General features: G+C 39.0%; 5 protein-coding genes across 6 annotated transcripts; 2 read left to right on the top strand and 3 right to left on the bottom strand.

The window, feature by feature from the left end:
• Nucleotides 1–19,167: 19,167 nt before the first annotated feature.
• LOC143707130 (protein-glutamine gamma-glutamyltransferase 5-like) lies at nucleotides 19,168–35,299 on the bottom strand. Its single transcript, XM_077199887.1, has 14 exons — nucleotides 35,198–35,299; nucleotides 33,215–33,394; nucleotides 30,261–30,503; nucleotides 25,581–25,699; nucleotides 25,372–25,500; nucleotides 25,115–25,292; nucleotides 24,135–24,270; nucleotides 23,621–23,724; nucleotides 23,234–23,476; nucleotides 22,685–22,717; nucleotides 22,394–22,600; nucleotides 21,400–21,563; nucleotides 20,401–20,537; nucleotides 19,168–19,518 (listed from the first exon to the last, which is right to left on the bottom strand). The coding sequence occupies exons 1-14, from the start codon at nucleotides 35,202–35,204 to the stop codon at nucleotides 19,368–19,370; spliced, it is 2,031 nt and encodes a 676-aa protein (XP_077056002.1). The 5' UTR covers nucleotides 35,205–35,299; the 3' UTR covers nucleotides 19,168–19,367.
• A 12,579-nt stretch (nucleotides 35,300–47,878) lies between these two features.
• Nucleotides 47,879–53,034, bottom strand: pxmp4 (peroxisomal membrane protein 4). The gene is made up of 4 exons (XM_077199871.1): nucleotides 52,864–53,034; nucleotides 52,517–52,579; nucleotides 51,644–51,842; nucleotides 47,879–50,173 (listed from the first exon to the last, which is right to left on the bottom strand). Exons 1-4 carry the CDS (start codon nucleotides 52,974–52,976, stop codon nucleotides 49,913–49,915), a joined length of 636 nt encoding a protein of 211 aa, XP_077055986.1. The 5' UTR covers nucleotides 52,977–53,034; the 3' UTR covers nucleotides 47,879–49,912.
• Nucleotides 53,035–53,611: 577 nt separating this feature from the next.
• acvr1bb (activin A receptor type 1Bb) lies at nucleotides 53,612–79,449 on the top strand. Its single transcript, XM_077199867.1, has 9 exons — nucleotides 53,612–53,727; nucleotides 67,313–67,558; nucleotides 69,054–69,302; nucleotides 71,300–71,530; nucleotides 72,074–72,241; nucleotides 73,038–73,194; nucleotides 73,444–73,568; nucleotides 73,655–73,785; nucleotides 76,720–79,449. Exons 1-9 carry the CDS (start codon nucleotides 53,664–53,666, stop codon nucleotides 76,843–76,845), a joined length of 1,497 nt encoding a protein of 498 aa, XP_077055982.1. The 5' UTR covers nucleotides 53,612–53,663; the 3' UTR covers nucleotides 76,846–79,449.
• A 1,356-nt stretch (nucleotides 79,450–80,805) lies between these two features.
• Nucleotides 80,806–92,967, bottom strand: prkag1 (protein kinase, AMP-activated, gamma 1 non-catalytic subunit). Of its 2 annotated transcripts, XM_077199870.1 has the most exons (13): nucleotides 92,778–92,967; nucleotides 89,956–90,007; nucleotides 89,579–89,679; nucleotides 88,756–88,837; nucleotides 88,349–88,407; nucleotides 88,193–88,238; nucleotides 88,059–88,113; nucleotides 87,849–87,975; nucleotides 87,000–87,165; nucleotides 86,834–86,871; nucleotides 85,793–85,939; nucleotides 82,953–83,052; nucleotides 80,806–82,017 (listed from the first exon to the last, which is right to left on the bottom strand). In XM_077199870.1, exons 1-13 carry the CDS (start codon nucleotides 92,784–92,786, stop codon nucleotides 82,007–82,009), a joined length of 993 nt encoding a protein of 330 aa, XP_077055985.1. In that variant the 5' UTR covers nucleotides 92,787–92,967; the 3' UTR covers nucleotides 80,806–82,006. The 2 variants fall into 2 exon arrangements, with proteins under 2 accessions (XP_077055985.1, XP_077055984.1); XM_077199869.1 differs by lacking the exon at nucleotides 80,806–82,017 and having other exon boundaries at nucleotides 82,930–83,052; nucleotides 92,778–92,933.
• A 331-nt stretch (nucleotides 92,968–93,298) lies between these two features.
• On the top strand, nucleotides 93,299–106,824 carry rgsl1 (regulator of G protein signaling like 1). The gene is made up of 20 exons (XM_077199884.1): nucleotides 93,299–93,357; nucleotides 93,586–93,671; nucleotides 93,767–93,841; nucleotides 94,957–95,083; nucleotides 96,306–96,407; nucleotides 96,639–96,803; nucleotides 97,986–98,875; nucleotides 99,156–99,218; nucleotides 99,317–99,527; nucleotides 101,172–101,231; nucleotides 101,846–101,933; nucleotides 102,064–102,251; nucleotides 103,338–103,455; nucleotides 104,428–104,512; nucleotides 104,597–104,729; nucleotides 104,997–105,144; nucleotides 105,235–105,373; nucleotides 105,940–106,064; nucleotides 106,430–106,551; nucleotides 106,649–106,824. The coding sequence occupies exons 1-20, from the start codon at nucleotides 93,318–93,320 to the stop codon at nucleotides 106,744–106,746; spliced, it is 3,063 nt and encodes a 1,020-aa protein (XP_077055999.1). The 5' UTR covers nucleotides 93,299–93,317; the 3' UTR covers nucleotides 106,747–106,824.
• The last annotated feature ends 7,253 nt before the right edge of the window (nucleotides 106,825–114,077 follow it).

The following is a 114,077-nucleotide window of genomic DNA, read 5'->3' as shown; positions in this document are numbered from 1 at the left end:
ATTTTGTATTTAAATAAGCATAAACTAAAGGCAGTAAAACAAACATGATTGCATGGATATATTATTACAATTTAAATATCAGTTTTTGTTTGTTTGTTTTTGCATTAAATTATGATAAATGGACGAAGAGGGCTCATGATGAAAAAAAATAAATCTGAATACAAATTCTTCAAAAAATGCTCAAAGGTGCAATCTGTAAGATTGACTAGTGGTTGAAATAGGTACTGCAGTCCAATTTAAAATATCGGAGATCGTAGTTTCTCCCGCCACCTGTTCCTCAGTCTCGACGCTCACACGGGTCGCCTGTTTGAGCACACGCAACAGGAACGAGCGCAATGGACAATGAAAATTGGCAAATTGGCAACGTGCAGTATCACAGACCAAAACAAAAACAAAAATTCCAGCCTGGAAACGCACATTTCAAAGTAAAATAACTGGTTGTAGAAGTGTTCTTCAGAGAAACGAGTATGTAAACTTAGCATGTTTCCTCAATATATGCAAACATATGGTATTTTTATACTTTAGTAGAGTGAAAAAGTTACATACAGCACCTTTAATTTAAGCAAAATGATATAATGTGTAATTATGTAATTAATGCATTTAACGAAATGCAATCTTTCTTTTGATTATGAGGTGAATCAAATATTTGTTCTTAACAGGTTTCATGTGAGTTACCCTCATAGATGACTCCTGAAGTGATATAATAGATTTTTTGTGTGATATTTTCATTGTTGTATAAGTGCATAATAAATCTGCATTCTATAAAGACTGAGAGTGTGATCTACAGTCATGGAAAGGGCTTGAGATCACACACCCACACTGTGAATATGGTGAATATAAGCATCTATCATATACCAGATCTGCCATGCAGAAGGTGTGTTGCTGTCAGGCCCGGTGACACCCAAATCACTCCTCTACTCTGCCCAAGTACTTATGATGACACTCTCATTCGGCAGAAGGATTATGAAATTCTCTATATGACAAAAGAACCCCTGCACATATTATACATTTAAGAGGATTTCACATGAATTAAAGACTGTGAACTGAAAAAAGACAACTTGAGAAAACGGTCTTTGAAGTTAGTATGTAGATGTCCGCAATAATTCATTATACCTGTGCCAGTTTATAGTTATAATGTGGTCTGAGCCCAGGGTTATTATAGTTAACTGAAACTAAAACCATAAAAAAATATCTTTTATAGCAATTAGAACTGAAGAGTGTACATTATGCAGAATGTGCTGATAAACAGCAAAATTATATTTTATTATATTTTATAACACATACACAAGCATAATAAGCATAAGCATCTAATAAGCATAGGTGACAGTAAGAAAATAAGCAATATTATTTGCCAAAAACATTTTTTGTTGCTTTAAAAAAAAAATTATATATATATATATATATATATATTTTTTTTTTTAAAGAACCCCTGCACATATTATACATTTAAGAGGATATTTATATATTATTTGTTTAATTTTTTTTTTTACTTTTTCATTACTTTTTTTATCTATTGCCAAAGCAACATTTCTCATTTTCCTTTAGCTTAACTTGATGTTCTAAAAAGACGAAAACTGAAATAAAAAGCTATATAAACATTTGTAAAACAAAAACAAAACAAAATTACTGAACTTTAACTAAATAAAAACTTCAGTGGAATTTCGTTTACATGATTGAACAACAGGAATTGACTTTCTAAAGAATTTACAGAAGTGTCAAGCATCGTATAGGCCGTAAATGGAAATAATCCAGGTTATTAATCCAGGCACCATTTCTAGTTTGAGGCCCGACCCTATATAAACATACACCTTCAGTTTTGCCATCTCATAATGCAGGTTTCTGAAATGACTCACAAAGACCTCAAACAAGGTTATTGTTGCTCCAGTGGTTTATATTGGCCTTGCTAAACACATTGGCACGTATAAAAGCAGTCCTATATTGAACAGCAGCACTGTTCCTCTTTACACATGTGACTGTCCAGCTAAAATCACACCAAAGGTGTCTGATGCTTTTGAAAGGAAACAACTGAGTTTCTTTCCAGAAACTTACGGCTTAAAATTATTAGGTGAACAATGAATTATTCAGCGAAACCAAGTTTCTATAGACATGACCTATATTGTGTTTGAGAATCTGTACTTTTCTTAAGAACTGCTGAAACCAAATGTTTATTATTAAATTTTTTTTTTATTTAATTAACACATCAAGAGAAAAACATTTTTTCCCTTTCAGTCGCTTACGTTCGACGTGACGTTCAGGGAGCCCTATCAAATTCGAGTGTCTACAGTACGAGCCAATGAATGTTGGCGTGAGTGAGAAGCGACACGCACCACGCCCAGCAGCGCAGGTATAAACAGGAAGCGGGCGCACGCACTCATTGTCTTTCGCTTCGGAGCCGAGCTTTCGTTTCGACTCTGAGTTTCTGCAGACTGCTGCATCGTTGAAGACTACTTCAAAGGAAAATGGTGTGAAGGCTCGATCAGCGGTGGCCGTGAGCATTACAGCTCAAAACTGCTGTTTTCACAGCATTGCTTGTGTGTGTGTGTGTGTGTGTGTGTGTGTGTGTGTGTGTGTGTGTGTGTGTGTGTGTGTGTGTGTGTGTGTGTGTGTGTGTGTGTGTCTGTGTGTTTCTGTATGTGTCGGCCTCGGTGGGCGTTCCTCCCTTGAGTGTGTACCCCGATTACACCACGGCTATCCCTGGGTGGTTCAGCACTGAGAGAGTTCTTTTTTTAACTAAAAGAGCAACACAAGCGTGACCCTGCATCCTTTTCTGGATGTCATTCCGCTTGTGCGTTTCTGGATGCGGTCGTTCCCTGGCGCCAGCAGAAGGCCACAATAGTTGCCTCTCGTGTTTTGGCGTTCAGCACGCTGAGGCAGCGACTATGGCATATGACTATGACAGCACTGAGATCGAGACTCGCTTACCTCAAGGGAGGTGCAGTCCCCTCGCCTATGCCCCGATCTATCGTCTATTCTGGACCTCAGAATAGACCTACTTCTGTGCATGGTCAGGGTGATCTGAGGATTACTGTGAGGGCTTCCCCGCCGAGGCAATCTCCGTGGGTCCTTCACGCCTCTCAAGCGCTGCCGCCGTTGGAGCCTCCAACGGAACTCGCTGGTCCTTCTCATGGACGACCAGCCGTGTCCTTTAGAGCTCCACCTGACGACCAGATGTCTATCGCAGCATCGGAGGGGGAGCTTCAGTCCTCTGGAGATGAGGATTCGGCTGCGTTGCCCCCTTCGGGGAGTGTAGCGTTGCCCGAGTCTGATCCAGAATCGGCGGCTATCCTTTCCCGGGCTGCCGAGAAGGTCGGGCTTGCGTGAAACCCTTCACAACGTCCCGAACCTTCTCGGTTGAACGAAATTATTTTCTCGGGGTGGTCCGTGCTGGTTCTTAGCGCGCCGCCCCGGTACCATTCTTTCCGGAAGTGCATGAGGAGCTTACTAGGACATGGATGGCGCCGTATAGTGCCAGAAGCCATCCTAGTAGCTCCTCCCTCCTCACCACTCTCGACGGCGGAGCGGCTAAGGGGTATGTGGATGTCCCGCCGGTGGAGCGTGCCTTCGCGATGCAACTGTGTCAACCGGGGTGAGGCATCTGTGGTACGTCTGTGGTACAGTTGGTCCCGCATGCGCGGTGTCTGGGAGCCTGGCTAGCGCTTCCCAGCCCGTCTTGCTGGCTCATCCGTACGGTCAGACTTGGCTATGCGATTCAGTTCACCCGGCGTCCCCCTGTGTTCAAGGGCATTCTGTTCACCCGTGTTCTGGTGGACAGTGCCCCTGTGCTCAGGGCAGAGATCGCAGTCCTACTGGCGAAGGACGCGATCGAGCCGGTCCCTCCAGCCAATATGAAGACCGGCTTCTACAGCCCGTACTTCATTGTACCTAAGAAAGACCTGGACCTGCGTGTCCTGAACCGGTCCCTTCACAGGCTGCCGTTCAAGATGCTTACACAGAAACGCATTTTCAAATGCATCCGTCCCCAAGATTGGTTTGCAGCGATCGACCTGACGGACGCGTACTTTCATGTCTCGATTCTCCCTCGACACAGATTCTTCTGATTCTTCACAGTTTCTTCGCTTTGCGTTCGAGGGACGGGCATATCAGTACAAAGTCTTACCCTTCGGGCTGGCCCTGTCGCCCCGTGTCTTCACAAAAGTCGCGGAGGCGGCCATTGCTCCCATGTGCGAGCGTGGTGTTCGCATTCTCAACTACCTCGACGACTGGCTTATTTTCACCCATTCGAGAGAGCAGTTGTGCGAACACAGGGACATGGTGCTCAGTCACCTCAGCCACCTAGGGCTTTGGGTCAACTTGGAAAAGAGCAAACTCACCCCCGGGCAGAGGATCTCTTTTCTCGTGTGGAGTTGGACTTGGTCAACATGCCAGCGCCTCTCAGAGGCCCGTGTCCAGTCAGTGTTGAACTGCGTGAGCACGATCAGACGCAGAGCAGCGGCTCCACTGAAACTGTTTCAGAGGCTCCTGGGGCATATGGCATCTGCAGCCACGGTAACGCCGCTCAGATTGCTTCATTTGAGGCTGCTCCAACACTGACTCCACGATTGAGTCCCGAGATGGGCGTGGCAGAGCGGCTCGTGCCGGGTCCAAGTAACTCCGCACTGTCGCCAAACTCTCAGCTTGTGGTCGGACCCTTCGTTCCTGCGGGCAGGTGTTCCCCTAGAACAAGTGTCCAGGCATTCTGTGGTCACCACGGATGCCTCTGCCACCGGCTGGGGGGCCACGTACAACGGGCATGCAGCTTCAGGTCTGTGGACGGGGCCTCAACTGCATTGGCACATCTACTCCCATGAGTTGTTAGCAGTACGTCTTGCGCTGAGCCGCTTCAAAACGCCACTACTAGGCAAGCATGTACTGGTCCGTACGGACAGCACTGCGACCGTTGCGTACATCAACCGTCAGGGTGGTCTACGCACCCACCGCATGTCACAACTTGCCCGGCATCTCTTCCTTTGGAGTCAGACAGATTGGACAGATTGCAAAGCCTCAGGACCTCAGATCAGTTCTTCGTCTGTTACGGAGGCCAGCAGAAGAGAAAGGCTGTCTCCAATTAGAGGATGGCCCACTGGATAGTGGATGCCATCGCCTTGGCTTACGAAGCCCAAGGCGTGCCTTGCCCGCCCGGGTTGGGAGCCCACTCCACTAGGGGTGTCGCTTCTTCTTGGGCACTGGCACACAGCGCCTCGCTGACTGATATCTGTAGAGCTGCGGGCTGGGCGACACCTAACACGTTTGCTAGGTTTTATAGCGTATGTGTTGAGCCGGTTTCTTCCTGTATGCTTGCTTCAATCAGCTGGTAGCACCGAAGTTCCCGCTCTAGTGTCGACATGGAGCGGATATGTCCGCTTTCTGCTCCAGTTGAGTTCTCCACTCAGGCGAACCCTGTAGAGTTCCTCCGCACACCTTCGGCAGTTGAGCATTGCGGAGCTTCCAACACCAGGCCTAGTGCTCGTATGCTTGTGTAACTTCTGCTAGGCTGGGTTCCATATGTGGTGATCCCTGCAGTGATCCCATATCCCGTATATGTATAAGACCAAACAATCCCAATCTTATCTGTTTCGGCACCCCCCTACCAGCACTGGCCTTGGCCAAGGCCGCTGCTGGAACAACAACTCTCCCGGAAGAGCACTGCAGTGAGCCGCTCTTGCATTCCTTCCCCGACTCCTCAGACACCTGCTGATTGTTGACTCTGCCTGGGACATGATCAAGGTTGTCTCCATGGCAACTTGCTGTGTATCGCTATGACAATCCTGCGGACTGAGGCTCCTAGATTATGGTGCTGGCTTAGCGACTCTCTCCAGGCCTACACACACATGAACTTACACATACACAGATATGCACCTAACCCACACCCCATCCCACGCCTTCGTCGCTTCGTACCCCCAGTCTGACAGGCGGGTCTGTGACCAGCACCATAATGGCTGCAGGACCGGATGCTGCTTGCCTGGGCTGGACTACCTCCATCCCCCACTCCCCACCATGTTGCAATGTCTTGTTTGTAGAGTGTACTGTTTATGTGCTAATGTTGCTGAGGTGTTTTTTCCTGTTCCCAGACTGTTCTCCTTACAGGAGCATAGTCTGGGTGTCGCCTTTTTTTTCTCCTCACCTCTCCTCATGTCATGCTGTATTTTTTTCTCAAGTTGGCGCTGATATAGCAGCCTCGGTAACACCTTATTACCAAAGCAAATTCCTCGTATGTGCACAACACTACTTGGCAATAAAATTGATTCTGATTCTGATTCTGATATGCGTATTCTTCCACGATCAGCTCCCTGAGGTGAGCCCGTATCTTTCCCTTTGCAGAGTCCGCTCTGCCGTCATTGTCTGGTGCTGCCTCCCCCTTCTCAGGCTGGAGCCACCCCAGTGACATTCCATATGTTGCACTGCCCCTAACCGACCAGTCCATATGTGTATTCTCCATATGTTACCTCCCTTCGGGCAGGATGTGGTTTCCGCAGCGTCCCTTTTCCCTGGAGAGGCACGCTTTCCCAGTGTTATCCAAGAGTTCCACTGAGTGGGGTATAACGGAACAGCAGTGAACTGTCACAGTGTTGGTTTTGTGTTCCCCTGATTTCCACTAGATGTCCTCCTTTCCCACGGTGTCCTTCACTTATTAACTACATTTCCCACGATCCTTTGTCTCATCATTGCACTCAGCTGTTCCTTTTCACTGATCATTGCACTCAGCCAATTCCCCATTATCATTGTCGATTCCCTGTGTATATGTAACCCTGTCTGTTTCAGTATCTGTCACGGAGTCCTTGTATGTATCACGCTACTTCTGTCATCCAGTTTCCTTGCTTCTTGTTTTGTTCCTGTTCCTGTTCATGTTGGATGGCCTTTTGGATAAGAAGTTCAACACCACTCTCCACCCTGGCCCCCCTTCGACCCTGGGCCAGTGAGGGACAGCTCAGAGCCAACATCTCACCGTCAAGAACGGAAAAGGGGGAGGAAACGCACGTCTGCCCAGTCAGAGACTGTACATATTCCGTCTCCCCAGTCAGAGACTGTTCACGTCACGTCTGCCCAGTCAGAGACTGTTCACGTCACGTCTGCCCAGTCAGAGAATGTTCACGTTCCGTCTGCCCAGTCAGAGACTGTTCACGTCACGTCTGCCCAGTCAGAGACTGTTCACGTTCCGTCTGCCCAGTCAGAGACTGTTTACGTTCCGTCTGCCTTCATGGACCTGGACTATCTGGAGAGTCTGGCTCGGATCCTGGACATGCCCGTGTCTGCTGTTCCAGAGCCGGAGCCAGTGTCTCCTGTTCCAGAGCCGGAGCCAGTGTCTGCTGTTCCAGAGCCAGAGGCAGAGCCAATGCCTGTTCCAGAGCCGGAGGCAGAGCCAATGCCTGTTCCAGATCCGGAGGCAGGGCCAGTGCTCGTTCCAGAGCCGGAGGCAGAGCCAGTACCCGTTCCAGAGCCAGAGGCAGAGCCAGTGCCGCCTGCCTTCATGGACCTGGACTATCTGGAGCGTCTGGCTCGGATCCTGGACATGCCCGTGTCTGCTGTTTCAGAGCCGGAGCCAGTGTCTCCTGTTCCAGGGCCGGAGCCAGTGTCTGTTCCAGGGCGGGAGCCAGTGTCTGTTCCAGGGCCGGAGCCAGTGTCTGTTCCAGAGCCGGTGGCAGAGCCATTGCCCGTTCCAGAGCCGGAGGCAGAGCCAATGCCCGTTCCAGAGCCGGAGGCAGAGCCAATGCCCGTTCCAGAGCCGGAGGCAGAGCCAATGCCCGTTCCAGAGCCGGAGGCAGAGCCAGTGCCTGTTCCAGAGCTGGAGCCAATGTCTGTTCCAGAGCCAGTGCTTGTTCCAGCGCCAGAGCCAGTGTTTGTTTCTGTGTTTGTGTCTATTCTTGTGACTGTTACAGTTCTTGTGTCTGTTCCTGAGCCGGTGTCTGTTCCTGAGCCGGTGTCTGTTCCTGAGCCGGTGTCTGTTCCTGAGCCGGTGACAGCTGTACCTGAGCCGGTGTCTGTTGTTCATGAGTCGGTGTCTGGTGTTCCTGAGCCGGTGTCTGCTGTTCCTGAGCTGGTGTCTTCTGTTCCTGAGCCGGTGTCTGCTGTACCTGAGCCGGTGTCTGCTGTACCTGAGCCGGAGTCTGCTGTACCTGAGTCGGTGTCTGCTGTTCCTGAGCCGGTGTCTGCTGTTCCTGAGCCGGTGTCTGCTGTTCCTGAGCCGGTGTCTGCTCCGCCCTGGCCGCCCGAGGGGTCTGCTCCGCCCTGGCCGCCCAAGGGGTCTTCACCGCCCTGGCCGCCCGAGGGGTCTTCACCGCCCTGGCCGCCCGAGGGGTCTTTACCGCCCTGGCCGCCCGAGGGGTCGTCACCGTCCTGGCCACCCGAGGGGTCGTCACCGCCCTGGCCGCCCGAGGGTTCGTCACCGCCCTGGCTGCCCGAGGGATCCTCACCACCCTGGCCACCCGAGAGGTCTTCTTCGCCCTGGCCGCCCGATGGACTTTGCGTCTCGCCCTGGCCTCCCGATGAACTGTGTGTTTCGCCCTGGCCTCCCGATGGACTTTGTGTTTCCCCCTGGATGCCCGATAGATTTTTTGTTTTGCCCTGGTCCCCGGTTAAACCCTCACCCCTTGTTCCTGTCTCCCTTCATGGACCTGGCCCACCTTCCCTCCCCCTGATCCTCCACCGTTCCACCTCCCTCCTGAACCTCTTGTATTGTGTTGTGTTTTCTGTGTTTTTTGTTGTTGTCGTGGAGGGTCTGGTAGCTGCTCCGTAGAGGGGGGTTATGTCACAGTGTTGGGTTTGTGTTCCCCTGATGTCCACTAGATGTCCTCCTTTCCCACGGTGTCCTTCACTTATGAACTACATTTCCCACGATCCTTTGTCTCATCATTGCACTCAGCTGTTCCTTATCACTGATCATTGCACTCAGCCAATTCCCCATTATCATTGTTGATTCCCTGTGTATATAACCCTGTCTGTTTCAGTATGTGTCACGGAGTCCTTGTATGTATCACGCTACTTCTGTCATCCAGTTTCCTTGCTTCTTGTTTTGTTCCTGTTCCTGTTCATGTTGGATTGCCTTTAGGATTTTGACCCTTGCTTTGGACTGGTTCACGATTTTGGATTATCCCTAATAAAACTACTGTTTTTAGATTTAACCCCTGTTTCCCGTGTGTGGATCGTGACATGAACTCCCTCTACAGAGGTCTTCCGCCCCAGCCAGATGGGGGTCTGAGAGTCTTCCGTAGGGCGCTGGATGTGGCAGCAACCGTGGCATTTTCCATGTGATCCCAATTACGTCGTAACGTTGACGTCAAGTCGAACGTGAGCGACTGAAAGGGAACGTCTGTACTAATGTAACTGCTGTTGGCCTACTAATGTAACCCTCGTTCCCTGAAGAAGGGAACGGGAGACACGACATCCCGTCGCCACGGTTGCTGACCATCGCTGTACGGCCGTTACAATCTCGGCTCCTCAGCGAAAAACAATGAGTGCGTGCACCCGCTTCGTATTTATACCCGCGCTGCTGGGCGGGGCGCGTGGCGCTTCTCACGCACGCCAATGTTCATTGCTAGTGGGTAAGTACTGTATCCTGTAATGCCTCTTGAATGATTCTCTTGTGGATTTTTCCAGTGTCCATGTAACTTCAAAACTGCTTTTGGCCTTCGTATACATATTGTAACGAGTCTGGAGACTGAGTAGAATCCATTTGCAACTTTATTGAAGAAACGTCAAACAGGCAGGGGTCAGGGAACAGCAAAACAGGGAATTCAGAGAGCAAGCATAGAGAGTAGTCAGGTAACAGGCAGAAGATCAGGGCAGGCAGCAAAAAACAATAATCCAGGGCAATCCAAGTCAAGACAGGCAGCAAACAGGCAGTAGTGAGATAACAATCCGAGGTCAGCAAACAGAACAGCAAGATAGGGAAAAACGCTCAGTGATTACAGGCCGGGGCAATGCAATACTTCGCACTGAACTTCTTCTTCTTCTTCTTGTTGCTATTTTACGGCAGTTGGCATCCAATTTTTTGGTGCATTTCCGCCACCTTCTGCTCCAGAGTGTGGAACAGAAAATAGGTTTACAGACTAAATCCCCCTCTCCCACTCACACAGACACACCTCCTCCCATTCATTCTGTATGTTAATAATTATAATAGTAATAACAACAATTTTTATTTCGCACTGAACTTCTGTTTGTGTGTGGCTTATATGGAGAGTCTGAATGAGGTGCAGGTGTGTGCGTAATCAGTTCCAGGTATGAAGCATTATGGGGATTTGAGTTCCAGAGTAAACTAGTATTCAGGTGAAGGCTCCCTCTGGTGGTGAAGAGGAGGCGGTGCGGAAGCCCGCTCTGTAACACATATGTATCGTAACCATGCAGTGGTTACACCATGTGCTGACAAATCACACAATGGTGGTAATATGACATGCCAGGTTATGGGATGTTCTTTCACTTCCACATCCGTATCTTGTCTTTGTGTGCAATTAAAATGGCACATTAGAGATGGCAAGGTGTTGAATGTTTTTCATTTCTTTCAGCGTGTATGTACAGTTGTTCGACATTGCAGCGTGCTGATGAGTATCGCTCTTTTCGGTTCATTCTCATTTAAAGGTATTAAGTTTTGGCACATCTCCTGGTTGAATGTATTGTGGGTCCATATACTGTAAATTAAATGAAAGCTGTTTATCACATTGATGTTTGTTAAGCTGTAGTGCACTGTGCAACTCAATTTTTGTGTTTTGTTCTCTATAGGCTGCAAAAATCTGGGATCTGCATTGGCCCTTCCAAGTCTGGAGAGTGTTTTACAGTTTAATGAATTCAATTTTAATAAAAGTTTTTAAACTGACTTCTGAGTGTTGTCATAATTGACGTGACATCTAATAATCGGTAATATAACTGTGAAATATTTTTTGCATACAAGCCTTTATATTTCATTCTTTTTTATGCGTGTAACGGATTGTAGTTAGTTATAATATGTTGTGTATATATGTGAATATAAAAACTACCATAATCAAGTATACTGCATAGTAACTTTACAGTATTTTAAAATACAGTGCAAAAATAAGAACTGTAATTAATTTTACAGTATAAATATACTGTAAGTTATTATACAGTATATGCTGAGATTAACAGTAGTTTTACCGTGGAATAAAATGCTGAAGCTTTCTGGATATTTGTTGCCAGTAAGTTACTGTTGATTTTACATAAAAGAAATTTACGGTCTCAACTGCCACCCTCTCAGCTTGCCTGACATTGTGTTTTGTTTCCTGCCTACTGTTTGGACTGTTATCACCTCCTCACCCACCATCTCTTATGTTGCTATACATTTGAAGTGCATTCACTATTCACAAATGGAAACGCAGTCATTTCACAATAGTTTTTTAACGACATTTAGAAGAAAAAAAATATTGTTTCCATTTGGACACGCGGCTAAACTTTTAATCCGATAAAGAAACATTTGCATAAACTACGATGGAACGTACTCGTTTACGTACGTATCCTCGGTTCTCTCTAGAAGATGGAACGAGTATTGCGTAAGTTGCTTATGCTACGGGTAAAGTCATCTTTTCTCGAGATATGAAGCCAAAAATTATCCTTAATTTTGTATTATTGTCAACGCAGTGCAGCAGCTAGAAGACCTAGAGCAGGCTGTCTAGCGTGCTCATTGGCTGCCCTGCGGCAACTGCAGCAGCCTACCACTGAGCCTTGCGCGTGACGTTGCGCCCTCTAGGCATCACAGCCCGCCAGAATGGACTTGGCTTAGCGTATCCTAAGCATTATAAGTACGGCTCCGAGGGTGCTTCCCTGATTTTCATCGACTGAAGTGAAAGTTGCTCGTGGCGCGAGCACGGCAGATTACGCAATACTCGTTCCCTCTTCTAGAGAGAAGCGAGGTTACGTACGTAACCGAGTACGTTCTCTTACGAGAGGTTCTCTTGTATTGCATAAGTTGCTTACGCTACGGGAACCCCTTGTCAAAGTTGTGCGTGCCAAGTATCCACTTCATGAGTCCCTGGGAATCCCGGGGAACACAGATAAGTGGGAATCAGGCGGCCAGCGACACGGGCCGGCACATGTACATAAGCACCCATAGGGAATACAGAGCGGCATTGCTGGTCTATATAAAGCATATCAACCCATATAGTGCAGCTCAACCAGGAGAGCTAAGTTACGTTGGAGTAGTCCGCGCACGATCAGATCTGGGCAGAACATATATCCCACTCATACTGAGAGAAGTCTAGCCTGCAAGGCGGGAACTTCCAGGTTATAAAACCTAATAAATGTGGACATGGAGGCCTAGCCCGCCGCCTCACAAATGTCATGAATGGAAATCCCACTGGACCAAGCCCACGACGAGGCCACGCCCCTAGTGGAATGGGCCCTGATGCCCACAGGGCATTGCAGACCTTTAGACACGTAAGCATTAGCTATAGCGTCCACTATCCATCTAGATAGACTCTGTTTTGAGGCGGCGAGACCCTTGGTGCGTCCGCCAAACGAAACAAAGAGCTGCTCCGAGTGCCTGAAGGGGGTGGAGCGCGTAATGTAAGCCCTCAGCGCCCTGACAGGGCAGAGGAGACTAACACCGCTCTCACTATCAGATGCTGGCAGAGTCGATAGAGAAATGACCTGCGCTCAAACTCAAGACACGCAGTGCTAATGGATGGCGCGTGTCAAACACCCACACGTTTGACTGATGACAGAGCTAACAGAAAAACGGTTTGGATGCGAGAGGTATTTTAGGTCCACAGAATCTAGCGGTTCGAAGGGGTATGCTTTCAGGGCCTCTAGGACCAAAGAAAGATCCCATATAGGAACCGACGGAGGTCGCGGAGGATTCATCCTCCTAGCTCCTCTAAGAAAGCGGATGACCAGTTCATTCCTTCCTAAGGACTCGCCGTGCGTTGACTCAGCGAACGCTGCAACGGCCGCCACATATACTTTAACCTATAAACCGTTGCCAGAGCGCTGGCGCACTGAAGCGTTTTTTTGTTTAAATAGTTCAAAGTTACTATCAGATTTAAAGTTATTACCTTGACAAACTATACATCATTAAAAAGATAAAAGACTCAAGTTTCAGTATTTGACCACTATTGTATTCTAAGAAACTTATAGTGAAAGTTATGTCTTTATTAATGTCAGGAGTTATGTAATAAAAAAATTAGTCGATACCTTTAATATGAATTATGAGCGTCAGCTGGTCTCATTCAGAAAAAAAGCTCCTGTGAGGTCGTCATGACAGCGCTTGACAAAACAACGTCTCTTCAGGGCTTTTAGCTCAAAAATGTGCAGATTTGGAGAAATATTGATAGATTCTCATAGGTTTACTTCAGATTTACATAGACAGGAATAATATCTATTGAATTTATACCCAAATGGGCCGTTGTAATCATTATGATACTCTGATGTACTGTGTTTTCAATCCATACTGGCAGCCCGAGGGCGCCATGTGCACATTCAGTCCATATATGACACAAAAACAAAGCTTCCAGAGATCACTGTAACATGCAGATAAAGACGTTTTGAAGACAATAAACATGATTGCAATGATATTTGATTTACCTGTGTTCTTCGAGCCATGTCAGGTATTTTCATAATAATAGATTATATTTATAATGTAATGCTAATCGATATATAGACTTTATCATTGTGCAGAATACTATAAAATAATATATATTCTGTCCCATTTTTTTATCTGAAGCCAAATCAGATCACAGAAGGTTATTTAAAACACTCGACTTGCGTTATAAAGTAAATTTGGAGGACAAACATGGTTTTAATCTCATAAATTGTCCTGTATTGATGGTGTGCTAAGCTAACATGCTACATAGCCCTCAGATGCACCTGCCACCAAGCTGTTATTTTTAAAAAAAAAATTTGGAAATAAGAATGCTTACTGAAATTTTTTTTTCAAGAAGGACATTTGATACAGTTTCAAATGTGAATTGAGAACTATGAAAAAAGAAATTAGGGATTGAAACAGTGTGAATAGCCAGTCGATAGTAATTATAATGAAGACTAAAGAAAAACATATTTAGAGCCATAAACAGGCCGGAGAGGTGTGAATGTGTGCAGGGGAGACTGAGACTGAATGGGTCTTGTTTCCATCACAAAACAATAGAGACAATAGACTGAATAGATGCTTAGAACATGACAATAAACATCAGTTTGCATTTTAGAGTGGGATGAATGGGAGGAAGCGCTTTAGCGCGTTCTCGACCACTATCATCTCCAGACAGTTTATATGAAGGCTTTTCTCTCAGTCTGACCACAGGCCAAAGACCGGTCTGCCCTCGAAGAGAGCACCCCAATCTAGGTTGGAGGCATCCGTCGAGATGACCTTTCGGTATGAGACAGACCCCATCATCACCCCCCGCTGGTACCAGTCAGCCGCTAACCAGGGCTGCAGAGCTGAAACGCAGCTCTGAGTCACTCTGATTCGTCTGCAGCCGAGAGCCCAAGCTCGGTGAGGCACTCGAGCATTAAACCAGCGTTGTAGCGGGCGCATGCGCAGTAGGCCCAGCTGAAGCACTGCTGCAGCTAAGGCCATACAGCCCAGCATTCTTGAAACGTTTTCAGAGAAGCTACCTTCTGGAAAGACGCGGCCAGGTGTCGATAAACGGGCCGTCATAGCCACAGAGTCCAGTTCTATCCCCAGAAAGGAAACTGACTAACTGGGCAGTAATGAGCTCTTGGTCCAGTTGACCGTGAGACCCAGGCTTTCCAGATGACTGAGGAGCACTGTTCTGTGAGATAAAAGTTCTATCTCTGACTGTGCCAGAATCAGCCATCGGCCAAATAGTTCAGAATCCACATGCCCTGATTTCTCAGGGGAGCGAGAGCTGCATCCATGCACTTCGTAAATGTACGGGGTGCTAAAGACGGGCCGAAGGGGAGGTATTGATATACCTGGCCGTCGAAGGCGAATCTCAAGAATAGATCGAGAGATATAAACCAGTCCCTCGGGCGAATTTGAGCGAGGATTTGTCTGGTCGTGAGCATTTTGAATGGTCTTTCATGAGAGCTTTGTTCAAATGTCTCAGATCTAAGATAGCTCTTAGAACTCCGTCCTACTTGGGTACGAGAAAATAGCGTCTGTAAAAGCCTTACTCGCTCAAAGAACAAGGTACTGCCCTTTGCACAGCAGTTTGGCCATTTCTGCGCGGAGTAGATGCGCTACTTCCGCTTTCACTTTCGTCTCGGTCCGTGCTCGAAAGCGAGGGGGACGGCGAGCGAACTGTAGTGAATAGCCCTGTCTTATTGTGCTTAGCAACCACTCTGATATCTCTGAGCGGGGTTCTGCACGAGCCAAAGGTAATGCGAGGCATTTTTAGAAAAACGCCTCGCGCTCTTTAGAAAGTGAGTATCGCAGCGGCGAACACTCACAGAAAGCAATAGCACTAAAAGGATACTCGTCGCCGGATGGCGTAGCAGGCACGGAAGGCTGAAGGCGGCGAAGACGACCGGCTTCCTCAGGCGCTTTCCTCTGCGTGCTGGTCGCTGGTTTCGACGGCGGCGGCTTCTCTCAGAGTCCAGCGATGCGGAGAGCTTTGCTGAAGATGATGAAAATCAGGGAAGCAGCCTCTGAGCCGTACTTTTATATGCTAAGCCACCCCCATTCTAGCGGGCTGTGTGACGTGTCATTTGGCATGACGTCACGCGCGAGGCACAGTGATAGGCTGCTGCAGTTGCCGTAGGGCAGCCAATGAGCGCTCAAGATAGCCTGCTCTAGGTCTGCTAGCTGCTGCACTGCGTTGACAATAAATGGAAAATTAAGAATAATTTTTTGGCTTCAATATCTCGAGAAAAGATGACTTTACCCGTAGACTAAGCAACTTACGCAATACGAGAGAACCTCTCGTAAGAGAACTGCAGTGACAGAAATACCTACTGAGGGGATTGGTTTTTAATTTACTTTCATATGTGTTTTAAGTATTCTGTGGTTCTGTTTTTGTGTGTTTATTGCTGTTTTAAACTGCTCTATTGCTTTTTTTATTGCTGGTTAAAAATAAATCTCAATGTATTATTATTAATTATAAGCATTATTAATGTCTGTAAATAAATATTTTTTTCTTTAAAAACATGACCCTCAATTTATTGCTGCTACCTTTAACAAGTGCAATTGTTCTGCATATAGTAAAGTACCCACACTCCATGTGCTCAAACTTTGCACCTACATCCACAGTGTAGCCACATCCAACCCACATGAGGGCCCGCTCTAATTTGAGCTGTACCACTAGGGCCCCACCTGGACCCCATAGTGTGGGGCCCACACGTGCTCCACATTTCACGCCGGTATTTGGGCCCATAATAGGCTGCCCACAATGGCCCCACATGGGCCCCTAAAGGGTTTGCTGTGGGCCCACAACTGGCCCCACAGTCAGCCCACAGTTTGGGCTGTACCACTGGGGCCCCACCTGGGTCCCATAGTGTGGTGCCCACACGTGCCCCGCATTTCACTCCGGTATCTGAGCCCACAGTGGGCTGCCCTCAATGGCCCCATTCGGGCCCAGAAAGGAGCATGTTTGCTGCACAAACTTCATGCATTACCAGATGAATTGTCCCACTAAAGCTGCATATCAATCTTTACAGATATGCATTGTCTATCAGAAAAGACAGTCATTTCCATACTCTCTTGAAACTGGATCGATTTACTGTCAATCAAAGAGAGGGAGGTGCCAATCTTCATCATTGGCTCTCCTTGGCTATTGATACCAGGTGACACCTCTATCATGGATCGATTGGCTCAAATGACCTGTCCATAAAAAGTTCAGGGGTCAACGGCCATTTTGACATCACATTTGATTTAATGTTTACTTTTCAAATGAAGCTAGAATATAGAATATGTCGAAGTTGTGATAGCTCTGTCGGCTAACTTGAAATGCTATTACTACATTCTGTGGATGCTTATTGATATATAAATGTGTTATGGACTAAATACTTCTCTGATTTGGATTGTATGGACCCTTTACAGTGTAACCAAACCATTTTTGTTGGAATGTAATGGATCAGTGGACTAACAGGAGGCTTCATAGCTGAGTTTCTTCCAGTTTGTGTTTGTTTATTTGGCTGTTGGTGGTCTGTCTCTCTGTGGGCCTCGATTCAGTTCACTAGTATAATAGTGCAGCGCTTCTGTTGTTGTACGTCACACGCATCACACACATGTCCAGCGTCGGCCAATAGTGAGCCTACGTGTGACGTAGCACTACTCTATCACACTACATTAACTGACTAGAGGCCCACTGAGAAGGAAATGAATAGTTGAAATAAAGTTGTTATTTTTGTTTGTTTTTGGCACAAAAAGTATTCTCGTCGCTTGATAAACTTAAGATTGAGCCACTGTAGTCACTTGGACTATTTTAACGATGTCTTAAATTACTTTTCGGGGCTGGCAAGTTTCAATCCCTGAAGAAGCCTATGGAGGAGTGATCCAGCTCTCAGATTTAATCAAAAATATCTTAATTCGTGTTCCGAAGATGAACGAAGGTCTTACGGGGTTGGAACAACATGAGGGAGAGTAATTACTGACAGAATTTAAATTTTTGGGTGAACTATTCCTTTAATACAAGAAGTAGTAAGTATTCTTGTTGTAAGGCAAATGGAAAATGGAAATATATCTGTACAATAGTTATCATGGTTGTAGTAACATTACTTAATGAAATGGCTCAAATTTCAATATGTCTCTGTGTATTAGGAAACATTCATAACACTCATGCATGCTATGCTCCCATCATACTTGATTCATAACAGCAATTCTTCATCCGTCCTTGTTTAAAATGCCACACATTTTGTGCCAGATCATTATGGTGATATACTGGGAGTTTGTTACTGTTCTTCTCTATTAGTGACTACTGTTTTCGGCATGAGGAGTGTTTGTCAGGCTTTCAGGGACACACAATAGATGAGCAGCACTGAGCAGTTTTCTGTTCCTCCTTCATTAGATGGATCAATAAATGCTGCATCTGCTGTCAGAGGAGATCACAGCAACACCAACCCCCAGAGAAACACACACACAGCGAGAAGACAACAGTCTCGCTACAGATTAAAAATCATGTTTTCATGGAATAATTGGGAGTATTAGCATCACTATAACTGTTTCTCATAACTCGCTCTTATAAAGATTTGAGAGTATTTAAGATTTAAGCCAGGTTTCACAGACAGGGCTTAGATTAAGCCAGGATTAGGCCTTAGTTTAATTTGGTCATTTAAGTAGCTTGGTAACACTTTAGAATACGGTTCCTTCGTTAATGAATAACTACACAAGAACGAATGAGTAACACAATATTAACAATCTAGTAACTATTATTAACTAACAAGAAACTCTGATTAACAAACTAGTAAGTAATAGCGCACAGATGAAAGTGGTAGTTCACTATTAACTAATCAATAACTACTATTTTTTAATGCTTCCCAGAGAACTACTGAAAAAGTTTATTAACAATCTAGTAACTACTATTAACTAAAAAGAAACTCTGATTAACAAATTAGGAAGTAATAGTGCACATGTGAAAGGGGTACTTCATACTTCTATGGGAATTACTAATTATTCGGATCCGTATTCTATGGTTCTTGTGTAGTTATTCATTAACAAAGGAACCGTATTCTAAAGTGTTGCCAGTAGCTTTTATAAACGGGCCTTAGACAAAAACATTACTGGTGTGCATCTTGAGACAAAACAATGGCACCGATATATTTTAAGATGTGTTTTCAGTGCAAGTTCCTTTCAGTTAAAACAGCTTAAACATGCATGTTAGTCTGGAACTATCTTAAAGTCTAGTCTGTGAAACCAGGGGTGTGAGTTTTATGGCTTTTAGTTCTGTTAGATTCTTTACTATTGTCTAGGACAATGGTGGGAAAAATCAAATATATGCATAAAAAAAAGTGTTGAACGTATCCAGGACATGCAACAAAAATAAGTACAAATATGTTACCAAAATTCCAACCATGATGGGACACAAAACTACCTCAAGTTAAATAAGAACTTGTTTAGTCTGTGGTCTTTTTTATTTTTACTTAATTCTCATAATCTTCTGTGATTCATTGTCAGCCTTTTTCTAAAATAACTGTAATGTGTTTCAACATGCCAGTGTTTGAAATGTTTTCACTGCAGTAAGTGTGCACTCGCTGAACCTGAGAGTCTCTGGTGTGAGTGGCTTCACTATTCTGCCCTCTGGTGGCTAATGCATGTGGACAGATTGCAAACAAGCATAATGCGATAAAACTTTATTTTCAGGCTTTTGCCAAAATAAACTTGGCAGTTGGCACACAAAATTCAGAGTGATTCAATTAACAGTGATATTAAAGAAATGTTTAAACAATGAAGAGAAAGTAATTTCTAAAGGTGTTTCAAGCCCATAGCTAAGTGTTTCATGTTGAGTGTTCACAATCATCTGTAAAGGAGTTTCCCTCTAAGCTGCTTGAACAGTGACGGTCTTGAATCCACGGAGAATGGTGGACTGATCCTTCAACTCTAAACTAGCGTGAAGCATCTTGTCTCCCGTCATCCTGGGAATGAAACGGATGGGCCTCCTCATAGTTTCTCGAGGCTGGATCGTAAGCCTGAGATATAAAGAACAGGACATTTCAAAACAGGGAAATCACCATTACTACTGCTCAAGTTTAGGGTTAGTGATTTACACGAAAAACAATTAGGATTCATCTTAAATCTAGATTAAATCAAGGTTTATATAACAATTGTGTTGCAGCAAACTTAAACAAACTTGCATTTAAAGCATCATTTTGATCCTTTAAATTTTAATTATGTTGCTCCACTACTTTAAGTCTCAGAGTTTATATTGTATAATGGGGCAAATCTGCAGGTTTAACACACAGATTAATGTACACTAAAGTTTCTGTGTTTTGCATATGATTACACAATACACACAGACAAACTGAAATAACCTGTGATTTTAGTGCTTGAGCAATGCAGGCCAACAAGTGTGTACTGACACTTTTAACAGACACAGCTGCAGTGAAACTGATGTCAAAGATAACATGTCAGGACTCTGGTTTGATCATCAGCGCTTCTGTTGTGTTTATTTTGTGTCTAAGTTGTCAGTTTCTCTCACTCTGCCATCACAGCTGCACCTCATTCTAATCAGTGCTAACACACACACCTGTCTCCCTACACACACACCTGTCTCCTATTTTGCTTTGATTTTCTCCGCTACTTATGCTTCTCTCTTTCTTTGCTTCCCTGTCTTGGTTACTATCCGTTTTATTACTGTCCTAAAAAACAGTCTTGTTCTAGTCGTGCATAGCTGACATGCCTTGTCTTTTTATTTAATCATGTTTTTTTCCTCTGATTTGGCTAGTCCCTGTACTGTTTTTGGGAAACCTATTCGAAAAAAAGCAATTTAACTGAATTACATGGTTATTTTTGTGCATTCATTTTGTGATCGATCGATCGCTCTAAAAATTGAAATGAAACACTTCACGTACCTCATCTGAACCTTCTCCTCCAAGAGTCCTGAACCCACTACGATGAGGTCACCGCTCACTGCAACATTGAACGGGTTGGTAAAGGTTACCGTGGCAACTTGCTGTGTGTTAATGATGACCGAGTTCTCGTTTTGAATCTGGAAGAAAACACAGTGCTCTTAGTAAATTGCTTTATTACTTGTGAATTCAGTTATGCCAAAAATCTATATAATATATTTTTTATAATATCCTATGTTCTTGGAGTGATGCAAAAACAACCCGAAACCTTTAATTTAGTCACAAAACAAAATTGGGCTGTTTCTTAAAGTCAACATGAAACTGCACTTGCAATCCATTGTAGGATGAGACTCTGTTTTGTCCATGAAAGGAGGTCAATATATATTAGGAATGCACTGTATATCGGTCACCCATATCAGTATCGGCCGATATGTCAATTTTTTAGTGTTATCGATTTCGGCCCAATTAGAAAAGTTGGCCAATATATTAAAGTTGATAAATAATGGATTATTTCCTTCAGCTGAGACACTTCAGATGTGCACTGTTCGCCAGCAAGTCTGTCATATCTGCTAAATAAAATTATAATGAGAACATTATAATTGTGTGCTTAGGACAAGGATTTTAATAAGACTTTCGTTTTTGTAATCACGCTCTCAAAAAATATATAAAATGTAATTTATCGGCCAATATACTGGTTATCGGCTTACAAATATAAAGAATTATGGGTTTCGTGCAAAATGTTCATATCGGTGCATCCCTTATATATTTATATATATGAAGACTTCAGACGCACAAGCCTCTAAGTCCGTCTTAAGTTTTTGTTTAATATTAACATTTTTATCAGGATCCTATGTATAGGTTTCTACCTAAGTACTGGCATTTCTGAATGGGCTGAGGCTGGGATTTAGTGAGTTTGAAGTGAAAGTATTTGATGAGCGTATACTATGTGCGGATATATTTTTATATGTAGGCTATATAATGTCTATGATGGGCCACCAATACCTGTATATTGAGGGCAGGGCTGGTGATGTTAAACTCTTTTGTAGCCAACACTCTCTCCTGAGACTTCACATCCTCAATAACCACAGCCAGGCTGACCAGGCAATCCTCCATAGTCTCCTTCAGCATGTACTCGTTGAAGGAGATCTCGTGTTTTACAGTTACAGCTGGTGGAGAACAACAGACAGGAATCATGCAGTTGATTGCGCAATTCCTAATGAATAATTTCAACACATTTTTGAGGTAATCAAAATCATGTAGTCCAATACTATCCAGATTAAACATTAAATAATTTATCTTTTATCACTGTAAAGCTGCTCTGTATAAATAAAGGTGACTTGACTTAACTCTTCCCAGTCTTTCAGTAACGCTCTGTTTAGTTCCTGTCTCTATGAAGCCCCTCCTTCTAAAAAGGACACTGTGCTCTGATTGGTCGGCTGGATCAGTGTGTTGTGATTGGTCGAGCAGTTCGAGTGTCTTTGGGAAATTTCCTGCTCTTACCATAACCGCCAGTTTCAAAACACTACTAACTGACTCAACCAGCTAACTTAACTAGCCCCTTTATTCTACATATTAATTATTTAAATGAGGAATATTGTGACGTGTTCGTTTCTGGAAGAAATTCAAGACTACAATGGAGGCGTTTCTGGGAGTTCAGAAACACTGACACTGATATACTGTGCAAAATAAGCATTATAGGTCTTCTTTAAAAAAATAGTATGTAGTGTGCATTCCATATAAAAACATGTCACGCAGTAGTATGTTACATTTTAGTCACATGACTCCATGAGTGCTGCTGTCCAGTTAACAACTTAAAAATAAGTAAGGTTGGGTTTTTAATTTTAAATGTAATTTTGTAAAATGTTGCGAATACTTCAATGTGGTTTTATATTTCTGCCAAATCAACAGAGTAACTGTGAAAAACAACTGGTTCCAAGTACATTTTAACTCCGTTTAAGCACTTTGTTCAGTTTAATATCGTTTGCAGTATTCTTACTTTCATTCGGGCCGATCTTCAGATCATCATGAGCCTCCCAGAAGGCTCCAGTGGGATTGCGGTTGTACTCTTTGTTCTGAGCGTTCACGTGTTTTCTCAGCAGTTTCGGAATTGCCATGTTGTTAGTGATTATGACGATGAAAGAAATGTTTTCTCCGACAACAGGTTCTTTCAGAAGCTGGAGAGAAACTCCAACGCCCTGAGGAACTGCATGAAAAATCACTGTTATATCACTCAAACAATCAAAGAGCATTATTAGTGTGGGAAGAAAAAACAAATGCTAAAACGTACCGACTCTTGCAGTAGTACCTCCACCACCTCGAGCTGAAAGAGAATATCACAAAAGTATTTAAATATAAAAAATTTATAAAAAGTTTTTTTTGCATTTTTTTTTCTTATTTCTTATATCTTGGTGTGAGCATACACAATTGTATTCAGAGAGTAATAAATACTTTTGTCTGATCTCATCTTGATATCTGCTAATGTGTTAATAATTTGATTTATTGTCTTTTTTACTTTTTTATCTCTCTTGTTGAGATGCATCAATAAAAAGTTAAACTAAAAATATAATTAAAATAGATTTTGGTTGATGTTGAGTTTATGTAAAAATATTTCCTCAAAGTCTTGTTTAACATCAACCATTCTTTTTTATATTTTGCTAATGCTGCTGATACTAGATGAATTACACACTTCCTCTTAAAAAAATGATAAAAACACATTTCTAACCATAAATGGCTTTCCATCTAAATGTGAAAGAAATCAGTTATTTTTTTTTTTTTTTGTATAAACATCTATTGAACGGTAAGTATTTTTCTTATTGTGTCTCAGAGTTTCTCTTACCCATCTCAGTTTTGTATTCTGAGGTGATGTCCTGCATGGCCATGGCTGGACAGGGACGTTTGGTGCAGATCAGGGCTCCGACTGAGACTTTGTCAACGCTGGTTGATAATATCTTCCCATCTCTGATGATCATTCTATGCACATCTGCATTGACTGATGCGTAAACGAAGGGTACGTCGTACAGCGCGTTCACTTTCTGCTCATGAACGGCTTTCACAGCAGCAGGACCACAGCGGTACATTCCTGTGACAGATTCAGTTTATGTTTTAGCATCAACACGGCATCATATCCCTGCTGGAATAACAGCATGCTTTGAAGCAATTGGTCTTTTCTGCATGCAGGGATAAAAAGCATATGAGTTTTCTATATATATTAGCATTGACCGACCGGCGCTCCTCTCTTGTGGCGTCGGGTCAAGAACCTGCCAGCCGTCATAACCTCCATCCAGATCAGGCCTCTTCATCCAACTCTCCACCCACACATGGAAGTTCCTGAAAAAGCCCAAACACTTTTAACTCACATTTTGAACTTTTTTTATTCATCAAGAATCCTGCAAAAAACTATTTTTCACAAAAATATAAAGCAGCAAATCATCATATTAGAATGATTTCTGAAGGATCATGTGACCCCGAAGACTGGAGTAATGCTGGAAATTCAGATTTGATCACAGGAATACATTACAGTTAAAAACATAATCAAATAGAAAACAGTTATTTTTAACTGTAATAATATTTCACTGTTTTTACTGTATTTTTGATCAAATAAATGCAGCCTTGAGCAGAAGAAACTTCTTTCAAAAACATCTAAAAATCTTTCTGGCCCCAAACTTTTGAACGGTAGTGAATGTTTTAGCAACATAACTATGACAAGAGGACTTTTCAGCTTTCAAAGCGTAACTCACCAGATGCTATCCCGACCGATGGACAGCTTTTCACCATTCTCTGAGAAATATTCCTCAATCACCATGTTCGCATTTGTGTCGTGAGCGGAGTTAAAGTTGGTGATCACTCGAGTTGGAATGCCGAGGGCTCTCATTACTGTTACACAAACACATGCATTTGATATATCGATCATCAACAGCACTAATTCTATTACCAGTGACCCATTAAATGAATAACAAAAACATAGCCATTCACACAAAAACATAACCATTACACACCCCCAAACACAGATTATTTTACTCCACACAATCCGAGAAACACAAAGCCATTGGCTCTTTTGGAGCTTGGCTGCATAAATCACCATCCATTTTTTTACTGTATGAAAAAGAGCAGCTTGAACTTTCTTCCTAACATCTATTTTTGTGTTTCACAGAAAATAACAGCATACAGGTTTGTGAGATTTCTGGGTAAATTAAAACTTTAAAGGACATACACTACCATTCAAATGTTTGGGGTCTGTACAATTTTTTTTAATGTTTTTAAAAGAAGCCTCTAATGTTCATCAAGACAGCATTTATTTGATTAAAAATACAGTAAAAACAGTGGTATATTATTGGAATTTAAAATAGCTGTTTTCTTGAGGATATACTGTAAAAAGTAATTTATTCCTGTGATCAAAGCATCATTTTTCAGTATTAATACTCCAGTCTTCAGAGTCACATGATCCTTCAGAAATCAGTATAATATGATGATTTGCTGCTCAAGAAACATTTCTGATCATTATCAATGTTGAAAACAGTTGTGCTGCTTCATATTTTTGTGGAAACTGTGATGCATTTGATGAATAGAAAGTTCCAAAAAAATCTTTTGCAACATTATGTCTTTACTGAAGTTAATGCATCCTTGATAATTAAAAATATTCATTTATAAAAAAAAATGTTTTATAATAATCTGACCCCAAACGTTCTAACGGTAGTGTAAGAACTCATATTGGTCTCACCTGTACACATGACAGCTGCGAACACCCAGCACTGTCCGTATTTCACAGGGCTGAATTGTGTTTCTGCCCACTTCCTGAGAATATCTGCGCTGCCGGTCCATGTGGAGGGGTTTACACCATCATTGTACTTTCCTGACCAGTTCCCCATTAACACCCCTTTATCATCCTGACTGTTCACCTGATGAGAGCGACAGAGAGACTACATTAGCACAGAAAGAGTGAGTGGAGAGCAGAGAATGAGAAGAGATCCGCCTCACCATAGCTGAGATCACACGACCGATGTACACCGGACTGCTGCGGTTCAGAAGATCGCTTCTCGCGTTGGCTTGAGATTGAGGACTCAACTCCAGCAACTTCATACAGATGTCCAGTATTCCTTTTTCATACTGAAAATACATGTGTGTCAGGTATTAATGAGAAGCTTTTTCAGTGCTGTGCCTTCAGAGTCAACAGTCAAACATCTCACCTGATCGAAAGACCAGGGTCTGCAGAGGAGGTTCTCAGGGCTGCCTTTAAACAGCAGACCGAAGTCATTCCTGATGTATTCATTCCTCAGACCCTCCGACTGCATGAACACGGAATCAGCTTTGGAAAAACACAGAAGAGGGTGAGCTTGGTAATGACAACAAATGAAAGCAATAAGCCGTGCATTACAGTGATTTTACCACAGCTAAGGGGTTTGTACGTATGTAAATGAAGTTCTATGGCAATGAAAGACATCAATATTCCACATATCACACTATACCGGTCAAAAGTTTGGGGTCAGATTTAATTTTTTTTAAATAAATGAATACTTGTATTCAGTGACGACACATTCAATTGATCAGAAGTGACATTAAACATTAATAATGTTGCAGAAGATTTCTATTTCAAATAAATGCTGTTCTTTTGAACTTTCTATTCATCAAAGAATACTGAAAATGCAAGTTTCCACAAAAATATAAAGCAGCACAGCTGTTTTCAAAACTGATAATAATCAGAAATGGTTCTTGAGCAGGTATTCATCATATTACAATGATTTCTGAAGGATCATGTGACACTGACGACTGGAGTAATGATGCTGAAAATTCAGCTTTGATCACAGGAATAAATTACATTTTACATTAAATTCACATAGAAAACAGCGATTTTAGATTGTAATAATATTTGACTGTTTTTACTGTATTTTTTTTATCAAATAAATGCATAAGAGTTAGCATTAGTTAAAAAAAGTTAGTTAGTTAGTTTAAAAAATCTTACATACACCAAACTTATAAACTGTAGTGTATATCAAGTAATATTCTTAAAAATAATATTTTCACCATGTAATATAGTTTATTAGCTGACAGTGTGTACATTAACTGACCAAGGCTCAACCAATCAGATTTTAAAGCAGAAATTATTAATTTATATTCAAATATACAATAATTCCAATGTAAATCTTAGCATAAGATTATGCCTTTTTTTTTAATCGAGTCCTACAAATATGAATGATTTCTCAAATTATGTGTGTTGTTGATGTATGGGGTGAGAATTGTTGCATTATTCCAAATAAATGGATTGAGATCAACAAATAAATGTAGAGATTCACAAAAATATATCAAATTCAGAAAATAAATAGATTAAGATCCACAAATAAATGTAAAGAGTTTCACAAAAAATTATAAAACTCACAAATAAATAAAACGAGATTTACAAATAAAAAAATATTTACAAATGTGTTTTTTGCCACAACCACAACTCTGCCTTGCATTTATTTGTGAACTGCTTTCTGCGCATTTGTAAATCCCCTCACGCATTTGTGAATTTTGAAATACTTCTAGCGTGGACCTGCAGACAAATCCACAAATAAGTTACTCCACCCACCATTTACCAAAGCCAATCAGATAATGGCCACATTGAGCTGACCAATCGTAGCACATTCTCGCTACAACCAATCACGTTAGGCTTTACACTCGGGCGAGAACTGGATCTGATTCATATTGCAGATATTTGCATCCCTGAAAGGAGCTGTAATGGGCGCTTCATTCAAATTGTGCTGTTTGTGTGGTTAAAACACCCTGTTTCAAAAAGATTGTTGGAGTTTAATATATTTATTATTCTTTATTATTAACTCAGGATTACACACAAATTATGATCATCACAGATCCCAAGCATCATAACACCCTCTCTACACCAGACTCAAGCGGCACATCAAAAGCAAATAGCACATTATCTTCCCTGCCGTAGCAGTTTCAAATCATGTAAAACTAACATGTTTGCAATGTTAACACATTGTGCCCATGACGTCTGAAGATAAATGACGTGTCTATAATCTTCTTTATTGACTATGCTGGCTACATTAAAATTCATAATTCGTGCGTCTACACTGGACGCGGCGCATCGCGACACGATGATTCATTGATAGCAAACGGATGCCCGTTCTTCTTCTGTAGCAGCTACTACACGCAACTACACGAGGACACATCATTTGCACATTTGCTTTGTCCAATGTAGACAGCCTCACTCGGGGTAGACACGATGTAAGAAATGACAAAACGGATGATTATGTCTTTTAAAGCACAATCGTTGTGACAAATAGCTAGCTATAGGACATACATATTATGTAGAAGATAAAATATCAGCTCAAATGACCATCATTGAAGATGTAACATCGTGTAGGCTACGGGGTTACGAGTGGATAATGCAATGCTGAAAAAAATACATATTTGCATTTATTTTGGATGCTTTAAGTAACTTTTACAATACAATATTATTAAGTCTGATTCATATAAAATATTATTTGCGTGATCAAGTGTTTTAACGGATAAATTCAAATCGCTTGTCTGCGGTGCATTTCACTTTAAATGCATAATAGGCTACAAAATATTTAATCATTAGCGTATTTAAAACTTGACTGAAGAAGTGGGAAAAGCTGTTGTGACAGTAATTTCAGCCCGTTCTCATCCTTTGGCGTCATACATGTGACGCTTTGTACATTTCGTTGAAATCTTACGCACATGGCATCCTTTAGCATCAATATGAGATGCAGAACCCAAGGCGTCATACAGGTGACGCTCGTCTAAATCCAACGCACATGGCATTGTTTAGCGTGAATATGAGACGCAGATCCCAAGGCGTCATAACCGTACTCTACCCCAGACCTAAACCTACCCATAACAGTGCGTGTTATATTGATGCTAAAGGATGCCATGTGCGTAAGATTTCGACGAAATGTCATATGGCGTCACCTATATGACGCCAAAGGATGAGAATGCGTTAGTAATTTCCCCCATATATTACACAAACCCGCGTATTTATCACGTTATCAGGTTGTATTGATGCTTTTCTGTTTTACCATGAATAACGCTTCCATAACACGTTGTATCCATAACATAAGCGCTGTTTCTCTGGCATTATCAAAGGCTCATAAAAATGTGTCTTGGCTTGATACACAGTCTAATGGTCTAACTCTAATGAAATCCAAATTTAAAACATATTTTACTGAAGCAATATTATGGGCCTTAGCCACTTCCTATTTGAGCCAATGCAGATGAAAGAGCAAAGTTATTTCAGGCAAAGAAATCTCTGATTATAAAGCCTAACGTGATTGGTTGTAGCGAGAATGTGCTACGATTAGTCAGCTCAATGTGGCCATTATCTGATTGGCTTAGGTAAACGGTGGGTGGAGTCACTTATTTGTGGATTTGTCTGCACGTCGACGCTAGAAGTGTTTCAAAATCCACAAATGCGTGAGGGGATTTACAAAAGCACAGAAAGCATTTCACAAATAAATGCTAGGCAGAGTTGTGTTTGTGGTATAAAACTAGGGCTGTCGCGGTGAAGGAATTTCCCTTGCGGTAATTTTGAGTGGCTCAATAGCGCGATATATGGTTTTACCGCCATTTATTTATTTATTTATTTATATTTATTTGTTACTATATAAATACGTGTTATGATGTGGTTAGCATACACAAAAACAATGTAAACAATGTAACCGAAACTAAACAGCGTCTCTGCGCATTGAAAGACTGTCACTCAGCGCGCAGTTGTTACGCCAACGGACTGTTTTTGTCATTAAAGTCATTAAACCGTTCATTCAACGAAAACGTTCAAAAAAGCTGATTCCTTAAATGATAGATCTAATGAAACAAGGTGTTAATTATTTTTTAAATTTGAGCTTCACTTTTCAAGGCTCAGCTGGCCAGCAATGCTTCACTTTTGGGCAAAACTGAAGCAATGCTTCACTTAATAGAGACCAATGGCATTGATTCAATGCGTGACTCGCTGCTTTCCCCCTACGGCTTCCTCGCGCTGTGTAATGCTGAGCAGCGCTGACGCCATTCATGGTAAATACCCTTACACGTTAAAAGGATGATAGCCTATGACAAATATTTCGCTTTCCTTGGAAACGGTAACCTTTTCACGAATATACATGACTTGACTTCAAAGACAGACGCAGGTAATCGCACGCGCTCAGTCGATCACATTCACTGTCTGTTTAGGCTTAAGTCCTAATCCACGAATCCTCTGTAGGCAACGAATCACAATGATAAACAGTCTTGTTATCATTATTAACTTATTTAACATTAAATACACGGTACGAACTACGAAGGGAGGCCTTATGAAAAAAGAAAACGCGGTTCGCGGTTGCTGCGGTTACTTGCATTCCTCTGCGGTTCGCCTGTCAGTAGCGCGGTACTGCAATATTGCGGTTATTGCGACAGCCCTATATAAAACACATTTGTAAATATATTTTTTTATTTGCAAATCTCATCTAATTTATTTGTGAGTTTTATGTTTTTTTTGTGAATCTCTTAACATTTATTTGTGCATCGTAATCTATTTATTTGGAATAATGCAACAATTCTCACCCCATATTGATGAGATACATTTCAAATCAAACATTTCTATGTATGATAGCCTATCTAGAGTCCATAATATCATAGTGACTTGAATGTGCACGTTTTTTCATTATGTTGAACACAAAAGAAGAAATTTTTGAAGAATGTTAGTAACCAAAGATTTCAGGACCCCACTGACTTCCATAGTATGACTTTCTTTTTTTATTCTATAGAAGTCAATGATGACCAGCAACTTTTTAGCAAAATTTCTTCTTTTGTGTTTAACAGAACACATAAACTCATACAGGTACTATTGTTGATGTACAGTTGTTGGTCCTGCTCACCTTGGCACCAGGGGTTGCAGAGGAGCGTGAACTGTCCCAGCACATATGTTCTGATGCTCCCGCGGGTCTCGACTCTCAGGTGAAGTGTATAGACTCCTACAGAGGCAGTCGCAGGACTGAACAGTGATACGGTCTGCGTACGGCCTGCGTTCGGGTCAAGTCCGCTGCTCTCCAGAATGGCACTCCATTGAGACGGAGAAGGGTTTCCAGACACGGAGACGGGGATCTCCAGCGACAGCGGCCCTGCGGTGAACATAGTGGAGTCGGGTTCAGACTTAAACACAAATACAGGGCTCTGGAAGTCAAACTCTACTCATGTTCTCCATAAAGGAATTTGTTTTTATAAATAACCTTTCAAGACTGACATACTATAAGCTCTGAGCTGTTAAGAAATGGTGTATAAGTGTGTAGAACCCATACGACAATCTGTCCTATACTTTACAGTTATCTAAAAAAACGTACAAGGTAATATAAGGTAACTACATGGGTTAAGGGGTAGGTTCAGGGTTAGTACCTAGTTATCACACTTATTATAGTATGTACAAGAGGAACAAGACTGTAAAATAAAGTAATACCAATACCTTTTTTTATTTGCATGTATTAGAATAAACCTATATATATATATATATATATATATATATATATATATATATATATATATATATATATATATATATATATTCTTTTTTTTTATCAATTATTATAGTCAATAGATTCATTTTTTAAATGATTTCTATCATTTTTATCTAAATCATTGCATGCTACTAATACCTTTTATATACAACCCCAAATCAGAAAAAGTTGGGACAATTTGTAAAATGCAATAAAATCAAGAATCTGTGATTTGATAATTCTATTTAACCTTTTATTAACTGACAAAAGTACAAAGAAACGTTTTCCAATGTTTTCACTGACCAACATAATTGTATTTTGTAAATAAAAACAAATTTTGATTTTGATGGCTGCAACACACCCCAAAAAAGTTGGGACAGAGACAAAATAAAAGTGAAAAGATTATCCAAATTAGATTATCCAACTATTTTGAAACAGTCCATAATGAGCAGGTGAATTGGTAATAGTTGAGGGTATCCTGTTTGGGTGTAAAAGTACTTCTCAGTCTTATTAAGCAAAGATGGGTCATGGCTCATCACTTTGTGCCAAATATCTTGAGAGAATTGTCAAACAATTAAAAAATCCCATTTCTCAATGCAAGATTGCAAAGCATTTATGCCTTTCATCATCTTCCATACATAATATTGTCACAAGATTAAGGGAATCCAGAGAAATCTCAGTCTGTGTTGGGTAAGGCAGTAAACCTCTGTTGAATGTGCGTGACCTTTGACCCATCAGATGGCATTGCACAAGATGCCATCATGCTAATCCGTTAAATACAGACACATGTGCTCAGGAGTAATTTGGAAAACTGTTTTCACTGAACACAGTCTGACTCTGCATCAAGAAATGCCACTTGAATCTCTGTTACGCAAGGAGAAAGCTTTACATCAGTTCTATGTGGAGATGCCGGCGAGTTCTCTGGGCCTGAGCTCATCTCAGATGGTCTAGAAGACAGTGGGAATGTGTGCTGTGGTCAGATGAGTCCATGTTTCAGCTTGTTTTTGGGAGAAAATGGACATCGAGTTCTCAGTCCCAAAGACAAAAGGGACCAACCAGACTTTCACCAGCGACAGGTGCAAAAGCAAACATCTGTGCTGGTATTGAGGTGCATCATTGCAAACGGTATGGGTAACTTGCATTATTGCGAAGGTACCATTGACATGGAGGCATGTATTTGGATTGTACAGAGACATCAAGAACTGCCATCAAGATGACATCTTTCCTGGGAAGCAAGACAATGCCAGGCCTCATTCTGCACGTGCTAAAACTGTTTTAGACACTCTGCACCAGAGAAGAGATGTGCCGGCCTGTTTACTGCAGTCCAGATATGTCTCTAATGGAAAATGTATGACCCATCATGAAAAGGAGAATCAGGCAACGATGACCACAGACTGTTGAGCGGCTGTCTTGTATCAGACAAGATTGGGCAAATATTCCACTAGCAAAACTCCAACAATTAGTATCCTCAACTCCCAAATGATTAAAAAGTGTAATTAAAAGGAAAGGTGATGTGACACAGTGGTAAACATGTCTCTGTCCCAACTTTTTTGGGGTGTTTTGCAGCCATCAAAATCAAAAAGTGTTTATATTTACAAAATACAATTATGTTGGTCAGTGAAAACATTGGAAAACTTTTCTTTGTACTTTTGTCAGTTAAAAAAAGGTGAAATAGAATGAACAAATCACAGATTCTTGATTTTATTGCATTTTACAAAATGTCCCAACTTTTTCTGATTTGGGGTTGTGTATATATATATATATATATATATATATATATATATATTGCAATGTTTTATTATGGGATGAATAAATTACCTCATAAAATACAATTTTTAATATATATATATAGTAGCCTACACTTTACAAACACTTTTTTTGCTTTTAGTTCATGAGCACAATCGAGCAGGATTCACTCAAAAAAATTTTAGGCCTAAATTTAAGATTTAAGCATTTGGTTTTCATATAAAATTTCCATCTATTTGAATTACACAGTCTTAAAATTAACAAACTAATAAACCTGATGTATACTTGGTAGTCATACTGAAACAGGTAAGATTTCTTTAATGGTACTAATAAACTGAATGTGTTTTAAATACACAAACTCCAGGTTTATATGTATGTATGTATGTATGTATGTATGTATATATATATATATATATATTCAATATTTATAAATGAATAAATTAAATTTCTTTCCTAATGCACAGATTCATGCTGATTCTAAGCTATTTGAATAACTGCATTTGGAAAATATGATTATGTACTGATGAATCATAATACAGAGGGAGTGAGATGAGGCTGCACGTTTATTTCACACACGCACAAACACAAAAACATACCTAGAATGATCCGGAAGACCAGTTTATCCTTCAGTGGATCAAATGGCCGTCCATCAAAGTTGATGAGGATGGTGAAGGGCTGTCCTCTGCGCAGCACCAGAGTGCTGGAGCTCAGGCCATCGGTCTTGTGTCGGAGCTGGTTCTGGACCTGCTGAAGGTGGACATTTCGAAGCTTCAACTCTGTATAAAAATGAGCAAATGTCAAATTATTTGTGAGGAAGCTGAAGAATTTTAATATAAAAATATTAATAATTTAAAATAGCTAATTACTGAACAAAAATGTTCAGGTAAACAACAGAATTCATGTTTAATAAAAAAATACAATTAAATATTTGTATATAATTTTTAATTTTTCAAATAAACAATTAAAGAATTATCTGAAATTGTACAAATATTGAAGGATTTCAAATTAATAGCAATTATTCATTTATAAACAACGATTATAATATATATATATATATATATATATATATATATATATATATATATATATATATATAACATGATAGCAGCATTAATCTGATAAAATTAAATGACATTGTCAGAAAATATTAAAGCAGTAAATTCTTTAACCGTTAATTAGTGCTAAAGTAGGGTTTACGGCTTTGGTGTTTGGGGTCAGATAGACCCCAAACTTTTACAGAGTGATCGATTGCATAAGGAAGTACTATATATCAGTTTTTAAATTTACTTCTTAACCATACATGTATGTGTTTTTGTGGATATTTGGTAGTTTTTTTACCTATTTTATACCGATCTGCAGGTTTGTGGAAAAACTTTAGGAATTATAGTTAAAGAAAGAAAGTGCAATGACCCCATATCTCCAGTAGAGGTCCATTGGGACTCATTTCATTTTCACTTCATTTTTCTTGATGCTTCAACTTCTCACCACTTTAAGATATATATATATATATATATATATATATATATATATATATATATATATATATATATATATATATATATATATATATATATATTGTATGAATATATATGTAAACATTCTAAAATACATTTAAAATCTGTATTTTTGTCAAAGTTAGAATTTGTTGTTGTTGTCTGATATTTTTTAATTGTCTGCTTTTGCAAATTATTATACATAAATTTGCAGAGACGATACAAGTCACCACTAAAAGACATGACTTACTTGACTTACAATCACATACTATTTATTTCAGAAAATTATTTATCACAAATGATTTATTTTTTTAGAACAAGAGATGAATTTTAAAAAGTAAATAAAACCCAAAATAATACAAAACAACAGCACCCATAAACTTTAATGAACAGAAGTGAAGGGTACACAGAGCAATAAATTGGACCTAGAGTTATGTTATAAAAAAAAAGGACCTAGAGTTGTGTATTCTAGTGCACAAACACTAGAGTGTGTGCTCTTGTATTACTCCATTTATGTATGGAACTTTTTCAGACATATTCCAGTTTTGTTGATTTTATTTTCCAATTTCTATAAAAATGCTCGCTGTTGTAGTCACACACACCTCTGTCTCTGTGTGTGTGTGTGTGTGTGTGTGTGTGTGAGAATGTTCATTCCACTTTATGTTTATGCTCTAGGACCAGACCTTAAATTAAATGTAGAAATTTTCAGATTTATACTGGATTTATTTATTTGTTTGTTTTTGACAAAACAAAATGAAATATATTTTTTTTCATTTTCAATGTGGGGTCCCAAAACACCTTAAACGGTATAAAATGTACACACCTTTAGAACAACCCAATCAAGCCCTGATTTTGTATGCATGTTTAGATAAATTAATTAGGAAAAGTCACAGAGTCTCATGCCCCTGAGATGAAGGTAACACTTTTTAAAAATGAAGGAAAAGTCCAGTGGGGTCAGCTGGGGTCATTTTCAAAACACTGATTTTAAAAATAGAACCATGAATAGTAAAATAACTGTTTAAGGTTTAAGAAAATGCCTTGCTAGTAAAACAGTAAAAATTTAATAAATCAAAAATTTAAGCTTACCGTCCATGATACTGCTGTGTTGTGGTTTGCTGTTAGATTCAGGTTCTACGTTTATTGTAGTTTATATATGACATTCTTCCACTCCTCCCTGAGACGTCACACCTTACAATCAGAACCAACACCTAAAAAAATTGCGCAATCACTCATACCAGAGCGCTGTGCGTTCCAGCGGGTGGATGCATGTGTGTGGATGGATGCATGTGTGCTGATGGATGCATGTGTGCAGTCACACAATGAGTAATGCACACGCATTTAATTAGACACCTGAATTCATTGTAACAAAAGTGAGATCACATCTAATAAATAAAGAGTTGTCGCATTTTATGGATGATAAATAAATCACTTTATATATGATTTTGCATTTGATTCTGTGAATCATGGTCTTCTTTTGCAAAATCTCAAATTTATAGGTTTTTGTAATACAAGTCCTTAAGTTTTAAACTATTTGACTGGAAGAACTCAGTGTGTGTAAATAATTCTAATTCTAATCCTCCAATAGTAAAGGCAGGTGTACCTCAAGGATCTATTTTCGGACCAATTTTATTTTCTATTTTGTATAAATTAACTTGGTGTAGGATAAGAGCCAGCAAATGTACACTTTTATGTGTATACTATATGGCTCCATGCCACTGTCCATACACATTATTGTAATTTATATAAAATGAGACACTTTACTGTGCTTAAGGTGTAAAAATTATATAATTTTAAAAGCTTTAAAGGAGCAGTATGTAGGATTGTGGCCAAAACTGGTACTGCAATCACCTTCAAATGACTGTAGAGCGGTGTATCCCCTCCTCCCTGACTCGAGGTTGCCAGATAGGCTGCAGGATCCAGCGGGAGTGTAGGCTGCTACAAGAAGCTTTTACTGTTAATTATGTTTATGCTTCAAATGAGAGATGTTATGCAAAGTAATTATATATCGCAAAAATTTACTAATGGCGATTAGCCAAATATAATAGTAAAGATGTACGCTCGTATGTGACAGTACATTGTTAGAACAGTAGCTGTTAGTATAACTTAGTAACGGTAGGTATCTGTCATTAACGTAAGTACAAGCACAAGCCTCGGTCACTGTGTGTAATCGATATCAAAGATACAGCTATTCATTTAGCTGACACTATAATTGAAAGCGACCAGCTGTATTTTTTAACTTACTCTGCAGTTAACGTCCATAACGCTAAAATATGTGATGTGAAAGATTACGTGTCATTCTATTATTTTTGGCTGTAGAACTTGCATGATAAACAAGTAGGCTACAAAACGTTCCAAGTGGGACACATTATTCACATCATAGGCTACAATGTGCTTTTCATTGGTGTTATGGACGTTAGAAAAAGTTATTTTACCGTGGAATTGCGCTTCCAAATCGATGACCCACCTCCTCCATATGAGCTAACGTAACGTTACTTTGCACGAACATGCATAACTTTGTTCGACTGTCATGAATATTTGAAATGTCCACTTACATCAAGTACAAGTCAGCCAAACATAGATGAATCTTACCTGTCCAGAAATTCTTCTCCGTTTTCAACCGTCTCCATCTTTCAAAGGCATCTCCTATACAGATCCTTGTTTTATTTCGGACTTTGTCACAAAGTATTAATGAGTTTATGAGTTAATCAGTTTATCTGATTCGCAACGTTAGACTTTTTTTTTAATCCGATTCCGACACGTTTGTAGCTGCAGCTGTGGTAACTAGAGCAGAGCTGGCAACCCGGATGCCGCAACACTACTGACTTTGTGATTGGTAGATAGGTGGAGGGTGACGCATCAGACCAAAACACAACATGACAACATCAACATCAGTTGAGGGCTGCAACTTCACTTTTTAAATGACAATATCCTGGCCGGACTACTGTTGTCAGTGATATAAGTATTTGAAATGAACATGATTTCTTAATGTCTAGTGACATATCAGGGCCATTGTATGATTAATTTAAATACATTTCTTACATACAGCTCCTTTAAAATTTAAATGCATAAAAGCAAATGTACACTTTTATGTGAATACTATATGGCTCCATGCCAGTGTCCTTACACATCATTGTAATTTATAGAAAATGACACACTTCACTGTGCTTAACGAGGAAAAGTGATATAATTTTATTTTAAAAGCTTTACTGGGTAAGTTTGTCGGCATATTGTACAGGCATATACAATACCAGATCTACCGAAAAGAAAGTTTCCTTAAGATGCCAATATTCCACACAGAGGTATATATATATATATATATATATATATATATATATATATATATATATATATATATATATATATATAAGTGCAAATAAATAAATAAGAACAAAGAATTTATTGTTATTAAATAAATAACTTTAAATAAGTGCATAATAAATCTGCATTCCAAGACTGAGACTGCGATGTACAGTCACAGAAAGGGCTTGAGATCACACACCCACACTGTGAATATGGTGAATATTAGCATCTATTATCATCTGTTAGATCTGCCATGCAGAAGGTGTGTTGCCTTCAGGCCCTGTTCCAACTCCCACACCAACTCAATGATCTACTCTGCCCATTTTCAAAGAACTTATAATGACACTCTCATTCGGCAAAATGATTATGAAATACTGCATATGACAAAAGAACAGCTAATCTTAATATGTTTGTCACAATACCAAGAAATAGACTAGACAGAAGTGTCAGAACAACTTTGTGTTACTTGTTTTTCTGTATATTAGTTGTCTAGCCATGACAAGGCCCAAATTCAGGCCCTGCCCTTTTTTGCCAGACTCCCAATCAGGCAAGCAGGAAAACTTGTAATGTCTGTCCACCAAAAAGAAAATTAAAGAAAAAGTGGTGTCACTGGATAACCAGTGGGGGAAATCTGTCCTTAAAAGCAGAAATGCTGGGCGTATAATTGATTCTGCCCGTATTGCAGTAAGTAAAAGTGTTAATATTTCATAAGATAGTTTTACGTGAAGTGAAGCTGAAAGCTTGTTTTTTTTTTACATACTGAATATCAGACAAATACCAATATGATCTGGCCTTTACAAACATAGTCTTATTTCATACATGGAAGAATCTATCTTTACCTATAAATTGTGCTAAAGAGTAATGATAAGTTGTATTCTCTGTCAAGTATTAAGTAAGTCATGATGGCAATGGCAGAAACTGCAGAGTACTTCTGGCCTTATCTGAAACTGGCCATTGATTGTATACAGTTCAAGAGTAATGTTTCTTGTATTGTACTCCAACTCCATTAAATGTCCTTAAAATAAAATTGCTTTATATAGTACTGATGTTTCTAATAATTCAGTGGGTTTACCTAATGTGTGATAACTGCTTTTGTTCATTTCAGTTGAGTAAAGTTGAAGCTGTTGGATATAAGCCAATTTTATTCATTGGCAAGCCAGATAAAAGGGCTTCGAATAAATGGGTTGCAGATATCATTACCCATCTGCACCCCACTCCTGTCACTAAAATTCATTTGGAGAAGATGCGAAGGGCGTATGAATTTATCTTGACAAAATAGGTAATGTTTTGGTTTAGAAATTATGAATATTTAAAATACATGTATATTTCTTTGTTAATATGTACAGATTTTAAATGAAAGTAAACTTGTATTATAGCAACCTGTACAGCACAGCAACTGGAGAGTCAAGCGGCGGCGGAGAGTGAAGCTGCGGAGGAGAGCCAAGCGGCGGAGGAGAGTCAAGCGGCGGCGGAGAATCAAGCGGCGGCGGAGAATCAAGCGGCGGAAGAGAGTCAAGCGGCGGCGGAGAGTCAAGCGGCGGCGGAGAGTCAAGCGGCGGCGGAGAATCAAGCGGCGGCGGAGAGTCAAGCGGCGGCGGAGAGTCAAGCATGCGGCGGAGAGTCAAGCATGCGGCGGAGAGTCAAGCGGCGGCGGAGAGTCCAGCGGCGGAGGAGTGTCAAGCGGCGGCGGAGAGTCAAGCGGCGGCGGAGAGTCAAGCGGCAGCGGAGAATCAAGCGGCGGAAGAGAGTCAAGCGGCGGCGGAGAGTCAAGCATGCGGCGGAGAGTCAAGCATGCGACGGAGAGTCAAGCATGCGGCGGAGAGTCAAGCGGTGGCGGAGAATCAAACGGCGGCGGAGAGTCAAGCGGCGGAGAGTCAAGCGGCGGCGGAGAATCAAGCGGTGGAGGAGAGTCAAGCGGCGGCGGAGAGTGAAGCTGCGGAGGAGAGCCAAGCGGCGGAGGAGAGTCAAGCGGCGGCGGAGAATCAAGCGGCGGCGGAGAATCAAGCGGCGGCGGAGAGTCAAGCGGCGGCGGAGAATCAAGCGGCGGCGGAGAATCAAGCGGCGGAGGAGAGTCAAGCGGCGGCGGAGAATCAAGCGGCGGCGGAGAATCAAGCGGCGGCGGAGAGTCAAGCGGCGGCGGAGAGTCAAGCGGCGGCGGAGAGTCAAGCGGCGGCGGAGAATCAAGCGGCGGCGGAGAGTCAAGCGGCGGCGGAGAGTCAAGCATGCGGCGGAGAGTCAAGCATGCGGCGGAGAGTCAAGCGGCGGCGGAGAGTCAAGCGGCGAGGAGTGTCAAGCGGCGGCGGAGAGTCAAGCGGCGGCGGAGAGTCAAGCGGCAGCGGAGAATCAAGCGGCGGAAGAGAGTCAAGCGGCGGCGGAGAGTCAAGCATGCGGCGGAGAGTCAAGCATGCGACGGAGAGTCAAGCATGCGGCGGAGAGTCAAGCGGTGGCGGAGAATCAAACGGCGGCGGAGAGTCAAGCGGCGGAGAGTCAAGCGGCGGCGGAGAATCAAGCGGTGGAGGAGAGTCAAGCGGCGGCGGAGAGTCAAGCGGCGGAGGAGAGTCAAGCGGCGGCGGAGAGTCAAGCGGCGGCGGAGAGTCAAGCGGCGGCGGAGAATCAAGCGGCGGAGGAGAGTCAAGCGGCGGCGGAGAATCAAGCAGCGGCGGAGAGTCAAGCAGCGGCGGAGAGTCAAGCGGAGGCGGAGAGTCAAGCGGCGGCGGAGAGTCAAGCGGCGGAGGAGAATCAAGCGGAGGCGGAGAGTCAAGCGGCAGAGGAGAGTCAAGCGGCGGAGGAGAATCAAGCGGCAGAGGAGAACCAAGCGGCGGCGGAGAGTCAAGCGGCGGAGGAGAACCAAGCGGCGGCGGAGAGTCAAGCAGCGGAGGAGAGTCAAGCGGCGGCGGAGAATCAAGCGCCAGCGGAGAATTAAGCGGGTGCGGAGAGTCAAGCGGCGGAGGAGAGTCAAGCGGCGGCGGAGAATCAAGCGGCGGCGGAGAATTAAGCGGCGGCGGAGAGTCAAGCGGCGGAGGAGAATCAAGCGGCTGCGGAGAGTCAAGCGGCGGAGGAGAATCAAACAGCGGTGGAGAGTCAAGCGGCGGAGGAGAATCAAGCGGCTGCGGAGAGTCAAGCGGCTGCGGAGAATCAAACAGCGGTGGAGAGTCAAGCGGCGGAGGAGAATCAAGCGGCGGAGGAGAATCAAGCGGCGGCGGAGAGTCAAGCGTCGGAGGAGAGTCAAGCGTAAGTCATGTTTTATTAATTATTAAATTCCATTGCAATGTTGCAATGCAAATTAGTCTATTCCATGACTAATACAATGTAGGCAAAAGTTCAACTAGTGTCTTGCAAGCAGCATGGAAGTTCATGTCAGTGTTGTCTGTGGCAAGAGAAAACTCCCTGGTCCTGTAGTTGATCCCGTCAGTAAATCATCCTCTGAGGTAGCCTTTAGAAAAACTGGAGTGGGTCGATTGTCAGTACTCAGAAGCAAATAGAAGCAAATGAGGTGGAGGCATTTGGAAGAGCTAGATCTGGCAGGTAGGCCCTTGTAAACTTTAGGACATGCATTCCAATGATGAAAAAATATGGAATAGTCTTCCAAGCGTTCCAAATTCAGACACAATCTCTCAGCCCAGACTAAAAACTAATATCTGGACTGTCTTTAGTCTGGGCTGAGAGAGTGTGTCTGAATTTGGAATGCTCGGAAAACTATACCATAATTTTAAAGACAAATGGGAGAATGATCTACCTCCTGGTCTTTATTTAGAATATTCTATTTGTAAAATCCTGGAATTTTGTGATTAACACAATGGATTGTAGTTAATGAGGAGCTGGACCATTCAGTACTTTCTGAGTAATTAATAGAATTCTAAAATTAGCTGACAGACAGCCTATGTATGGGCAATAAAATGGTCCTGATGTGATCATGTTTTCTGTTTCTAGTAAGTACATTTTACATTTACATTTAGTCATTTAGCAGACGCTTTTATCCAAAGCGACTTGCATTTGAGGATTAAACCAAGCGAGTCATCATGGAGAGGCAAAAACAACGCAAGAAGTGCTCAGAGTACAAAGTTCAAACATTGCTCAGCAGCTAGCAGCTAGCTCTAGCTCTGAAGTGAAAGCTTTAGCGTAAGTTCTGTCAGGAAGACTCAATCAGCGCATCACGCATTATCTCAGTTCTAGCCAATCGTGTGCTGACACTCATAGTATAAAAAAACTGGTACTTACGTTTGTCTGAGTTCGCAGATGCTGACGCTGCCAATTACCTCCATCCTCCCCAACCACCACCAGGATAGTCCCTTTCTTTACCTCCAGGGGGGGTCGGCTGTGCCGCTGCCTTCATCTTCAGGCAGGACATGCAGATTCGGCTACCCTTGCATGGCTCGCTAAGGACGGGGCCTACACCAAAGAACTTTTATTTGTATGCTTGCTGGGCTGTTAATAAATATATGCTTGTTATCCAATTTATCTATAGAACTAGCTTATTTATTGAGCCTGCAGGGCATCCACTCGGTAATGCATTACAAATGTAGCAGTGTTTCATGCACACAAAAATGAATCCTTCAGCAACATTATGTGTCATAATTTAGTATTTCTAAGATGGAGAATCCACATGTGCTGGAAAAGTGATTTTCCTTATCCCACTTATGACAACTTAATCCCTCAGTTTATCAGAAACATATTGAAATCAGTACATTTTGAGATACATGGCTTTCAATGTACAGGAACCGTATGGAACATTGTGTAAGCTGCCAGACAATTGTAGTTTAGTAAAAAGTACAATATTTTCCTGTGAAATGCAATGTTGTATAAAAAATTGTAAAATGAAAATACACCAATTAAGTCCAAGTACCTCAGATTTGTTAAGTAAATTGAGTAAATGTACTGTTACATTCCACCACTGGGCTTAACCAGGGTAAATGCTACTTTAACAAACATGGCAAAACCTGGGATGACACATGGGAGCCTGCCAGTGAATTTCTACATGTTATGCCTAATTCCTAATACCTAGCCTGGTTAAAACCAGACACTTCTCAGTCGTAACTAACAAATCTAAATTTGCCGGAAGTTCGTCTGGGTTTTCCCAGGCTATAATTCCCCAGATACCAACCAGCTTTCAGCATGACAGCCTAGTCACCTGGACTCATCAAGCACCCATAATTTCAGGGTTTTTTTCTTGCTATTGTTTATTACAGTTTTTTTTTGTTGCACAATCCCAGTCTCTTTTTGTGTTTATTTTCTTAATGGTGTAAAAAAAATAAAAATCGTTTGCATTTTCATGACCTGCACAACAGCCAGGAAGTGTACCAAGGAGAGATAATAATGGAGAAAATTAGTACTGTTTGTCATAATGGCATTCCCAAAGCCATTATTTTTACATATTTTTGTTTTAGTATAGGTAAGTCTACTTGAACTATTTGTTTGGTATGACAGCCCTGAATAAATACCACAGAATACTCCTAAAGATATTAAAATGTCACTTAAATGTTGTAGTCCTGTTTGAAATGTTCAATTACAATATTAGATATTAATTCCTTTAACATTTATAATTATAATTGTAATATAATTTATATTTGCCTTGCATTTATTCACAGCAAAATAATGTAAAATTAATCATGTAAATATATAGTTTTTATTTTGGGGGGCAATGTGTTCTTCAAAGGGAAGAAAATAGTCTATTTTCTGGTGGCAGCCTTGCATTTCCTGGTTTGTTTGTTTGTTTGTTTGTTTTTTAAAGAAAAGAAAAAATTAACTCTTTAAATAGTTTGGCATATCAATACATTTTGGGAAATTAGTTCAAAGTGTGTGCACAATCATCTTTAAATGTTACAGACACATTTAATTTGATTAAGAGATTAATTTACTTCTGTTTAAAACAAATACTGCATGCTAGAATAACTATCAAGAGTAATTTTCTTTTTATAAGATCCCTGTAGACTTACATAGCCTATCTTCAGTCGGAAGTCGGAAGAATCTGTTTTTATTTTTTATTTTATTGCAGAACTTATACATACATGATCATGGAAATTAAGCGTTATTGTATTTCTTTCAATGAAAAATAACAACAACAAAAATATCCTGGATTTGCGTACATCGAAAGTCGGAAGAGCCTGTAAATACCATATATGGACAAGTGAGACGTCTTTGAAGTTCCCATGGCGCCAGAGTTATTCTGAACGTTTAGTTCAGAATAAAAAGTGCTCCATATCGCAAACTATGTTTTGCTGTCGTTATGACGTCAGTAATACTATCAGATAACAATGAGGTATTGCTATATTGAAAGAAATTACACGTTTACCGAGATCCTAACCCATACCCTATAGTGTAACTACACACTTCAATGAACTACAATTTACAGCGCCCATCCCATCGACACAATGATAGAGGCTTATGGGTAATGTCGTTTAAAAACGTTTATCAATGGAATTAAATACATACAATCTTTAATGAACAAAGGGACATCTAAATATGTTCAATATACAAACCTCTTTGACATATTTGAGAGCCAGACTGAAATTTGGTATTTTACTGTGAGCACTTTTTAAAATGCTTTTATAACACCTTTCCATGTAAGCCAGACATCTCTGTCCAACATTATGCATTAAACATAGCATAAATAATTGTCGTACCAATTTTCACTTTGACACGCTTATCAGACTTTACATTTGCAGACTTTGCAGAATGTGCTTTTTTTGCTCTTCCAGGGGTGATAAGGGACCCCAAGGGGAGGAAGGGCAGTAAAACCTACACAGATGTACTCTCTTCATCATGGACAACAAACTGTATTGAGTCACATCTTTTCCAACTTTTCTATATTTACATCATGCTTGAGTTAGGTTTTGATTATATTGCAAGACTCTGAACTCGGAATACAAAAATACAGTAATATTTTACAAATGTTGTAATATTCACCTTTCTACTGTAAGTTGTCATTACTATACTTTTTTTACGTAATTGCAAAATTTGTTTACTTTAGCAACTAGAGATATTTATAGTCTTCAGCTCAGCTTGTAGAACCCTTCAGTTTAGCTAACTTACGAGCCAGAAAGTTAACTTTTTTTTTTTCATGTAAGTTAGGCTTGTCTAGCCATGGGCGTTACACTTTCGTTTTTTTTTAACCTATAATTAAAACACACAGGTAGGCATAGTTATTTTTTTATTTTTTCTTGTGTCCATTTTATTTACAATTTTTATTTCTTCAGCAGCATCCCAGTCATCAAAGTTGTCAAATTCTCCAAAATGGTTAAAAGAAATAACGAAGTCGCTCATTGTTGTATTATAGGCTATGTATAACCAGCCCGTTCTCATCCTTTGGCGTCATACATGTGACGCTTTGTACATTTCGTTGAAATCTTACGCACATGGCATCCTTTAGCATCAATATGAGATGCAGAACCCACGGCGTTATACAGGTGACGCTCGTCTAAATCCAACGCACATGGCATCGTTTAGCGTGAATATGAGACGCAGATCCCAAGGCGTCATAACCGTACTCTACCCCAGACCTAAACCTACCCATAACAGTGCGTGTTATATTGATGCTAAAGGATGCCATGTGCGTAAGATTTCGACGAAATGTCATATGGCGTCACCTACATGACGCCAAAGGATGAGAATGCGTTGGTATAACGGCTAACTAGATGTTTGTTTTGATACAATAAATTGTAAACGGATACTTTTGCTGCGTCCCAATTCGCATACTATCCGTCCTAAATAGTATTAGAAAAATGAATTAGTACGTTCCAAATCGTAGTATGTTGAAATGAGTGTTCCAAAGATACCCGGTACTATATCCGGTCAGAATCCGAAGTGCCGATCGATGTACACTCTAATGGTGCCTTCACACCGGACGCGAATAGAGCGTCTAGCGCGAGTGATTTCAATGTTAAGTCTAGCAAAGACGCGTTACGCGCGTAAAAAATTCCTGCGGCGCGAATGAGGCGTAGATCGCTGCACGGTACACGCGAATTCGCCTCATTCACGCGTCAAGTTCACGCGAATGGCGCGAATAGCGCGAATTGAGCGAATGATTTATTTTGTGCTTTTTGTGCATTCACGCGTTTGACGCAAAATTCGCGTCTGCCAAGAGAACCAACATAACGTTACTTTAGTGCAAGAACATAGTTCGTGTCTGGACAGTGTTGTGTGAGGGGAAAAAAACACAGGACAGTTTAATCACTTTTGTAGTAGCCTAGGCTGGCTCCATTTATCATCAAAACAAAAATAAATGACAGATTAGGTGGTTGAGGGCGAGGGCGAGGGTGATCCTCGCTCCGATGCAGGTCATTGAACTGGCCGCGGGACAGGCGGAAGTACCGCTAAACGCGGCCGTCATCCAGGCGCAGCTCCTGGAGCAAATGGTGAAACTCGCCGAACTGGGTTCGCCTCTGAAGGGTCTGGTGGACTCAAATACGCCGATGATGATCCCTACACCGCTGTTCTGCTCTCCAGAGCAAATACAGAGCAGTGACTCTCTTGATAAATGACCCATCAAAAACAGACATCTTGTAAAAAGATGGCCGCCAACGGGGTTCGAAACTTTTGAAACTTTCGCCTCTGACGCGCGTAAATTTCGCTTCAAACTTTTGTTTTTTTACGCACGTCAGTTTCACTCTTGAAGAGCGAATTAACACAACGTGGTCAAGCGTCAAACTAGACGCGGTAGTAGGGGTGTGCCATATCATACCGTCTACGATAATACCGGTATACATTTTTTTTACATGATAAAAAAAGTGTCATATCGCGATATCAATGATATAGCGACGCGATGACTTATGGCGCATTTACGTTTCCTAGCACGCACAACAACAACACCTGTCTGAGTGCGAGAGCAGCCTGTCAGCCTCCGATGACGATTTAGCAATTTCACAAACAGCTTGAGTGTTCAGCGGGGCTGCCGACGCGCGTCTTCTCTCGCGCGCGTTTAGGAGTCGGGACATGACTGAATGGTCTCTTGCACAATCGGGCAATCAGTGCATCGTAACTAAAGTTTATAATTTTCAAGTCTTCTTAATTCTTATCAGTTTAAACATTCAAGCGGTTTTAAACTATCCAGTAAGCTACTCGCGCACTCTCTGAGAGAGTTGCACTGCGTGCATACATAGAGTAGCCTACAGCTCGCGAGAAACTAAAGTTATTTTTCGCGGATTATATGGCTTTAATGGGGGGAAAAACGCTAAATTGTGTAAAACTTCCGGTCTTGGTAAGTATACTCATTAACACAGTCGGTTATGTATAAAACGCATGTGACAGTGTGACAGACAGTATAATGAAAACAGCAATGGATCCGTGCACTAGCTGTAAAAGTGACAGCAGCCATAGGCTATGCGTCTGTCATTAATGTTGTCGTCAAAACAACAAAAGATAGCTTTAATTGTAATGAATGAGAATTATTAGCCTATGTATTTAATTTAATCAGGAAACAGAACTAAAAGACTATGTGTTATGTATATTTTACATTTGATTACTTTATTATGTTTCTGCAGTATTTCTGAATACTGGTGTTAGACCTACACACATTTAACATTTAATTCAAAGATTGAAATCAAACTTCCTTGTGTTGTGTAAACTCTTAACAACAAAATTACCACATTGTAAAAACGCAATGAGTGACCAAACATTTAGGCGAGATAAACATAAGAAACTTTTCAACAACAAAAAAAAAAAGTCTATATCGTCAAGAATATCATTATCGCAAATATTCTTGAAATATCGGGATAGAATTTTTAGGCTATATCACCCACCCCTACGCGGTAGACGCGAATTTGACGCGCTATTCGCATCCTAATATCTAGGTGTCCTCTATCACTTTTTAATGGACACCCTGCAGCCTATCAGAATCGAGTATTCACTCAGACCATGGTATAACAAGAAATAACAGACCACATTCTACATTACAATTCAACCAAGCCATGTAATAAGTGTTAATAAAATCATGCACAATATGTATCTGGTTCTGATTCTCTGCTTGCAACAAAGTTTATTTTACGATCTTGATCTTGTTATATGCTCTAACGCTACACATGCTAAGAAGGCATTATTTTTCTGTGGCCATGAAAGATACCCTTGTCTACATCAAGTTAATCCAATTAACTGACCCAAATATTCATAATTAATCATAATAAGTTATGAGTTATTAATATTTCCCCTTTGGGCTAACTCATTACATTGGCACGTATAAAGGCAGTCCTATAGTGAACAGCAGCACTGTTCCTCTTTACACATGTGACCGTCCAACTAAAATCACACCTAAAGTGTCTGATGCTTTTGAAATGAAATTATTAAGTGAATAATGAATTATTCAGCAAAACCAAGTTTCTATAGACATGACCTATATTATGTTTGAGAATCTGTACTTTTCTCAAGAGCTGCTGAAACCAAATGTTTATTAACTTTTATTATTATTTAATTAACACAACAAGGGAAAAACATTTTATTTTAACCTTCAAAGTATTTCAGCCTTGAGGACTTTGAGGCTTTGCTTTTATTATTGACTTTTATTTGACTATTATTGTTTAAAATGCAGTTTTTTGTTTATTTAAAACAGCGAATTAAAATAAAAAAAGATTGTGTACAGTGTGTTTTAACATACATTTGTGATTATAAATAAATGTTACAAAACCTAGCTTATTGCTGACTTTCAATAGGGTACAATTTTCCATAATTTCTTAATATTTTCTAGGTTCCTTTTTTTATATATATAAATATATACAGAACAACATTTTATAACCCAGTTACTTGAAGCAGGATAATATGTGGATAAGATAATACAAATGGAATTGGACGTTTGGTGTTTTACACCATTACAACTTCCTTGACTATTTTTATGGCGAATAACATGTTTAAATACCATAAAATGGCCATTTAAAAAAAATTATATAAGGCTATTAAAGTTTGCTTTGGATAAATACACTAAAATGGATTCAGGGTTGACAAAAAAGTTTGCTGGGTAATATCATTTCCTAAGAGGACTTAAACCAGAATAAATGTATTCAAATATGTTTAAGCGATATACCTGACATGCGGATCATAGATCTTCATTTATCTTGTGTTTGATTCTGGAACATATTCAGCATAGTGTATATATGATCTGATCCCAGCGATTGTTGAAAATAAAGATGCACTTTTCACCCACAGTAGGGTTAATTTCATACAGTTTTAATGTAAATATGGGAAACTATGGATAATAAATATATTTCAAACATTATTAATGGCTCGCATCTTCTGAAACTATATTTAATCAATTAATACATTTATTCTCCCATCAAATCGGCACCAACTTAATGCACAGAAAAAATTTACTCTTGAATATAATGGCAAAAAAATTTACTCTTGAATTTCAACATTTTAATTATTAAAAGTTATTGCAATCAGCTGAAGAATAAAATATATAAAGCGCTTAACCAATTTATCAATGCTGTGGTGAGAATCAGGAATAAACTATGGACTCACATGACTATTTATTTACAATTAAAAAATGTATGAACATAGTCATTATTTTGTTTTAATTTGCGTTTTATGTAATATGACACCAAAATGTGCAGCACCAAAACATGGCCAGGTCATATTTCCCCCCGAAAACAAGTAAAAAAAAAAAAAAAAAAACTATTTAAATTGCTCATAGAAAATGAAGTTTTGACAGGTTTCATGATTCTCACTCCCCATAACCATGATGCAAAAATAGATTTTATTTGAAAGGATTTTGTTTTTAAATCAGAAACAGTATCACTTTACAATAAAGGTCTGATTTGTTTACAATAGTTAATGCATTAAACTAACAATGAGAAATATATTTTTACAGCATTTATGAACCTTTCTTAATGTTAGTTAATACAAATATTCATGCTAGCACACAGTGCATTAACTAATGTTAAAAGATGCAACTTTTAATCTTAAAAGGTAAATGTTAAGGTTAATATTAAGATGAATAAATGCTGTAGAAGTATTGTTCACTGTTAGTTCATGCTAACTAATTCAGTGAAGTAATGTTAACCGATGAAACCTTATTGCAAAGTGTTACCAGAGAAACTAACTAGCATTGAGAATAAAGGGAATAATAAGAAAAGCATAACAGTAATCAGTATATGGGGGGAATTTGTGATAATGCTGATGGTCCTAAAAACAAATTTAATTTTTCTTACATAAAATAATTGCTTTCGGGTGAAATGTGGCCTGAATATTTATTTTTGAGAAAATTCATAAACATGTTCAGTTTCTGTCTTTACATGATGGTTTATCACAGTTATCACGAAGTGCAAGTACATCTGAGTGTAAAAGTGGAGCGAATATAATCTGTTAGAGTCTAGACGATGTGCAAAGTAGTCATTTAGTTCAACCTCTAACAATGTAAAGTAGAACAGTCAAGCATCTGCTATTTCTATTTGTGCCACAAATTATGATTTAGCCTAGTAATTAAACCCTTCAATGAAAACAAAAAATAAACAAAAACTCTAAAGTGGTCTGTTTTGTCTAGATTCGAACGCAAGAGCCTAGGTCTGTCCCTGCAGTACCTCAGTTGGTTTTGGGTTTGTTATAGATGAGAAAGTCTGAAATGTCGTGCCATGTGTTGCTGTCGTGGTAGAGGTAGTTCATGGAGGACTGCAGGGAAGGCTGAAGTGTGTGTGGGTGATACTCAAACAACCAGAGCACGACGCCCCACACCAGCGTGGCAAACAGGGGGAACGGGTCTTTCTTAGGCTGCGGGATCAAGCCCTTTTCCACTGCTAGACGAGACAAGGCGAAGAGGATCCGGGACAGCAGGTACATGTTAATCTGAGCAAATCAAATAACAGATATTATACATGGGAGTCACACCCAAAATGTATGAGCGTCTTTGCATTAGACACAAAATATCAAAGAAAGCAAGTGTCATTATCTAGTCCTATAAAGCCTACTGTATCATATTTGATACTATATATACAAGGCTTCCAATTGATTAGCATGATCAAAACTTTGCCGCTAAACCTGTCGCGCACAATCAAGTACAATCCTTCTGTCGTCTGATTGATAGTTTAGACTTTTTTAGCAAGTATAAAGCTTTTTTAGTGTAATTGTACAAAACGTTCACTTCCAGCTTATGGTTCTCGTGTGTTTTTGCTATGAAATCTTTACTGATTTCTATAAAGTAAATGCAAGAATAACTTTGATATTGTTAGTAATACTTTCTGGACTGAAGGAACTCAGGTTTACTTGATTATCCAAACAATTTTATTTAGAAAATTCATGTTCAAATGTGAGTCTCAAATATGATCCATCAGGCTTTTGAGGAAGGTTTATTTGTTCATCTCTCAACCAACAATCTCAATCATTGTATTGCATTATATGTTCTAAAACTGCAGAGCTTTGATCATAAAACCAAGCATTTGAATATATTTACTGTGATATCCATACAGTACCTGTCAAAAGTTTGGAAACATTAAAAAATTTTCATGTTTTTGAAAGAGAAGTCTCTTCTGCTCACCAAGACTGCATTTAGTAGATCAGAAATAGAGCAATATTGTGAAATATTATAAAAAATGTAATGTTTTCAATGTGAATATACAGTATAGTAACATGTAATTTATTCCTGCGATCAAATTTGATTTTTCAGCATCATTACTCCAGTCTTCAGTGTCACATGATCCTTCAGAAATCATCATTTTTATAATACCACATCTTTTGAATGGTATCACAGTTTCCACAAGAAATATGAAGCAGCAAAAACTGTTCACAACATTGATAATAATCAGAAATGTTTCATCAGCAGCAAATCATTATATTACAATGATTTCTGAAGGATCATGTTTCACTGAAGACTGGAGTAATGATGCTGAAAATTCAGCTTTGATCACACGAATAAATTACATTTTAACATATATTCACATAGAAAAATAGTTATTTTAAATTGTAATAATATTTCACAATATTACTGTTTTATCTTTCAAAAACGTTAAAAAATATCAAAAAGATCTCATTGATTTACATGACAAGATATCAGAATGTCTTCTTAGATTTTGGTCATAACTATCAGCATCTGCACCACATTGCTATAATTGCTCAGTTTGGCCTCTGAATGATATATGGGCCTTTCTAAGGATTTTATCTAACGGTTCAATAAACTGTTCCATTTAAAAAAATAAATACAACAAACAGGCTTTAGTTTAGGCTTTAGGTGTTGATGAAGAGCAGTTCAAACACTTTTCAACTGAAATAATGTCGTCAGGTATCAATGATAGATCAGATAATGAACTGAGTTCCACTAACCTGGCTGTTAATGTTGTTATTTTCTCCAAACACCAGCCAGCCTCCGAGACACGCGGCGAGAAAGGAGTGAGACTGCAGGTGTTTCCCCTGGAAGTGCTGCAGAAGAGCCTGAAGGCCTTTATATGTGAACACAAAGCAGGCTAGATTCCTGGAGTGAGTGAACGTGGCCTGAGCGATCGCCCCAAACTTCTCTCTCAGACTGATGACAGATGAGCAGAAATCACGTACTATTAAATCTATGATGTTATATGTTGTTTGTAAGAAGTCAGGATGTTTGTCAGATCTAACGCAGTCAATAAGACTACTTATCAAACTTTTAAAGAACATCTAAAGAAGTGGCTTTTGACAAATCAGGGGTGTAAAAAAAATTCTTAGTAATTGTAGTAATGTGTTTTGGGTATTGTTTTTTTTAGTAGTGTTGTGTGTGTATAGTTGAGCATTTGTTCTTGTGTGTACCTGCCTAGGGACAACGGACGTAAATTAGTAATATTGCTATAATCCGGCTTGTTTACATTGTGTATTTTGTACAAATGTTCATATACATGTTTTGTCCCTATCAAATAAAAACAAACTGAAACTGAGATTATTCGTCACATACAGTATATTGCATTACATATATTGCATATATATGTGTGTATAGAAAAATGCTAAATATTAGCACTGTCACTAGTCATCTAATACTTTTGAAAATGTGAATAACAGTGTAATATTTAAGAAAAATGTTAATGATAAAATATATAAATTCTGCATAATATTAGTATCTCTTTATCAACAAGTAAAAGCAGAAGTCTAAGAATGAGCGCTAGACTAGAACTATTTTTGACATAAAAGTGGCATGGAGTTGGTAATCTGAAAGGTCAAAGTTCACCTCACCTGCCACTTCTGAAGAGAAACGTCATCACTAGGGCATGAGGAGCACGAATTTTTGCCCCATATCTGGAAAAACAAAGAAAAAAAATTAATAACATGTATTTAATTACATGTTTACAGTGAGTCCTAGGCTATGTCTAAACCCAGCAATATGAATACTACTGCAATTTTATGTATAAAATTTAATATAAGGCAAAAAAATAAACTTATTTATATATTTTTCCATACGCAAGATGAAATTTAATCAAAAGTGCTTCAAGTCCAAATGTAAACAAGGTTAGAATCACAAACAAGTAACATACATGCATTTATTACCAAACATGCATAAAAACGCGGTTGAAAAGACTCACACAGCTCCATTCCTGAAGCCTTTGAGGACAGCCAGAGCAGATTTATATTTGTGCTGCTGTAGGAGATTATTGACAGTGTATAATAAAGTTTTAAAGAGATCCGAGGCTGCCATGACTCTTCTTTAACACGGACGCCTCGCGCTGTAACACACGCGTGCAGCGTTACTCACGGAAACAGTCCTGGTGTTAACGGTTCCGCTTACGACCGGAACAACAGCAATATAGTAGGGAATGTTCAAGTTCTACATAGGATTTTACGGTCTTAAAAAGTTCTATCTAAATTTAGTGGAAGTTAATGAGGATTATTTTATATACGATTAGGATCTGCAGCTTGTCATTACTGATGTTCACCATGAGATGGCGCTACTGTACGCTTTATGTTTGTCTAGTAGTCACACCTGTCATTCGGATGTAATTCACTTGTAATAATTAATATAATAATAATAATAATAATAATAATAATAATAATAATAATAATACTACTACTACTACTACTACTACTACTAATAATAATAATAATAATAATAATAATAATAATTAATTCACTTATACCTTTAGGCCTTTATGTTTTCTATCTATCTATCTATCTATCTATCTATCTATCTATCTATCTATCTATCTATCTATCTATCTATCTATCTATCTATCTATCTATCTATCTATCTATCTATCTATCTATCTATCTATTGCGCGTGCTCTGTGGCGCTGGCCAGCGCACGCGCGCTCTCGTCTAGTCATTGGCGCGCTCTCATCAGCAGAGTTCACGCGCATTCTCAGTGCGATGGGAGCCTGTGAGGAGGATGGACCCACGGCAAATACTGCGACTCTTGGTCGTTTTATCGGGATTGAACGGAGCGTGTGATGGTGAGGATGAAGTGTTTGTTTGTTTCAGCATTGTTTTGTTTACAGGTGTGTGTCAATTTGGTTCGTTTAACTGTGTTTTAGTCGCTGAACGTCTGGCTTTTTAACAAAACAACAACATGGCGCTGGGATTTAACAACGTTAGCTACTGGCCCCTTAAACTCTCTGCTTTTTCACTCGTTTTATCTCTTTCTCTGTCAGTAGCATGAATACGTGATGTGATTTAAGTTATATTTATATATGTGAATAGTTTAAATCACAATAATCCAGGATGACAGTGTTTATGTTGGAAACTCATAAAGGTGAAGGGCTAGCATGCTAACCGGGTAAATTAGTTTAATACGTGGCTGTAAATTCGGATAAAAACGTCAGAAAATAGTAATTTAAGATTTCAGATTTAATTTGATATGCATCTGAATGTGATTGTTGAACGACACAAAGTTAAAAGACTTCATACACCCTGCATCGCCATATTTGACTCATTCAGATGGGTTTAATACTGTTTAAAAACAGCTGTTAACATCTGCAGTATACTTTTCCTTTTTTGTGTTATTTTTAAGTGAATTAATTTGGGGTTATTTGTCTCTTTGCGTGTATGAAGTATTAATAAGAGGCTTTATAATTAACACGATCACAGTGTCAGTTTACAGTAAACAACATTTTTTTTTAAACCATGGAAGATTATTTTAAACTTGTTTATTTGTGTCTGAATGAGATTTTTAACTATCAGATAAGCCTTTATAAACAGATATGCCTTGACTGACCTGTTGCACATTTCTCAGACATGATTACTACTGGAAATAAGTTCTTCCAAATGTTTATTGTGATTCATTTGTTATTAATGTGTTGTATTTAGGAAGTATGAGGGAAGGAATATACGGACTGTATACGTTTTTTACATGTTGCTTCTGTAGGCTAAGTAGTAGAGAGAAACTCAGGATCTGTTCACTGTAACTGCTGTTTAAAACCAGGTATGAAACCACATGTTAATGGCAGGACAGGAAGAAGGTGTGTGTGGTCTGAAGCTTGAAGTATAGGTCTGCAGCTTTCCTTTGAATGATGATATGGTTTTGAGTAACAATAACCTTTGAGCACAGGTTATAATAATAGTTGGGTTATGGAGCCAGTGTTATGAACTTCTTCAGTAGGACTGCGACTGGAATGAATGGGTTAAATCTCAGTTAATTGTGAAGATTGGACAAGATAAGGATATGACCGCACAGTGACCCCATTTCTCTTGGATATGTCTGTCTGACTCTTTCTATACACGTCATATAGAAATACAGTTAGTCTTTGTCTCTGTAAAAAGGCCCTTAATGTTTTCTGCATATTAAAGGCTACAGGCTTGAACATGCACACTAGTTTTTTAAGAGTTCGGAGTTTCCCCTAAAGGTTTAATAAAGTGCATCTATCTTTCTGTGGATCTATTGATCAATATGCCTTTTGGAGAGAAGGATCTCTCTATATTTTTTCCTTTTTTTGTGAGTTGTGAAAATACTATTCTGTAGTTTTTCTTTTGCTATTTGAGCAAATGTGAACATAAATAATTGAGTCTCTCATTCCTCGCTATAGAAGTTTACCCAACCATGACGACTTCCTCATCTTAGAAACCCGGAAATGTGAAAAGGGTCAATTTTTTGCATTTTTTGTTCACGTTGTACTGCAATGTTTCCCTCTGACTTAATGAAAAACATGTTGTTACTCACCAGTTTTGCACAAACATGGATAACATTAGTAATCCCCAGACAGCAGCTAATGCTATTTAATCTCAATTTATAACAGAGCAAACAGAGATGGTGTATCATATTTAATGAGAGAAGTGAAAAGCTTATATGAACACAAAACTGAAGCGTGCGAGGGATTACTCTGCTTAAAGGCCATGTTGCAGGGTTAATTTTTCAACGAATTTGTGCAATTTGCTTGTTGGTAATAAACATTTAAACACTTATCCATTGTATTTTATGTTGTTGGGTATCACAAAACGGAATATAATACGAAAAAGTAGGTACTATCTTACAGCGGTTTGCAACGATTCTCGTTTCCCCCACAATGCATTGCATTACGTCAACTTGGGGAGAGAATTTACCAAAGACCGCCTTGAGAGCATTGAGAGTGACTAGAGAGAGACGAGTAGTAGACGAGATTATTCAGATGGCAGATTATAGATAAATACATAGATATAGATAGATATATAGATAGACAGACAGATATATATATAGATATAGATAGATAGGCTAGTATATGCGGCAACTGCACATCCAATGGCGCGGGCGCCTCTGACGTGCGACCAACTCTACGTTGTCAATTTACCTACTATATATTTTTATCTATCTAGCTGCTAGCTATCTATGCTAACGTTATGCTATCTGGCTGTCTGCCTATGTCTCTCTATACCGCCCACACAAGCACCTGCCAAACACAGCGACAGACACGACGCGGCTGCTACGTTTGCAACAACATTTTCACCGGAGTAAGAGATAAACGCTTATGGTGTGTTCACACCGAACGTGAATAGAGCATCAAATACGCGTCTAGTCAGACGCTTGAACATTCGCTCAAATTAGAAAAAATTCAACTTGCGCGGAAGGCGTTCGCGGCAAACGAGTCGCCCAATTCGCGTCATTCGCGTCTAATCGCGTCTTTGCATTGACTTTGTATGTAATCTACTCGCGCAAATAAATACATTCGTGTTCGGTGTGAACACACCACACCCATATAGCTAGCATGATGCCTTCTATTTCTAGATTACAAAGACAAAGTTTACCAGTACTACGACACTATGACAAAGGTTACCGGTACTTATCTGAACTAACGTCATAATCACTGCCACTAGATAAAAAAAAAAAAGATTTTACACTCGGTGCTATTCAATGACAGTAAAAAAAAATGTGTGTCGTTATTGTGCACTGCTGCTCGTAGACTAGCTCCAGCGCTCATTGCTGCGTTGCTAAATGATAGCAACTCACCAGGACACTTCACCAACTCTCCACTCATTCTCCTCGGACCATGCATTTAATTGGCTTTAACGTCCATCAGTTCTTGGCAATTCCTCATTTGCCCTCTCACGTCTGGCAGGTTCGAAATTATACGGCTGCGGGCCATCATACATGTTGGCTCTTGCCACCTCTTCCTCATCCCAGTCAGTCGCCATATACTAGACTGAGGCCACCTTTCCTCCACTTCTCCCCAACGTGACGTCATCACCGTATTGCGTTACTACCAAAAAAAAACGTTACTACCAAAAACGCAAAAAAATGGTCTTTAAGACCATTTTTGAGACATTTTAAAAATGATATACATATCTTGAGTGATTTATGTACCCATTAATCGACAGTGGTGGTTAACCTGCAACATGGCCTTTAAAATACAAGTCAATAATAATGAGCAAATTTAAAAAATGTACAGAATTAGTTTTTGTCACATCTGTCAATGGCAGGCGAATATAATAAAGTTATTATTTATAATATCAATTTGTAATCTGCATTTTATAAAGCCAAGGGGTTTTCATTGTGATTAGGGATGTGCACAAATACATGACACTGATTGTTTGGTTTGACTTATTTTGAATCACTAATGTCTCTTACATCAGTGAGGGTCTTACATAGCAATTTAATCTGCATATTAAATTGTAGTTCAGTTTTGTTTATCCAATTTTTACTCCCATGTGGCAGATGGTTTTGATAAATTACATCACATTACTGTAATATTACCAAATGTCTTTGTAAAATGCAGAAGTAATGAGGTTTTCCAATGTTCAGTAGTCAACATTTGAAGGGGATTAAAAAAGTTCATTCAAAAGTTCAAAAATTGTCCTAAGACAAGAACAAGTAGTTCAAAATTCATGTAGAACTTTGATGAAAGGTTTGGATCCACTTCAAAGTCATAGTTGTATTACTATTTAATGTGTACTACTCTTCACAGTTGAGACAATTTATCTCTCTCCTCAATGAAGTGTTGTGGATTGAGACTCAGGCGTGTAATTTGCACCAAACGAAGTGCGTATTAGTCAGTTCCAAAGTGTAATTGGCAGAAGCAGGAAGATGTGGTTCTATTCGAAAGTCATTTGAGTTTCAGTCTCTTACGTTATAAATAACAAATTCGTCATGATAGTGCAGCAGTGCCACAGTCACCTGTCAGATCTCAGACTGGTAATAATTCACGTGTGATATTTGGAAATAACATAATTTTTATTTCAGATGGACAGGGGAAATAAAGTGGCCAGAGTTTTGCAAGAGGATAAAAATAAGCAAATCATTTTCTAAGGACATTATCTGATCTCCTCAGCCGCTGGCATTAGCAGGTCCTGCTTGTAGATACGCAGGTTTAAAGATGCCAGAGCAGAGACAATTTCACTGGTTCTGAACAGCCTTTTCTTTTGTGGAAACTGGGCTAGATTTTTTAAGTCTACCATAAAAACACTTAGCTAGAGTTTTCTCAGGGTGGTCACTTTTGAGAAAACCACTTTTCTCCATGAAAAGTAACATTCCTGCATGCCCATTTTCTTGAGACCACCTGGATGTTTCACAGCACTACTGAGAACAATGTTCTTTGAATAGATGAGGCAAACCTTCAGTTATTCAAACACTGATCGGCTGCACCAAAATCTCAACAGGAGTGTGTTTAGGCCTGCGTCACTGGACAGCATTGCAGGCATTGAATTCCAATGAATTCACAGCTTGATAATGACATTTAAAAAAACATGTTGAAATTTAAAATGATTAAATTCACATTTATTTGTATAGTGCTTTTCACAATACATATTGTTTCAAAGCAGATTTACCGAAAATGCATGTTAAGCCTGGTTCACACGGGACGATTTTAAAATTGTCGGCCGATTTTCCAAACCTGAGAGACCCCACACACGGCGATAAAAAATCACGGATCTCACAGTTTTGGTCGTACAGTGTGTGGTGCGCAGCCACACGGCAAAATCAACACATCACACACGAACCGATTTGACTCCCGAGCATTCCCAGGTCAGACGGAAAATCTCGCAAAATCCCTCGAGATCAAACGTGACTTCACAGTAAACAATCATGGCGGACGAAGACGATGCAGTGGCGATAGTTTGTAGTTTGTTTTTAACCAGTTTGTCCATCTCCGACGTCCACCGGACTATTCCGCCGGCTGTTTTGATTTTGTTTCCCGTTGCTTCCTCTGCGCCTCGTCACCTCGCTTTCTGATTGGCTACACGCCACAGTCCACAGGCTGCGTGCTCGTTTGTCCCCGGGGGACACCACACACGAGGAGAAATCGGGCCAAAAAATCCAACATGTTGGATATCCCCGATTTGAGATCAGAGCGGTCCCGACATCCTTCCGAGCAGACGAGAGCAGTCTTAACACACCACACACGGCAGGAATATCTGATCAGATTATTTTACGATAATCGGAGCATCCTTAAGATTGTCGGAAGGGGTAAATCGGGGCTAAAATCGGCCTAATTATCCTGCCGTGTGAACCAGGCTTTAGAGTGATCAGAGGTGACTGTCCAAGTTATGCATTTCAGAAATATACATATACAAATCACACAGTTAGCTAATAATGTATTAATTTACACAATGCATAAGGCTAATTTAAGACAGAAACAATACGCTCATTGAAGTAATAAATGCATGTTTGTTAACAAATTATTAGGATATATAGAAAACTGTAGCATTGGTGCATGTTGATTTAGAGCTTGCTTCATCTGAAGTACTTGCAGGAGCAAATTATGTCTTTTGATCTGATGCAGCGGTGCAATTTATTGACAATATTTGTCTTTTCAATTCATTATTTTTATCAGAATGGAAACTAATATACTGTCAACCAGAACTTGGTTGACAACATGTGTCATTTAGCATCAAATCACTGTTGATGGGAATGGGGATCTGGATATTTGTGTGTATTAGTCATGCCTTTTTCATGGTTTCCAAGTATACCATGAACTGAAATGAGCACATTGTGAATGTTATAGCTGTTTTCTTTAGACTTAAAGCGTGAACTTTATATTTATGCCACACTAAGACAGTCATATGATGGCATATGGTATTTGTGTCTAGTATAGTTTAGAAACCTGGCTTACGGTGCAGCGTGACTTCTCTTGCTTTACTGCTGGTTGTTAGTGGCCAATGCGAGGAACCCCATGATCTTCTGGATTGTTGATCTAGATAGAATTTTTTTTAATCAATATGATCAAATAATTTTACATGAATGCAAGTGGATATACCTTTGTTTTCCTGCATGTCTGATGTGCGAGTCTCTGTGTTTTATTTTCCTAATGCACGGAAATCCCAAATTATTTAATTGTCCTTTGAAAATAAAATAAAGACCGTAAGCTATTAAAAGCTTTGCATGGGGTCTGTAGGTCAGGATATACAAACTCTTGATCAAAACTGTGTATTTCCCTTTTGGAGAATGATACTGTGCGCAATAATCAGCTTTATCCAATTTCACTACGTCTTAAGTTCCTAATTATCCCCCTTAGGTCTCCGTGATTAAAGAACAGCTTATTAGCCTGGCTAATATTCCAATCCGGATATGAATGGTTTCCTGTTTTCAATCCGTAAAGTCCCATTGATGTTTTCCATATTGTTTTGCCAATTGGTATTGCATCATATTTTAGTTATACAATTAAAACAATTTTCAAGCTGAACATAAGACGAAGACTTGATCCGATGCAGGGCATTTCAGATTTTCTGTGCAGAATTAACTATAATATAACTAATCAAACAAATGTTGCAGTAAAGTTTGTCTTATCTTTTACTCTTTTAAAACTCTTTGTAAGACCCGGCCACTTGACTTTAAATTACCAACACTGAATAATAGTGTCTCATATTTACTAAACATGCTGTTTATGGATGTTCTGTTGTATCTATTATGTTTTTGTGTGGTGCATTAAGTGATGGATTTCAGTTTTTCAGTGAGTGAAAATATGCTTGGAATGGATTGGAATACTAGTGTACAATTTACACAATTTACACTGTAGCCTATACGGCCTACTGTTTTTCTTAAATAATATGAGATATGGCATATAACAAACCTTACAGACAGCAGTATGATCATTTTCACATGACTTCACTATTGTGTATGTTTAATTCAGCAAGTGACGTCTAGTCTAGAAAATAAAAAGTCCTATTGTTAGTCTAATTTCCCCCTAAATATCTGATCTAATCAAATAAGGTTTCAGGGACTTTAGTTTGGAACTTTATTAGCATTTTACCTCAGTACATGTGCTAGTACAAACAAGTTCATGTCAATTTGAGAGTTTGGTATTGTGAAGCCAGTGAGGTCATTCTCAAGAGATTAAGCTTATGATTTACTATTAGTTTTAACTGTACTTTTATTTACTACTACTTTACTAAATGGATCTACTTTTTGTTTTCTTTGGTGTGTTTTCCTTTTTATTACTTTCAAATTGGTCTAGAGCTCTAGAATGAATAGAAGCAAGAAAAGATTTTACGCTGGGCATCTTCTGTGACCCAACACGGCACTAAAAGTTGATTAGCATACAGCAGTAAACAAATCGTCTTCAAATTAAATTCCATTTATTTAATTTGCAGAGTCTTATTTTGACATTATGCAAAATGATTAATTGCATATAATAAATGTTATGTGATTATATAATGATATAATGATTAATAACATACAGTAAAAAAAAATGTTATACCAAAATACTGCAGAGTTTGATTGAACTGTGAATTCAACAAAAGATATGGGATTTGTTTTCGCCTACCTGTTGGTTAACCTAATTATTTTGCAATCTTTAAAGCATGATTAATGAGTTGCGTTCTGTTATTGGCATTTAACTTTTTATTTTATTTCATCAGAACAGACCTCTGATTCATCATTGTAAACCATAGTCATAAACTGCAAAATCAACCACAATGACAATGCTGTAACATCTGTAAACCAGTAGTTTCATCAGTAGTTTGTAGCCCAAGGGGAAACTCCCACAGTGATGGCATTTCTTTTTGCGTCACATTGTATGAATGAGTGTAAATAACAGGAAATATGCCTCTGCACTTGCCATCCACTGGCACTGATATGATGAAACGTCTTCAGTGGAAAACCAAGCTAACATGCTAAATTTCTACATTGCACAACGACCTACATCCATGCAAACTTTGACAAACACGTTGATTAGTAAAGTAGAAATCTCCCACACTGCTTATCTGATGCTGAAAGCGGAACATTTAGAAATGACCTGGCCAGTACGGCAGGAGTATTGTAAAACCAAATCCTCTTAATGTGAATTAATCAAGGCTTAATTTGTTTAATCACTCTGTGTTTTGGCTTGAAATGGTTCCTGTTGGCATGAGCTGGAGCTGTGTTCTTCAGTCACGCCATGAACGCAACACGCTGCAGCCTGCATTCAGCGCTGTCAAAACCGAGCTGTGCCGAGAACATTTTGGACAAAATCTCAGCCGGTTTTTTATTTTTTTTTATTTCACTTCATACTTTCTAATTATACATAGCGTAATTCCTCAAATAAAAACCAGGGCCTTTATTTACCTGAACTGCAGAAGGTAACCGGATATTATTTGAAGCAGACTTTTATTAGAGGCAGGCCTTTATTTCTTATTCCATCTTCTTCATAAATAATAAGATTGGGCCGATAGACGATGCAATCATCTATCGCGATGGCTGACAGACATCACTATGTTGATGTTGAGACTGCATCGCGATTCGCCCGCCCGCCCTGTTTCCATGGTGACGCGTCATGCTTGGCACGCACATGATTCACCACAACCAAAATAGCGCTGTATGACAGATGTAGCACTTTTTTTTCTAAATATTAACAAACTTGCTTAAACTTCCAAACTCCGATTCTCAAATACATGTAAGAGAGTTTGAGAGTCTGTCGTTTAAAAACCTTTAACGTTATAAATGATCTTGATCTGTAACGTGACGTAAGACGTTTGTTTGGGCCGCAGTTCAGAGATTCCTGTCTGTTGGATTTATTACAGCACGTGAATTCATCAGTTTCTCACGAAATACATTAAAGTAAGTGGCCGATGAACTGGGAGAAGAACAGAGTAAACTTAATAGTTACTTGCAAGTTGCACTGTTATATGAATAAAACACCTCGGCAAATATATTTGAATGAATTGTTGCCACTTCCATAGACACTATTGTGTATTTTACAAACTATAAATTCTACTATAAATTATATGTATTTAAATGTCTGAAACCTAAAATAAACATGATGTGGTTAAAAACACTTGAGTAGTTGTGACAAGCGCTGAAAGTCCGTCTTTAGCTCAGCGTGAAAGCACAGTTTTAATCTGGCAGTTATGTCACGTCAGAGCTGGCCGACATCGATGATGAGATGTAGAGGAAAATATCAAGAAAATGAGTATGTTACGTTATGTCATTATATGAAAAGGCACAGGAGATTAACTATCAACACTAAATTTTCCCCGGCCTTAATTTGAGACCGGCCTTTATTTGTCTGTGTTGACACCCCCACCAACCCCCCCCCCCCCCCCCCCCCCCCCCCCCGCCACTATCAGAGGCCCGGTGTTTAATACCGGTTTTTATTTGAGGAACTACTGTATGTCACAAAACAATATTTCAATAATAACTTTGTGTAGGAGCTTTACCGGAAAGGGAATCAAGTGCCAAATGAAAGTTTCACATCAGCAGCTCTTGCATAACTCCTTTACACAATTATTACCTGACTGCCGGTAATTAGTAGAGCCTTCTTTTAGAGTTCTGTAGCATCTTACTTTTTACCATGGAAAGCTCTAATGTTAGTCATGGTTTCCTGATCTGTATCTAAAACCATTCAGATCCTCTGATTCTTGCAATCAAACAGGCTGTAGTATTCTTTTAGATTTCAATATTTTATTCTTTTATGGTTTTTATAAATGTGATATATTGTTATGATTGGCTCAGAGGAGGACAGAAATGCTGAAAATAAACAGGTGTTATTTAAATGGTGGTCGATTAAAAAAGAAATCCAATATACGTACTGTAGGAAAGATCCAGAGATGGGTGAAGATGGTCAGAGAATTCAGCAAGTGAGTATCTTTAGTAGCGCTTAAAAAAGGATCAATTTGAATACACTTTGTGGAGATGGTTTTTAGCTTATATATCGCTTTTGGACTATCAGCAGCACTTTAAAACCATTTCTGAGAAGGTGTATATGTAAGTTCACCATTCATACTCCAGATGGAAGACTTTGGAATTTGTATTTTTTGGGGTAGGATTTTCTTTTTCGTCTTGCACCATGATCTTTGAAGATGAAACGTTACATTTAAAGTAGGGGTGCGCCGATCCGATACTCAGTATCAGTATTGCTCCGATACTAGCAATATTTGCCGGATCGGGTATCGCCAGACGAGACCATCCAAATCCGATCCGATATTGTATATAGCCTACGTATGTTATTGTTATACAACACAAAAGGCACAAAAACATTATAAAGCACTATAATGTTTTCGTGTACTGTATTCCAAGATTTCTGAAGCCATTACATATAGTTTAATGTGAGGTACAGATTTAAATCGTTAAATTAATCTTCACCTAAGTGCTTCCCTCCGCTGCGGCTGTCAGTCATTCTCAGCACTCAAACAGCGCGTCGCGCTCGGGTAAAACAGTCAACACGATGAAACTCTCTCCAAGATGAGTCAATGTTCCTATTATTATACTGTAGATATGTAGATAAAGGTCTATGGTTTGCATAAAAGGACTTTAACGTGCTGGAGTTTCACATGTTACTTTCAACCGGGTGTCTGTTAGATCACAACACAACTCCTCAGTGATCACAACACTGGAGTAGAGAGCGATATAATTGCTCTTCACACGCACATTAACTGAAATTTAAAACTGTTAAAAGGCTCAAACTAACGAATGAATAAATAAAGAAATATATGTATATCTTACTTTTGTGTTTTGAACTTTTCAATGCGATGCGCTGCGCGCCGTGACTCCATGTTGCTTCGAGCGCATCATTCTGCGCACGGGATGCGCTTAAGGTTTCGTGACGCTCTGAATTGGAGCCTTTCATATTACAATACTTTTGCGCAATGGCAGTTTATTGATAGCCTTAGTTGTTCTGTCCAATCTATGTATCATATGTTGCTGCTTCATTAAAAAGTTGCGCTTAAAATTTTTAAATAAATGTATTTTAATTATATAGTATGTATTTTCTCTGTATTGTTTTACAAAGTAAGGAAAATAATGTTTAAGTCAAGCTTTGATGCCTTTAACAAAAGAATAATCCCAGTCTCTTCCCCACAGTGAGGCATACAGATACAGTTTATTAGGTAATTTGGCACTGTTTTCTTTAATTATTATTTTAGTATCGGATCGGTATCGGCCAATACTGAGTCCCAGGTATCGGAATCGGTATCGGAGGCAAAAAAAGCGGATCGTGCCACCCCTACTTTAAAGTTCCATATTGTAGAAAACTCATCTTTAGACTTAGTTTCCAGTTAGGGTTGTGCCGATAGACGATAGTATCGTGTATCGACGATAGTCAGAGATATCGCTGATGGAAGATGCCTTTGACGATATCAATACGATAATTGGCTCGTTTTAGCATTAATGTATTAAATTATTATTATTATAAAGCTAGTATTGTTAATAAATTAATATTAGGAACTACAATTAATTTGCCTTGCCTAAATTCATAATGACATTACCACATAGTCTAACACTTGCGAGGGCAATAACCCGGGAAATAACCTGATTTAGCCTAATAATAAACACTCCACCTTTGCTAGCAAAATAGAAAACGATTCTCATATATAAAACGAAGTAATAAAACAAGCAAATTAATGAGGAAATAAGCAAGTTAATAATCAAATAAGTAATCCCCGCCCCCTCACGATAATATCGTGTATCGCCGATCTCCCAGGCTGACGATAGGACGATATGAAAATGGAGCTTATCGCCCAACACTATTTCCAGTGAGTTGTGGAGCTTAAAGCTTTTTTATGAACACGTTGTAGTTCTTTGGTTTATATCTCACCATATCAAAAATGCAGTTTTGCACATCTCTATAAAATCCTGCAGCCTATCGCTCAGCTCTCGATGCTTAAGGCAGCTCAGATGAGATGAGACTGTGGACTGCAGGTGAGGGACGTCTGGGGCCACTTTGGTTCGTCTACATCCTCCATTTAAATGTGTTCTGGTTCCAGTATGATTGAATCCTCTCTGTCTGGCTGCTCGTAATGGACAGACCTGATGATTGGGTTTTTTAGCCATAAAAATATTCTGGGGAGGTTTATGTTGTCCTATGTGATGAAACAAATGTGGGACTTTTATTTGTGTATTTCATCAGAAGTTGATTGGATTGTGAAAAGGGGGTGTTTTTTATACCACCATAGTTTATTTTATCTGTTAAATTCACATGCTCAAACAATGACAAATAATACATATAAAACTTATACAAAAGTCAAATAACGATAAACAATTGTCTCTGTCTAGTCTGCCACTGGTTTAAACCTTTTTTGAGATTCTCCCTGCATAAACGGGCATGATGCTGCTTTATTAACAGTATATGACTATTGATCCCTGTCACCTCCTGCTATTGAAAAGACTTCATAAATAATAGGGCTGTTCTTGGTTTAAGATTTTCTACTTGACTAGTTGCTACTACTTGCATGTTTCAAGTGATACGCCATATTTGAGGTCAATGAATGATATTCATTGACCTCAATTTTCATTTAAGCGATTAGTCAACTAATCATGTGTTTATATTAATAAGGCATAAATAAAATGAACATAATTGCCTAATGCCGCCCTATATAACACATTGCCTAATCAGCGCTCAAACATACGCATAAAGCTTGCCACAGCGCACCGGCATACGTAATGATTTTTAGTGTGTTGTGAAAAAACAGAAGGAGACTGTTTAAACATTTGAATAATTTATTGATAATGTCTGTGTTTTCGGCTGCAGAGATAAAGTTGACGATGCTGACTCATCATCTCCGCAGTAGTGGACGTGCCTAATATGCTGATGACATACTCTGAGAATATTTATTTTCCATTATCTGGTTCATTTAAAAGCAGACATTTCAAGCTTTCTATAAATATATTTCTCATGTATGTGACTGTGAGGCAAGTATACACTGAGCTCCGGTTCATTTTCCTGATGTGCTCAAGTTCACTGAGACCCAGATGGCAGAAGTGCAACTTTTTGTTGTTATGAGTTTACAGAAATAAAAGTAGACCCTTTACAGTTCACATAACTCTTATCTGTATGACCAAAAATTACAGAGTATTTTAGAGTATTTTAAAATTTTAAGTTGAATGCAAGTGATGTATGTCATACAGTAAGCTCTCTCCACACATGCTATTAAGCGCCTGATAATAGTGAACATTTATCTAGGTTAACATTAGAGCGAGCTTTCTTGTAAAGTTCCTACTACTTACATGTTTCAAGTGATAAGCCATATTATAGGTCAATGAATGATAGGCGAATGTTTGGATTTCCTGGCTTTAATGATCTGTCCGTCAGTGCCTGCGACTAAATGACTAATTCAATTTTGGTAGATCAAACCTCTTCTAGTCGACTAACGGTAAGTCGACTATTAGGGGGCAGCCCTGATAAATATATTATTTCATGTAATATTTTTATTTGATTCTCTCTGCAGCTCTGTTCTGTAACTGCACTACACCACACTGTGCGAAGGATGATTTTAAGTGCGAGACCAACGGGGCGTGCGTGGCCTCCACCTCTGTCATTAAAGGACAGGAGCAGCACGTGCGGCTCTGCATTGAGAAAGAGAAGCTGGTTCCTCCGGGCCAGCCAATCTACTGCCTCAGCACAGAGGGACTGGTGAATACACACTGTTGCTACTCAGATTACTGCAACAGCATTGACCTCAGAGTACCAACAGGTGAGCATCAGTACATTACAATACAATTTTATTTATATAGCATGTTTAAAAACAACTGGTGTTGACCAAAGAAAACAAACAATAAGATAGAAAACAAAAGTAAAGCAAAATAAAGAACAATAAAATGGAAAAACCTATGAACTAAGGTAAAATATTGATAATCAAGATATATTGAAAGCAATTGAAAAAGGATACGTTTTCAAGGTGGATTTAAAAATTGACAACGTTTGGGCGGATCTGATGTAGGGATGCTAACCGATGACCGTTTGACCGATGATTGACCGTCTCAACGTTAACCGCTCAAAGTTGTTGGTAGTCGGTTAAAAAAAAAAGTGATCTCTAAATTAGGCTATTATAGACAGTGGACTAAACACTACTACAGTTAGCCATCTCATTCCAAGATATTTTTGTGTGAAGTGAACAAATCCCTCACACTCAATTTTTCATAACTCGCCTGTTTGTACTTAATAAACCAATAAAAACATTTGGCGCGAGGTCACAGCGTTTGGGTTTGCGCGCTCACAAGGTTTGCGAAAAGTAAAGGCTACGGGCTAAAACGCTGGAGGTTAGAGCCAGGGCAGACGACAGATGAAGCGTGCAAAGAAACGTAGTGTGTGGGACCATTTCACCAAAAAGAATGACACAGTAAGTTGCAACTTGTGTGATACAGTGCTTAAATACAGTAGTAATACTGTAGAAATAAATTACATCTACATTTCAGTGGTAACAGATAAGGTGATGATGATCATCATCTTTCTTTATTATTGTTCGCACTAACGTTACCTCAAACTAAGCGGAGTCTCTTCGGAGCTGTCATTTTCTTAAATGAGCCGCTGCAATGTTTCAAATGAGCTTCTAACACTAGACTAACGCCTTTATTTTCAACGCGATCACCTTGTACCCAAACCATTGCGAAACTAAGGAGCCATTTGTCCTCCGATTACATACAAGCTCCTCGGCGCCACGTTTGCGGGACTCATGTTTCGCGCTGTAGGGGATTTAAAAAAAGTGACGTGAGTGGAAGAGCGGCGCCGGGGCAGTGTGTGTGTGTGTGTGTGTGTGTGTGTGTGTGTGTGTGTGTGTGTGTGTGTGTGTGTGTGTGTGTGTGTGTGTGTGTGAGTGTGAGTGAGAGTGAGCGGGAGGCAGAGAGAGATGCGACAGAGTTGCGAAATTGCAGGCGTGGCTCGAAATGGCTGTTATTTCAAACAGTGTGGCATATTTTAAACTAATCGGTTAACCGGTTTCAACCGGCTACTGAGGCTCGGTGGTCGGTCAAGAAAATTTTTAGTTTTCGCATCCCTAATCTGATGTAAGCCGGAAGCCTATTCCATAACTTAGCACTATCACTACTATTTTTAAGTCTAGTTCTAGGAACAGATAGTAGATCAGAGTCCCCTAATCTGAGTGATCTTTACATCAGCTGTAATCAATGCCAAATTCAATCAGGACATTCCAGATGTCATCAAAGCAACTAATGCATTGTGTCATCTGTCAGTGACGAACGAACTGGGTGCAGAACAGGACTGGGGGCCGGTGGAGCTCACGGCAGTGGTGGCGGGTCCGGTCTTTGTGCTGTGTGTGCTGGTTCTGCTGGGTCTCTTCCTCTTCCAGCACCACCAGCGAGCTTACGGCCACCGGCAGAGGCTGGAGGTGGAGGATCCCAGCACTGAACACATGTTCCTGGCCAAGGACAAGACCTTACAGGACCTCATCTACGACCTCTCCACCTCAGGATCTGGGTCAGGTTAGTATCGCAGGAGAAAAGGTGCTGCATGCTTTGTATGATGTATTTATGCATGTATGCGACAGTGTTATTTATATTCTATTATAGTTCTGATTAATATTTTGAATTAGATTTTCATTATCTTTTCAGTTTAGATTTAGTTTTTAGTATACCAGACAAAGCTTAAGCTAGTCACAGACTAAAATGCATGTTTAAGGAAAAGCCACTTGCACTGATATGTCTTAAAATATGTCAGTGCCATTGCTTTGTCTCAAAATGCACACCAGTAAAGTCCCTGGATGACGCTTAACACCACTGCATCTCACGCTTTACACCACTGCATCCGACACTTAACACCACTGCATCTCACGCTTTACACCACTGCATCCGACACTTAACACCACTGCATCTCACGCTTTACACCACTGCATCTCACGCTTTACACCACTGCATCCGACGCTTAACACCACTGCATCCGACGCTTAACACCACTGCATCTCACGCTTTACACCACTGCATCCGACACTTAACACCACTGCATCTCACGCTTTACACCACTGCATCTCACGCTTTACACCACTGCATCTCACGCTTTACACCACTGCATCCGACACTTAACACCACTGCATCTCACGCTTTACACCACTGCATCTCACGCTTTACACCACTGCATCTCACGCTTTACACCACTGCATCTCACGCTTTACACCATCTCATGCTTTACACCACTGCATCTCACGCTTTACACCACTGCATCTCACGCTTTACACCACTGCATCTCACGCTTTACACCACTGCATCTCACGCTTTACACCACTGCATCTCACGCTTTACACCACTGCATCTCACGCTTTACACCACTGCATCTCACGCTTTACACCACTGCATCCGACACTTAACACCACTGCATCTCACGCTTTACACCACTGCATCTCACGCTTTACACCACTGCATCTCACGCTTAACACCACTGCATCTCACGCTTTACACCACTGCATCCGACACTTAACACCACTGCATCTCACGCTTTACACCACTGCATCCGACACTTAACACCACTGCATCTCACGCTTTACACCACTGCATCTCACGCTTTACACCACTGCATCTCACGCTTTACACCACTGCATCTCACGCTTTACACCACTGCATCTCACGCTTTACACCACTGCATCTCACGCTTTGCATTGCACTTGGTGATGTAAGGCTTGGATGCCACTGCTCGGCCATGGAAACCCATTCCATGAAGTTCTACTCCTAGTTCTTGAGCTAACTAGTTCTTGAGCTAATCTGAAGGCCACAGGAAGTTTGGAGGTCTGTAGCCATTGACTCAGCAGGTAGTTGGCAAATTCTGTGCACTGTGAGGCTCAGCATGCGCTCTGTGATTTTACGTGGCCTAGCACTTCGTGGCTCAGTTGCTGTTATTCCCAATTGCTTAGACTTTGTTATAATTTCACTAACAGTTGACCTTTCTTAAATGGACTTAAATGGCACAGGTGGCAACCTATGACGGTACCATGGTTGAATTCACTGAGCTCCTGAGAGTGACCCATTCTTTCACAAATGTTTGTAGAAGCAGTCTGTATTCCTAGGTCCTTGATTTTATACAACTGTGGCCATGTAAGTGATTGGAATACCTGAATTCAATGAGTTGGAGGGGTGTCCCAAATTTTTTGGCAATATAGTGTATATGTCTGTATTTGGTTAGAATGATCAACGCTTCAAAAACATGTCGTCTTCACCGAGTGCTTAAACAGATACACACGGGAGAGTTTAAAACCAGGCGTCAGTGGATCCCATAGACAACACTACTATGTAGTATGCGATTATTGCGATATCAGATCCAGCACAAATCTTCTGAAATCAAGTGGTGCTTTGTGTGAAGAACAGATTAACATACTAGTATTTCACTGATAATCTTCTCCTCCAGCATATTGCTGTTTTATAAAGCCTCTCTCTCTCTCTCTCCCCCTCTCTCTCTCTCTCTCTCTCTCTCTCTCTCTCTCTCTTTGCTGCAGGTCTGCCGCTGTTTGTCCAGAGGACAGTGGCCCGTACAATAGTGCTGCAGGAGATCATCGGTAAAGGGCGCTTTGGGGAGGTGTGGAGGGGGAGGTGGAGAGGAGGAGACGTCGCGGTGAAGATCTTCTCCTCTCGTGAAGAACGCTCCTGGTTTCGTGAAGCTGAAATCTACCAGACCATCATGCTCCGCCACGAGAATATTCTGGGCTTCATTGCCGCCGACAACAAAGGTAAACTAATGAATATGCAGTAGAGCTGGGACAATACATCAATGCATCGTGAATCGAGAAATGATTCGTGATCGATTCTGAGATTTTCCGAATACTTCGCGATTCTTCTCTCTCGAATGAGTCTGAGCTTAGTTTTTAACAGCAGATGTCACTGCTTGCTTTAGAAACAGCCGTACTCTGCTTGCTTCCAATGCCTTACACACACCACTTGAACCTATAAAATGATAATTCATAAAGTTCGAAAAGCGAATTACAAGGGTGTTTGTAGTGGGCTGTTTACATTAATCTCACGTCATAAAAGGTGCAAGTACATTCTTAGGCATTTGAGCGTGCGGTTAAAAACTAGCCTAGAGCGCCATCTGCTGTTAAAAACTAAGCTCAGAATCGATTCGAGAGAGAATAGCAATGCATTCTTAAAATATTGGAATTGATCCACGAATTGCAATGAATCAATTTATTGTCCCAGCCCTAATACGCAGTGCATTTTAATACTGTATGATGTTGTCATCTGGGTATAATAATGTTTAATTGTCTCTGTCACAGATAATGGCACATGGACTCAGTTGTGGTTGGTGTCAGACTATCATGAGAATGGATCCCTGTTTGACTATCTGAACCGATATTCAGTCACCATCGAGGGCATGATCAAACTGGCGCTGACGGCTGCCAGCGGCCTGGCACATCTGCATATGGAGATATTGGGCACTCAGGGTGAGTACGTCATATTATTAGATGAAGTTTATAGAAATTAGTTCCAAGTGAGCTGCCTTATCTACAGCTAACGTCTTACACTGCCTCTACATCAAGGGGCAAGACTTTTATTGTATTATAACTTTGTTCTTTGTCATGAAAGTAGCTGTGAAAGTTGGCTTTCCGTTAAATTGCAAACATACTTCAAACATGCAACATGTTGTGAAGCGGTACAGGGCTTGACTTTTTCCCAAAGAAGCTCATGTGCTTCTAAGTGGAAAACTTAGGGGTGCAATGAAATTTGATCAAATAATGTGTGTGTGTTTATATACATGTTAATATGTGTTTGTAATAATTATACTGTAAAACATATTGTGCCAAACCTAGTAATAGTGCCTGTAATTTTAATAAGACCTCAGTTGATTCCAGGAGAGTCTGACATTAGCATTTCTTAAATAACGACTTTAATAAGAACGAACAAACATATAGAGAGCACACAAATATTGGGTGCAATAATCAATATTTATTAGGCCTTTTCAGTACTAAATCAAATATATTTAAAATCAAAGTTTCCCTTGACTCCATCTGCAATCTCTGCCATTCTGGAGTGGTTACATCATTGAAGGATTCTTGCTATGCCAACTTAGGCAGCATTTTTTTTTTGAGGCCCACTGTCATGATGCCTAAAAATGTTGTGTATGTATTTTTGCTCTTAAGGGTGTGGAACAGAGATATTGCGATCCCTCTCTGACCAGTGAAAAGAGTTTACCAGATGTGTGTGCGTACATGAATCTGTAAAGGTTGTTTTTGTTGGCAGGTAAGCCTGGCATCGCTCACCGTGACCTGAAGTCCAAGAACATCCTGGTGAAGAAAAACTGCACGTGTGCAATCGCTGATCTCGGCCTGGCAGTTCGTCACGAGTCCGTCTCTGACACCATCGATATCGCCCCCAACCAACGTGTCGGCACTAAGAGGTACGCCTCACATTACGTGGCAGAAATAACAGCCAAGAAAAACATGTATACAAACACACGCGTTACGATAATCTGACCCAACACGTCTAATAATTCTGTCAGTGGTTTCTTCTTTATGTACTTTAAAGCCCAAAGAATACTTCGGTTTCTACTAGAGATGCACCGATGTATCGGCTATATAAACTGAAGTATACTTTGGGCTTAAGTAATCCTGCTTGTGTTTATGTCTGTTTCTGTTTTGTGTTTCAGGTACATGGCACCTGAGGTTCTAGAAGAGAGTATAAACATGCGTCACTTTGACTCGTTTAAATGCGCTGATATCTACGCTTTAGGACTCGTGTACTGGGAGATCGCTCGCCGCTGCAATGCTGGAGGTACTTAAATGAATCCAAACCATTTTTACCACATTGTTTATGATAGCCATTGTTCTTATTAATGTTCCTCTGCTGTTTCCCTTCAGGAATTCACGAAGAGTACCAACTGCCCTACTATGACCTGGTGCCCTCCGATCCATCCATAGAAGAAATGAGGAAAGTTGTATGTGACCAGAGGTTACGACCCAACATACCGAACTGGTGGCAGAGCTATGAAGTGAGAGACATCACAACAACCCATGCTACTACTAACTGACCCACATATGTCATTTTGATGTTAATATCATGATGATTTCCCAATGAAATCTTCAAAATGTATGTTTTTTTATAGACTAACAAGACATGATTATGTCTTTGTGGCCTTTTCCATGAGGAAGGTGCAAAATAGTGCTTGAAACTGTTAAATAAGTCCAATGAAATGAGGTGCTTGTTTGTCCACCTCAGAAATAATAAAACAGTTATTATTTTGAGCATTTATATACTCTGAATAACTGCTTTTGTTCTTGAAAGAAGTCTCTTCTGCTCACCAAGGCTGCATTTATTTGATCAAATATACAGTAAAAATTGTTATTGTGAATTATTTTTTACAATTAAAAATAGCTCTGCCCTACAAGGGCAAAAGACCTTAACTCGCTAGAGTGTGACACTGAGAAAAATGACTTTTTTAGTTAAATTTTTAGTTGTCCCGCTAAATGAATTATAGGTAGGACACTGGAAATCTGGCAGTTAGATGTTTTAGTAATGAAAATTGTATTGTCAGCAAAAAGGGAGAAGTCATGCCAAGGCAAAAGGCAGTAACCTACACATTATCAATATTTGGTTGCTGATCCATTAACAAAATCATTATAGTAACATCTGTATAAAATCTAGTGATCATGGCTTTTATTTTGTATGATTTGCAATTACTTACAGACATCTACTTATTGCTATCCTGTGCTTTGGTTGAATTCTGGTGGCATTATTAATTCATTAGACATGACAAAATACCTCAATAGCGGTAAAGAGTATCTTCAATTGGTACAGAGTGGCATTTGACTCGCTAAACACGCATTCAAAATTATCCCGATAAAACAGATCCTCGACCCGGGGACTGGAATACAGTATATCCGTGTTCGAAGGCGTCAAGCTCCTGGTACGTTCACCACGAGAAGTACGAAGTACGAACGCAGTGCTTTCTCCCTTGAGACTCAGTGTGGGCAGCGCATTCTGGACTACCTAGATGACCGATGCATTTATAGCACAACCTTCTGTGTTCTGCGTCTTTTCAGTATGTGGTGGTTTCAGCTGTCGGGCATATTATTGTGCTTGTGCACTTCGCTCGTCCCGCAGATTTATTCCAGGTGCTGTGATTGTATGTATAACCTGCTTGTAACAGCTGGTCTGATGTTGTATGCACCAATATACCCTTGTTGCTTCATTATTATCACTCCCTGTGATATATTAGTCCCGCATCGGCTCGACCGTTCAGCACCAGTGAAGTTTTGACACTCTGCCAGCTAGTTGCATGATTGTTTCAACCAGGTCCAGTACCGGAACTGGGTTAGGGTTTACTTAGCTTTAGTTCTTTGTTGTATTCCCCTGCTACGGCATGTGTAACATTTTTCTGTTAACTCTGTATATGTCCTTCGCGATCGATATCGCACGTTTGTCGATTGAGTGGGTTCGTTTGTGCAGGACAAAGTTCTGAGGACATCAGAAGTTACAGGGACTGATGGCAGCTGTATGATGACAGGCTACATCGTCATTTCAATTTTAATGGAGAGTAAAATGAAGGCAGAACACTTTACAATCTGATTATTTGATAGAACGTCGGCACAGTAACTTCATATTGATGCACGGCTAAACAAAGGCAGAGTACCGTAACTCAATAAGAGCGGTAACTGGTGTTTCGGTGTTCTGCCTTGGTTTCTCATGACCTTTTGGGAGTTACTGTTAAGACAACCCATTTTTTTCTCGAAAAAAACAATGGAATTGATTCAAGATACGTATCCACATGATAAAGGAGGTCTTGAATGTGCCAAACATATCAATAACTAATTTTCGACCAAACACTAAGTTACTGTTTTAACTATGTAACTATGTAAACTATGTTTACTATGTAAACCCCTTTCACTTGGTACAAGGATTAATTCAATTTGAGGTGCAAAGGTACAATGACTGTAAATTTTTTGGCTGATGCAGGTAAATGTTTTGTAAATACCCACAATTTAATGAATGGTTGCTCCTGGTGTCTAAAGTTGGACCGCTCATACTATCTTTATCAGATGGGTGGGGAGGTGTTGGTGGTGGGATGGACCCCTAATTATAAGCTTCTGCTTCTTGGGAGTCCTTTTTCACAATACAATACAATTGTTTTCCTGACCAGTTGTTGGTGCAGGTTACCTGAATCATGGTGTACTATAGTAGTAGCTGTAGCTGGAATTGTAATTGCAGACTTGGCTGCTGAATAAGTATTATATTTTGTAACTTGTTACGTCTGTAATATGTTACCTCCAACAACTGCTCCTGATGTAGCAATAAATGTAATGAGTGGCATTGTGAAATAAAAAAATAAAATAAAAATATATATATAAACTGTCTTTTACCTTTGCACGGCAAAGCTTTTTTCTATATGAATATATGAGCAGAGTTAATTTATTCCTTTGATCAAAGCTGAATTTCCAGCATCATTACTCCAGTCTTCAGTGTCACGTGATCCTTCAGAAATCATTCTAATATGAGGATTTGATGATCAAGAAACATTTCTATTTATTATTAATGTTGAAAACAGTTGTATTGCTTCATATTTTTGTGGAAACCGTGATACATTTTAAGTAGGATTTTTTGGAGAATAGAATTTTTATTTGAAGTAGAAATCTGTCTTTACTGTCACTAGTTTATCAATTTAATGCATCCTTGCTGAATAAGAGTATTTATTTAAAAAATGATCCCAAAGTTTTATCTTTTATTATTTTTTTATTTTTTTTATTTCACATAATTTAAAAAAAATAAACGGGGTTAAATGATTGAGCATAAGCACATATTTGATTATTTAGAAATATTATCAGACATTTGATGTTTAAAATGTGCCAGTTGTCATGCTGTGCAATGTATCTCTAATATAAAAATGATGTGGGTAAACTCAGTCTCGTATGCGTTTGTTTCCCGCCAGGCGCTGCGTGTGATGGGGAAGATCATGCGAGAGTGTTGGTACGCCAACGGCGCTGCTCGACTGACGGCTCTCCGTATCAAGAAAACCCTTTCTCAACTCAGCGTGGACGAAGACATGAAAATCTGAATGCAAACACTACCTTCAGCAAGAGAGAGAGAGAGCGTAACACTCCTAGGAAAGATGACGTGTACAGACATGCTACCACTCTAAACTATCCTGCCAGTTTAAAAACTATTTCCGTCCACTCTGTTGTGACGGGGCCTACCTCACCCCACCGCCAAAACTACTGCTAGCGTCTCTCCCTCTGAAAATACTGACACACATCACTACTACCACCCAACTCTGTCATGTGACTTTCATGATTTCTGTTCAAATCAATTTTCCCCAAAGATCATTTTCCAAACCCTTTTAACTTCTGGTGAACACAGTCGCTGTGATGCGGGCTTTTTGCTTTCAGTTTAGCAGGATACCTTTGTTAACCAGCTTAAGCTCTAAACTAGGTGGAATACTCAAACTACAGGTTTAGAGCTTGTAAACTGGGTTAATTTGGTTTCATGTGGACTGATGGCACTGCTAGTCATGTGTTTCCTTGTCTTAGCCAGTGTTTCATAGCCACGTTAAAGCTGTTAGCAAAACAACCTTATTTGCACTTTATTACGGAGGTTTCATGAGCGTGCGTGGATTATAGCCATCTTGATTTTTTGGATCACACACTGGCACACACGTCTATTCTTACTACTGAACGGTACGGATGTCTATTTATTTTAGCTTGTAGATCCTTCATATTGTCCTTATTTTTTTATCTCCGTTAGATTTCCTTCTCTCCTCCATGGGCAAATAAAGCTACTGTACATAGTATATTTTTTAAAAGTATGGAAGTGTAAATAGCATACCCTTTTTTTGTTTTTCATTTCCGAATCCTTCATCTAAGCTAAAGTGTTGGCATCTTGATCGTTTTTATACGTCCCGGGCGTTGGACAGGGTCATCTGAGATGTGAAGCTGTGCGGGTCACCGGTCCGTGAAACCCAACCAGAAGTGCTGGGTAGCGTTTGTTAAAGTTTGTTTTTCATAGCTAAACCTGTTGCTTCTCACTGTAGCATTAAATGACACTAAAAATGACGAGGACACTGATAATTACGCACATTTTATTAGTTGAGGGGACTGTTTTTTAAGGAACACTGTTTTGTAAGGAATAGTTAATGCAAACATTAAAATGGTCATCATTTATTCACCCTCATATTGATCCAAACGCTTTTTTCAATGCAACCCAAAAGGAGACAATGAGCAGAATGTGCACGCTGCTCTTTACCATGAAAAACCAGAACACTGTTGTGCTATAAGTCCTCTGAATTTATATGGACTAGCCTACATCTATGATGCTTTTTAGTCTTTTTCTGAGCTTGACACTCCCAGAATCCATTCACTTTCACTGTAAAGAAAAGCGCTGCATGAGCATCCCTCAGTTTTCCTACTGACTGCAACGGAAGAAAGGTTTAGATCAACGTGAGTGTGAATAAATAATGACAGGATTTTAATTTTGGCATGAACTATTCCTCAAAGGCACAATGAATGCTAGAGGAAGTAGATCTCATTATTCATGCACTGGGCCTGTAATGAGAAACAATGACTTGAAAATGTAAGTTGACTTGAAAAGTTGGGCGTTGAAGCCTCTTTACTCCTAATACACTGTATTTATGACTCCAAATTTCCTCTTATATTACATAGATACTACTGCCCTTCTGTTCCTCTCGCTTCTGTATGAAATATGCAAGATGTAAATATAGTTTCTATAATGTATGACCTTTTTTAATAATCAATTTTGATTCTGTAGACAATTGTGTGGTTGTAGCTAGGTGTATTTTATTTAACCTGTGTTGTGGTTTGTTTTTTAATGTGACTCGGTTCAGATTTAATTCAGGTTTAATTTGTATAGCGCTTTTAACCGTAGGAATTGTCTTGAAACAGCTGTACAGGGGTTTGGGTCTGTGGTCTTTCATTTTATTATTGATTTTTATCTCCCAATGGCTCACAGACGTTTCAGGATTAATGTCTAGAGTATGTGTCTGATGTTTGACAATCGAAATAAGTACTGTTATTATCTCATTCGTCCATTTGCAACAATTCAAAGTCACCTTACTCTATTTAATGTGTCCAGAGAAAGCCAAATATGATTGCATAGAGTTGGAAGATGGTTTCTTTAGACTTTATTTTTCCATGTTATTTTTTTGTAATATTGATCCAAAAAGGACAAATTTCCATGTAACACTGGATAGATTAGTTCTCAATACTACTGAGAACTATAATACTACACTGGCACACGAGCTGCTGACCGTCAAATCTGTCAGGATCGTATGGAAAACCTTAAAGAATTTAGAATAAGACTTCTGGATGGACCTGCATTTGTTTCTCCTGTTAAACGAGAGTTTGTACATATATTTATAGCTTCCAGAAAGCGTTTGGGCTCCAAGAACGACTCGTCTCTTTCATCCGCTCGCTGTAGTCGAGACATCCGTCGCCTGGATAAAACATCCAAGCAATGTGATTTAGGATGTGCAAACAGTCCCGGTCCTGGTTTATCATAAGGAAGTTTCCTCTATCCTCTGACCTCACAGCCTACATGTATAATCTGCCTGTATTTCCAAAATCCACATGGACTTTTCAGGAATTTTCAGTTTCCATTCATGTACATGGGTAATTATTAAATGGTAATAAACACAGATTTTCCTACATTTGTCATGTTCATTTTTGTTTCCACATGGTACTTTAGACCTGTAAATATGGTGTGTTATTCAAGATTCCAGCAGTTGTATCCATGTAAGTTTCTAGTCATACAAGACAGTAGCTTAGATGTTTATTAAAAATTGGTTGAACTGGTATAAGGGGAATATGAAGATAATGCATATAAATATAAATGCAGTGAACTTTCCTGCGCTTTTAGCAGTGATGCCTAAAATAGTGATTTTGTTCTATACTTAAAGTCTCCTTGTGGTGAAAATCAAGCTTTTAATGTTGTTTATATGTCTAAGTGGTGTTTTTAATATGCTTTAAGTCAAACCATGTGTAAATTCATAAGTCGACAGCATTGCTGAATCTGTTCTCCTTCAGCCTGCGGTTTGAAATCGCTGGTGTTTCTGACGTCACAAACTACCTTGTAACCAATCAGATCAAGGTGTGATCGTCAACGAGTGGATCTCGGAGCTGAGTGAGTGAGTGGAGGCGGGGCCTTTTGCATATTCATATAACCTAAATGAGGCAAGGGTGTTGTTACATTCAAGCTGTTTTAAGACATGAAGATTTTTTTAGGGCTCAATGGAAACCTGTTTTAAAGATGTAATTTTGGGGATCAAAGATGAGTTTTAAAAAGGATAACATTGACTAAAGGGGGACTTTACGTTTGACACATTCACAGCTAAATCACAGCCTTCAATATATCCCAGATAGCACACGTACATCACAGAGACATCTATTTGATGTGCGTGTTTACATCTGGAAGACGTAATTTTTAGAGTGTTTGCTCATCTGCAATAGGTCTGTAGGACGTTTCCTGTCAGATGTCAAATAGACGTTTAGAAAATGTCTTTAAGATGTCAGTTTAACATACATTCTAAATCATTACATCTTAAAGATGTCTATCAGATGTTAGTAAACAGCAGATGCTTTTCCAGTTTTTCTGTTTCATATTACTTGAACCTGATAAAGAGCTGGGGCCTCATTTATAAAACTGTGCGTAGGATCCTTACTAAAAGTGTACGTGCGCCAGAAAGCTAAAAATGGCTTACGCAAATAAATATTCAGACTTATAAAACCGTGCGTACGCCAGAACCTGCGCAGAATTCACTTTATAAATCCCAGTTAGCGGAAGATTGTGCGCACATGCGTCTCCTCCCCGAAACAACCATATATGGAGCTTACAACGCCTAGTTTTACTATGCATATCCTCATCTGCATATCATTTGCATACGATTATTCATCCACGTGATAACATGTTTAACGGTACAAGACATTAGGAAAATATATCGGTGAAAACGTTTATTGTGGCATATCTCGCTTCGTTTACCTTCTAACAAAAGAATTGCAACAACTTATTAAACGAATACATTTTTATTTTTCTTGTGCCTTCAATAAAACATCTTTGACATGAGAGAATTAGAAAACAGTTCAGGTGTATTTACATATCATTTATGTGTGGCATAAAAATGATTACAGAGTACAGATTGTAATCTATTACAATCAAATGATTTTCTGTAGCGAGACGAGCTACAATAATGACAACAAAAGTGTGAGTCGCCGAGATGCAGTCTGATATTCTCATTTTGGGTTTTGAAAGTTTGGGGGGGAATGCTGATAATTCATTTAAAAAAATGAACAGACCTTAATTAAAGCAGAGTAAAATCAGTAGCAATATCAAATAGAAATGAAACGCACGTCTGTATCAGGCATAAAAACAACTGGGAAAAAATCAAAGATAAAGAACTAAATTTATCCTGATAATATACATGATGATAATAATATTGAGTAATTGTTTTTTCCAATATTATAAATAATCAGTGATTAATATCAAAACTTTCTCTTTCTTTGCTCAATGTTCACATTGTTTAGATTAAAGCAATGAAACTTCCCCGAACAGTCAGTGTGTAGTGTAGAAACAGTCAATTCAGATGAGATTATATCTGGCTTTAGAGGACAAACCTCTTCAGTATCAAATGCCCATGAGTTAGAAAAACATGCTATATTACCCTGCAAAACCGCGTCCGGAACAATAACGGAACGTATCAGTCTCTCAGTATGAATTCACACACTTGTTTTCTTCTCCACTGATACTTAAACACCTGCGCAAAACGTAAATGACTATTTCCCGGTTCAAGCCTTTCTGCATCACATCTTCTCCTCAATCTCATCCGCATTTCCAATGCTCATGTGTTCTCCTTCTGTGAGGACAGAAGAAGAGGAGAATAATGTGAAAGACGCATGTCTCTTCAGCAAAAAGAGTGTGCCAAGCGACATAACTAAAATAATTTGAAGCTAAAATGATATTTCCTTTCCCACTCCCTGAAGTGGTACAGAGGGTTCAGGGCTCAATTATTAAACGAGTTTCTTCTTAGAAAAGCAATTGCATTTCTGAGCATGTCTCTTTCCTGACTGGAGCAGCCGGATCTCTGTTAATAAATCTGTGGTGCTTCATCAACTCCTGTTTTTGAGATGGTTGCATATCATAGATGTTTTCCGTTTCTGGAGCACCTTCCAGCTTACTGAGAGAGAGAAGGAAACTCTTTCGCTCTTCTTCCATCAAGCACTGCCTAAGGGGAACACAGAAGAAAAGACCAGGCTGTCAATAGAGCAAAATAATCACAAATCACACGTAAATGAACCGTTTTAACTAACATTAGCTGTATGGTTACACTGGAAATCATGGGTATCGGTTCACATGTTCTGATTCGATTCGATTTCGATTCGCAAGCTCTCAATTTGATTCTAAATTCGATCCGACTCAATGAATATAAATCTAATACAAATCCTATAATTATAAAAAAAGAACAGTGAACATAAGTTTACAAGTGGTTAAATAAAAATATATTAAACCTGTATATTAAACTCTTTTTATTTTAAGAACACTTGGGTACATTAAAACAGAACCGAACTCCGTATTTCAAATGCATACAATGAATAGACAGGATTTTGATGCAAGATGAAAAATTAATGCTGAAAATTGGACGAGTCAGAACAGTGACATAAAATCACAGTGGAGGAAAACTAAAACTGGCTTTTGGGTGATAGATAAATAAAAATGGAAACAAAAATCGATTCGTGGCCTTTGAGAATCGATTTTGAATCGACCACATTTAAAAAAAAAAAACATTAATCGAAACATCTTAGTTTTTTTTTTCAGCCCTACTGTCAACTGTATAAACGATTCTCATTATAAATCTGGAAAGATGGTTGACGCATATTGCGTTCCCAAATGCAAATAAGCGACTCAAACGCACATAATAGCATTTAACGTGTATCAAAACACAAAATGAACACAGTGCTGCACTTTACTCTGAAACACGCAGCGCGTAAGACTAGATTTGCATCATCAAATTTTGTGAAGCAACTGATTTAATTGATTCAAAGTTTCAAAAAGCTTCACTTCTCCCATCAATACTGTAGTCTATTAAGAGCTATATACATAAATGTAAAATGTAAAGAACTGTCATTTGGAAGATTAATTATTTTGTATTTTGAGTCTTACCGTCGTCTCCACTGGTGAGCACCAAAGACTGCAAGATATCAGACAGAGAGACGATGCCTTTCACCACTTCCTGCTCATCCACGATCACTAGCCTGTGAACCTGAAAATCAGACAGATCCCTCAGTACGGTTACATGCAGTTATTTATAAGTACTCATGCGTAATTAAAGATTTCATTTATCAAAATCTTAAAACTTGTATCCATATATCAGGATCCTAAATGAACTTTGCCATTAAGATGGAATTGATTTCTAGGGGATTTTAACCCTTCGTAAAAGCAATTCTTATAATTATCCTATTAAACGTGTCCGTGTTGTCTTAGGGCTGCATTAATATGAAAAGAGTCATTGATGATGATTGCTCCTGATATTGTAATAATTATCATTTACATTGATTTATAGAAAACAAATAAACACAATTATGTGTTTGAGGAACAGCATGTCATATTCTGGCTAAACAGACAAGACGTGTCAGTCCATGACTTTAGTCTAGTGTGAGTTATCGCAAAAACTCAGCGAAAGCGTAATCTCTCACTTTTATACTATCTGTAATTTATTGTTTATTATCTAAACACGTCTGATTGGCTCCACAGAAAAGTGTGATTGGTTATAATGCTGAACACTTCAATCACTTTTCATTTTCAAACTTACAGCAACAGCGATAATAGCAATTAACTGTGCAGGGACATCTTGAATTTTTATTAAATTTTGGTGGCATGTTTATCCCAAGCGTCTGTTAATTTCTGACCCTGGAGTGTGTGAGAGTGTGTGTGTATGTATATGTATATATATATAAACAATTGAAAAAAATAATAATAATAATAATAAATAAATATATTTTTTTTCTTTTTTTTCAATTGTTTATATATATATATATATATATATATACACACACACACACACATACACACACAAATGAAATTAACATTTGAAATATAACAGTCTGTGTGTAATGAATGAATATAATATCCAAATTTCACTTTTTGAATGGAATTATTGAAATAAATCAACTTGTTGATGATATTCTAATTATATGACCAGCACCTGTATATTAAATATAAAAATATATATTTTAGAAATACATAATAATTTAATTTAGCAAGGATGCATTTATAATGTTAAAAAATATTTTGATTTCAAATAAATGAGTAAATGAATAAATACATTTCAACTTTCTGAAGTAAAAAAAAAAAAAATCATGGTTTCCACAAAAAAAGTAAAAGCAGCAAAAACTGTTTTCAACGTTGATAATCAGAAATGATTCTGGATCATGTGACACTGAGTAATGATGCTGAAAATTCAGCTTTGATCACGGGAATAAATTACATTTTAACATCTATTCTAGTGGTCGACCGATATGGGTTTTTTGATGGCCAATGCAGATGGCCATCAATATATATATATATATATATATATATATATATATATATATATATATATATATATATATATACACACTTTATATAAATCAATACTTAATAAATTAGATAAATTTAATAAATATTTAAAAATAAACATGCTTAGGCCCTATACTTTAGATGGCAACTTCATGAATCTGCAATCCTATTACAGTATTTTTTACAAATGAAGTAATTGTTTAAAAATATGTGAATAAAAAGGAAGTAAACACTGTAACGGCACTCAGTAACCTGGTAATTTCATGCGCACTGATAATCATATTTTTTTTAGTTTGACTTTTGACAAGGTAACTCTAATTTTACATACAGCACACAGTGAAAACGACATGAATATGACACAGTGGGCCACTGGATATAGAACAGCATATTTTAAAATGAAGGATTTAAAGTTTTTCGATCGCGTCTCCTGTGAAGATTATCTTTTGTTTGCATTTACTCGCTTCACACGGACCGTCACTCGCACGAACACGTTTATGCAGGCTACAAATGCACACTTAACAAGATATCACAGTTGGATTCGATTAAATCTGCAAGGTTTGTGAAATTAAATGTTTATTAGATATTCAGAGATTTGTTTAAATGATGTAGATGCGCATTTGCTGAATGTTGACGGTAAATGAGAAAGTATTTTAGCCTGATTGTTTGGCTTTTCGGTTACAAATAATATAAAAACAAACGCATTACTTTTTCACATACCATTTACTTTCTTTGATTACCAGTTCAGTAGCCACCGGTTCTGTCTAACATAGTATTAGATATGACTGACAGAGAGACGGAGAATGTGAGTGAGCGCTGTGTGATCAGATTCAGGCGCTGTCGTTCTCTTCTCAGGTGTGGTGTTCTCAGCGGCGCCTGTCAAAATAAAAGTCTGCAGCGCCGTTAAAATAAAAGTCCCGCTTCCAACATATCGGCCAATCAGAAAAACTTATCGGCCGATGCCGATATTTTAAAAAAGCCAAATATCGGCCGATATATCGGCCGTGGCGATATATCGGTCGACCACTAATCTATTCAATTAAAAGTAATTTTAAATTGCAATAATGATGCTGTTCTAGAGCATGAGAGACTAAAGCCCGTTTTATGCTTCTGCGTCGAATCGACGGCGTACCCCCGCAGACCCCTCTGCGTCGCCGCGAACCCCTCTCCGAGGCCTCCGCCGTAGCTCGACGTGCACCTCCCAAAAATTGTAACTACGTGTCGAGGCGACGCAGACCACAAGGGCTGTGATTGGTCAGATGCACCGCGATGCAACGCAACCTGACGCAGAACCATAAAACGGCCACGACGCCATAGGAGTGACGGCGTAGCTACGTGGTGGAGTTGACGCAGAAGCATAATGAGGCCTTAAGAGTCTTTCAAAAATCTTACTGAGCCCAAACCTTTGACCAGTATTTATGCTATCATGTCACATGTGTGTTCCTCACCTCAGCCTCCACCAGTCGGTTAATAATGGCCTCGAGGGTCTCGCTGGCTCGACAGGTCAGCACACCCTCGAAATGCTGCGAGCGATGCTTGAGGGCTTTAGTCACGGTGATGTCCAGGTTATTGTACGTCTTCTCAGCTGCCAGATTCTGTGTGACGATATGAAAAACAGATTGAGACAAACACACACAGAGAGCTACAACGGTGTATAAACTCACATGCGTCATTCATTTAGAAATTATTGTCATTGTGTGACTGTTTTTTTTTTTAAATACTTTACTTTCAGATTTTAAATTAAATACATAATGTTAAAAACACAGCATCATCATGAGTACAAGATTATGTACCGTAGAGACTGCATTCACTCAAGCTGATCAATATCAGAACCAGAGGCTTAAACACACACTAGCAGGTGTGAGTCCAGTGGAACCAGAAACATCACATTCAATAACTGAACTCCACCACAGCAGCTCTGAGCACGTTTACATGCACACCAGAAGCTGATAATTCACAAAAATCAGCTTGTTGAAATAACCTGTTGTCCGGGTTTACACGCAAACCAATAACCCGACTACGCAAGTACACCGCGTTTACAAGACTTTATTAATAAATCAGGTTATTTCCCAGAAGTCACGTAAAAACATAATATTTTGCGTTTCTGACTCAAGTATTCAGTATTTCATTTATGTCAGTTGTGATTATAAATAAAGCTTTAAAAACCGAAGTGGAGTATTGCAACATGTCAGCGGGAAACTTACGGCTCATATTATCCTTTTAGACTGAACCGCTTCTTCTACTGTACGAGATGAGACTTTTATACTTTTTTTGAGTCAAGAAAGAGTCTGAGTTTGCGATACATTTACTCCTCCATTAATGCAAAACGCTCAATGTGTCTGGATGTGCTTAAATCCACAGAAAGGACGGACGGAACAGGTTAACGCGTTTACATGATCACTTGCATTGTCGGGTTAAGAATGAGTGCGTTTACATGCACACTGTCCACTGTTCTAGTTTCAAACAACAGATATAAACACAAAACTTACTATAACATCAAACTTGGAATAGATGTCAACCACATGTCCTGTCGGCATAAACGAGAGGGAGAAACAATGATCAAGTGAGAAGGGAAGGAAAAAACAAACGAGAGATTTGCAATTTACAATATAAAAAATATAGTATATTTTGAATACATGTGGATATATTTATTACCATTTTCATCCACCACAGGGAGTGCGGACACTCTCTGATCCACGAAGATGCCCAGCGCTGAGTAGAGCGGCGTATCAGCGTGAACCACTGCGATGTTGTGAAACGTCCCGATGTTCAACTCCTCCAGCGTTTGAGACAGAAACGCAGGTTTGGGGATTTCAGATATCTGGGAAAAAAAATTTGCATTATTATAAACAGGAACTCTGTGTTTCTAGAAAGAAAGCACAAAATTCTAAGTTGTACTAGATGAGTGAACAGGAAATTTAGCAGAAGTTGCTCCATTCCAGTTGTGCCAGAATTACATCAACAGCTCTGTGACACGGATACCAAATAAATGAATGCCTGGGCTTAAAGGGATAGTTCACCCAAAAATTTAAATTCTGTCAGTAATTACTCACCCTCATGTTGTTCCAACCCCGTAAGACCTTCGTTCATCTTCGGAACACGAATTAAGATATTTTTGATTAAATCTGAGAGCTGATCACTCCTCCATAGGCTTCTAAGGGATTGAAACTTGTTCCCCGAAAAGTTATTTAAGAAATCGTTAAAATAGTCCAAGTGACTACAGTGGCTCAATCTTAAGTTTATCAAGCGACGAGAATACTTTTTGTGCGCAAAAAACAAACAAAAATAACGACTTTATTTCTACTATTCATTTCCTTCTCTGTGGGCCTCGAGTCAGTTTACGTAGTGTGACAGCGTAGAGCTACGTCAAACGTAGGCTCACTATTGGCCGACGCTGGTCATGTGTGTGATGCGTGTGACATACAACACAGAAGCTGTTACACTAGTGAACTATCCCTTTAATTTCATGCGTCACAGGTGAGCGATTATTAGGCAATGACTTACAAAGAGTTTCAGGAATTTGAGGATCCTCTTGTGTGTCAGGATGTAGAGTGTGTTTCCCGTTAGAGGATCAATCACGGGTAATCTGTGGATCTTATGCTTCAGTAGAGATGAAACTGCATCATAAAGGCTGAGACAGAGAAGAAAACATCAGACATGTCACATCTCTCCATCAAAACCATTCAATCTGCCTGCACCAATTACAACTCTTACCTGGCATTGGGCGATATGCTCACGAGAGGCTTGAAGGAATCTTGCAAGTAGACCTCTATAAGAAAAAAACAACAGATCAGTCATAGGCTCATGTCAGAGCATCTACATCATGAACACGTTAACATTATTCCCACCTCTCCATGTCTCTATTTTGTGCTCTTCTAGCTCATATATCTGGACCTAAAACAGAGAAAAATACATTAAATCTTTGAAAATTCCTCATAAACGACTCGAATAAACTTCAATGGGAGAATAACAGTCTTAACATGAGCAGGAGGAGAGAATTTTACCAGAGGAGACTTGTAATAGCGATGCAGTATATTGATGAAATCTGTGATGGTCAGCATACCTACAATAACAAAAAAAAGTATGAAAGACGACATGCATAAGTTGAATCAGAACTACTTTTAAACTTTTGTTACAATTAACAACTGTGAATGAATTATTTAATTGCAAGTCATTTTTTATCATAATAAAAAAAAACTTTTTTTTAATTTTTTTTTTTTTTAGAAAAGTTCTAAAAAAACTTCTATATAGGCAAACAAGTTTTATTGAAAGCCCATTCTGCCAGTGGTGATTTTCTATCTTCCCTTTAATGTGTTGCATTATGCAAGTTAAATATATTATAAAAGCCCTTTAAATGTCACCAATCAATCCCAATAACACAATTTTTAAACTTCCAAAAAAGCTTACTTACCAACAAAGCATTGCCTCTTGCTGTCCCAGAGAGGTGCTGCTCTCACCCCATTAGACACCAGAGCAAAGAACGCCTTCTTCACCTGGTAACCATACAAACACGAATTAACCAGCATGCACTCGGGCAGTTTAAAATGTCACTAATGTTGACACGAATTACAGAGCAAACATATCCAACCCCTAAAGTCAACACAAAATCAACACTGACCCCATTTCTTAATGCATGTGCCTATTAATAATTCAGTGGTGCACATTATTCCAAATAATATTTTTTTTGTGTTATATAATAATCTTTTATCAAAACGTTATTCCTCTTCAATAACATAGCTTTCCTGCTGATGACACATAAATAGGCCTGATTTCACAGACAGGGCTTAGAATTAGCCAGGATTAGGCTTTAGTTTAATTAGGACATTTAAGTAGCTTTTATAACATGCCTTAGAAAAAACATTACTGGTGTGCATCTTGAGACAACACAATGACACTGATTTATTTTAAGATATGCCAGTGCAAGTTGCTTTCAGTTCAAACAGCTCAAACATGCATTTTAGTCTGGGACTAACTTAAGCCTTGTCTGTGAAACCCAGGGATAATGTAATAAACAGCCAAAAGGCTATTTAGGAATAGTTTAATAAATGCACATTTAGTCTGGCTGTATACTGGTATGGAATGGCTACTTTACATTATCTTCTTAATAAATGATGGGTAAAATATAGTGCTGCCCAACATTTTTCTTGTTTCACACAGAAATGTGTCACATATGGAAGTAAATTGGTTGTAAGCAAAGTTGCAAATTTAACAACATTTGTCTTCTGAATTCCCACCTGGAGAGAAGTGTCAAACACCACTAACTTTGAGCTGGTGGGCACCAGGTCATAGCAGCGGTGGGACTTCATGAAGCGGGTGTACACATTATACTCCGGATCTGGTTTGATAGAGAGGGGGAAATAAAAAGAGATAATTCACAATTGTATTGCTTGAAACTGCACGGTCTAAAACATAAAAACATGAACAAGCATTAAAACGTATCCGACAAAAATATGAGAGAAAAAGTGTCAGAGAACAAAGTGTCACTGGATCATGTTTCTGTTGTCACTTTAGTCTCAGATTTCACTGCAAACAGTGAAGTCAAACCCCTGCTCGGCTCTCGCGCATGTGATCGCAGGACTACAGTCTCTCTTTTATTTATTCACACTCTTACCCTCTATGTGCACCTCCTTTTTACCATCCAACTCATCTAGAACAGCAGGAACCTGAAAAACAGATGTCCAATTGTAAACATTCAAAACTTTTGGTTTTCCCTTATAAATGTGATCATTCTTCTGATGATTATTAACAATTAGAGTTGTTATACTAAACTAAGCAAAAGGCTAAAATGTGTCAATAAAATACATTTTAGCCAGATAAGTGAATGGGAGAAGAGTTCTGCTCGCTTCGAATTATTGCAGGTTCTTATACATTAATAAACTCTTGTTTTTAAAGCTCTGTTCCTCCGTGATCTAGTTTACTGCTTTGCCTGTTATTAACTTGATTAACCAATAACTGAGAAAGCTGTCAGATATCACTGGAACCTTGACAAATTACTAGCTCCAACATTTTGTTAAGATGTTGTGTTAAATACTGTACTAACACCGGCAAGAGCAATCTAAAGCAGCACTAGTGTAAAAAGTAACAGAAAACTTGTAAACATAGTACTAGTGTAACAGCCTTAAACATGTTAATATAGTACTAGTGTAACAACAGTAAACGTGTTAACAGTACTTGTGTAACAGCAGTAAACGTGTTAACAGTACTAGTGTAACAGCAGTAAACGTGTTAACAGTACTAGTGTAACAGCAGTAAACTAAACATAGTAGTAATGCAACAGCAGTAAACGTATTAACATGGTACTAGTGTAACAGCAGTAAACGTGTTAACAGTACTAGTGTAACAGCAGTAAACGTGTTAACAGTACTAGTGTAACAGCAGTAAACTAAACATAGTAGTAATGCAACAGCAGTAAACGTATTAACATGGTACTAGTAACAGCAACAGTAAACGTGATAACACAGTTATAGTGTAACAACAGTAAACAACGTGTTAACGGTTAGTGTAACAACAGTAAATGTGTAAACAGAACTAGTGTAACAGCAGTAAACGTGTTAACATGATGCTAACAAAAATGTAACAACAGTAAAAGTGTTAACATAGTTATTGTGTAACAACAGTAAACTTGTTAACAACAGTAAACGTGTTAACATAGTTATAGTGTAACAACAGTAAACGTGTTAACATAGTTATTGTGTAACAACAGTAAACGTGTTAACAACAGTAAACGTGTTAACATAGTTATTGTGTAACAACAGTAAACGTGTTAACAGTTATAGTGTAACAACAGTAAACGTGTTAACAACAGTAAACGTGTTAACATAGTTGTGTAACAACTGTAAACGTGTTAACAACATTAAACGTGTTAACATACTTATAGTGTAACAACAACAGTAAACGTGTTAACAACAGTAAACGTGTTAACATATTTATAGTGTAACAACAGTAAACGTGTTATAGTGTAAAACTGTGTAACACTTTCACTGTGTAACACTTACACTAAACCAAGTGTAAACAGTAAACATAGTTATAGTGTAACAACAATAAACGTGATAACAGTTAGTGTAACAACAGTAAACGTGTTAACAATTATAGTGTAACAACAATAAACGTGTTAACAACAATAAACGTGTTAACAACAGTAAACGTGTTAGCATAGTTATAGTGTAATAACAGTAAACGTGTTAACATAGTTATAGTGTAATAACAGTAAACGTGTTAACATAGTTATAGTGTAACAACAATAAACATGTTAACATAGTTATGGTGAAACAACAATAAGCGTGTTAACAACAGTAAACGTGTTAACATAGTTATAGTGTAATAACAGTAAACATGTTAACATAGTTATAGTGTAACAACAATAAACATGTTAACATAGTTATGGTGAAACAACAATAAGCGTGTTAACAACAGTAAACGTGTTAACATAGTTATAGTGTAATAACAGTAAACATGTTAACATAGTTATAGTGTAACAACAATAAGCGTGTTAACAACAGTAAACGTGTTAACATAGTTATAGTGTAATGACAGTAAACGTGTTAACATAGTTATAGTGTAACAACAATAAACATGTAAACATAGTTATGTTGAAACAACAATAAGCGTGTTAACAACAGTAAACATGTTAACATAGTTATGTTGAAACAACAATAAGCGTGTTAACAGTAAACGTGTTAACATAGTTATAGTGTAATAACAGTAAACGTGTGTATCAACAATAAACATGTTAACACAGTTATGTTGAAACAACAATAAGCGTGTTAACAACAGTAAACGTGTTAACATAGTTATAGTGTAATAACAGTAAACGTGTTAACATAGTTATAGTGAAACAACAATAAGCGTGTTAACAACAGTAAACGTGTTAACATAGTTATAGTGTAATAACAGTAAACGTGTTCACATAGTTATAGTGTAACAACAATAAACATGTTAACATAGTTATAGTGTAACAAAAATAAACGTGTTAACATAGTTAAAGTGTAACGTTAGTAAACGTGTTAACATAGCTAGTTATATTTTAACAACGGTTAACGTGTTAACATGGTTATAGTTTAACAACAGTAAAGTTAACAACAGTTAACGTGTTGTTAACATGGTTATAGTTAACATGGTTATAGTTTAACAACAGTAAAGTTAACAACAGTAGCTGCTAAACGTGTAATTGTAGTAAACTAGCAGCACAGAACTCCCGCAGGAGAAATATAACTGGCTTCATGCGAATAAGAAATAATCTACTACACAGCACTACAGTAATAATAACACTTAAGGCGCAACCTCAACACTTTAATCGATATTAGCCATTTTGAATATTGCAACACAATCTAACAAACCCCGCCGTTAGTTTAACTGACTCTCGGCGTCATTCAAGGAGACTGAATCTGTCAGATCAACTCTTTCACCTTAACTGATAAATCTCACACTACTTACACACTCCATGGTCCATTCACAGCGTAAAGACACTTATTGATATTCACTTCGATCTCTGAATGCGAAAATATAGTTTAATTCGGTAGCTGAACTGATGTTGTTTCTGGTGCCGCTGCTCACTCACACTTCTTCCAGGATGAGGAAGACCACTCCTGAGGCCGTGACCGGATATGACGACACACACGTGTGCGCGCTTCTCCTTCATCACCAAAGTGCATAATCGTACATAATAATTTATTAATCCTGCTAATAAACTGGTTGTAAAAGTATAGTTACATAAACATGATTGACATAACAGCATTGCAAAATAATTATAAGCACAAATAAAATAAAAAACTATTATAATAAAACATGTCTCGACCACGTAGTAACAGATAAACGTTGTAGGCTACTATTTATTTGATTTGTATTTAATTGGACAGTATCTAAAATAAAAGTTAAAAGTAAAACGATTTTAAGCCGTAGATAAGTAAATAATATATTATTGCGTTGTCAAGGCAACACAAATCTATCGCAAACATGATTTTGAACAGGGCAGAAATGAAACCAAAGAAAAGCAGAAAACATGATAATCCGCAGGGTAAGAACAGGGCAGAAACACAATCAACATCTAAATCAATGAACCTAACTAGTTTAACACTTTTAGTTACAAGTAGGCCTAATTCACCCCTCGCCGAGTTTGATTGACAGGCTTTTAGTTACAAGTAACGTTAGGCCTAATTGTTGTAAACCTTTCACACATTGCCAGTCTATAAATGGTCATGAAATCTATCAATGGCCTTGTCATTTATCAACTGCACTCATTTAGCAGAGAAAAGCATCAACATGGAACTGAAGTCTCTCCTGAAAGATGAAGTGTTTGTGGATTTCTTCAACACATTTTTAAGTCTTCCAGTAAGATGAAATCTTCTGTCTGCTCCTCATTTCATGTCTTGAACGAATGTGCTGTTGATCCTGGACTCATCCTGCTTCATGTTGTCCTGTTCCAGGTGTTCGGTCAAACCCCCCTCTACATGCTCAAAGAAAACAAGTGGCGAATGTGGCCAAATGTGTCCTTTTCTCAGGTAGGTCAGCTCATGTTATATTTATAAGATAATTTACTAGACCACAACAGGTGTTTATGGAAGCCAATTTCTGCCACACAAGAAGAAGAATAAAGTCACGCTTTGGTAAATCTTATTTATGAGATAAATAGTCATATTTGAGATGAGACAAATAGATAAGTCGTATTTATTAGATAAAATGTTGAAATAATGGCATGAGTCATGATTATGAGATTAAAACGACAAAACTGTGACATACTACCGGTAAGTCATTTTGACCAAGTCATAATCAAAAATATGAAAATATGATGACACACTAAGTCATTTGGACTGTCATAATTAAAAATATGAAATTATGACATAAGCATGTCATAAGTCACAATTTTGACATTTTGTCAATTATGACAGTCATAAGTAGGCTATAAGATACTAAGTCATATTTTGAGATAAAAAGTCAAAATTTCTGTATGACATACTAAGCCATAATTTTGAGTAAGTCATAATTTAAAATATGAAATTATGGCACACTAAGTCATAATTTTCAATTTTTGTTAAATGATGACAGTCATAATTATGAGATACTAAGACATAGTTATGAGAGAAAAGGTCAAAATTATGACAAACTAAGTCACAATTTTGAATTTTTGGTCAATTGTGACATACTAGGTCATAATTATGAGAACAAAAGTAAATTATGACATACTAAGTCATCATTTTGACTGGCATAATTATGACATACTAAGTAATTTTTACATAATTCTAAGTCATAATTATGAGACTGGCTCAAACAGTAGAGCTTTGGCGCTTGCAACGTCAAGATCATGGGTTCGATTCCCAGGGAAAGCAAGAACAGATAAGTATGTAAATGTATACCTTGAAATGCAATGTAAGTCACTTTGGATAAAAGCTTCTGCCAAATGCGTAAATGAAAATTAGATAAAATGTTGTAATCATGACATACTAAGTCATTATTATGACTGTCATAATTTTGACCTTTCTATGTCATAATTTCAACTTTTTACTTTTTTATCATAATTAATTATGATTTACAAAATCTAAATTATGATTTACGAAGTCATGGGGTTCCATAGTTACAGGCCAAAACATTTAATATCTGTGCACACATTTACTGTCAGGTGAACGCTGGATCATTTTTGAAATGGTTAGAGACGCATCGGATGGTTTTCTTCAAACAAACTGAACTCTATCACAACTTCATTCTCTGTACAGAGATCCTTGACTTCACGTCCTCTAAATCCACAGGTAATGTTACAGTCACACATGACAATGCAGAGGTACTGTATGTTTAGAGACACATGAACTCTTCCCTGGATGAAAGCGTGTCACATTAACCCTCTGGGGTCCTTCGTTTCAGAGTCACACTCAGGACCTTCGGGTCCAAATGGGCCGGAGGGGTGGGATTCATATTTATTAAAAGAAAATCATAATTTTTTTTTTTTACTTGTTTTTTATAATATTTTTTCTTTTCTTTTTTGGTGTTTTGAGATAATTTTATGATTTATAATTAATATTTATGCAATAAATATGACCAATTTCCCCCCCATTGAATATAATAGAAAATTATTTAAAAAAAATATATATATATTTTTTTTTTAAAGCTGTATTTCATTTTAGTGTCAAGCCTAGACCTCATGAAAGCAATTTTTGAAATGAGATGGATGCCATCTGGTGGACAAACTGAGCATTTTAAAAATGCAAAACACATATGAAATCTGAATTTTTTAGTTTGTTTATGTATACAAGTGTGTTTGTGTGTGTGTGCGTGTGTGTGTGTGTGTGTGTGTGTGTGTGTGTGTGTGTGTGTGTGTGTGTGTGTGTGTGTGTGTGTCTGTGTCCCCATGTGTGTGTGTGTGTTTCTGTCTGTGTGTGTGTGTGTGTGTGTGTGTGTGTTTCTGTCTGTGTGTGTGTGTGTGTGTGTGTGTGTGTGTGTGTGTGTGTGTGTGTGTGTGTGTGTGTGTGCGTGCGTGCGTGCGTGCGTGCGTGCGTGCGTGCGTGCGTGCGTGCGTGCGTGCGTGCGTGCGTGTGTGTGTGTGTGTGTGTGTGTGTGGATGTGTCTGTTTTGCACTCTTGATGTTTTATAGATTCACCCCTTCACTGTTGTGTGCTTTTTTTCTGGATCGTGGCTGATTTGTAGATTGTACGCACAAAAAAACTCGGTATTTTCACATTTTTGCCAATTTCCCATTCATTTCCTATGCCGGGTCCATTTGGGCCGAAGGTCCTGGGTGTGACCATTTTTTTTACAACCACTTAGATTATTCAAATCCTGTCCCCAATTTTTTTGGATGTTCATATACCAAGTACCAAACAAGTCACCAAATTTCAGACCATTCCGATGAAGCTATGATTTAAAAAAAAATAATATTTAAATGTTTCGGGTCCATTTGGGCCGAAGGACCCCAGAGTTAATATGCCGTGTTAGTTATTACAGTTGTTTTGTTTTTAATGATGATGATGTTTGCAGAGGATCTGAAATGGACTCCGGCGGATCAGTGGCTGGTGAGGAAGTGTCTCGGCAGCGTGAGGGGAATCCAGAGATTTCGTTCATTTCTCAAGAGCACTGCTGGTGGGACACTGCACTGCTTTACCTTTTTACTTTGAAATGCATTTTGTATTGAAACTGATTTGAATTTTACAAGGCCTCTAATTAGACTCAACATTCGATATCAGATTCACATTAAGAATGAGTGGAGCTGTAGTGCTCTGTGTTCTGACTATACCAAAATAAATCATATTAAAGAATGATAACTAATTTGTGCTAATGCATATGCTATGTGTATAATGTGTTTTCGAGCAGAAGAGGAGCTTGTTCTGTTCTGTGTGAGAGTTTCCCTGTTGTTGAGTATGAAAGAAGAAGAAAGTGAAGATGAGTTTCAAACTCTGAATCAGCAAGCACTTCAGACATCGATCAGACTGTCTCACCTGAGCGAAGGCTCTGCCGTCCTGTCGGTCTGCCACACAGGTGAGACAGCGAGTTTGTGCTTCTCTCCTCTTCCCTTCAACACAGCACTATTTCTGTTCTTCTGTTTGTGAGATATTACACTACCGTTCAAAAGTTTTGAGTATCTTATTATTAAAAATCAAAACAAAATACATTCTATTTGAATATATTGTAAAATGTGATTTATTTCTGTGATCAAAGCTGAATTTTAAGCATTAATTACTCCAGTCTTCAGTGTCATGCGCAAGCGAGTGAAGGCAAGGAAAGAGCTCGGACACTCGGGAGGAGCTCAGAGTCGAGCCGCTGCTCCTCCACATCGAGAGGGGTCAGCTGAGGTGGCTCGGGCATGTGTTCCGGATGCCTCCTGGACGCCTTCCCGGGGAGGTGTTCCGGGCACGTCCCACTGGGAGGAGACCCCGGGGAAGACCTAGGACACACTGGAGAGACTATGTCTCCCGGCTGGCCTGGGAACGCCTCGGTGTCCCCCCGGAAGAGCTGGAGGAAGTGTCCAGGGAGAGGGAAGTCCGGGCATCTCTGCTTAGACTGCTGTCCCCGCGACCCGGCCCCGGATAAGCGGAAGAAGATGGATGGATGGATGGAGCTTTTGTCTTTTTATTTTCAGTTTTCATTTTAATTTTAGTTTCATTTTTGTAATTTTTAATAAGTTTTTTAATAAGTTTTATTTCCAGTTAGTCATTTTAGTGCTTCAACTTACTTCAGTATTTGCCAAAGAAACATTTCTAATTTTTGTTTAGTTTAAATTTGTCATCTAATATTTACGTTTTATTTTATTTTATTTTGGCTTTATTTCAATTAACAAAAATATTTTTAATAGTTTCAGTTATCGATAGTAACCCTGTTTGGTACTTAAGAAACATTTCTCATAATTATCAATGTTGAAAACAGTTAATATTTTTTTGGAAACCGTGATACATTTTTTGAGGATTCTTTGATGAATAGAAAGTTTAAAAAAACAGCATTTATTTGAAATAGAATCTTTTGTAACATTATAAATGTCACTTTTGATCAATTAAATGCATCCTTGATGAATAAAAGTATTAATTTCCTTCAAAAATTCTTACTGACCCCAAACTTTTGAACAGTAATGTAAATGATTTTTTGTTTCTAATGCAGGGTGCAGAAATGTCTCCCTTTTATGTACTAATTATTTCATATTTTATCAGATTATATTTTTTCTTTCAGATGACATGCCTGAGATCTTGTCCAAAGAATGCGCACTCGGTTCCCAGGGCCGCGTGCTGACAGAGATGAGAAGGAAAGCTCTGAGCCGACTGCAGTCGTATTGGCTGCCTCAGTTCTTACACTGCTGTAAATCCTGGTTGTCACGTGTGCCTGAATGTCGACCCATTATAGAGAAATACACATCCTTTTCCTCTCCTCCTGTTCAATCTCCCTCCTCACGTGAGAATGGACAGAGCAATACGAATCCCACGCCGAGCCCTGCTAAATCCTACTCCAGTAAACACAGCAAACGGCACCTGTGGAGTTCACACAAGCCAAACACAGAGCGTTTACAGTCAAACAGCATTTGCTTGTGGCTTCAACCAGCCAATCAGGAAGATCCAAAGGGTTCCCAGTGTTCAAACATAGCACATCGTTCCCAGAAACTGCACAGATATACGGACTGTGTCCAGGTCTCAGAGAATCCCACAGCTATTGTCCATCACACATGCGTCCAAACACCAGCGTGTCAGATTCCCTGCTGTGTGGACATTCACGCTCCACCATCAGATGTCCACCGCTATCTGCAACCGGCTCTGTCTGCCGAGGCTCTAACTGGAGGACCTTTTAGGTCTTATCTGAGAGCCCAAGGCCTGGTGGAGAAACAGCAGATGCTGGATCTGTTGGAGGACCTTGACTATTTCCTCCTGCTGGTTCTGAAAGCACAAGGAGAAGATCCAGTCTGCGCACAGAGACAGAGCATGGCCCAGCGGATAACAGAGACGTACCTTAAAGAGAGCATGTCGTGTTGTGTACGCCTGGATCCCAACACCAGCCAGAAGCTGCGATCTCTGTTACCCTCCAGCGCCGCTGTGCCGTGGGTTTACACTGCAAAATATGAAATATGCAAGGTAAACATTTATTCATTTAGCAGATGCTTTTATCCCAAAAAAAAGAGGAATACAAAAAGGTGATTCATCTTAAATACAACAAGAATAAACAACAAAAATACAAGCAATTCGTCTACATTTAAATGAGTTCGTTTTGCTTTAAAGTCAACATGAAATCAAAATGGTTTATTAATACATGCTCTTGGTCTAATTGTGAATGATTCATCATGTTATTCCAAAACGTTTGTGCTAGTAATTATTCATCAGATGTGAGAATATCTCGTATATGCTCTTTTCACAGGAACTACAAGACCCTTATGACTCATTTTTAGATGCCGAGGACAAAGCTCTGGTGTCTCACCTGGTGAGTGATCTTAACTAATGTGTGCAATCTTAACTATTGACTCGGACCAGTGGATGCTTTCCCTTCAGTTTTCAGGAACCTTCTCCCATGTCTTTCAGAGTTGTCGCAGTGAAGACTCATTGCAGCTGCTGTTCTCCGGTCTGGAGACAGAAACAGAAGCTCTTCTCACTCAGACGGAGGCGATGGTTCTGTGTGAAGGATGCTGTAGCCGCCGGGACCCTGACGCTCTATCTCAGGACACCTGGGCTTTTGTGGCCCTGCAAGACCTGCAGAAGGGAGGATCACTCCTGCACAAGTACAACATCATCAGTAAGAATACACAACGCTATCTCACGACCAATTCGTACGAATTTGTACGAGTGATTAAAAGATGGCTAATTCGTACGAATTCATACGACCTCACTCGTACGAATTTGTCTAAACCCACGTGATGGGTAGGTTTAGGGGCGGGGTCAGGGGTAGGTCATTCGTACGAATTCATACGAATTGGCCAAGTCGTAAAATATGTGCGATTTAGCAAAAATCGAATACTAATTGGTACGAGTGAGGTCGTATGAATTCGTACGAATTAGCCACCTCGTAAAATTCGTACGAATTGGTGTGAGATCGGGTTGAAATACACTGATGATGACTCCACTGAGCTGCTTTACAGCTGATTCCACTTTATTTCTTAATTGGCGGCGGGGGGTGTGTAGGCTACTGTATCACGTGCCGTTTGAACTGGCGCGCTACAGCGATCTGTCACGCCAAAACGTTGGAAATATTGACAGAATCTGACAGCTGAGAATTTGTTCCATATCAAAAGTAACCTTCTCTGTCTAGTCTGTCGGTGTCAGTGTCAAATGCAGTGGTCCAATCAGCAGTTAAGAGCCTGAACTTGCTTATAGTAATTCGGAAATTAGTGCACATGAGTGAAAAAAAAAATACAGCACAGAAGAATGTCTAATTTAGCTTGAGATTTCTTTGTTGAGCGTGAGACCGTGAGATTGAGGCTGAATGCGTGAGTGTCACCGTGACTCACGCCAGATGCGTGAGAGTTGGCAACCCTGTTGAACTGAATGGCTGATGACGTTACCGTAGCTTTACCCAGTAATAGACACGGTACTTCCTTAAAAATAAATTCCAGCACAGCGACACGACAACCATAATGAAATGATCTTAACAATAGATAATGCTTTACAGTAAACTCTGTTAGAGAGATACATATGACAATTTATCTGTTTAGAAAAATACCTAATTCAACTGCTGAATTATAAAAACAATCTTTGCAGCACTTTTGCAACATTTCAAATCTCTCGGTTCTTGACGAAAAGCCAAGCTGATGTTGATTCTTGTTTTATTACGAGCTCTGTCTCGTTCTCTTTTTGCCTGCAGACTCTCCTCTGTTCAGCTTTTGTCTAAAAAAAGCTTTTGTTGATTCACCGGAGGCTGGAGATTTAGCGGCTCCATGTCAACACTCATACAACAGACACACACACACACACACACACACACACATGCAGCAAAGTAGCCGGAGCAACTTTTCTCTATTTATGGATATGACGAGAGTCCGAGACACGCACGGGCGAGTGACGCATGTACACAATTCCCTGTAAAAAACATCCCGACAGGTCTAAAATATAAACAATTATAATAGGTTTACCATAGTGAATCAAGGTAAGACAAAAATGTATTGACTCATAATTGATGAACTTCACACAGTTATTGAACTGAACTGAATCAACACTTAACTGACTTCAGCCAATAATAACACTAATGTCTTTTTTAGAGCTGTTTTACAGCAGAATTAAATTCTGTTTGCATCATTGATCGTTATTTTCCTGTTTATCACTGTAAAGCTGCTTTGAAATAGCCTAAAGCGCTTTACAAATAAAGGTGACTTGACTTGATTTAAACGGCCCTCTTTTATGACAATCTCAAAATGATTCACTTTCTCTTGCTTGTATTGGACAGGTGCGTCTGAGGAGCCAAAGCTCATGACAGAGAGTGATGTCATAACACCCCTTGCTCAAGGTATTGTAAATGATGATTATTTCAGCAAAAAGTCATTTTTGTTCACTGAAAAAAAAGAAAAGAAAATTGGTGTAGAAACGATTTTCACTCAGAAACTGCTAGTATGTTTCACAAACTATTAAAAAGAAAGAGCAAGTAACACACTGAAGTAGAACATTTAAAATTATATTTTGCATAATGTACTCCAATAATGTTTTATTTACAACTTTGAAAAATATTTTTACAGTGTTATTGTAAAAGCATACTCTCTTAAAATAAAGGTTATGTTCTCCTGCAAGAGTATGAATGAATCACTCATTTACATTGATTATTCACCTGAGAGTGCATATATATTTGTTTTTCAACACAACTTTGCCAAGTTAGAAGTTTTAAAGCCCTAGTACACTGTAAAAGTGACAGCATGCAGCTGTTCCTTTTAGGAGTTTAATTCTACCTGATTTGACCCTGAAAATGTCATTTGTTCATTTAAACTAATTTAAGGTTGAATCTGTCAAATGAATCAATATTCTTAACTTCAGCATAGTCTCAGATTTTTGGACCTGCTGTTAAGAAAAACAAAATTCAAGCGCTGTATGTGTCATTTATCAGTGTTTTATTGCATGCTTCACATCCAGATGTGCCCGTATCCAAAGTCACGTCTCTCCAGATCAAAACTCTCAAGAAGGACAACATTATTTTTGAAAGGCCATCTACAAAACCCAGGTTCTTATTTGGAAAGATGAGTTTATAAGCTATATTTGTGGGAAAAGTATTTCTTAAAGCATTTTAATTATCTCAGGGTAAATGATTTCTTTTGCTGAGACTAAATTGTCTGTTTTCTGCTAAATTCCAGGTCATTTGAAGAGGCCATCACAACAACTCAGTACATGAATCATTTCAGACAGTTTCTGCAAGAGCACAGTGCCGACGGAGCACTTCTCTTCGTTCAGGAGGCAGAAGCTCTGCGCAGCGTCGAACCCAAGCGACAGAAGGCTAAAATACGCACCCTCCTAGACAGATTCTTTCGGCGAGAAAATCCCAGTACTGCTTTCGTTTATGGATATAGTGACACTATTTCAAATTCAGTGAAGAAAAGTTCACCTAAAAAATGAACAACCTGTCATCATTTACTCACCCTTACATCTAGGGTTGCCAACTTCAGATAAAGAAAATAAGGGAAAATCGTTGTTTTTTATAGGAAAATACGGGACACTTAAATACTGTAGGCTACCTCACAGTGTAGTCAATGTCATACAGGACAGTTGGCAACCCTGCTCACATCATTACAAACCTGTATGATTTTATTGTATGATTTCCATGTCTCCGTGGGAAGATATTTGGCTAAAAATGATTTGGCGTTGAAACGATTTTCTAACAATTTCAAAGAAATGGCAAGCAACACATTTTGAGGTAGAAATTTTTTATTTTTTTTGTCTCTGATTCCTTGGGTCAAGACGATTCGATGATTTAATCGTTCCTATGACACCATTTTGAATTTTCTGCCCGGTTCTTCCGATTTTCAAATAACATGCAAACAAATTTGCTGAAGAGCAAATTTAGCATATCGAGATGAGTCTTGGTACATCACAAGCATGACCTGAGGTTACATGCAGCATTTCTGCACGGCGCCACCTACTGGTCAGTAGAGGAGATATTAAAAATTGCTATTTTTTATAACTTTTAATTCAGTGCAACATGCAGTGTCAAATGATACACAATTTTCTCATATAGCCATTTTGGGTGTCGGCCATTTTGAATTTTGTTGTAAAATGCTGTATTTTAGGAATGCATTAGTGTATCATTACGAAACTACGTTCAGACTGTCAGTCCAAATCCGATTTTTGTGCATATCCGAGTGAAATCTGATCAGAATTAGCAAGTGAACGGCAAAGAAATCACAAGCTCTGAAGCTCCCAGCCATGCTTGCATAACTCATCATGTCTTTATTGTGCTGGGCCCCTTTATTGCTGCTTGCAGCTATATTTTATTTCAGTTAACATAAGAGCATTTTTTTATGGTTTTGGTTTTAGAGACCTATAATAACCCTGTTTGAAATGACATGTGGGTGAATAAATGATTCTGGTCTTTAAACTAACAGCATGTTTTGGTGTGTGTCTCCCCCTGCAGTGGATTACCTGCAGTGCAGCGCTGACATCATCACCAGTGTGACCCAGATGGACTCGGTTCCTCCGGACATCATCTACACCATTCAACATCTGGTTGCCAAATCCCTGGAGGCCACATGGTACTTACAGGAACATGTTATTGCTCAGAGGTTGCAATTTCATTGAGTTCTCAGTTATGTTTTATTTAACGATTTTAATTAATGTTTTAATTAACAAAATTAACTAAAATTCCACCTGACTTTTTATTGCGAGGGGAAAAAAAAGGAATTGTGATATAAAGTCACAATTACCTTTACAAATTCAAGTTTATATGTCACATTCTGAGAGAAAAAAATCAGTAGCACCTCAATGCAGTACATGAGATCCACGTGGAGGAGTCGGATCAAGATCCAAGGGGTGGAGATTGGTAGGATTAGGGTTTGGTTTAGGGATTAGGGGTGTGTTTAGGGACCAGGGGGCGGAGTTGGCTAGGTTTAGGTGTATGTAAGGTGGGAGGAGTTTGATCTGGATCCGACTCCTCCCCGTGGATTTCATGTTCCGCAGTGAGAACCATCTCAAAAAATTTGCAAGTTCTAAAAAAAATAGTCAGAATTGCAAGAACTTTTCTGAGACTGTTTGAGTTTTCTTTTCTCAACTGATTGTTAAGATCTCTTTTGAAACTCTAGAGGAGACACACGTGAGATTACTGGGTTTTTTCAGGAGGGACATCTAAGAAGCAAGAGATTATTTTGCTAATTCAGTATATACTATACAGCAAATGTCTGGTTTATTTTATTTGCACAATGTAACTATATTATTGCCCGCTCTTTATATAAATTTGTATATATAAGTACTGTATGTCCAACTTTATAATGCAATATAGCAAATATCAACTGCTTGATTGCTTGAATCGTCATAAAATGTAAACTATATTTTCGCCCAGGTCTAATCTGCTAAATGTGACTATTAAGATATTTAGACTATAAACATTAACATAATGATTTCCTGTAAAGCTGCTTTGAAACAATGTGCATTTTAACTACATTTGACTTGATTTGACATTTAAACTCTTTGCTATTGGATATATTAAAGAGTTTTCTGATCTCAAACAGGTTCAAACAATATCAGGAATCATTTCCTACTTGTTCTCTTGATGCATCTGACCTGAGCCTGAGAGGACCCTTGGTGATGGAGCTGGTAAAATATTTCAATAAATTAAAAAAAGCTGCACTTTTTCAGACCCTTCTTTGCTCAGCTCATTTGATTTGTTGATTTCTTCAGAAGGCCAACGGGTGGGAAGCTTTAGGGAGGTTCATCCGCAGCGTTTCGAAGTTTCTAGCCGCCATCGAGAAGCGTGAGATCCGAGCTGAGTTTGAAGAGTATCTGATACAGGACTACAAGCGCTTCTCAGAGCGTGAGTCCTTTTACTTTCACTTTTACGCTCCATCCGCTTACTCCTGTAGCAAGTTTCCTGTAGCTCAAACAGTAGAGCGTTGGCGCTTAACGCTAAGGTCATGGGTTCAATCCCCAGGGAAAACAAGAATTGAAAAGAATGTAAATATGTACCTTGAAATGCAATGTAAGTCGCTTTGGATAAAAGCATCTGCCAAATGGTTAACATGTAAATGTACTCCAGATGTGGCCAAATCAGTGCTGTAAAGACTTTGTGATTTTTCTCCAGCTTGCGTGGTCCGGGTCAAGGCCCAGCAGACTTCCTATGTCAACACAGATGGAGAAAAGTTTAGGCCTAAAATACGAAGCATTTTCAACAAAACGGTGATAGTGGACTTCTTAGTCAATGATCTTTCCTTCTACATGGAGTGTGAGAGGTCAGGGGTCGTCCAGCAGAGGGCGCTCAACGCTTGTTCTGTGTGGCACCTGGGATTGAGGGAGTTTACTGGTGTTTTCTGAGCTTGTAGGTTCAGGCATTTGGCAGACGCAGGAGATGAGATGGCATCAGAGGGCTTGTACAGCGAGACTGATTATGCAATGCTTCACCATAAAGCTGAGCTGATCATCAACATCTTTCTACACTCAGATCTCTCACCAAAGCTCTTGGTGCGCTATTATATAACATCTGATCTATAAGTGAACTAACTACTAACTAACTGTATATCAGAAGTAGTAACACAGTGAAGAGAACATGCAATACCCAGATCTTAAACTAAGCATTTGAATCATAGAAAATTCAGGTTATACTTCATATGGTTGAATTTCCTCAATAACCAGAAAAAGTACAAATAGTAACAGTTTATAAATGCTTTTGAAGGCAGGGGTTTTCAATCTTTAGATGGCACAGACCAGATGTGATCATCCTTGTGCAAGGGACCCTGTCCTAAGTTTTAAAAGGCAGTTAAATAATTTCAGATATAAAGACCCAGTGTATACTGTGAAAAATTAACATTATAAATATGCCTAAAATATTATTTGGAAAATATTTGATTTCTATTAAGTTACATTATTCATTGTTTTCTACTCGCCACTGTATTGTACTGCTAGGTGTATACAGAATATATGTATATATATATATTGGTGTGTGTGTGTGTGTGTGTGTGTGAGCATGCGTGCTTTTGTGTGTGTGTGTGCTTATGCGTTTGTATGCGTGTGTGTGTGTGTGTACTCAGATCAACACCACTGAGGCTCAGAAAGATGCGATTCTGCAGCGATTCGCCTCTGGGAAGGTGGACCGCACACTCTTCTATCTCGCTATGATGGAGGTGTTTCCAATTCTGGTCTTTTGCTGGAAAAGGTGATCAGACCTTCTCAGATCACACACACACACTGTAGTGTAGAATCAGACGTTCTCATATCACACACACACACTGTAGTGTAGAAGCAGACGTTCTCATATCACACACACACTAGTGTAGAAGCAGACGTTCTCATATCACACACAAACACACACACACACACACACACACACACACACACACACACACACACACACACACACACACACACACACACACACACACACACACACTGTAGTGTAGTGTAGAAGCAGTGCAGGTGTCAGTGTGGAACCGACTGTTACTGACAAGAGAACTATTAGTAATAGTAGTTTTTGCTGCAGATTTCGGAGGTTTAGGAGTAACTGGATGTTCCCTTTGCCAGGTTTTGTTGTCTAAAGGTGATGAAACACTTCTGCCCCAATAAAGCAGTGAAGAATCAAACTGTGCTCTCCCGTCCTGCAGAACAGCGATCTTTAAACATCAAGACTGTCAGATCAAATGAAGGTGGGAAGTTTCTCAGGACTCAAACTGCATGTATGAAGCCATGAACAGTCATTGTGAGTGTTTGAACTGTTTAACACTTCTCTGATGTGTTTGATAGTTAAAGACGCCACCCTGCGTTTCTCAACTCAACACGGCCTCACACTGATGCTGCCACACACTCCACACAACCAGAACACTTCTCCTTCTGCCAGATGAAGGACAATAAACTGCTGCTGCTCTTCTGTGTGTGTGTGTGTGTGTGTGTGTGTGTGTGTGTGTGTGTGTGTGTGTGTGTGTGTGTGTGCGTGCGTGCGTGCGTGCGTGCGTGCGTGCGTGCGTGCGTGCGTGCGTGCGTGTGTGTGTGTTTGTTTGTGTATTTGAGTGTGTGTGTTTAAGTGAGAGTGTGTGTGTTTAAGTGAGAGTGTGTGTGTGTGTGTGTGTGTGTGTGTGTGTGTGTGTGTGTGTGTGTGTGTGTGTGTGTGTGTGTGTGTGTTTAAGTGAGAGTGTCTGTGTTTGAGTGTGTGTGCGTGTTTGAGTGTGTGTGTGTTTGAGTGTGTTTGAGTGTGTGTACTTTAGAGTTACGGTTAAGTTAAGTTTAGGGTTAGTTACTTGTAATTATGCATAATTTAACGTTATTACTACTTTAATTAAAATGGTAAAGGAAACATTTCTCATTTTCATTTAGTTTATCTTGAACTACTAAAATAACTAAAACTAACTGAAAAACTATATAGATTTCAGTTATTTAAAATGTCATTATTAATGAAAATGTATTATAAAATGTCAAAAACACAAAATTACTTAAACTTTAGCTAAAATTTAAATAGAACAGAAAAAAACAATTCAAAATATGAATAGAAACTATAATAGTATATAAATACTATTATAACACTACTAGATATTAAAATATCTGTTTCATAATGAGAATGACATACCTTAAAGACAGCATGATACAGAAGTTGCACTCGTCTTTTCTTCTCTACTGTGAGGTATATCCGAGTGAAACGCTTCTGGAACAAGAACAGATGTGGGCGGGGCTTGATCTTGTCTGTGAGGAATTGATTGGATGGTTGTAGTTTGCTATTGGTGGATCTCATGTGAGTGACAGGTTATAGCTCCGCCCTCGTCATCAGAGAAGAGGAGAGATGCTGCAAGAGGAAGTTATTCTGATTCAAGATTACGAGAAACTTGAATCTAAAACAATAATGATTTGCATCGATAAAGACTGCACTATTCCATTAAAAATAAGAATGGTCCATTTTGATTTCATGGTGACTTGTTTTCACACTTTCACTTGCAATGATGAGAAAGTAATGTAAGAGTTGAGTGGCGTGTGAAACAGAGGCCTTGACACTCATTCACACCGCAGCATCATGGGAACCTGTTAATGATCATGTCAAAATATTCTGCTGTAAATGAAGACTTAGTCATTTTTCAGAATAACACAGATAGAGAAAAGACAATTAAATGCTAATCTTCTCTTAGAAGGACGGTGTGCCATGTCATGTCATCAAAATAAAAACTTTTTTCATTTCATTTTTCAAGAAGATGTTTTGGTGGAGTGTTGGTGTCCAAACCACACTGGACCTCACTGACACTTTCACACTCACTTTCATTGAATAGTCAAAAATATAGAGATGGGAGTGAGTGAATAATGACAGAATGATCATTTTTGGTTGAACTATCCCTTGAAATCTGTGTTCTTCTGACTGTAGTTCTGTCCGCTGCCTCTAGATGGCAGTGTCACATCAGATAAATCTCACTTCTGAAACTACACGTGTTTCACATGCGATTCAACATTCATGAGTCAAACTAAATGTGAGGGATGGAAAAGAGATTGAACAAAAGACACACTGCAAACGTGCAAAATAAACGTTTCGGTATCAAGGAATTATTGTAGGTGAGTCGGTTTAACATGTTGAGAGGTGTTTGTGTGCTTCTGAACTGTTTCCTTCCTATCATCACTCAATATCTGTCGACACCATCAGATAATAAAATAATATTTCATATACTTTTATAGCAAGTAGTTTATTACTGTAAAATCTTCAGTGAATGAATGAGTTGAGCATATAGGCAATTTCAGAACGATTTTCACCTCCATCAAAAATGACAGCTGACAGTTTTGTAAATAGGCCTACACACACACACACACGTGTGTGTGTGTGTGTGTGTGTGTGTGTGTAGGACTATTCACAAAACTGTCAGCTGTCAAATAATTAAAATGGCCATAACTAAATAGCCTGTAAGTTATGGCCATTTTATTTATTTTATCCACATTTTTGTTGTATGTTATATTTATGCATATTTTATAAGTTGTAAATTAAAAGTTATTAAGCAATTATATAAAAGACTAACCGGATGAAAAGTTATATTGAGGACACAGAAAAAAAAAACTAGAAATTGATTACTAATTAAATCAGTATTCGTGTGTGTTTGAAAAGGTATACATAAATAAAATATGAAGAATATGAATATGAAGTGCAAACATTAATATTTCTTACCAAATTGTCAGTTCTTTTCATTGTAGGAAATACCCAAAGATGACAAAAATGGACATATATATATAAAGGCTACACTTACAATTTCTTAACAATTGGTGATGGCGAATATAACAAAAATTGTGTAAAATATGAGCCCAATTACATTTAGAATACTATCACAAATGTGTTTTTTATAGATAGATTAGTTCTGTTGATTCTCTCTATCAAACTGAAACCATGATTACATCTACAACATGTTCCTGAATTAAAAAGGTGGAAACTCCATTTAATTACTGTATCATGAACATTCTTTATTGTAATAAAATGGTGCCATATTAGTATGCAGGGAATTGTTTAACATATCAAAAAATTAATTTACACTGGTAATTTGAATTCAACTTCCTCTAAAACGGGATAAGTAGGACAGGTCAGTGGAGGATGGTTTGTTCATTCTGAAATTACTCTATTGTGAAACTCAGCGAAAGCAATTAAAATGAAAAACTGTGTTTTCTGTCCTTCACCGTCAGTGACACTGCAGCTCTGGGAAATGAACAGAACCTGTCAAGGTCATATTTCATCCCAAAATCTATATAATCAATAAGATTATTTATATTTTGCTTTAAAATAATTCTCATTACAGTAGTGTAAATCTCATAATTCTCATTATTTATTACATCCTACATACAATTATACATAGCAGCATTTGTTTTAATATATGCTGATTGAAATACATTTTAAAATAATTATCTGAATTAGTATAGCCTTAGCATTTACATGGTGCTCCAAAGCACTTCCAAGAATAGTATCATGGTACCATGTCCACAAAAACATGGTAATACCATTGCAAAAGTGATTGAAGAGCTGCATCCAAAATCCTGTCATACAAAGAAATGATGCAAATACAAGGGAACCAGCAAAATATTAATAACTGAGTATGCTGTAGTCAATGCATGTTGTGAGCTTATAATTTTTTTTGCATATTGCATAAAACATGTAGCTGTGGTTTGCATTTTTTTGCCAAATAATTGTGTGCCTTAACCAAGTTTAATGTTTTGTGCTTCCCTCATATTTTAAATATTTTCCACATGGTTTAATCGACCTTGTCATTAAAACAAATACATTGCTAATCTGAATGATTACGTAGTACTTTTAGGAATTTCAAAGAATAACAGTTTTACTGTGGTACATGTAAAAAAAAACAACAACAAACAAACAAAAACAATGTATTAACATGGTACCAAATAAAAAATAGGTAAAAGTAATTCATACACATGCATTTTGCGTGTTATAGTTGTCATGAGTAAATGGAAGATAATTCAAATATAATGACTGTTTTCATGCAGGTTTCCTAACTGATCATCTCAAACGTTCCCTAATCCTGGACATTATCAGCAGTCTCCTCTCACTACAGGAAGATAGTTGCTCTTTACACAGACACACACACACACACACACACACACACACACACACACACACACACACACACACACACACACACACACACACACACACACACACACAGACACAGACACACACACACACACACACACACCCGTCAGCTGAATGTCATCACAGCACAGCCCGTGTGAGAGTGGAGCCAGGGGCAGCAGCCAACAATTAATTTCTCGAAAAAGTGCTCTTTTAATTAAACAAATGGTCCTGAAAAATGGTGAGCGAGAACTAGTGTGAGAATTCCCACATGTGGAGGAGTTCATTACTGTTCACAGAGCCGCGGGTTAACCCACCTCTTACACACACACACAAACACACACACACACACACACACACACACACTCACACAAACGCACACTCTCTCACTCACACACTCTCTCTCTCTCTCACTCACAAACGCACACTCTCACACACATACACACACAAACACACACAGACACACAACCTCTCTCTCTCACACACACACACACACTCACACGCTCTCTCTCTCTCACACACACACACACACACTCACACACACACACATACATACACTCTCTCTCCCCCTCACAAATGCACTCTCTCTCTCTCTCTCTCTCTCTCTCTCTCTCACACACACACACACATAACCTCTCTCTCTCACACACACACTCACTCTCTCTCTCTCTCTCACACACACTCTCTCTCTCTCTCTCTCTCTCTCTCTCGCACACACACAACCTCTCTCTCTCACACATACACTCACTCTCTCTCTCTCTCTCTCACACACACACAACCTCTCTCTCACACACACACTCACCCTCTCTCTCTCACACACACACTCACTCTCTTTCTCTTACAAACGCACACTCTCACACACATACACACACACGCGCACACTCTCTCACTCACCCACACTCTCTCTCTCACAAACGCACACTCTCACACACATACACACAACCTCTCACTCTCTCTCACATACACACTCTCTCTCTCACAAACGCACACTCTCACACACATACACACAACCTCTCACTCTCTCTCACATACACACTCTCTCTCTCTCACACACACACTCAGACGCTCTCTCTTTCTCTCTCACACACACACAACCTATCTCTCACACACACACACTCTCTCTCTCTCTCACACAAACACACACACTCACACACACAAAACAGAGGTGTTTTACTCTGTTTACACAATTAACAGGAGCCCACAATGGAAGTCACAGTGACTTAAACATAAATAAAAACTCATTTGCGGTACATTTTCATGGCCCCATCATATGCCTTATTATACTGAATTGAATATTAAACATTTTAAATTATATTCATTATTATAAATTTTTGTCATATCTCTGGGTGTTGCAGTAACTCCTACAATGAAAATACTGACCATTTAGAAATAAATATTCATATTAATATTTTTTCACTTCATATTCATATTTTATTTCTGTACACTTTTTCAAACAAACACGAATACTGATTTAATTAGTAATCAATTTCTATTTTTTCCTGTGTCCTCTATATCACTTTTCATCCTGTTAGTCTTTTATATAATTGGTTTATAATTTTTAATTTACAACTCATAAAATATGAGTACACAAATATAGCATACAACAAAAATGTGAATAAAAGAATTAAAATGGCCATAACTAACAGAAGCCAGTTCCTCAATGACATCATATCCTCCACATCATGCCGGAGGGAAATCAACACGACAGACAAGTCTGTGATGTTAGGTTTGTGTCACTGACGTTGTATAAATAATCAAGTTTCAAGTGTCATAGAAATACCTCATATAAAGTCTACAGTTCACTCGGGTGTTCAACCATAAAGTCACAAAGATTTTACCTTTGAATGCAGCGACTGTAATGCAAAGTCCAGATTCACAGTGTGATTAGTCCATGTGTCGTGCAGAAACACACCGTCTGCATCAGTGTGTGTCGCCTGTGCATCAACATTCTCCAGCGACTCGAGACTTCTTCACACGTCTTTGCATCGCACTGTGGAATATTTTGAGACTTTTCCAGGGAAGCCTTCTCACAGTTTTATCAATTCTTGTTATAGTTACACTTAAAACCAATAATAATCTTACAAACATGCAGAAATCCAACATGTCAATGAACATTTAAATCCTAAAAATGAATAATGAAGTGAGACGCATTCGTGATAAAGACACTTATTTTGCAACAAAATTCATGCATTTTTAAGTGTCAGAATATTTTTTTGGGGGGGACGGGGACGCTGTATATTATATTATATTATATTATATTATATTGCAAACAATAAGAAAGCATATTTATCTTAAATAAAATGAAGCCTACCATTAAGATTTTGTGCATTGTGACAATAATTCCCTCATTTGATTTATACATTATAGAGCTATATTTATTAATATTTTAAATTAGCTTGTATTTATTTTTTTATTTATTTGCTTTTGTCAGTTTTATTAGTTTGGGTTTTTAAAAGTATTTGTTTGCTTGTTTAATTTAAGTGTTATTAATTTTCCACTTTAAAAAAAAAATTCAGTTAGTTGCCAAGCTAGTGCTAATTATTGTTTAAGTTTATTAAGTTTAAGGTTTGTCATATGACACTTTGTTGATTTCAATAAACAGAACTGATTTTAATAGTCTTAGCTCAGTGTCCTTTCATTGCTTCTCTCACATTAGCAGCGTGAGGCCTAAGGTTTTGACACATTTCAGGATACTGTCTGTCACCGCCACAGCTGTTTTTAAGATGTCCTCACAAGGACAAGGAATTCGGATATTGTCATCTTTGCGGCATCCCCGTAATGTAGGGTTTACCAGGACCACACACACACACACATGCCAAACGAAACTACATACCATGCAGTCAAGATGCGCAGTGCTAATGTTAGCACGTGTTGGCGAGCGCGGGAACTGAAGCTGCTGGCCGTGTGAAGGCGTTGTTTGCAGCCGGTTTTTCACTCAGCTGTGACTGTCTGTGAGTGAAGAAGAAGATGCTCAGATATGCTTTCACACAGCCTGGAGCTCATCAGAGAGGAAGACTGCGATGTCAGACAAGCCTTCATCACGCCACCGCCCGCCAGCAGTCCTCGGCTCGCGAGTAAGAATAGCAGAAGTCATGTCGCATCAGATGCAAGTGCTCGGCGTGTTTCAGGGGCTGTTTCGTCGTGGTCTCCCCTCCTGCAGTGATTATCTGCGGCCGTTTGCATGCTGTCACTCGCGCGGGAGCTTTGGCCCTCAGGTTGACATAATCCTGCGGAGGGGCCCGAGCGCGGACCCTTTATTAAAGTGATTCTTTTACAGCATCACAGCTGGGCTTGTCCCCGCGGACTGTGTGCTTATTGTGCAGTGGAGACATCTCTTCTTGTTTCATATCTGTGTCGTTTGGGAAAATGTGTTTTAGGTTTATTGACTAAATGAAAGTAAAAATCCACCTATGTGCATTTTCTGAGGTACGTGAAGGCTGTTGCAAAAGGACGACGGCATGATGCATTTATGGGCACATTATAAGGGAGCATTGCGTGTCTCCATCGTCAAGTTTCCTCTAGTGCTTTTTACAATAAAGATTGTTTCAAAGCAGCTTTACAGCGATTACAGGAAAATAATGCAACAAAAAATAGCATAAAGGCGTAAAAGGCGACAGTGGCAATGAACCAAAACTCCAT

This window comes from Siphateles boraxobius, unplaced genomic scaffold (assembly GCF_051911475.1).
Source record: "Siphateles boraxobius isolate OS27281-9 unplaced genomic scaffold, OSU_SipBor_1 41, whole genome shotgun sequence".
Classification (NCBI taxonomy): Eukaryota; Metazoa; Chordata; class Actinopteri; order Cypriniformes; family Leuciscidae; genus Siphateles; species Siphateles boraxobius.
Note: the sequence above shows the minus strand (reverse complement) of the source record. Positions and strands in the feature narration are given on the sequence as shown.

Coding starts and splice junctions, on each gene's coding strand:
- LOC143707130 (XM_077199887.1), bottom strand. Junction 30,504..33,214: donor GGTCTTCCGGATCATTCTAG/GTATGTTTTTGT, acceptor TGTTCACCGCAG/GGCCGCTGTCGCTGGAGATC. Junction 25,700..30,260: donor CTGCAACCCCTGGTGCCAAG/GTGAGCAGGACC, acceptor GTTTTTCCAAAG/CTGATTCCGTGTTCATGCAG.
- pxmp4 (XM_077199871.1), bottom strand. CDS start 52,976: ATGGCAGCCTCGGATCTCTTTAAAACTTTATTATACACTGTCAATAAT. Junction 52,580..52,863: donor GGCTTCAGGAATGGAGCTGT/GTGAGTCTTTTC, acceptor TTGTTTTTCCAG/ATATGGGGCAAAAATTCGTG. Junction 50,174..51,643: donor ATAACAACATTAACAGCCAG/GTTAGTGGAACT, acceptor TGATTTGCTCAG/ATTAACATGTACCTGCTGTC.
- acvr1bb (XM_077199867.1), top strand. CDS start 53,664: ATGGACCCACGGCAAATACTGCGACTCTTGGTCGTTTTATCGGGATTG. Junction 69,303..71,299: donor CACCTCAGGATCTGGGTCAG/GTTAGTATCGCA, acceptor TCTTTGCTGCAG/GTCTGCCGCTGTTTGTCCAG. Junction 73,195..73,443: donor CAACGTGTCGGCACTAAGAG/GTACGCCTCACA, acceptor TTTGTGTTTCAG/GTACATGGCACCTGAGGTTC.
- prkag1 (XM_077199869.1), bottom strand. Junction 87,976..88,058: donor AGCATATCGCCCAATGCCAG/GTAAGAGTTGTA, acceptor TCTCTGTCTCAG/CCTTTATGATGCAGTTTCAT. Junction 87,166..87,848: donor TCAAATTCCTGAAACTCTTT/GTAAGTCATTGC, acceptor TTTTTTTCCCAG/ATATCTGAAATCCCCAAACC.
- rgsl1 (XM_077199884.1), top strand. CDS start 93,318: ATGAAACCAAAGAAAAGCAGAAAACATGATAATCCGCAGG. Junction 95,084..96,305: donor CACGTCCTCTAAATCCACAG/GTAATGTTACAG, acceptor TGATGTTTGCAG/AGGATCTGAAATGGACTCCG. Junction 103,456..104,427: donor AAATCCCTGGAGGCCACATG/GTACTTACAGGA, acceptor GATCTCAAACAG/GTTCAAACAATATCAGGAAT.